Source organism: Gobio gobio (genome assembly GCF_949357685.1).
Source record: "Gobio gobio genome assembly, chromosome: 2".
NCBI classification, from domain to species: domain Eukaryota; kingdom Metazoa; phylum Chordata; class Actinopteri; order Cypriniformes; family Gobionidae; genus Gobio; species Gobio gobio.
The window spans coordinates 34241100-34385278 of NC_137098.1; the positions used below are offsets into that span (position 1 = coordinate 34241100).

Here is a 144179-nt window from a genome sequence, read left to right on the forward strand (position 1 = left end):
ATTTCTTACTCTATTCAGGGGAAATGCTTCGATACTGTTAGGAGCAGCTTGATTGCCAGAGCCTTCCAAATCATCCGCAGGAGCAATAACGAGACGTCATTCTTTTAAACGGTCATCTTTCCCAGAGAGGTGGAACATTTGTCATTTACAAAAGCTTTCAGTGAAGCGTCTGTCAGCGCCGGCTCCAATTATGCAGACTGGACATCTCTAACAAGGTGCGGAGGAAAGGATTTCTGGACAAACAATGTCCGTCCATAATGAGAGGCCCTCATTTGAGTGTCTTCTCGCTCTCAGAGATTGATTCCACCGCAAACTATAAGCCCTTCGCTGATGTTTTGCCTTCGCTCAAGAACATCGCTTAAAGTAAAAACCAGGAATGAATCAAAAAAAGTTGTTTGCGCTGGTGTTGCTTACTGTTGAGGGTCTGCTCGGCAAACTTTGTTTCCTCACTCAAAACTTTTGACTGTGTGATTATAAATCATGGAGGGAGCCGTGTCAATACGGAGGCATAGGAAAAAAGGGGGTGGGCAAGAGACAGGGATCATGAGGAAGATGGTACAGAAAGTGTTCACTGGAGGCTCATTTCGTCCTATTCACGCACATAGCCAAACAAGGCATGGATTGTCAATGCAGAGGGAGTCGTGATCAATGCTCCGGGGCCCGCTGGATCCACATTGATTTCTGCACTCTCAGATTTTCGAGCAGGCTCTTCATCAACACGAGCACTTTGTCCTTCCTAAATAATCGGATCGAATGGCGGGGACGGTGTCCCAATAGACTGGAGTGCCTGTGATGTCACTTGAGGTTGAGACCAGACCAGAGTGAAGAACATGAGGAGGCAGACTCAGAACTTACATTATTAAAGGGAAAGACGGTTCAGCAGCCGCCTGGAGCATAAAATCAAATGACTTTGCACTTCCAATGCTATAACTTTACGAGTCTATACGTTATCAAACAAAGCCAAGTCTATTTTGTTAACCTATGTCTTCTGTTCTGTTAAAATGGCCTCCTGTGTCTTTAATTTTTGATTTGCTTTATGATAAATGTTCTGAAAAATTTTACGGAGAGGCAGGTAATCCTGAAAATTGACCTTCATTTGAATTTTTCATAAAAAGAGAGGGAAAATAGGAATAAATCCATGTCTACTTTTGTTCCAAAAAATACATTAATCTGAGCGCTTCAGTCCCCCACCTCCGAGTGAGACTACGCTCTATCAAACTTCCCCTGTCGCACTCGCAGAAACCAAAATTTAATTCCTCTTCCTGAATGTGTTTCTGTCAATATAAGAGATATAAATAGCTGTGGGAGACAGTGACCATTCATAAATCTAGCTGAATATTTAAAGAGGGTCTTTGGGCAAGAGAGAGAGAGAGAGAGAGAGAGAACGAGAGGGAGAAAGAAAGAAGGGTCGCTCAACTTGCTCCTCAATTTGATCAATCGTCTTAGTCTTACCTCTGCACTCTGAAAATTACAAATTGGAATCATGGAATCAGAGGCAGTTTATCATCTCATTGGAGCAGGCCCGTGAGCTCATGCTCTACAGGAGAGTGAGCATAAAAAACAGTGATGATATGTTTGTGGCCAATGGAAATTTACAACATTCCTTCTGAAGTCTTGGAATCTTGAAATGTTACTTATTTGTTTGCAAGCTGAACCTGTTTTACAACAAATAAGTAAGTTTTATCATAACTAGTTCTATTCTAGTATGAGAAACTATGAGTGGGGTATGATGGTTGACTAGATTTTAGATACAATTGTAATGTTAGATTTTCGAGGTATGATAAATGCATAATTACACATATTTATAATTATACAGGTCTACTAAAGAGCAATTCACTTTGGTCACATTATGCTGTATGTCTATTTGTTATGGAACAATAATTTGTAGTGGTGAAACCAGGTAATCAGAATGCACAATGCCTTGTGAAAGATAAAATCGTATTCAAAATGTGATGTAATGGATTGTATTCATCTTTGCACATACACTTCTCTCTCTCTCTCTCTCTCTCTCTCTCTCTCTCTCTCTCTCTCTCTCTCTCTCTCTCTCTCTCTCTCTCTAGGGAAGAAACAGGCCAGCAAAAGAGGAGACACTGGGAGAGCGTCTGTACCTCATTAAAGTACTATTTTAATAAGCTGACTCCAGGCTTGACAGAAATTTAGATACCAGGCCCTCCATGCTTTAATTGTTTTAATTAGTTGATGTAATTGGCCTACCTTATTGTATCACTAGAGTGATGGTAATATGTCAGTTACAGTCACAGAAATTATTCTCTCCATGTCCTCATCCCAGCGTCAGGGTACTTTGTAAATTAGATTCATGCTTGTGGAACATGTTTAGTCATAAAAAACATTGACATGTCATGTATACATTGCCAGAAATGAATTGGAAAATATTGACAAAACAGAATGATTTTCACCCACAAAAAACGTACTTTCCTCAGTGAAACACAAAATGACAGCTGGTCTATCGTTTCCATGCAATTACAATGAATAGAACTTTCAATCTTCAAAAAAGGAGGCAAAAACATCATAAAAGTATAGACCGTATGACTCATGTGCTATTTTCCAAGTGTTCTGAGTTGTGCTTGTCAAAGAAACAAATTTGTATATGATCATTATTCACTGCTAATCTTAACGGCTGCGACTGGATTATTGAGTCAGTGAGTTGAACTCAAGAATCAGATCAGTTTTTCAGACAAATTGAGTCAATGTTTTGTAAAAATAATTCTTTCAGACCAGTTTTGTCAAATGGATCAACCAACTCATTGAAAGGATCCAACTCAAAATAATTATTTATTCAAAACATCAGACTTGCCATGGTGGATGTGAAGATTTTTCATGAATAACAACAAAAGTTTCAGTTCAATCTATCATATAACTTCGGGTTATGATACTTTTGTGGTGTATCTAAAAAAAATAGAAATAGAAAGATAGAAATCAATCTTCCGATTTTCTCGTTTTGTGTTCCAGATTTTGAATGACAGGAGGGTGAGTAAATGATGACCAAATGTTCTTGTTTGTGTGAAATATCCCTTTCAATAATTAAATGATCTGTTCAAAACCTATTTATGGCATAATCATTGAGACAAAAGCAACTGGTCTGCGTCAGTAAAAGCTTAAAATAAACAAGAAATTAACACATGGCTTTTCTTTTGGCATCATTTGAATTGCAGATTTGAGTAACAGATACATCTGCAGAGAGAGGTTTACAAGATCTTCAGCACGTCTCCCCCGCTTTTATTTCAGCAATTAATACCCCACACATGATCTTTCTGACATTTGTCTATCAACCACACTCTGAGTCACAACCACTAATTAGTGTCAGAGAAGAGAGAGAGAGAGGGAGCAGACAGACAGTCTAGCCTTACCCTCCAGTGCTGTTTAATGATCAAACCCAGAGGGCTTGTCATGAGTGACAGGGACAGAATATGGGCAAACATCACATTAGAGGAAGTACTCACACATTAGCCCCGCAGTCTCTAATCCAATAGGAACTCAAGGCATGTGATTCTCTCACGTCAGTGCCAGAAATTCATAGACCCGCAGAGAGTACGAGACCCATTTGAAAGTATACGCCATTGATTTTATTCTGTGTTATCCCTGATACTCAGGCTCTTTGCTGATCATTTAATTATGACCCATTGTGTAACATGAAGTCACCTTGCCCATAAATGTCTGCTTTGGTCCAATCGTCTTCCTTTTTTTATGTATCTGCTGGATTCCTCCTCTTTCCCTGGGGTGAGGACAAATTGTTTTGTAGCATTCTAATCTGGCTGTGACCTCCTCTCTGCTCCTCTGATGGCCTGGGTATTAGAAGATGATAGTCACTTCCCAAACAGGCTATAGTACGCAGCATGCAGTCGAGAGATAGCGGGGGATAAAATATGTATTGGTTTTTTATTTCATGCTGGAAGACAAAAAGCAAGAGAAGAAAGAGGGAAATCAACATTCTGAAGCTGCTTATTTCTCCTCAAATATCCGACTCCACCCCTAAAACCTGGCCAATATTGTGATATTTGTGAGGGGGAAAAAATATTTGTGAATTTTGCGTAGATTCCTCAGTTATCGTTTCCATCTGCGTTGCACGTTCTGCACTCCATATAATCGCCTCACCTTCTTATTTCGTTCTTCCTTCGCCTCTTTTCCTTTTTCTCCTTCCTTTTTTCTCCTTCCCCACTCTTCTTCTGACAAGCCATGGGTTTTCAGCAAAGAAAGCGAGCATTAATTAAGACAGTGCCAGCTGTAATTTTCTTGGGAAGTAAATTTCTGCACAACTAAAGGTTACGGGGACCTTTTCACTGTCAGAATTTACTACAGCCTGTGAATGTTAATGCAGCTAATGAAGACATGCTCTCAGTTTCTGAACTTAAAAGTACCACTGCAGAGAGAGAGAGAGAGAGAGGGAGATGAGAGAGCAGAATAGGAAAGGAAAAGAAAGGACAAAAATGAAAATCTATTTTGACGAATGCAGTCAGATCAGCCATATTAATTTGATGCAACCGCTTGATTTAATTGCAACATTTGGAGGCTTTGTTTGATTCCCAAGCAGGATCAGCATTATCAGTGAACATATGTTATGATAAACACACAGAATGCAGGCCATTAGTTGGACATTGTGCAAAGTAATCACTATATGTTGCTTCAGTGAAAAATCCGTAACTTTTCAGCCATCCTTTGCAATGAATGTACTGTAAGAAACTTTGAATTACAAGCGGTTTTCTTTGTTAAAATAATAAAACCGCTGTCACTTGGCTTGCTTGACCAAAAACAGTGCCAATGAAAAAATGAGGCCCGAGATGACTGATAGGACTGTTGAGCAGAGTAAATAAACATCTAGCGGAGATGCAGGCAGACGTCCCTCTCGTGGGTTTACAGCTGCGAGAGGAAAATGTATAAAGATAAACATGGTTCCACCCTTTGAGAAAATACGGGAGGCTAATAAGGAGAAGACGAGGATGAGATTCCAACAATAGATGAAGCGTGATATTGGAAGTAAAGGTGTTGGTGGTCTGAATAATTTAAGCACAAAAAGACTGACACAAACGATCATTCGTTTTGGACTGCTTAGGTATAAAACAGCCTGTCCACGTACAAACAAAACATATAAGTACGCCACCCTGGAAAGGGAGATGATTTGATGTTGCAGATACAAAGTAGGTCTGTTTCAGCTCGGCCTTGAATTTTCACTTGCTCAACACTCAGCCTGCAGATGGGACAAAGAGATGGTGATCAGAAAACAAACAATACACCCCCCCACCTCCCCGCAGCGGCGAAGGCTTTTTCACGAGATGGCTCTGAAAGCTGCAATCAATGACAAGGTCATAAAAAGCAGGACGGCACGGGAAGAATTCCTGAAGAAAGTAATATTTAACCTGAGGCTAGAGAATAATTTGACTTTCTCTTGATCAGTTTAAAAAATCTCCTCTGTCAGTGGCGGCAGCTTTATACAAATTAATGGCCTTTAGTGAAAATCTCCCGCACTTGGGTTATTAATTGTTAAAGTGCATACATTAAACAAAATGAGTAAAAAGTAATTTTAATAAATTATCCTCTCCCAAAACCTGCCCGGAAAGGAGCGCAGAACACAGCACGATATCTAAGCGATGCGTGATCCTTCAAAATAATGTGGCATAAATAAGAAAGTGAAATGAATGCAGTGTCCAGTAGTATCTCATTAAGCTCGGAGCCTTCAGCGCAATTAGCTCAAACACCCGTACACACTTCCTCAAAGAGACCTCAAAGTCCTGGATTAGTCTCTCCATTGCCTCTGAAGCCTCCTCGGGCTGCTTGGATGGCGAGCAGATGCGCGGGCCCTGTTGCGTGTTTGTCAGTGCTGAAGCAGAGGTTAACTTCAGTTCACTCGACAGGGTAAGCAGCCATTTAATTACAGGACTTTCTGGTCAGCTGAACATGCTGCTGTCAAGTGGACAGGCTAATGTCTGCTTGTTTTCTTGCCTCTGCTGTAACATGCAACAAACACATCTCGGTGTGTTTGTGTTGGTTTGCTCAGAAACTTTGAGCCTGCTTGCTTGGCAACTGATTTCCGAAATGTTAAGATAACTAGTTTGTACATGAAGATATAAAACAATGTCCATGGCCAAAGCATTACAACATTTGAGAGAATGTGCATAGAACAAAAGCCAAACGCAGAGGACAAATGTTCAGGTCTGAAATATTTTACACAAAGAGATTCTGTGTTTCCAAATGAATAAATCATTCATTTAGCAGATGCTTTTATCCAAAGTGAACTACAAATGAGAATTAAAGAGGCAGCATTTACATCAGCATAACATAAGTAATAGAGTGATGCAACATTTATTTATTTATTTATTTGAATGACATTGAGTTGGTTGCCTGTTTTGTGTATTGACAACCCGATCTCACGGCAATTCGTACATATTTTACAAGGTGGCTAATTCGTAAGAATTTGTACGACCTCACTTGTACGAATTTGTAAGATTTTTGCTAAATTCGCATTAATTTGTACGAATTACCTCCACCTAACCCCACCCCTAAACAGGGCCGGATTAACCATTAGGGCAACTGGTCACTTGCCCAGGGGCACAGGACATCTAAGGGGCCCTGGGCACTGTCAAATAATATGTTAGATCACGTTATAAACGCAATCCTCACTTTCCTAATTATATGCAGATTTTTGCAACCCGTTCGATCAAAATATGTTAAATCACGTCAAAAACTGTGTCTGTAGCTTCTTGAGCTGCTGTGCAGCGAGCGAGGACGAGCTATCAGGTCGAATCACGTGACTTGACGCTCTGAAATCAGTGTTGCCAGATTGGGCGGTTTTGAATTTGATTGTGAGGTTAAAAACGGGGTTGGGCGGGTGGACAAAATTTGACCTGGTTTGGGATCAGTTTGGTTGTTTTCAAACATCTACATTTTATTGGTTAATAATAAACTCAAGTGTGCATCATGACACACACCGGACCAGCGTTCAGCGTAGAGTCAGCTGGCGTTGGTGTTGACGTCGCCGACGAGCACGCACTTTCAGCCAATCAGCGATCAGCAAGGAGTCGCGACTCGCTCATTCATGACAGGTTTTCAGCGCGAAATTGTAGCTGGATATCAAATGATCGCTATGCCAAAGTGGCATAAATATGTAAGTTATCTACAGTAATGAGTGGGAGAGTGAACCAACTCTCAAAACGTGAATTACACTGACTCAAAGACTCTTACATATAACTCCAAGAGGTTGAATGACTTGAATTGAAATCGAATAGGCTAGTAACTTATATGACTCCTGACCTGAGCATCATCGTGTGCACACTGGCCTGATCAGGACATCTGCACCTTTTAAACCGTCTAGACTGCGCTCTACTCATCCCAACAGCTGCTGAAAGAGGTTTGAATCAACGATTAATCCATTTTGACTGTGTCAAGTTCTGCGTTATGTTCTATAAATATGTACTTCACGAAAGACATAACGTTATTGTAGTTCTATCTGAAGTTAAACCACAACACAAAGGTAAACGCATTATTGTTGTTAATTTTTTATTGTACAGTATCAGTGAATGACACATTTTGGCTGTGGTGTGTGCAGTAATGTGTGGGTAATGCCTGCTAATTACATTGTTTATTCCGATTATATTGGGCACTTTTTGCACTTAAATTAGTTTATTCTTACTGTTGACATTTGAAAATGATGCATGTGTTTTTCCATGGGTTAAAATCATTGGTTAATTTCGTGATTTTGACAGTTTCCACTTGGACATTTTAGTCATACATGACTGTTTTTGAATGCCCTGTTTTGATCCATTTTCCTGAGAAATGTTTTTTATTTTTATTTTATTTTGACATTATTTAGTTTTAAGGAGATAAAATGGTGCTAATCAGCCTTGATTGACATGGCAATAAAATGATATCACATTATTTTGGCAGTTCAAATTTTGGGCGTTTTTTTCTTGAACTGGGTGGGTTTTAGTGAGCTTTTGGGCTTGAAATCGTCGACCCAATCAGTCAACATTGTCTGAAATTTAAACAGGAGCGCTAAAAGAAAATTTAAAAGAGAAAAGGAATTGAAATTAGTCGACATTGTGAAACATATTCCAAAAATAGCCACAATTTCACATTGTAGCATTTTAGAAATAAAAAATCTCTGGTTTTAAGTTAAGGCTTCCCTAGCGGTCTGCTTTATTTCACTGTTGCAGTCAAAATATAATTGATTGGCTATATTGAAACATTTAATAATTACTCTGTAGCAGCCACCAAGTTCTGTGAAAGGTTCATTGTAAAAAGTTATGTTAAACATTAGTGCATCATTAGTCTTCTGTCTCTTGAATGCACTTTATGCTGAGGCTATTACATACATCGCCACTGAGCATTGCAGAAGCCTGATTTGTTAGTATAGTAGGCTATGCTCTTGGTGAAAGCGACTTTGCGATTGTTGCTTTGGGGCAGGGGCAGGGGGGGCCCTTGAGTCTTGTTGCCCAGGGCACAGGAAATTGTTAATCCAGCCCTGCCCCTAAACCTACCTGTCACTGGGGTTTAAACAAATCGCAACAATTTGTACGAGTGATGTTGTACAAATTCGTACGAACTAGCCACCTTGTAAAATACGTACCACCTTGTAAAATACGTACCACCTTGTAAAATGCCGACCAAATGCGGGTAGATTTCAGCTGTGGCGGGTAAGGCAGCCACTCCCACTAGCCACTTTGGCGGGTTTAATATCATTTCAGCCTACAGCCAAATGAAATGCCAAGACCGTCGTATCACAAACGTACAATTCAAATACAATTCTTTATCGATTAACTTGCAGTTAGTGAAGGCGGGATAGGCGGAATCGTGCTGAATGACACACAACAAAAGCGCTCTCTCTCTGTCGCACGCGTGATCAGTTTTCCTTGCGCATGAATAGTCAAATACACGCGCACACAGATGTCAAAATGTCCATCGTGTGGAGTATCTCGCATGAACACAGTCAATTATGGCTTATGTGTACGTAAACAGGTGGGTAATAACTGGATATGTGTCAGAATATTACGTCCATGCATTCAGCAGCCCAATTAAATGCCTGTCTGTCATTAATGTTAATCAAACAACTACAGATGTTAAATAAATGTATACATATTAAATAAACCTAATGTATCTGAATGTTTTTTTATTATTATTTAATATTGTTTTTGTGATTTGCTAATTTGCTTATTTGTTCTGTTATATAGCCTAACAAATAACTCAAATCATATTAAATTTCTCATATTAGCCTATATGCTCATATACATTTTTCAGACCAGTTTTGTCAAATGGATCAACCAACTCATTGAAAGGATCCAACTCAAAATAACTCTTGATACCAGCTGATATACAATATAGTCTTGATTTGGGTGGTCACTCTGCATTTGAAAGTTTGAAAGGGTTTTAAATCTTCTAAATCAAGTAAAATGACTCAAAATCAAGTAATTTAAGCATGCCAAAGTCAACTTTAATCATATAAAATGTAATTTCCAAACAGCAAAATTGTGGCCAGTGAAAATGCTGAGTGGCTAGTAACTTTGGAAAACAACTAGCCACAGTAGCAAGTCAAACCCTGTACTTATTGGTGATGAGATAGCATTGGTATTACTGGGGTTTGTATTTTTTTAAGGTCTTGAGGACAGGAGAGAAAGAAAGGCTGCCACTTGTTGCTTGTCCAAGTAGTTGTTCAAGTCACCAAGGACCTCAAGTGAAGTATCATCTTTAGGAAAAGAGGGCAGCAGTCTAGTCCTTCAGTGAAGTGGCCTAGACCTGGTGAACATTGTAAATCAGCAGGATGTGTTACGCTGTGTGGTTTTCAAGTAATGTGTTATTGAGTTTCATGTTTTCATTCACCAAAATGATGTTTTTCTTGCTTATTTTTTTATTTTCATTTCATTAAACACTGATTTTCCCTTTGTTCTACTTTATCTGTCTCTGCCCTATCACTGAGATAGATATACCCAGAGAGAGAGGACAGAATAATATCTGCTTGAGGTGTCCAGGGAGAAGAGCATGGATGATGTTTCCCAAATTTCGCCCTAGGAAAGAAAAAAATGAATGAATGATATTCAGTGTGCTGGTGACCTAATAGCAGAACAGGCTGGAAGCAGGTAAAATCACTCACAAAAATAATGAACAATTGGGATTTAATGGCTTTTTCTTTCTGTTTCTTGCCCTCTTTTTCTCATTCTAAAGATGACATTGATAATTATCAAAGACATGGGGCCCTATTTTAACGATCTGAAACGCAAGTGTCAAAGCGCGAAGCGCAAGTAACTTTGTGGGCGGGTCTCGGCGCTGTTGCTATTTTCCCGGCGGGATAAATGGCTCTTGCGCCCGGCGCAAATCTAAAATGGGTTGGTCTGAAGTAGCTTCATTATTCATAGGTGTGGTTTGGGCGTAACGTGAATAAACCAATCAGAGCGTCATCCAACATTCCCTGTAAAAGCAGGTGCGCAAGTTCCATTATGGATTGCTATTATTATGGCGTATTTACCAGGCGCACGCCAGGAGCGGTTCACAGCCGAGGAGACTGATGTTCTTGTAAGAGCAGTGAAAGACAGAGAAGTTGTGTTGTATGGGGATGAGAGAAACCCACCCAAAATAGCGTCGATTAAACAGGCGTGGGAGGAAATAGCCACAATTGTTTCATCAGCTGGCATCCCCAGGACGTCGCACCAGTGCCGCAAGCGCTACAATGACATCAGAAGACGGGGAAAGTCCAAGCTTGCCAGCATCAATCGGGCACGCCGTGTAACGGGAGGTGGATCTGCCTCTACTCAGGACCTGACGCCAGCAGAGGACATCGCTGCGTCCACCCTCACCGATTTTTTTTCCTGGTTCTTGACGGACAAACCAATTTGTTAGATGTCCTTATATACATATATGTCTTGCCAGAAGTTGCCACTATTGGGCAAACAGGTCTCCTTAATTATTAGACTACAATTAGCCTGAATCATTTGTAAGCTAGATTTATGCCTATTTTTTCACATCTTCGTGGCACACCACAATGATTTCCATCATCTCATGTGTTAATATTTTTTAGTGTAACAATTTATGATTTGCAAAAATAACTGTTGCATCTGTGTAGATTACATGAGAAAAGTGTATGCGCGTTGTGCACGCTATACATTATGGTCAAGCATGCGCCCTTAAAATAGCATAATGAACAACGCGCAACGCGCCACTGACTTTAGACTAGGTTTTTTCTGGTCAGTGGCGCAATTGTTTAATGGAACAGCAAAATAGCACCAGGGATTGTTTGCGCCGGAACACGCCTCCTTTTTTGCGCTGAACCGCCCAGGTAGCGCAAGTTCATTCACTAGTTTAGCGACGTGCTTCTGTGGAGGGAAAAGCGCGCTTTGCGCGGGTGCAAAATATGAATGACACATGCGTCGGTGTACAAAGTCAATTGCGCTGGGTGCAAGATAGGGCCCATGATGTGTTTATCTGAGGGCCAGGGGTCTCATTTATAAAACTTTCCGTAGATTTCATCCTAAAAGTGTACGTACGTACGTACGTACAAAAGCTAGATTTTGCGTACGTACAAAAGTTTTCAGATTTATAAAACCATGTGTACGCCGGAACATGCGCAAAAATCCCTTTATAAATCCCAGTCAGCAGAAGATGTGCTCCACCCTGTCTCCTCCCCGAAATCAACATATATGGAGCTTATAATGCCTACTTTTACTATGCATAACCTAATCTGCATATCATTTCCATGCATATTCCCATCCAAGTGACAGCATGTTTAACACTGTCAAAGGTACAAGACATTGAAAAATATTAGATACGGACTATAAATGCCATTTGTACCTTAAACAGTACATTGCTGAAAATCATCCAATATCCTTTTTATGTTTTAGAATAAATATATCAAAATATATATTTTTTTTATAAAATACTTCTCAGATAAAGTTTTAAGAGTAGAGTTGATTCATTCATTTCCACGGGCCAAATGTTAGGCTATTTTAATTAAAATAAAATAAAATTCATGCAGCTTTGCTGGTAATGCAACATATCTTTTAGGCTATTTTAATGGAAACAGGCCTATTTATTGCAGTGTAGCCTAAATGCAATTGTCTGACTCGGCACGTCACTGAAAAAGTATATTAAAAAAGGAAATGTGCCGTTTATCTTACCATTCATATCATTTTTGTTTAACTTCTGAGTAATGACTTTGTAATTTCAGTGCATACTGCCATTAATGAAACTGTAACATTAATGTAAATGTGTATCAAAATGAAAACAGAGTTTCAAATTGTTCTTACTTTGTTTCTTTCTAAAAGAGTTTGTACACATGGGTCAGAGTTTGCGTGCAGGTGAACACATTTTCCCGTCAAGTTTGGTTTTATAAATCACAACGTACCTGGGCCTTTTTTGTGCGTATGCAATGGTTATAAATGAGAGCCCAGGTGTTTATGATGTCCCTTACAGCTGAATGTTAATGGTGTATGAGTGCTACACTGTGGGTCCCATGGAACAGTCCAGTCCAGTCCGTTTGGACTTCACAATTAAAGTCACATTCTTAAAAAAAAAGAAAAGAAAAAAAACTTTTTCTAACTTTTGCATTCCTTTCAGAGTATGCCGAATGTTACACAGTACATTTTCTTAACTTTTTTTTTTTCAAATGGTTGCATTACACGACAGTTGTTGAAAAGCAACATTGATAGTATTTCTGTCATGACAACTCTTAAGCATGTATTTAGCACGGTAATGGATATGACAATGTTGATATGCTTGGTCTTGGCGGAATAGATCTGCTACAATGCTGCTGCTGCAACTACAGGACTTGCTACTGCCTATACATACATGACACGCGGCTGTGAGCAAGTAAGACATGTACAATATACATGCTGCTGTGCAATATAGCTTACACATGATTAACCAATGGCAAATCTATGGAGCTGGGGAAGATGGAGTGTGCTGTAACTGCTACAGAAAATGTTGACCAAGTATTTGAAGGTTGAGAAGCGAGCTCATTGGCTACTGATACAGTGGGAACCAATCAGCTGTGCTCTATAGAGAATGATGTGATTACAAGCAGATTGAGTTACAGACCAATCAGCCTGCGCCATCTAGATTTTCATGACAGAACTTTGTATTTTTACACTTAGCAGCTTTCAAGAGGTTATTGGATGCTAGCATTAGTTGGTTATCTGAATGGAGTAAATTACTTGATTCCATTTAGAGTTTAAATCCTTTTATAAATATTTGTTTGAAGAATGTGGTTCTAGCTGTCAATTATGGTTTTATGAATGTGAATAATACATGTGTGGATTTTGTATTAGTTCTTTCATGCCAAGCAATTTACCTAAGTAATATTCTTGCCAAGTTAATGCTAGAAATATTCAAATATGATTAGTGTTCTCATTTTGCTGTAGGTATGGGTAGATGAAGCATAATCAACCTAATAGTTAAAGGATTAGTTCACTTTAAAATGAAAATTACCTCATGATTTACTCACCCTCAAGATATCCTAGGTGTATATGACTTTCTTCTATCTGATGAACACAATATGAGTTATATTAATAAATATCCTGATGCTTCCAAGCTTTATAATGGCAGAGAACGGGGCTTACGAGTTTGAAGCTCAAAAAAGTGCATCCATTCCTCATAAACGTACTCCACACGGCTCCAGGGGTTAATAAAGGTCTTCTGAAGCGAATCGATGGGGTTTTGTATAAAAAATATCCATATTTAAAACTTTATAAAGTAAATTATCTAGCTTCCAGTGGACAACCTTCTGTATTTAACTTACGAAAAAAGCGTAAATGACGTTGGACGTAGTATAAAGGTTTTGAACTGCGAGAGGCGTTACACTTTTCATTCGCAGCATCTTTCAGCTACGAGTGAAACGCAGGAAGGCGGTCTGAAGTTTCAAAGTCCACCCACAAAGCACGAGTCCATCTCAGGCTCGAGAACCAGCGTTGATACGGTGGAAATGGATAACAGACCGGTTGATTACACTTGAATTACTTTTAAATGTTTAATTTTTACTTCTAAAATGTTTGTTACATGAGTTTAAATGTTGGCAATATTGTCAAAACAGTAACATATGCTTTATTGCTGTACTCATCGACAACAAAGGCCAATGTCATGTATAAGTGTGGTTGTGTGGAGTACTTTACAAAGGTTTAGAGGAAATTAAAGTTAATATTAAAGTTATACTACACTGTAAAAAAAAATATTGTTTGTTTAACTTAAAAAAGTAAGTAACCTGGTTGCCTTAACATTTTGAGTTCATTGAAATTAAAAATTGAGTTAATACAATGAAGGAAATAGGTTTAATAAATAAAAACTTAAAATATTATTGCATCTGAAGCACATAAATAAAAAAAAATGTTTGTGATAAATCATGAAAATAGCACAATTTGGCATGTTTTACTGCATTATTGCACATAAAACACACAATTACGCAATATGCTTACAAAATCTTTTAATAATTTGTTGAATAAAGGGTGATGTCGATTCTCAAAAATGTTAATTGTATTAACTCTTTAATTTCAATGAACTCAAAATTTTAAGGCAACCAGGTTACTTACTTTTTTTTTTTTTACTGTGTATAAAAATTTATATTACTCATAAATATTGTTTTTCAAATGTTTTCCTCCAATTTTTTCTACTCAATTTTATTGGTTAATGTACCAAATGCAGGTACTCAGATCTACTTGATTTTTTTTACTTACATTTACTCAGTTCATACAGTGCATGTTATTGATTTCACTGCTTTAAAATGTACTCAATCTTTTTTGTGTAAAAATGTTAACCATAGTAAAAGTTTTTAGATTGTACCGTAGATTACCACGCTAAACTCTCACAGTTAACAGTTTAATCTATGTTTAGCTTGATTTTCATGAACTTTTACTTTGTTTCTTTTCAGTTTCCTGTTTCCTTTGGTCTAGTTTCCCGCCACTTATCAGTTACCATCAGGGCTTAAAAACGGAAAAAAATATCAATCGGTTCACTCCGAGCAGAATCGATATTATAGCGTTTCCGTTTTTGCGTTCCTCAATAAACATTACTGTTCCGATAACGGTTTGATATGAAAAAATACCGGTTAAACGTTATTTTAATTAAGCCTATACTTTAAACAAATATGTATAAATAGACTTATTTTCACTCAATAATAATATAACACATGGTAATTAAACTTGAATATTTATTCAATAACATTTTTAGAACCAGAAATACATGCATTAATTACAAGGCATAGACAGCGGACCTGTTTTAATGGAGCGTTAGACAATCTAAAGTGGCCTCTAATGCCTAATTATTTTCAGAAGAGTGATAACATTCTTTGTACATAACTTTTTTTCAACACGACTTGTTTTAAAAATTGCATGAATAAAGAATAAATAAACTGGATAACCATTGCTCTTTTAATGCACCGTCAACTGGTAATTTCAAAGCAAACACTGCGCAACACGTTCTTGCATCACATAATCAAATTCAGTCAGCTAATAAAGCTTGATCATTTAATGCAATATAACATACCATTTAATACGAAGCATCAACCGTCTATATAGAAAACATTGACCTGTCCTGTATTGGCAATCTGAAAGACTATAGGAAAAATGTTTGATAGATGCTAGTAGCCTACTTGGACAGGCTTAAACAAAATCCATAAACTAAATCAGCCTAAATCAGACTATTTGAGTTTAAAGTCCGTACTGCTTATTTAAACGTTCGAAAAGAATGTCCTCCAATACCTGCACATTCATTGTAGACCTCAGCGGGGACAGAAATGTACTTGAGGCATGAAAATGCGCGCGCTCTACACTGACTTGCGTTACCGGTAGATTCATAGATGACTGGTGCGCGGGCATTTCACTCACGCTTGATCCGTCAACGTCACATGCTGTTCATGATTGGTCACTGCCAAATTAAAATATTAAAGAGAACGATAAAATAACGTTATTAACCGGTTAATGGTCATTTCAAATTAACGTTTCTGTTCAGAACGATTCAAATTGATTTTGATTTCGTTTCCGTTTTTGTTCCTCTTAAAATTTCGTTCGTTTCCGGTTTTCGTTTTCGTTCCTTGAACCGGTTCAGAGCCCTGGTTACCATGGATTTTCATTAAATCATCACAGCTGTTAATTATTGAGTTCATTATCTCGTGTATGTAATGCTGCTGCCTTTCAAATGCTATCAGAATTATCTTAAATACTATTTTCCCAGGGACAAATTTAGACATAAACCGTGTTGTTATTTTGAACCACCACTTAAGCTGCCTTCCTCATCATCATTGGACTTGATTCGTGACACTCAAGTTATTTTTATAATTTGCATGCGTGCGTATGTTAATCTGATGTGCCTGCAGTAACACACTGGCACTGCCACCATTCCACTTAATGGGTTCAGTGGGTCGTCAGAGTCTCATCATTGTCCTTGATACGAGTAAAAGCATGAGGAAAAGATTCATTTGTGTGTGTTAGATAGAATGCGTTTGGTGTGTCCTGCTTAAGTAATGAAAATCACAGGGGCGTAAAACACTAATAAAATGTGTGTGTTCACGTGAGTTGTAATGGCAGAGGGAGTAGTTCACTGCACACAACAGTGGGCAATAGCAGGGAATAGATGTAACCACATTAGCTAAAAGAATTACTTCGTATTACAATAATGTGACATAGAGCTTGTGCTAACCATTCCGTATTTAACTCCACTGCCAGATCCTTGCAGACCAATATGAACTATACTCTATAATGCCATGAGAACCGCTAACAAAAATTACATTTCATTAGACCGCTGCTGAAAGTGGTTCAGGCAATGGCTTACAGGACAAATGGGGATTTGGAAAGGTTATAGTTCAGGCCTGTATCTGTGGTTTAATATCAAGGCGAAAGTGGGCATTTAACTTTCAAAAAGGTAAAACATTTGCCTACTCTCCAAGGCCCCCCATTAACTAGATGGGGAGGAAAAATGTGGAGGGTTTGGGGAGGGGTGAATCTCTTTAATTCTGTGGCGTTCTAGTACTCCAGGGTTAAATATCTGCCATCGTTTCCATGTATTTGCATCTGATTAGCATAGAAATGCTCATTGGGGGCTAAAGCAAAGCCGTACAGACAGGGGGAGCCTGTAATTTCATTAGGTCACATATCTAAGTGTTTAACTTGGAGCCCATGATAATGTATTCATTGTTGTCATACTGCCATGGAAATAGGCCAGCAAGATAACCAGAATCTATTTGCTCACACTGGAAACCCTTCTATTTGAGATAGAATAGACTCGGGGTCCCTATAAAAAGCTAACCTTTAACCCCTTACCACTTCAAATTCAACCTCATTTGTAAAATGATCAGAATCACATGCAATTCAGCGGTAGGGGTGCTCCATTTTTGGATATAGCTCTAGTTAGTGGCCCTGTTTTGTGTGAGCAGCTCGGGTTAGATCGCTATCTAGCATAGCATTCAAAAATGTGGCATGTAATGGTGTTAGCGGAGACGGTTGGATGTCCTCGCAGAGTGTTCGAGCAGATATTAAACCGCTGTGAGCTAGTACCCACTTGAATGCCCTTGAAAAAAGCTACCATCAGAGCGTGTGCTCCTGGGAGATCGCGGTATATTACCGTGAGGAAAAATAGTGGGGGAAAAAAAAAACAACAGCAATAAAATGAAGGCAATAGGTGGCTCTTAGAACCACACGCCTGATCTGTTTCATAAATCATTCTAATGCAGGACTAAAAAGGGTGCATATTTTAATGAGGGAGAGGGAGACAGCAAATCGGAGTTAGTCATACATATGGGTGGTCGTACCTGCAGCGCATATAGGACAGAGCGACACATTTAAAAGCGATTGCTTGCTCAATCACACACTTACCACAAACACTTTCACCCACACCGTGTTTACGCATATTTTGTGAATTGTAAAATATTTTGTGTTGATCTACAACAGAAACTCTGTCAAAAATAACTATACCACATTTGCCATTCAAAAATATTAATCCGCATGTTTTAGTCTCTGACTAAAGAGCAATTCTGCAGTTATACATCTAAGCAGTGCTGGGTAGATTACAAATTGTAGTCAGATACTGATTCTAAATTACATGACAAAAATTGTAGTTGGTAATGTAATTCGTTACATTGCACATTTAAAGTACTTTTAGATTACTTTGACCTAACACATTTATCACAATGATAGGATAATCTTGATATAAAAATACAAAGAGAAAGAAAACATATTCAATTCTTTGTTATCAAGAACACGAAGTACATTAAATATTATATTACGGTTTCCCAGACTGGGATTTGTGAAGGAACTGCAGGGGGTTCATGAGTTTAAAGAAAAGCTTTTAAGTAATTAAATTAAAATAAATAATTTAAAAAAAAGAATTCAAAATTAAAACCATTACTAAAAAAAGATGAAATATTTATATATAACTACATGTCATCTTAACTGACATCAGAGAACTGTGAACTTAATTTTATTATTGACTTAATTTTTTTATTAACATAACTTAAGATCTCAGGGGGACTTAAAGTAAATATAAAAGGTCCTTATATCAGAGGTTCAGCAGACAAAAAAAGTTTGGGAATCCCTGCATTGTATGTAAATATGAAACAATGTGAATTTTTACATTTTATGCCTTCCAAAGACAATAACACATGGTAAAATGACTCACTGTGTGATAATTCAAATAATAATGTGTTCGTCAGGAGCTGATTAGATATGCAATGTTGAGACTTTACTTTGTAAACTTTGTAAAATTGAAATGATTTCTGTAAATCCAGTGATCAAATGCTGTGGATTTTTAGTTTTCAGTGATCGGCTCATCGCCATTATCTGGTCTGTGTGTGCAATTCCACAAACCTGCAATACTATTCCTATATATATATATATATATATATATATATACATGATAAAAGGTAATATAGGAAGAATTAATGAGATTTGAATAATGTCATTGTGAGAATAACATGGAATCATGTAATCAATAAACAAGTAACTGTACTTTGGTTACGAGTATTTTAAAACATAATATAATCTAATTACAAGTACTTATTTTTGTATTTATCTGGTTACGTAATCCAGATTACATGTAATCAGTTACTACCGGACATTAAAATACATTAAAATGTTCCTTTTATTTCAGTTTCAGAAAATATTTGCTTTTTGAGGCAGTAATGTCAGCAATGGAGTAACTAGCACGTTTGAAGCACAAACAAACAGGGTGTGAATCTGGTCTGCTTGCATGCAATTTTCTGGGACGGAGTGTGTGGCGTCAGGGAAATTTGTCACTGATATACATGCTGTGCCCTTAAGAAAATGACGGCGCTGTCAGCAGGCAGAGGGGGCCTGCGACACTTTGGACATAAATCCACTGAGGAGATAAAGAAAGTACATGATAAATTAAGCGGCGCGTATAAATTCTTAAGAGTCTCCATTTTAATGCCGGTCATTATTCAACAAATTTTTCTAAGAAATGCCACATAGGCAGGAACAAGTAATTAGGGGGAGAAAAGTGAAACTGTCACCCTTAATGGTTTACTCCAACGCCTCACCTTCTCCTACAGAGAGCTGAGCGGGGCCAAAAAGGGGGTGGGGGTAGAGGAGAGTCGGCGAAGGGCAACAAATGGCCATTACAGCCCCGCCAAAGCGTTTGCTAAAGAAAGGGAAGCGTTCGATCCAAGGGGATCTTTAAATGCCTTCAATTGGTCCAGAGAGGAGATGTTTTGGTCCGTTCCATTTTGACGTCAATGTGTGGAGAGAAACATGGTATCTGTGCCGTTCCCCCAGTACCATGTCACCCTCTCATCCTCTCCACGATAGCCACAACCCTCAATAAATCTGAAGTCACAAGGGATATTGTTAGTGTTGGGCAAAGTACTATTAAAATGAAAGGGAAATTTATGGATGACACTTTGTTACAATTAATCTGGATGTTGATTAATAAAGTTGGTTGGATATTCTCTTGAAACCTGGGAGGGTATGAGCATTGTCAGACGGATCATTTTATTCATTATTTTTGATTAATGCGCCTGGATACTGTGAATATAAGAGCAGAAAAAAAAACTTATCCTCTATGCAAAATCATAAATAGTGAATGAGCGTGTGTACAGTTAACCTTGGCCATGGCAAAGAGATCTCAGGGAAGGGGGGAAATGTGCATATTCAGCAAATAAACGACTACAGGGATTAAAAAAAAAACAAATTGCAGGGAGTTTGATGAACATCACCTCTCCAGACCTGTCCGTCTTCCACCAATGCCAGTGATTAATTAGTTTGTTTAGACACTCAATTAGCCCAGCCAAGCAGAGAAAGAGAGAGAGAAAGAGAGGGAGGGAGAAGGAATGAGAGAGGGTGAGCAAGCAGACTGATAAGGACAAAGGTGGAAAATAAACATTTTTTTTTAAGTGTTCTCTGCGGCGGATGGGTATAAGTATAGCGGAAGGATCTCAGATGTGACATTCAACTCGCCCTTTATGTTTTAGAGAGGATGAATGAAAATGAAAAGGAGAAGAGTTTGTATACACTTATTCTGCATCAATCCTCCACTGCATGGGATTATCATCCTTGAAGGAAGTTTTTAGCCAAAAATTTAAAAATCCTTTACGGCCCCTCATGTCAAACCTGTATGACTTTCTTTTTATACTGGAACACAAAAGGTTAAATTATTATGACTGTACTGGCTCTGATGCCTCAAAAAAAGTGTCTAAAAATAATCCATACAACTCATGAACTATATTATAATTTATGTGATGAACAAATGAAAATCTCTGTAATTTTAAAGGATTGCAGATTTGGAACAAATTATACCAGAATTGAATTTAGCAAGAATTAATTTTTTTTGGCTGTGAACTTTCTCCCATTAAATTAAAATGAGAGTTTTACTGTTTGTTAGCTCTGTGTTAAGGCCCATTCACACCAAGGAAGATAACTATAAAGATAACGATAAAGATATGATTCTAAAAATCCACATAACAGAGGAACGATATCGTTGGAATCACGAATGATTTTATCCAGCTTACGAATGATAAGTGACAGCCAATCAGAATCCATCCTGCTGTAACAAACTCAAGCATTTAAAGCGGCAGACAAGCACGTGCTTAGAATAAACAGAAATATATTGTCCTCTGGTGTGGACGCAAATATAGTTATCTTTATAGTTATGGTTCTTAGTGTATTAATATCTTAATTATTATTTATCTTAAGTTCTTAACACACACACACAATATATATTATATATAAAATAAAATATAATATCATATTAATTAAGAAAAAAAATGTGTATATATATATATATATATATATATATATATATTTTTTTTTTTTTTTTTTTTTTTTTAAGAAACAAACACTCAAAATGAATTTAAACTTAGTCATGCAGGGGGAGAACAAATATAGATATATTGCCTGGTTTGGGCTAAAATTGTGGTTCTCTTAAAATATAAAACATAAAAAGTGAAAACATGCGAGCCGTAACATTAAATACATCTGCCATAGCCCCACTGCTGGAACATGCTGTATGGTGGCATGTGATTACCTAAAACAAGAGAACATGAAATCAGATTAGCATGGTGAGCGTAATGAAAATGGTACAGCTTTTTCGTCAACATCCTCTGCTCTTTATTGGGACAAGATGCTTGGCCACGTCATGCAAAAATAGCCAGGACCAGACATGGCCTTTTCCATGAGGGGCCGGACCTCAGGAGAGATGGCTGCGTCCAGAGCACCCTCATACTGAACTATTTCATGAAAAAGATGGAGGAGTGAGTCTCGTCCTGCTACTTCAGCTTATACTTGATTGATTACCACTCTTTACTGTGGAGGATTATTAGTGACAGAAAACAGACAGAAACAACAAAGAAAAAAAAATTGAACTGTTATGTATTACAGAGCATCTCATGACATAAGGTAACAATCATTCTGAACGTACATCCATATTGTATGGCAAAACCATCTTCATCTCTTAACTGTTTAAAGCTGAGTTGAGACGTGACGAGTTTGTAAACTACATCTTTTTTATATTTAGATTCAGATGGGGTACGATGGGTAGAAACTGATTACATGTAATCTAGATGACATAATCAGACTCCAAAAATCATGTTTACTTGTAATTAGATTATATTACATTTTAAAATACTCGTAATCATAATACAGCTACTTTTTATTGGTGTCATGATTACATGTTATTCTCACAAATATATATAACATTTTCCTTTGTAAAAAAAAAAAAAAAAGGTATTTAAGGTTTGTAGAATTGCACACACAGACCAGATAATGGTGATGAGCGATCACTGAAAACGGAGACCCACAGTATTTGTACACTGGATTTACAACAAAAGATTTCACTTTTAAGAAGTGTTTTCGCAACACTGGATATCTAATCAGCCTCTGATGAACACTAGTAATATTTGAATTATCACTCTGTGTGTCATTTTACCATGAATTATTGTCTTTGGAAGGCTTTTGTCTTTCAAACACATGAAAATGTACAAATTCATGTCATTTCATATTTACATGCAAAGCAGGGATTCCCCAACTTTTTTGTCAGCTGAAATTCTTTGAAGTGCCCCCTGAGATTTTAAATGAATAAAATCTGAACTTTTCTAATTTAGTAAATGTGATGCAATTTTGTGTTTTGTTATGCGAGATACAGTGTGAATTTTACTTCACAATCACACCTGTGTTTCCCTGTGTATAATGCTATCTGTGTGTTTTATGGTCATGTGTCATTTTGACTGACAGCTAGAGCGGCTTTCCTAGGTGCGTCATGTGAAGTGCGTCCAGTCACTGGACATTAATTATGAACGTATGCCTGTTAATCTGATGACACCAAAGCTGATCGGCGCATCCTGTCTTCGTCAGACATGCGTGCATACACACAAATACGCGTGCACTTCCATGCACCCTTTTTCAATTTGTCATATCAAATTAGTTTAAACAACGGTGAAAACACGGCAGCCTTTCTCTCTGTGTCCCTCTTTCTTTGTGTCCTAACTTCCACTTCCTGTCTCGCATGATATAAATGGAAGGGGAGTTCTGCAAGGTTTTGACTCACTGGCCCAATAACCCGCCAAGGAGACTCAAAAGAGGCTGTTAATGGACTAAAGCCCCCAAATGCTTGTCACACAAACATTTCTGCTGTCACAGCACTAGAGAGAGAGAGAGAGGGGGGGGAGAGAGATGTGTAAACCGCTGGTGCTCTTTCTTTGTGCTCTAGCAACACATCTTACACTGTCCTACTCTGCACGGGTATGAATTGAAGATGAATGGTGTTTATATGGTTCATTTTTTATCTATGTAAACTTGTATCAGAGTGTAATTGAATTTCTTAATAGTTCAGCTTTGACTTTCAGATTGAACTAGGGCTGTCAACGTCAATGCATTAATGCATGCGATTAATTCAAAATCTTTAACACGTTAAAATAATTTAACACAAATGAATGACTGAAGCACACAAAATTAAGTCATTAACGTAATTTACGTTAAGTCACGCAGTTACAGTTAGACAATCTTAGAAGTCGAGAGCATCTACAATCACACAAGCACCTGTAACCCTGGTAGGCAGAAATTTCTATTCAAACCATTTAACCCAATTTCGCTTCTATGTTTGCGATCAGATCATTTTAAAATGCTAAACTCAGGGAAAGTTTTCGGTCCAATGATCCAATAAGCAAATTCATTCAAACAATCAGTCCAAAACAGCTTTAAAGGGTTAGTTCACCCAAAAATGGAAATTCTGTCATTAATTACTTGCCTTCATGTCGTTCCAAACCCGTAAGACCTTAATCCATCTTCGGAACACAAATTAAGATATTTTTGATGAAATCCGAGAATTCTCTGACCCCTCCATAGACGGCTATTTAATTAACACGTTTCAAGGTCCAGAAAGGTAGTAAAGACATCGTTAAAATATGTGACTCCAGTGGTTCAACCTTAATGTTATGAAGTGACAAGAATACTTTTTGTGCACAAAAAAACCAAACAAAAATAATGACTTTATTCAACAATCTCTTCTTGTCTGTGCCAGTCTCCTATGCAGTTGACATTGTTAATACAGTGCAGTGCTTTCAAAGCACCATGGCACTGAGATATACGGCAGAGATTGTTGAATAAAGTTTACATGTTAAGTCAATGCAAAGACGCGAATAGACATTCTGCGGTGTGATTCGTGCGAATGAGGCGGCGCGAATTACGCGAATTGAGCGAATTGAGCGTTTGACCCGTGATTCGCGCGATTCGCCCGAGTTGAAAAATCTGAACTTTGGCGGATATTCGCGCCGCATTAACCAATCAGGAGCTTGCTCTAGTAGTGACAACAATGAGGAGAAAATCTGTATATTAATATCTGGTTCAGACAATATGTTTATCACTGTGATAACATTAAATGACATGAAACACAACTCCAATCTCTTTTTGTTAAATGCAAGTTTATGTTTGATCAATAATACGTATGTCCATTTTGCCGATTTTGAGATTTTTCGACGGATTGAATGTCCAGGTTCATTTCCGTATACAGTATGCTTCACATATCTAAATGGCCAATGAAAAGTTGTGAAATCATGTCATCTGATTTTCACGTGTATATGCATATTACTGTAAAATATGCACGTATGTCCATTTAAACTCAATTTTGGTCAAATGTGGATCATATCATTACACTGGCAAGAATATGGTGACATGTAAAGATGCCGTACCAAGAATGACAACGCTACATTCAACTGCTTTTGAAATACGGTGTTTTTTTCACTTCCTGAAAAGTAACCGTTTTGGACATATGTGAGTTTCATCGGGCAGCGACGATAAGTAAAAGGTATAATAAGCTATACATGAAATAAAGCAAACAATTCAGTCAAACATTCAAAGTCAGTGCTAGTCGGCTACAACTGTAACGTAAAGTTATAGCCTAAAAATAAACAAGTAATGAAACTTCACTTTGCCCTCAGCCTAAACGATTTGCCAGGGAACAAATTATAGATCCATGAGACCAAAGATCGGCCGTTACATCTATACAAGACAAATTATAGCTCGAGACACCACAGAGACATCAGAGACAGCGGCAGATGGCAGAAGGACTAGCCGAGGAAAGGCTACTCTCGCCGGGGTAAACAAGCGCGGAGCGCCACTGATCCACTGGAGCTCACAACTTCGAAAACGGCAGATAAAATGTTCAAATAGGCACTCTTTTTATAAATAAACCACAGATTTGAGCTTTAAACAACTATATTATCGCCTGAAAAAGTCTTAAAACTAAGTTTTGCCACACATTAACAGTAGATTTTAACAAAAACACAGCCCATGTCAGCCATTTCTCAACGAGACGAGCCGGCTGGCAGAAGCCCCTCCCATGACGCGAATTCGGGTCTGTTGTGAAGTGAATGTCACGCGCGAATGAAACGAATTCCATGCGCGAATGAAGCGAGTAAACTCAAAATGTTCACAAATTATTACCACAATTATAACGCAAATTATTTGCGTCATTCATGTCCGGTGTGAACGCCACATTACGGGTTTGGCACGACATGGGGGTGAGTAATCAATGACAGAATTTTCATTTTTGGGTGAACTAACCATTTAGGAGAAAGAAAACTAGGCTTATTACATTAATGTTGTGATGTTGTTTCCATCAAGAGGTGCATACATTTTTGGTCAAGATCTTGTATTGACAATGCAAGAGTCCATCACTCTGTAAAGTCTACTCCAGCACATCCCAAAGACTTCCAGTGAATTTAAGGTCTGGGCTCAGAGGTGCCAATTCATGTGTGAAAATAATTCTTCATGCTCCCTCCCAACCATTCTTTCACAATTTGAGCCTGATGAACCTTGACATTGTCATCCTGGAAAATGGCCAAGATGAGTCTTCCTACATGGTTGTTTAAGAAATGAAAAGCTACACACTCAATCAATTAGTGTTAGAAGAACTGTTGCCAAACCTATAACATGCTAGAAACATAATAATCATTGCAATTATCATCCAATCATGTTATTATTCTTAATGTCTGATTTTGTTGACAAGATTAACACAAAAAATATGCCTGCAAAAGTCAAAAGATGGATTTGGTTTAAACACCCCCGAGGGTAGGCGGCTCTGTGGCATGAGGAGAGGAAAAAAGCAAACTTGTAGAGATTGCTTTGCTGTGGGATCAGATGTATCAGTGTCCCCAAAGGTCCAGATATTTGCAGCATGGCATAATTCCAAACAAATCGCTCCACACTGGTAATGGAGATGCTCCTAATTCCCCTCGGACCTTCAGCACTTGTAACGCTGCTGCTACGCACTTTGGGCCGTCCTTCAAAAAAGCCTAACCAGGAGGGACTTGTTTGCTGTCTTGCTCTCCAGCCCCCACCCCCCACTCACATCCTTACATGCTCACCCGCTTCAGCCCGAGTGGACTGAATTATTCATGCTGATCTTCAAATGTGTTCATCGTGTTTCACAAGTCAAATGGGGAGTTTTGTGAGAGAGGCAGGCCGAGAGAGAGAGGGATGTATGTTTATGGAAATGTAAAGAGACTAAACTGAATTTTTTTTTTTCTCAGGCAAATGCTTATTTGAGTGTTTTAACAGGAAGTGATGTCGATGATGTGCTTCTGAGGCATCCTCATATATGCTGGATCACAATGTCTGTGGTGAAAGTACACCTCTAACCTGATAAGATCTTAATATAGCAGGGCGATCATAAATACGCCTCGGACAGGGATAGTGGCTTAGCTGTAACCAAAGACCTTTAAAACAAAAACAAAGCTTCACAAGAGAACGTGCCTATGGTGTCTTTGGCTTAACTGTTCGGGTTTTTGGTAGGCCAAACTGACATGCACACAAACCATTTCTGATGTTGAACATTTCACAAGGAAGGCTTTTAGGCCTGGCAGCATGACAGTTGAGGGAATAGACTGTGCAGGAATGAGGGGGGTTGAGGGGTAACCATGCAACTTTAAAGAGACAACACAATGTAAGAACAGTTTGTTTTCTGAGAGACACAGAAACAGACAGACAAAAGAGGAGAGAGAGAAAGACATTCCATTTTCTTTTCACATTTACAAGCCAAGCTATGAGGCCACTTTGACGTTCTCCATCTGCGATCTGTATCTTTCCATTACAATCTTTTGTTCCCACTCTTTACATTTTGAGAAACTGCAATGACATATTATGCTAATTTGAGAAGATCAATTTCAGTGGAATGAATTAAATCTGTAGTTAAATCAAACAAGTGAACATCAAGCATAAACCCAGCGAACACAAAACGTCCTCTTAATGTGAGTGTATGGCTCTCATTCGGTTATTTTATGGGAACCGATTTCTAACATTCTAGGAATGTTCTTTTAAGGTTTAATTTTTTTTAAGGTTTTTTCGTTTTAAACGTTCCAAAAAAATCAAAACATTGTTAGCTGGGAAAGCCACCTTTTCACTGTCTACAACCTCTGGATTTGCCCCCTAGTGGAAGTCAAAATGAACTTTCAATTTGTTTGTGAAGCTGCTGTGCTGGTAAAGGAGCACCACAGCAACAGCATTTCCCTCAGCTTATTAAACATGGCGGGTTGTATGAATAATGATTGAATCACAACCCATATGACAAATGACCACCGATACTTTTGGAGCAACCATATACTGGGTTGTCCAGTGTTAAACTACATAATTATTCCTGACTCATTTGTGTTCTTACCTGTTCATTCTTAGAAGTAGCAGGTGTTTAGGATAAAGATTGATGAAGTAATTGTTACCCAATGTGCAACCTCTATGTGTTTCCAGTAGAAATGAATGGCTTCTGACCTAACGTCTGTCGTAAGGAGTGAAAAGGCAGCTTAATAATAACCTTATCATGGCACTGCTTCACAAGAGAAATAATCATTGAATGCTTCAGAGTGAGTAATGTCACTAAACCATCAAAAAGAAAAGAACAGAAGCATAATAAAATGCGCAGTTCTGATTTGTGGACTGCGATGTGGCAGTCCTCTCACGGCAATTTGGTTAGCTGACTCTGAGAGGACCAGGCCAAGTTCTTTCCAGCTGCTCTAGCAACAACAGAAAAGGCAATAAAAAGCATTCATCAAACAGCCTCAGTGAGTAGGGCAATTCATTCAGAGGCCAGGGAAGAGAAATATCATCAATATTTGACATTGTTTTATGGAGAAGCCACTTGATTTCATCCCATGACGCCCGAAATGACCACGAGCAATCAATTACAGAGCTCAAAAATTGTGTGCATTTCTTATTTTGAGAGGCTGGCTGCTGTTGTCATTCTCTTCACACATATTTTAGCCGGACCACAACCGTTCCGACCATAAACAACGTAGCAACGTAGCAGCAACGTCGTCGGAGCATTTTGGGAACGCTCAAGATCTCAAGTACGCGTTATGGTGATGTCGCCGGTAACAGCGTGTCCCTGTGAGGCTACGACGACTGTGATTTGTGGTTGTGAAAGACTAATGAAGTGGTCGGCATGCCACCCTGCTTCTTTTGCAAGATCAATTCGGTGGCGTGCGGCAGCAGCATGTTTTATGAATGATGGAGACCTCCTCAGGCCATCCATATACCTGAGCCTCCGTGTCACTGCGGGCCCCCTCTGCACCAGGAGGCAGGGAAGTGGCCATCCTTCTTGTTTGCAACACAATACATTATTGCAAGCAGGCTGCATCAACACTAACTGCTGAGAAAGACAGAAAATAGTTAATGACTTTGTGATCTCCTCCTGGAAGCGTTCAGAACGACCGCTCCGATATATTCCAACATGCGTCGCCGTGGCAGACAGGCCTTTAAGATGATAGTCATTACCTGAGTCCAGCTAGCAGCAGGTGACTGCGGTCTCTGGAGAGCGCTTGCTTTTAACGCCAAATGAATTCAAAGAAGGATTTTTAGATATTCACTTCTCTGACCTTTGATCGCTCCGAGACGGAGATTTTATGCATGTGTTTGTGTAATGAGATAGTTTACCATATTTAATTCAGCTCTGCATTCGCAGGATTCGCGGGGTAATGGCGTGTTTGTCTGGGTGATTAAGTGCTATCTCTGTCCCGGTGACACTGTTGAACTTCGCCATAAAATAGGTTGCCGAGGAAAAAAGAAGAGAATGCAATCTGATTCGATATCGTTTTATCATCTAAAAACACTCTCATTATAATTAGCTCATTTTCTGCGGGGGGAAATGTAAAGCAGTGTTTTAAAAGCGAGGAACGACGCCCTTTGGCTCGCTCAGGCGGGCTACTCCTGCGAGCGTGTGTCAATAAGAAGAATCTGACGCCGGAGTTTTCGTGTTGCAGGATCACAGTGCACAGCTCATCCGAGCCATCGATGGCATTTTGAAAGGAGAACATCATATATAAAGTTGTAATGAATGCAGCCTCCTGTGGAGAGGTTGAAAGGGAAAAGTAGAACGCAATGAATACTTGCCAAGAGTTTCGTGGAAGCTATGAAATTTAAAGGCCTTCCTTTATTTTTGCTCAGATTAAACTGAAGAAGAAAAAAAAAGCTGCAAGAAGGCAAAAGAGAATGATAGTAAGAGAGACGGAGAGAGGGAGAACCATACTTGTACTTTTAATCTGAACTTTGTGATTGATTGACTCGGGCTGTCTTTAAATCAACCCTGCTCTGACAGTAGTCTTCTTTTATTATAATCCGCGTGTCAGAAGTGCGCAGGTTATGGAGACGATGACGAGGAGAGAAGCACCTCAGCCAGCTACCAATCGAGCTGAGACACTGACACAGCAGCACCAGCCTCAATATGAGTTTTTTATGTGCCTTCTCATTTCACTTCAGAATGAGACGAGAAAAAAAGGCTTATGAGCTGATGATTGTTTCAGATATTCAGAGAGGAAAAAGCAGACTTACTTATCAATAACCGTAATCGAATGGGATGGTGGTGTGCCAATAGCGGCTGCCTAGTCATCACAGAGGTGTTTAATATAAGACATTTCTCAGGTACTCTTTTCTTCTATAGAGAAGACTGCACATCCTACACAAGTTTGGTGCAGGTGACACAATGCAACAAACACAGGGAATATGGAGGGTAAATGTCTGCACACTTAATTTTTATTAAACCAATGCGACATTTTGACCTTTCAGTATTTTACTAGATTATAGCATTGGTGCCACTTTACATTAAAGGAACACTCCACTATTTATGAAAATAGGCTCATTTTCCAGCTCCCCTAGACTTAAACAGTTGAGTTTTACCATTTTCGAATCCATTCAGCCGATCTCTGGGTCTGGCGGTAGCACTTTTAGCATAGCTTAGCATAGATCATTGAATCCGATTAGACCGTTTGCATCTCACTCAAAAATGACTAAAGACTTTCGATATTTTTCTTAATTAAAACTTGACTCTTCTGTAGTTACATCGTGTACTAAAACCAACGGAAAATTAAGTTGTGATTTTCTAGACCGATATGGCTAGGAACTTTACTCTCATTCCTGCATAATAATCAAGGAACTTTGCTGCCGTACCATGAGTGCAGCGGCGCAATGATATTACACAGCTTCCATCAACATAACCAATGTGACAACCTGCTTACACAGGGAGTGCTGGGGACTATTTCCAAGCGCTGCATAATATCATTGCGTCGCTGCACTCATGGGACGGCAGCAAAGTTCCTTAATTATTACGGAATGAGAGTATAGTTCCTAATCATATCGGCCTAGAAAATCACACATTTTCATTTTCCGTCAGTCTTAGTACCCGATGTAACTACAGAAGAGTCAAGTTTTAAATAGGAAAAAAAATTTAACTCTTTGGTCATTTTTTTGAGCGAGATGCTTACGGTCTAATCAGATTCAATGATCTATGCTAAGCTATGCTAAAAGTGCTACCGCCAGACCTGGAGATCGGCTGAATGGATTCGAAAACGGTAAAACTCGACTGTTTAACTCTTGGGGAGTTGGAAAATGAGCCTATTTTCAAATAAAGTGGAGTGTTCCTTTAAGTGTCTTTAACTATGTGCTATGTACTAACATTTTATACAATGCACTTATTGTGTACATACATGGTTTTACATTGTATATATACTTAAAAAAATACCTGCATGTAATTACAGCTGTAATTAATTTCTGTAATTACATTTATAAATATAGCTGCGAGCAGCCATTAACGGGGCCAAGCGCAAAGAAGAAGACAAGACATGCCAACATGGCTGGGAGGGTTAGACCAACTGCAACAATGAGCAATTAAAGGCATTTTAAGATGATTTTAGGCAAAATGGCTGAAAAATCATATATACAGTCACTAATAATATGATTTAATGGTTTGTCACTTTTGACCAATAGGTGGCGCAGTAACGAAATTGATGTGGTGTGGTCAGAGTGAGATGACAATGACAAAGGCAAAGTTTGGTGTCAGTATGTCAAAGCATTGCAGAGATACAGCCTCAAGAGTCATTTTGGCATCATGGCTCAACTTTGTCGCTGCAGTATATGAAAACGGTTTTGTCTGTTGACACGAAATTAATAACTTTTTGCCGTAATAGTCTGAAGATGTTACGATTCGATTTTGGTGAAAATCAGACAAATGGTCTAGGAGGAGTTTGAAAAAGTAGGTTTCTAAAGGAAATCAAAATGGCGAACAGGTTGTTTGGCCAAATATGGTAAAATTGGGATCTATGTTCTTGGCATGACCCAAGGAATCTATTAAAACCAGTTTTATGCCAATAGTCAAATTTAATCAAAAGTTATTAGCATTATTGGAAAATTCATTATAACTTTTGTCCACAAGGTGGCGCTGCCTTGATACGTTTTGAGTACTTTCAGGGCTTGGTGACGAAGACACACACCGAGTATCGTAATGATACGCCAATGCGTTTGTAAAACATAACACTTTCTGACAAAATTCAAAATGGCCGACGCCCAAAATGGTTGATATGGGAAAATTTGGTATGGTATGGCTCGGCGTGATGCCCCGCCTCTAAAGAGACCAGTTTTGTGATATTTGGCTAAAGCGTTCTTAAGTTATAATCAAAAATATCAAATTTTTGTATCTCTGGACCACTAGGTGGCACTGTGCCGAAACGTTGCAGGCAGCCTCAGGTCATGGTTGACATAACACACACCAAGTTTGGTTAGAATATGTTAAAGCGTTGCGGAGATAAAGCCTGACTTTCATTTTTGTGGGCACTTTGTCGATTTCATTTGAGCGTTATTCAATAACAGTTTGACTAATCATCTCGTGTCTAATATGGTTTTGTCAGCAGAGTCTGAAGATGATCTGGTTCAATTTTCGTGCAAATTGGAGCAACGGTGGCGGGAAAATTATTATGACGGAAAATGACGTCATATGGTGCAATCGAATTGTCTTGAGCCAAGGAATCAGAGAAAAAAAAAGAATTTTGTTTCTAGCCCTTAGGGTTCAAAAGTTATTAGCAAAAATATGAGTCAAACTTTGGACATGTGGTGGCGCTAGAGGGATTGTTTTAGCAATTCCAAAATTGGTGTGGTTAATGCTGGGACTGTCTTCTATCTGTGTGCCAAATTTCACAACTTTCCCGCAAGCGGTTCTTTGGGCTGCCATAGACTTGCGGCGGAATAATAATGAGAAGAAATCTAACGATTTCAATAGGTGCCCGCACCTTCGGTGCTTGGCCCCTAATTACACTCTTGACCCTCCCCTTACATCTTAACCCTAACCATACCACCAAACCCGTCCCTAACACCCACCTCAGTAGCAGCAAAAGTGTTTTGCAATTCAACATGAGCACAATAAGTACATTGTACTTATTTATTTATTTTTATGTAAGTACATACAGTAGTAGTTAAAGACACCTAATATAAAGTGGGACCATTGCATTTGTTAAATAACATTCTAGTGCAATAAGATCAGGTACAATGGGACTAAAGGCTATTGTACCAGTGTAAAAGGCCTTTGGTTTCATTTTTTCCCTAAACACACACACACACACACGGAAAAAAAAGCCCACTAAATGCTTAAAAAATACCATAACACTCTCTTAAACACTGAAAATTGTCCTGGTCAGTGCATGCAATAATGAAATACTGAATTTTAGGTATAACCTCACATGTAAAAATGTTGAAATGCAGAATTTTTGCTTCTTCTTTTTTAAAATGCAATTTTATACCTAATGAGAATATCTGAATAAAATATTACTTATATTTTAAGCAAGCAATAAATGAATGAATGAATGAATGAATGAATGAATGAATGAATGAATGAATACATAAATACATGCATGCACGCATATTTGATGGTTTTCAGCTTGGCTTGAATAGTGGTGTAACTGAAAGGAGGGGGGGGTCAAATAAATATACAATTGATATACCATTTGCAGTGGTTATTTTGATTAAGTATGTACCTAAATTTCACTCCGATTGATATTACTTAAATGTATTTGTTGCTATATCAAAAGTATTTGTATATGTTGGCAAATTTAGCCCTATCATTATGACTTCAGCTCCCCTGAGGGCCTTTTGCCTCAGGCTCTAGCTGCCTTCTTCATATGTGCATGATTTTTAATCAAAACAAACTTCATTCATTTTCAAAACTTAATTTTACACAAATTGTGTTGCTCCATCAATATTTAATAACAATATAAACTTGATGATTACATATTTTGGCCTTTGTTGTGTTTGAGGGACATTTTGCATGCTTCACAATTTTCTAAGGCGCTCAAGGTGTCCACACACCAATTCAGCCTGTTGGAATCCAAAATGAAATGCATCACACCAGTATGTCTCAGTATAGATGTGTATATCCTTGCAAAAAATTTGGAGTCATGCGTGAGTTCTCTCTCCCACCTGCAGTAAGACCATCTGCTCTTCGTGTAGGGTGACCTGAGAGTATTGGCTCAAGCCTTTTTGTAAGGATACATAACTAGTTCAATCAAACATGCATTCTCTCCCTGTGATATTGTGAACACACACACACACACAAGAGCCCATACCAACAAAGTAATTTACAGGAAATCGTTCACTGCAGACATATGCACACCCACAAACGCACACACACTGGCTCACTCACACACATGCTTGCAGGCAGGCACGCACACAGCTGAAAGTAGTCTCAGGGTGAGATTGACCATGAGATAACTCTGCAAGAAAGAAGCCCTCTCTTGTTCCCTTGAGTGTTCTACATTTATTTTCCTTTATATATTATTCAAGTTAAAATAATTAATTCAGGATATTAAATCAAGATGTTGGAAATCAATCCAAATGCTGTCTCGGTCTGGATTTCATTACAGCACTGTGACTGTGACTGGTTAAGCCGGGTTTTGCTTCGCAGGCACGCCGAAGCTGTTACGTGCCATCTGATTGGCTGCTTAAACAATGTTTTTATTCACCACTGTCAGAGCACTTACGTGTAATCTGATTGGCTTGCGGAAATATTTTGGCACGATTCCAGTTGGATGGTCCTGCTGTCACCTATAATGAAACATATTGTTGTGATCAGCTAAAAACCCTCAGTGGTTCCCAGAGTTAATTTGATTTGCATATAGAAGAGACTGGGGCTAGTTGTCACACAGGGAAGTTTTCACAAAAGTAATACCTTCAGTAACTAAACAAATGTCCGGTCAGACAAACGTGTATTTCCTCTAGTTGTGTTGGTTTTCAGCAAATAGATCAACAACTGTCTGAAACGGGAATCATGTATTCAGATTTGTTTTTTTCACAATTAAAATTCCAAAATCAGCATATTTTTGTATTATCTGAACACAGGCACGTGCAGAGGGGGGGGGGGGGGGGGGGGGGGGCTTTGGGTGCTCGAGCCCCTGCCCTTTTTCAAAATGAATCAAAAGTGCCCCTCTCAGACAAATATCAAGGATAATATCGTGGTCAATAAAACTAAATAAATGTGATTATTATTACATGACAATGTATACAATAGTAACGAACGGCTCAAAAGTCGGACAATTTCTGTTGAGGCGTTGACGTAACGCGTTGCTATGGGTTGCGTGCGTTTTGATTGACAGCTGATTTTCCACTGTTCGGAAATGGCTCTCGAGCCAAATATGGTTCTTTCAGAGAGTGTGTGGCCTCGTAGGGAAAAAAGTAAGCCAATGTTTTTTTTTTTTCATCCATAATCAGAGCTAATGTGTTGATTTAATTACAAATCTATATATTAGCTATATATTTTAAAGTATTACACAATTCACCAATGCCCGTTTGTCATGTATATACACCAACCAATCGTGATCTGCCAAAGCAAGTTCAAATTCCATTGGGCGATGTGAAGCGGTAATTTTCTGTTCTTATTCATAAATCGGTTGAAAAATACATGGACAGACGAAGTAACGTTTGTGGAACGATTTCCTGCGGTTTGTCTCATTTTATAAATTGCATCACTGACAAAATGGATTTTAACAGACAACAAACAAATCCCTGCACAAAACCACAGCAGCAAACGTCGCATTAATGGTAAGTAGTGTTAAATTCACTTGTATTTATGTATATTGATACACCGTTTACTATTTCATGAAACTATCAAAGTTAACAAAACCCAAGTGCCACCGGCTTCTACAGGGAAGTGTAGGCTGGCGAAATGGTTACGTGAAAGGACTGATTACCAGTTTTGAATATTATGTAGCATTATGAAAGAAGTCTCTTATGTTCATCAAGCCTGCATTTATTTGATAAAAAACAGCAATATTGCGAAATGTATAAAAAATAATGGTTTTCTATTTTAAAATAATTTAAAATGTAATTTACTCCTGTGATCACAGCTGGATTTCCAGCATCATTTCTCCACTCTTCAGTGTCACATGATCATTCAGAAATCATTCTAATATGAGGATTTAATGTCAATGATGGAAACTGTGATACTCCTTTCAAGATTCTTTAATTAATAAAAAGTTAAAAAGAACACAATGTAATAATATTTCACAATATTAGGCTACTGTTTTTTTCTGTATTTTTGATTAAATAAATGCAGGCTTGATGAGCATAAGGATACATATACACATATATATATATATATATATATATATATATATATATATATATATATATATATATATATATATATATATATATATATATATATATATATATGTATATGTGTGTGTGTATTAGATTAGATTAGATTCAACTTTATTGTCATTACACAAGTACAGGTACAAGGCAACGAAATGCAGTAAGAGGCTGGTTCGCCCGAACAGGGTATATATATATGTATATATATATATATATATTATAATTATATATATTATATATATATAATTATTAATATATATTATATATATATATATATATATATATATATATATATATATATATATATATATATATATATATATATATATATATATATATATATATATATATATATATATATATATATATATATATATATATATATATATATATATATATATATATATTGCCCCTTTTTTACATTTGAGCCCCTGCCCCTGACGAACTCTCTGCACGGCCCTGTCTGAACACAATATAAACCGCACTGGCATACATCCAGACAAGAGTCAATCCAATACAATGAAGGCAGATTGTGGTTTTTATGAATGTCATGCCAGGATGTCTCATTTTTCTTTCAAGTTGTTTTAATCATTATAATTTGTTGGCCAAAAAGAAAACACATTTTGGTATTTTCTTACCAGTTACATAAATGGCAGTTCCCATTGTGACAACATAACCCCGCTAACAAAACATGTTCAATAGTTTGTGTTTTGTCCTGGGCAATAACAGTGGAAATAGTGTTGTCCAAGACTTTAAAGTATATTTGCCTTTACAGAAAAAAGGGGAAAAAAAACACCTGTCCTGAGAAATATTCGCTGATGTAAAAAGTGTGACAACTAGCCCTGGACTTATCTACATTTATATAGCTTCTACAGCTTTATATTTAGCATGTGATGCTATGAAATATAAAACCAGTGTGCGTTTCCAAAAAACGAATATGTTAAATTAGTATGAACAAGCTGTGTCAAGGATTTTAAATCTCCAGACCTGTATATTGTATCATTTATGCGTTCTCCTTCGCTGTCTCCCCAAGAAGACACGCTGGCTACTGGCTTTATGGGAAATCCGCTCTCTATCCCGAACGTCTGCCCGAATCAATACTCTTGTGAGATGACACCACAGTGGACTTATCCTGTTTTATGTTGATGGCTAGCTAATTTTGGAATGGCGACATGTTTCTTCTCCTCCACCGACAGACATGGTATAATTTTGTGGTAAAAACGTCAATCAGGCGGCAGGATGCTTTGGGCTGAGGAGGCTGGATTCAGGGTGGATTTATTGATGGAAAATGTATCTATATACTGTTTGAGACACTCTTAACCCCAAATCTGGATGTTGGTGATAATTCCCGGTTGTTAAAGTGACAGCGCGCAGTGGCCCTCTGCGAGGCACAGAATGTACGAGGTCGGCTCTGCCTATTAGTGTGCAGTATTTCACACACAGATACACACATGGGGATGAGTTGAGTGAGACCTGGGTCAACACAAACACACACATACACATATACAATAACTAAGAGTACATACCGAAACACACACACACATATACTGAAGTATAGTGATTACCCAGGGATCTACAGGAAGAAGGAAGGTAACAGCACACAAACAGCAACAACAAAGGCTTGCTCTCTTTTAAAAGTTATGCAGTTACGCTAAAGGTTATATCTGAGCTATCTCTGCGGTGCAGGACATATCGATACTGCACCCGGCTCTGGATCCGTGTCTGGTCAATTGCCTTCATCTTGAAATGGTTTAGCCTGTTTAATTTCATAGATTTGTCCATATTCTTTAAGATAACTTTCTCAAAGCTCTTTTGAAAATGACAATCTATATCTGTCACAGATTTCAAAGTGAATAATTGCCCTAATTAATACCCATTGGCAATTCCATATTGATAGTGTGGTCTTGAGTGCTGTGAATTGTCTGGATGGCACTTGTTTTGTGGACTCGCAGCAAAATGTTTTGGATGTTGAAGTGTGTGTAAATGAGATGGCTATCCAGGTCAGTGCTTGACAACACTCGGTATCTCTCGTGCACTCAAAACACACACAGGCACACGCACACACTAACACACACTGAAAGCATAAGCTGGTTTTCCGATCACGTCAGTAGCGGTAGTTAAAGGCTGTACTGTGACACTGAGGGAGCTGTCAAAAGGCTCTGGACTTATTTCATGTAAGGTACCCTAGCCATTAGCTCACACTGACCTTTCCTGCAATTTCCTTCTGTCAGATTCACAACACTCTCCTGTGTAGTCCATATATGTGTGTGCGCGCGCTCGTGATTGCGTGCAAGATTTTTATTTTATTTGAATTCTCCAGCCTATGAAAAAGAAAATCCTCAACCACATTAAAATACTGTGAGTGGGAAAACACATTTGATCTGAAAAAAACTAACAAAAAAACATGTTTGTCAACATGTTTCCCGCTATTCCCAAACATATGTGCTTACACGCCGGAATGCGCTCTCGAAACCAGATGCAAACATATGCATTTGTCTATTCTTCTAATCCTCAGTAATTGGAAATTAATTCAACGGCAGTCCAGAGAAATCGATAAAGAATTAATGAAAGGAAAGAGAGAGTCATTAAAAGCAATAAAGAGGGAGGTTATGATGGCATCAGTAGCAGACAGAGAGATGGGGAAAGGGGAGGGGGTGTCATTTCTGTGTTTTTTAGCTCATTTGAATAAAAATGAGAACAATTTGTAAACTGCTATATTAAAATGTATTTTATTCATATTTGTATTTATTTAATTTTATTCAAATGTAGTATTATTTGTTAGTTTCAAATTATCTTTCTGATCATGTATAACAAATACAAAAATGGCACACTAGATTCAAGGAGATAGATAGATAGATAGATAGATAGATAGATAGATAGATAGATAGATAGATAGATAGATAGATAGATAGATAGATAGATAGATAGATAGATAGATAGATAGATAGATAGATAGATAGATAGATAGATAGATAGATAGATAGATAGATAGATAGATAGATAGATAGATAGATAGATAGATAGATAGATAGATAGATAGATAGATAGATAGATAGATATTATATGATAAATTACATTATATTATATTATCTGGATAATTCCAGTGAAAAGCTGAATTACAAAAATGAACCCATTTCTCAATAATAGCAATGCTTAAGGTTTCTAGGTTTAAATTAGGTATTGAATCCCAGATTTATTACATATACACACTGTACATTAGCTGTAATGGAATTAGTTTGGCACAGAGACTACGCATATACTGCACAGATATACTGTACCACTAAAGCCGCCCGCCACACAGAGAGTATCACAGCCCTGATGTTCACCTACCATTCACCCAGCCCATAAAGCTGACAGACTGAGACAATACAGCCACTGGCGTCTGTGCTGGGATAATAGAGAATGGCCAGTAGCTGGCGGTAATATTGCTGGATAAATGATTATTGATTAGATAAAGGTTGAGATAATCATTAGCCTTTATCCGTTTCACTCAGTGTCTCTGACCTTTCTGCCTCTCTCTCTCTTTTCGTACTGGAGTTATCTGTATGACGATATGATCACCTGTGTCACACACACGAATGTGGGTTAGAGCGAATGAGGAGGAGTGAGAGAATATAGAGTGGGAGAGGAGGAAATGACAAGTGTTTTACTGTCTGTGGGATATGTTTGATTATTTAGAATCTCTCTCTCACACTCACTCACTCTCTCTCTCTCTCTCTCTCTCTCTCTCTCTCTCTCTGTGTGTGTGTGTTCCTTGCACTGATACTATATGGGGTTCTATCAGTTATTTTTATTGATTCAATTCTTGGAATCCTAACACTAGCATTGTTTACTTAATTACACTTGGGTCTGAATGAGAGAGAGAGAGAGAGAGAGAGAGAGAGAGAGAGAGAGAAGACTTGGATGCTGAAAGCACTTGACATGTACTCACCAAAGCAAACAGATCCATAATAAATCCACTGGGGACAACAACATCTTCTTTGTATCCAGTGTTTTTTGTGTGCGTGAATGAAGCAAGATACAGAGAAAAGGAAAATGATCTAATGGAATTCGATTTAAATCTAAAATCTAATTGTAACCTATTCTGGAAAAACAATAATAATAAAAATTATGACATAAAATGGACTACTTTTTCTAGTTCAAATCATGCTGGAGAACATGATCATCAGGCTTTACACAAACTTGTGGAGTTTATGCAGCTGGAGTGCTGCTGTCATTAAAGCAAAAGGAAAACTCATAATAATTTGTTTAATTATGTTTTTACTCAGGCTAATTATATAATTTGACACTGCTTGAAAGTAAATTCAACATTTTAATAAAATGAGAACAATTTTAAAATGGCTCATCTAGTGACATGTTAACGTATTTACATTTATTCTAATTGATTTATGCATCTAAAAACACATTAACACTTTTTTATTTGTCATGAATCTTCCTTATTTCCTGTAATTCAAATGTGATTTTTTTTCCCCCTCTCTTTTTAATCCACTCAAAAAGTTACACTATGTGTGTTTACCTTTATCTATTTATTTGTAAGTGTTTACACTACAAGGGAGAGCGTGAAAGCTCTCGGCCTGCATTATAACACATTAGACTATAGTTCCTATGGCGGCTTTATTTATTGAATTACTCCAAATTTCCCTCTTAATAGCCAGTTAAGCGGCAGCAGACCCTTGCTAACATCTGGCTGCAATCAGCAGAGGAAATCCGCTTCTTTGCCTTTTGTTCTATTTATTCACAAACCCATGCTGGAATTGCAATGTTTATTTAAAGTAATACTGCCCGTACAACTACTGTACAGAGAGACATTTGGACGTTTTTACACAGAATTACATTTCTTAAACAATTGTCCCTGACAATGCCTGTGGTTATGCTGCATTGTGGTGTTGTGGCTTTAATGTTTTGCATGAACAGAATTGTAATTGGGCTGGAGTTTCAGTGTTCTGCAGCAAGTGTATCAGAGACGGGATGCATCAGAAGCTCCCAAAGATGTGCTCTGATTCATCGGTTAGCTCAGAAATGACACATTTCACCCAGTACCTCAGTGTGTGACTTTCCACTGGCTTTGTTGCAGTTTGTTGTGGTAGACGGTCATTGACAAGTGTCTCTTGTAACAGACCACCAAATAGTTGTGATGTAATTTAATAGTCATGATTTTCGAGTTTTCGCTAACATATATTTAATGATAAAAATACAGCATCACAATGACAAAATCTTACTTACACAATAAAGAGTACCACAGTACCGTGTTATGGAAAACATTCATTCATTAAAACGTTCAATCATTCCCAAAAAGAAAAAAAAGACAGCACTAAAAACGACAAATGTGGTTTAGTTTTTATTAACACTTTTACAGTACAACAGTGACTCAGTGAAGGAAAAACATGCTGATCCAGAACATTATGGAATAGAATTTCCCAGAGACGCAACACATATGAGTGTTTCTGACAGACAGGTCAGAGCCTTGGCCGCATGAAAACATAACCAGTTCAAACGTTTCTTCATGGTGATAAAAACCATATGGATGTCAGTTACACAGCTTAAATAAGCATTTGCACAACTCGCAGGCCAGCTCTGCACACACGGCTGACTATGAAAATAATTAGTGCGTGAGCTGGAGCCCTTGTGGTGGCTAAGCTCACAGCTAACAACCCCCTGAAGAGCTTCTGTGCGAGCCCCCCTCAAGGTCTGTGTGTATGGAGAGTCTAGAGGGACAAACACAACTGTGGCTTTTCAACAATGCTCTTTCTCCCGTGGCTGCAACGTTTACTTTTAGCAATAATGGAAGAAAAAGCTTTGTAAATGAGATAAATATATGACGACCTCATGATAATTGTATTTTATAGCTTTGCGTTTGTTTAAAGGGGAAGGGAAAAAGAGAATTTAAGTTTATGGACAGACAGCAAGTGAAATAAGCAGATCAGTGTCTGTGAAGGAATATACTGAGAAAAATGGTGAACTCAGAAATTGTTTCTACAGATTTCATAAATTATTAGAAAGAAAGTCAAGTAACACAGAATTAGCCATGGAATTTCAAAGTAGAAAGACTGAAATAGTATTAAGAAAAACCTTGTGTGTGTTTGTGTTTGTTTTTTTATGTTTCTGAAAGAGGTCTCTTATGCTCAACAAGGCTACATTTATGATAAAAAAAACATAGTAAAAACAGTAATATTGTGAAATAATGTTATATTTTAAAATAACTGTTTTGCTAATATATTTTTTAATTTATTCCTGTGATGGCAAAGCTGAATTTTCAGCATCTTTACTCAAATCTTGAGTGTCACATGATCAATCAGAAATCATTCTAATATGCTGATTTGGTTCTCAATAAATATTTCTCAATATTATCAATGTTAAAAACAGTTGTGCTGCTTAATATTTTTGTGGAAACCATTATTCTTTTTTTTTTTGATAAATAAAGTTTAAAAGAATAGTATTTATTTAAGTAAATAATCTTTTTGTAACAACAATGTAAATGCCTTTTTTGATCAATTTAACACACACACACACACACACACACACACACACACACACACACACACACACACACACACACACACACACACACACACACACACACACACACACACACACACACACACACACACACACACACACACACACACACACACACACACACACATATATATATATATATAATTTCTTTCTTTCTTTCCCTTTTATTTCATCAATCCTTGCTTCTTTTTTCAATCATACGGCTTTGTAAATATTTCAGCTGGTCATCTGTATGTGTGGTGTGAAGTGTCATTTAGTCAGGTAAAGTGCAGCAGGGCAGACTGTTTGAGGTGAAGAAGAGTGAGGGGGCAGATGGAAGAGTGTAACTGTAATGGGATGTGAAAGGGAGAGACCGATAACTAATGTGCTTCCTGTGTTCTCCCCTCTTACTTGTCATCTCTCCCTCTTTCACTCAGAAAGAGCATCTCTCCGTTTCTGGATATGCGTGAGTGTGCATGTCCGCTGATGCTGATGGGTGTGAGATGATGAAGATGATGATGATGTGTCTACTTGTGTGTGAAAGAGTAAAAAAGAGAGCGAGAACGATGATGATGAGGAGAAGGAAATGAGAGGTGACTGAGACGTTCACTTAGCAGACAGAATGATATTAACAGCGACAGACACCTTTCTATGCATATCAGCGGCATGTGTGAGTGCACCTTTCACTTTGGTCTGTGTGTCTGTATTTTCGTGCATATGGTCCTTCTCATGTGTAATTTCACTTAATGTCTTTGATGAGCTTGTTATTTATGCAAAAGTTACTTGGTGTGACTAGACTGATTCTTGTCTTCTGCACAGGTGGATGAGAGATTCATCCGAGAGAGTGAATGCATGAATGTGAGCAGTATGACTGTGAACATGATGTGATTTGGCACTGACCTGAATTCAAGAAATCATATACAAGCGCTATCCATCTGATTCTTCAGGATATTCACTTCTATAAAAAAACAACAACAGTTAAAAGCAACTTCAATAGTAATGAATAGAAATATTATTACAACTTAGAATAACTTTTCTATTTGTTTATAAATATGTTTATATTGGAATTTATTTCTTTGATGGCAAAGCTGAATTCCCAGCAGCCATTACTCCAGTGTTCAGTGTCACATGATCCTTTAGAAATCATTCTAATATGCTGATTTGGCTGAAATATTAATTTAATTTATTTATTTTTTTTTCCGAATTTAATCATTTAAATTAAAAGAGAAAAAAATGTACATACCACAAACGTTTGAGGGGTAGTGTATCATGGTTTCCACAAAAATATAATTCAGTAAAAACGTCTTGGTTACTATTGTAACCTCCATTCCCTGATGGAGAGAATGAGACGTGGTGTCGATGACTGACACTAGGGGTCGTACTCCGGAGCCCCAAACACCTCTGATACTTTGAGAAAAGTCCAATGAGAATTTGCATGCCACTCCCCCAGAAATATGAGTATAAAAGGGTATACTCATTCGGGTATGTGCTGAGGATCCAATACAGTGTCCTGGCCTTTTCAGCAGGCAGTTCAGCGTTGTGGCAGAAGGGACACCACATCTCGTTCCCTCAATCAGGTAACTGAGACGTTCCCTATTTGTCAGTCACTTCAACGTAGTGTCAATGACTGACACTAGGGGACCCCTGGGGAAAACGCCACAACAGCTGAACCGTGTTACAAGGTTTTGGCGATACAGTTGTCGACAAGCCCCTTGTGTTGGGTAACAAGTGCACTCGCAACATCTTAACCTACCCAACGCCCCACGTAAGTCACAGGACAGTACTTAGCATGGGAATAAGTCGCTTCAGCCAGTCTTTTGACCTTTTCTCTCAAACACAGTGACTGCCGGCAGAGACAGAGCTCTGCATAGGGGAAGACACAGGTTTACCGTTAGGGAAACTATATCTTGGACAATACATCATATGGGATTACTATCCGGGATTACTATTATGTCGCCCAGCCTGATGATCTACAGATGTCTGTTAGAGAGACATTTCTCAAGGAGTGTGCATGCCTTGGGCCTGGTATGCTAAGGCAATGGCATCCACAATCCAATGGGCCATCCTCTGTTTGGAGACAGATATTCTAGCTCAGCCTGGCTCAGAACTACCCTTCGTTTGGCTTGATGGACCTGCAGGATGGCCATAGCATGCAAGATGGAGACGGCCTGTCCAGCAGCACTGTAAGGGGCAGTTGTGGCCTAATGGTTAGAGAGTCAGACTGGTAACCCGAAGGTTGCGGGCTGGATTCTCAATACAATAAATGACTGAGGTGCCCTTGACCTAACCCCCAATCGCACCCCGGGTGCCACAGCAAAAATGGCTGCCCGCTGCTCTGATGCGTGTCATTGATTTGCAGTGGATGCGTGTTCACTACTCACTACTCCTAATGTGCATGCACTAACTTAGATGGGTTAAATGCAAATGACAAATTCCAAGTATGGCTTATCGTACTTGGCGTTCACATGTCACTTTTACTTTCACTTTGTAAGCCTTCGCCATTAGAGCTTAAGTGAACTTTCAGGCCCTGAATGGGAATTTGTCGGCATTTTGCAGGCATAAATGCATTGCAACCGCACGCTCCACCAGTGGAACACACATATACCTCCTGGCCGTCCCACCGTCAAGGGTGGTGAGGGTAGAAGAGCTTGTGAAGTAGGACCGGTGTTGTGGAGAAAGGTTTTGAGAAAACGTTGTAGAGAAAATTAAGCTCAAGAGGCAGAGTTCCAGAAGTCAAAGTAAGACTTTATTGAACAAAGCAACAAAGCCGAGATGCCTGCAGGACATCTGAATTTGTCCCTGGCAAGGGCGCCATTCTTATACTTTTTTTCTTATTTGTTGTTCCGCAATGACCAAGCAACTTCATTTTCTAGTTTGATTCACCCCTCTTGTTTCCCACCATTAAGTTTTACTTCTCTTGCCTTTCTCTCTAATTGTGGAATCCTGCCAATTCATGGTCAACCCTTTCTCAGAGGCAAGATGTAACATTTTCCAAGGACAATCAAATCTTTTCCAGAGGCAAGAAGCCTCCAAGTCACATATTTTGTTCACCTCTTAATAATGGTCTTATTCATTCACAGCCACCTGTTGTTTACTGAAAAAAACCCTGACTTTGCAAAAACTGCTTAGGGGATGGGCTAATAAGCATTTCTCAGATGCATTTGACCTTTGTAATAATTATTTCTCACTGTCACATAGGCCATGAGGCCTTCAAAACTCATCTGGCCTTTATAGTATTCAAACTATTTCTACACAATTGTGCCCACCACGACTTTGTCAGCTCTTCATGCACTTCTGGGAAAAAAGGGACTGGGGCCGGGCGTGGCTGTGAGTCGCGTTCCGAGCCCAGATACCAATCATCCACCCGGGAGTGGAGGATTCCACTCCAGCCTGATGTTCGATGCGGCCCAGGCAAGCATAGCTGCCAACTCTGCATCAGACTCAGACTGTCAGACTGAGCTACGACACTCAAGGGTGGGAGTCCAGCCGACTCCTTAGCATTGGAAGGCATAAGCCTGCCCTTCGATGCTGCTATTGATAGATCGTCCTCATCCAGAGCCCCACATGATAAATCAGGTGCGCCGCCAAAGTCATCTAGGAACTCCACCGTGTGTATTGTGCAAGACGAGGAACAGGTGGGTCGTGGCGATTGACCTGGCGGAAACACTCCCATTGCCCTCATATTGCCCTCAGTGCTAGCCGCCACAGCCTTGTGAATCGTAGAAGGACCAGGACAAGCAACTGAGGTGACTTACCAGAAAAGAGAATTGTGATCGCAATGTTTCCACGGTCATGTTCTTGCAATGAGGACATTTGCAATCCACAAACGCTGTCTCAACGTGGGTGAGACCCAAACACTTCAGACAACGATCGTGACCGTTGGAGGCTCAAAGATATCGACCGCATCCAGACGGGAAGGCGTCTTTAAAAAGATGTTCTCCCTCTGTGTTTGCTCTTTTAGAGGAAAGCTAGTCTCTTATGTTGCTGAAGCTCCCATGGGAACTCTCTCTGCACTTATCTGCACACTGCTTGGAGACAGACCAGCCGCTGAAAAAGAAACTTTCTTCATCCAGAGGTGAATGAAATGAGCTTGTGTAGAGATGACACTCGCCTCGGTTCCAAAGAACAAATCTGAATGAGTGATGCACACCGTCTTTCTTTTATACCCGTATGTCTGGGGGAGTGGCATGCAAATTCCACTTACCAATTCTCATTGGGGTATCAGAGGAATTTGGGGCTCCCAACTGCGACCCCTAGTGTCAGTCATCAACACCACGTTGAAGTGACTGACAGATCAGCAGCAAATCAGCATATTAGAATGATTTTTGAAGGATCATGTGACAATTAAGATTGGATTAATGGCTACTGAAAATTTAGCTTTGCCATCACAGATTAAATTTATACAAATATATTCAGAAAAATGTTATTTTGTTATAATAATATTGTTTTTACTCTATTTTTTGATCAAATAAATGCAGCCTTGATAAGACATATATAACATATATATATATATATATATATATATATATATAGAGAGAGAGAGAGAGAGAGAGAGAGAGAGAGAGAGAGAGAGAGAGAGAGAGAGAGAGAGAGAGAGAGAGTTTATTGATTAAAGAACAACATTTTGAAAAACAAAGCGATAGAAACACTAAATGTCTCTATTACAATATATAGTCAAGTCACAGCAGGCTGCATACCTACTAATCATATGATAAGAAACAAAAAAATCTCCCTGTCTGTTTTTTTTCTTCAGTAAAGGCATTAAGAGACCTCCCACTGGTTCTCCAATGATGTGTGGTAGTGTAAAATTGCTCTGCTGTGTAAGAGTGGAGAGCTGTTTTACAGAGGAGTGTGGAGCTCTGTTACCTTCTCACCTGCTTTTAAAAATAGAGACAAAGAGGTCACAAAGCTGAATTAATGATATGATTATAGTGTCCACTTAATACTGGTTACCATGGAGCCAACCGCTCATAGATCATGATCCAAGTCAGAGCGTCTGAGACTGACATTATGATGGAGGCCTTTATTTTTACTCACAGACTGAAGCATTGCAATTATGGATAGGAGTATTACGAACCATTCATGGGCTGGTTTATTGTTTCTGCCTGTTTTTATAGATATATGTTAGTATGATATACACAAAGAGAGAGAGAGAGAGAGAGAAAGAGAGAGAGAGAGAGAGAGAGAGAGAGAGATAGAGATAGAGATAGAGATAGAGATAGAGATAGAGATAGAGATAGAGTATAAATGTACTGTAGTTTTTCACGTTAAGAGTTGAAAACAATTTCTGATATTCAAAGTATAAATGTTGATGTACTGTATCACAATTTTTTTCCCAGAGAGAAAAAAATATATATTGTGGAGCTTATCAGTGCCACAGGGAATAAATACCTCACATTAACCCCTGAAATCACAAGCTTTTCTATTTTCTTTTCTTTCTTTTTTTGTTCAGTCATGAAAAACGACCTAATCAAAATGTAAAGCACAACTCGCTTTTACAACTAAGTGCTTTTTCCCTTTCTCTCTGAAAAGCCTGGCCTCTGCCCAAGAGAAAGCTAGACTTTTATGTCCAACATTAATTTGCTCAGATCAAACCATTTTGCAGACACTTTGCATGACATTTGGCTGGGAAACACAGTACTAAAATACAGCTGAACACTGGCCACAATGAGCCCAAGAAAACCAGCAGGCTTCATTTCATTTAGTCATTACACACGCAGTGTGAGCCTATTTTGTATTATTGCCATTGTATTCACGGTTTTGAATTGTTGGAAGCGTATGCGCACACATAGAGATCATGCACCGTGTCTTGTGTCTAACGTGTAATTAATGCACTCATTTAATTAGTCACCTTCCTGTGTGCACATACACACAAACAGAGATGAAAACCATCTCGTATAGTAGATCTGCAGGAAGTATTTCTTTCATTTACATTGTATTATTATTATTTATTTAGCCCTGCTGACTGTGGGCTCATTCACACATTTGACCTTTGACATGTCAACCTCCTTTTCGGAACCCTTGCGTGCCCTTCCTCCTGCACCTGTTATAGACTTGTACAAACTGAGCCCTTTTTGAATCTATGATGGCTAGATGAGTGGTTAGCTATGGTCAGGTGTGAGACGCATCACTTCCTGCTTAAAGTGAGGACAGCCTCTCCACATCAGGTCCCATTTCAGAGGGGAAAACCTCCTCATTGAATTCACAAATGTTTGCATTTGGTAAAAATAGAACTCATATCACTGGCAATACCGACCAAAATAGGTACTATGAAAGATATCTTTCATTTTGAGCATTTTCAATAAATACAAAGCACATCATGCTAATATCAAATTAGCATGTTTAATCAAACTCCTCTCTGATACATTCTGTGCCTGTGTATTTTAGACATGCCCTGGATAACTCTCAGAGGGACGTAAGGAGAATATGTGGAAGCGCTGATTTACACTGGCAGGAAACATACAGTAGCAAGCTCTCAAGTGTCACTTCTTCTAGCGTCTGGGTTTAGCCACGGGAATGCTAATCATTGGGCTGTAAAGGCGAGCCTCTGGGTGCACTATGAGTCTCTCATTGTAAACCAAGTCCGCCAGGGGTCAACATGATGACATCTGATAGTGAGTGTGTGTGTGTGTACTGATATGGCTATTTGAATTTGTCTTCTGATCAGATTTATATTCAAAAGCAATGTGTCACATTGGTTCAGCTGTAATGTGATTATTGGTTCTACTGAGCGGGATGTTCTCTCTCTCTCTCTCTCTCTCTCTCTCTCTCTCTCTCTTTCTCTCTCTCTCTCATCTTTGAGTCAAAGAATATCTATCTATCTATCTATCTATCTATCTATCTATCTATCTATCTATCTATCTATCTATCTATCTATCTATCTATCTATCTATCTATCTATCTATCTATCTATCTATCTATCTATCTATCTATCTATCTATCTATCTATCTATCTATCTATCATCTATCTATCTCTATCTATCTGATATGATATAATTAGCTTGAAATTGCTACACACACATACGCACACACAGGGTTATACACATGTGTATCTGACCTGCTCATATTTGTTTTAATACAATTAGTGACCTATACCTACTGTAAGTATATTTATTCCAACCCGATCTCACAGGAAAACTATTTTACGAGGTGGCGATTCCATATGAATTCATACAATTTGAATGTGGAAGTAAGCATGAAGGTCCATCCCTAACCACCCCTCCCCTAAACATCCCCCGTCACTGGGGCATAAGCAGATCGTTTGAAAATGTACTAATTCATACAACATACAATTTGGCAAAATGTAAAATAGTTACAAATTGCCATGAGATTGTGGTGATTTATTCGTATCCTTTACTCTCACTTTCTCTCTCTATCATCAAACTCTCCTAGAGTGTTTTTGAGGTAAGGCTTCTGCTTAGGAGGGCTGAAAAATAGATGGAGCAGAGAATGTCAGCGTAAGATAAACACCAGCATAGTGAAGTGGCTCTCACACGGTTGACAAGACAGCAGAAAGAGAGAGGGAAAAAGGAAGAAAGGTTGATCTTTTAGGCCAGATGTGGCTGATCTTTAACCCCCCCCCCCCCCCCCCCCCCCCCAGCACTCCTTGCTAGTTTTTAAACCCTTATTATTTTGTTCCATAGCTTCTAGTCTCCCCCTCCTTTTTGTGTCATAGTCTCCATGTCTTTTCTTACAGTTCCCAGAGTCTGATTTCCAGGGTGGGGTCTTTTGACAGGTGGCTGATGGGAGTTTGTGTGTGTAATGAGGAAGGAAGTCCGACAGAGAAAGGTTGTATCAGCGTTACATCACATCTAATTAATAAAGAAGGCCTGCACAAATACAAAAAAAAAGAAAAGAAAAAAAAAGTGATTAATGGATTAATGTCATCTCTGGCACACAGCCGTAGCATTAATGGCCGCATGGGGTAAACACACAAACACACTCTGAGGCGCTTTATCTCTCTACATCACTTAATGCATTCGATTCTTTATTATGAATAGAAGAAGGTAAAACAGCCACAATAAAAAAGGATGTGAGAATGCCATTTGCAGAAGGGAAAAATGGCCAAGCGGAATGCAAAAAGACAGAAGCTATATTTAAACAGCAGCATAATGACAGCAAGTTATAAAAAGTTATGAAAACACATTTCGGATTATCCCATTCCAGCTCAGTCACAATCAGCGACTCACCCCGATCCCTGAATCATGACACTCATTCCAATGGATATAGATTGTGCTCTCTAGTAATATCAACCTCATGGGAGTAGAATACTGGGAGGAAACCCAGTCAGGAAGCCAGAATGAGTCAAGCTCCATCTGCTCTATAAAAACACACATATGCCTTGATTGGAACACTGGATTTTACGAACAGTATATGGTTGCATTGTATTCTGCATTTCTTTAAAGACTCCCTTCACGCTAAACATCTTCTGTTATGCCAAAACAAGTGTAAAATGATATCAAAAATATAGCATTTTTGGTCAATTAAATGTCAGCAATGCCTGTGTCTTAAAATAATGATGACCTTGTTTGATGGTCAGTGCTGTTGACCTTGAAGGTCTGCATTTCAGAGCTCACTTACATCATTATTAGCGCTAAAACAGAGCCGGGGCTATTAGTTATTCCGTTAGGAGCTTTGAGCCGGGCCGGCCGTGTTTGTCTGGTTTTCATTGGGGTAAACATTTGTTCCAGTTGTAGATGTTGTGCGGCAGGAACATGAATCAGGGACGAGAGGCGGAAAGAGCTCTGACAGCTGCAGCTCATTACCACCACCATTACTGCTATAGGGGGCTGCTGGGGGAAATTCCTCCTTCCAGGGAAAACGTTCCTGTTTACCATACAGCGCCGTGGATCAGGTCCCGCACACAGAGATGCAAGGCAATCACATGCAGGCTTATTCCCACACACAAAATGAATGAAAATGTGCCGTTTTGCACACACACACAAGTTCGTATATACGCGGTCATGCTCAAATACGCACACAGATGCACACACACACACACACACACACACACACACACACACACACACACACACACACACACACACACACACACACACACACACACACACACACACACACACACACACACACACACACACACACACACACACACACACACACACACACACACACACACACACACACACACACACACACACACACACACACACACACACACACTTGCTTCCTCTCCCACACACATCATGTGCACTCTCACACACTAACAATCAGTCTTTATTGTGAGCTGATACGCCTCAACCGCTCCATGTCCCTCACACACACACTCACATGTTCCTTCAATCACGACTGACTCATGCCTGCTTTACGTCATTCCGTCCAATCAGACAGAGTTCCACGGGCCCATTAAAGTGAAAGTTGTTTTCTTTTACTTGGTCATTCTTTCACCACTACATCAAAGTCAAACATTCACTCATAATCAAGCTCTTCACCCACATCTGCTCATTTATTGTATAATCACAGTCACCCATCATATATCTCCAGCACAAACACACACCACAAATCTTTATCTCACTCAGGAGCTTCAATCACTGTCTGTTTCGGCAATGATAATCTGCAGAAAATGCTTTCAAGATCAAAAAAACTGCATACAGTCAATAATGGCGCTGACATCAAACCAGGAAACTATTGAGCTAAACCATGTCATTTGAACTGATTTCTTTGGTATGTAGCCTAATTTGCTGTGAATTAAAAGAAGATGAAAAAAAGACTACAATGGCCTACTTGCATTTTATATACATTTATTTGAAAAATCCTACATACAAAATTACACCTCTGTGTTGAGAACGCTTCATTTTCTGCATTCAATTTAATTTTGATATTTTTATCAATATCTTGATTGAAAAAAAAAATCACACAAGTTAAAAATGTAACAACTTTCTTGAAAAAAGTATATCTATATATTATGTTTTTTATATAATTGTGTGTTTTTTACTTGGTTACACCACATGATATTCAGTTTAAATTGTAACTTTTCGTCAAATTGGTATTACTTAAAAAAATGTTTGCAACCAACATTAAAAGAGTCAGAATTTTACACGTTTTAACCCAAAAATGTATATTCTGTTATCATTTACTCTCCGATTATGTTGTAATCTGCATAACACTCTCGCTGAACACAAAAGAATAATGTTTGAAGAATGTACCAAGACAGTGGAAATCAGTGGTAACCAAATAGTTTTGGTTACCACTGCTTTCCGCCGTAAAAAAGAGACATTTCTTCTTCTTTTATGTTCCACAGAAGAAATAAAGTCATAGAGGTTAAGAATAGCATGGGGGTTAAATGATGAAAAATTGTATGGGTGAACTATTTCTTTAACTTGTTATTTATTTTTTAAATATTTTATCTTATTTGTGTGTCTTTATTATATAAAGTGTGTGTATTTTATCATAATATATATATGTATATATATATGTATATATATATATATATATATATATATATATATATATATATATATATATATATAAAGTAAAAATATCAAAAATGTTCCTATATTTAAATATATGTCAAAAGATTAATCGCGATTAATCGCATCCAAAATAAAAGTTTGTGTTTACATAATATATGTGTGTTAATTATTATTTATACATAAATACACACACATTCATGTATATATTTAAGAAATATTTGCATGTATATACTGTATATACATTTATATAATATATATAAATATAAATGTTTTATATATAAAAATAATATTTTTTTCTTAAATATATACATGCTTGTGTGTGTATTTATATATAAATAATAATTAACATAGTACACACACATATATTATGTAAACACAAACTTTTATTTTGGATGCGATTAATCGCAATTAATCTTTTGACAGCCCTAATATATATATGGGTGAACTGGGTGAACTATTTCTTTAACTTGTTATTTATTTTTTTAATATTTTATCTTATATAGTAAAATATTTATATAGTAAAAATATCTAAAATGTTCATATATGTATATATATGATATATATATATATATATATATATATATATATATATATATATATATATATATATATATATATATATATATATATATATATATATATATATATATATATGTGGGTATATGTATATATATATATATATATATATATATATATATATATATATATATATATATATATATATATATATATATATATATATATATATATATATATATATATATATATATATATATATATATATATATATAATATATATATATATATATATATATATATAGGAACATTTTAGAGAAATGTGTTACTTCAGAGGTTTGAGGGTATATAGTATATTGGATATACACTTGTCATTGACCCTCACATCAACCTCTGAAGTAACACATTTCTCTAAAATGTTCATCATCTTCCAATCAAACCTAAACCCGATTTTACAGTTTTGGCTTTAATGACCACAACATAAGCTACAACTGATAGAACTGGTTAGTGTTTTAATTTCTACTGCTCTCCTTGAAAGCATAAATCAAAAGAGATGAAAACGCACCACATGTTTTGACTGCTCCCTCCTTCTCTGACCTATGCCAATTTTTATCTCAACCTGCTTTAACTTTGTAGATCAGACTTTAATTTTGAAGCGCGACTGTGGGACAGTGATGAATTGGATATATCAAGCAGGGCTTAAATTACCCTCTCCCTGGTGGCAGAGGATGGGAAGGTGCCGGAGAAAGAGGTATGAGAGCGGGGAGGGGGGCGCTCCATGACCTAGTAACAGGCAAAGAAAGAGGGCTGGTCAGCACTTGCCCTCTCAACCCTGCAAGCTAGCACACCCAGAGAGAGAGAAGGAGTCAGAGAGAGAGAGAGAGAGAGAGAAACAAAAGAGCAGCCCCCAACACTTAAGGTTCTTCTGAGGAAGAAGGACATACCAGAGTGTGAGACACACATCAGCAGTAAGAGGCAGAGGAAATATTGTTCCTCTCTGACGAGGCCAGCAGTCCTTTTCTTCCTCTGAGGACACTTTAACTTTCAGGGCTGAACAACAATTGTGAGCCAAACTAGACACATGGTGAACCAGTTCTAAATATCCGGGATAATTACCTACATTTACACAGTGTACACATGATGCCAGGAGAGATCACACTTTAGACACTTTTACATAATTATAAAAAAATACTTTTTATTTATTTATTATTATTTCAAAATCTGAGGAGGCCAGTGTTTGAATGGACAGGATTCCATTGTACTTTATGATATTACGCTACGTTTTTATATCTGGCTACATTTCAGTCTTTGATCTGTACTGCACTGCAAGTTACCCAGATTACTGTTAGATTACAAGTAATCAATGAATTTTCAATGAGAGTGTAGAGCAAAAAAGAGAGTGAGTGCAATCAATGTAAAACTGCCACAGATATGTGATATAAGAAAATATTTTGTGTGTCTGATGTCTAGAATAGGCTTTTGTTGCTTGCTACTGTATCAAAGTTTGCCTCTCTTGTGTAGATCTCTCTGATGCCTCTTTACACACACTACTAGGAACAAGTGTGCCGTGAAGATGCGCGGTGCAGGAGAGCGTGAGCTCCAGAAGCGGGAAATCTCTAGTTCTAATTACGACACATGCTTTTTATAGCTGGCCAGGATCTAGTCCTAGCCATTTATTTTCCAAAAGGTAAGGATATGACGGTAAAGACATTTGCCCTCTTTAAACCACAAAAATGAGTTGGGTACCAAGCTGAGCATGTTTTGTCTGGGTCTAGCCCGATCTGACCCTGGTCTAGTACAGCTGGGTCTCCTAGTCTCATGGGTGGTGTCACCATATATTAACCTTTATTCATAAGAGATGTTCCTTAAAACAATGAGCGCCTGCTGCTGCCCTGGGCCTAACCTGTGTATCGTTTGCTGTGCTATATGTTGCATTTTACATTGTATTGCATCGTTTATTGTTTTTTGTTTAATGTTGGGAGCAATTCAAGAGCAGTCTTACTTGGCCAATAAAGCTCAACTTCAGCTTTAACTTCAGCTCTCCCCCTCTGACTGATGACTAATGCTCTACACTATATTGATCACATCCAACTGTGCCTCTGCTCCATATAAACATGCTCTTGTCGGTATGATAACAGTATAAATAATCAACAATGCTGACCAACCTTTAAAAAGTCTATTACAAAGGATCTTTGTCAAAGATTTATTTTTATTGACTTGAATAAAGACTATTCATTTAAGCAATATATGCTATTAAGCTATACATTTTATGAACCTATAGTCTTAATTTTTCATTGAAGTAAACGCACACACACAGGTTTGTTTTGCTATCTTAGTGAGGACATCCCATAGGCGTAATGGTTTTTATACTGTACAAACTGTACATGCTATCCCCCTACACTACCCCCACCCCAAAACATACCCATCACAGGAAACATTCAAAATTTTAATAAAACATTGTTTAATATGTTTTTAAAGCTATATGAAATGTCCTCATATTTCATGTTTACGTCGTAATACCAGTGTAATACCTGTGCCATTATACAAATTTGTGTCCTCATAAATCACAAAAACAAACAAACACGCGCACACACACACACACACACACACACACACACACACACACACACACACACACACACACACACACACACACACACACACACACACACACACACACACACACACACACACACACACACACACACACACACACACACACACACACACACACACACACACACACACACACACACACACACACACACACTCATGTCTGGTTCGCTATCTTTGTGGGGACTCTTCATAGACGTAATGGTTTTTATACTGTACAAACTGTATATTCTATACCCTTACACTAACCTTACCCCTAAACCCATCAGAGAAAACTTTCTGCATTTTTACATTTTCAAAAAAACAAAAACTCATTCAATATGTTTTATAAGCTTGTTACCTCATGGGATCCTCAATTTAGGTCCCCACAGAGTCCCAATGAGTTAATGTGCATTCAAGTGGAAAAACATGAACACACACACACACACGTTTCCATGTTTTATGGGGACTTAATGATTTTTTTATACTGTACACACTGTATATTCTATCCTCTAAACCTACCATCACAGAAAACTTTTCATTTTCAAAAAACATCATGACGTATTATTTAAAAGCTATTTTTCTCATGGGGACCAACAAATGTCCCCACAAGGTCAACATTTGCTGCTATTGCTACCATTGTGGGAAATTTGGTCCCCACAAAACAGGGTTTACCAGGAACACACACACACAATCATGTTGTGTTTTCATGTTTTATGGGGACTTTCTAGAGACACCATGATTTTTATACTTTACAAACTGTATAATTTATCCCCTAACCCTAAACCTACCCATCACAGAAAATGTTCTGCAAAAACATCACTTAGTATGATTTATAAGCTGTTTTCGTCATAGAGACAAAAAATGTCCCCACAAGGACAAGGATTTCGGATATTGCCATCTTTGTCCCCATAACATAGTGGTGGTTTAAAACACACACACACACACACACACACACACACACACACACACACACACACACACACACACACACACACACACACACACACACACACACACACACACACACACACACACACACACACACACACACACACACACACACACACACACACACACACACACACACACACACACACACACACACACACACACACACACACACACATTAATTAATTATTTAGCATTTTAAGGGAGGTTAAATCTGCACCAGAGGTTAAACATATGCACCTGGTATTCTCACTGTATAAACATCAAAATCCTGCTTATGCTACCTCAATATATAATGCCTAAAACATAATGACATCACTTATGGGACAACTAATGTTAAATTATTAGTTAGCTAGTCAAATGAACTACAAAAAGGCTGAATTCCACATAATAAACAGTCTAACTAAACTTTCATTTGAGCAGGAGTAAAAAAAAACATGGTTTTATATAGTTTGTAACTTGGCACTGCTTTACATGATCGTACTGATTCTGGATGATTTGCGATCCCTCCAGTGGATCTGTGTCGTGTCAGCTTGTGTACAGAGAAATCACAAAATGGAAAACAGGTGTTAAACTGGAGAGGGATTATGAAGCGTCTGGAATTACATTTAGCACAACGAGAGATTTTTTGTAAAAAAAATTTAATTAAATTTTTTTTTTTTTTCAGTTTTCCTGAATTGATTGAAGTTGTTATACGCTATTGATGTTTCTTCAAACTAAGCTTAGGTAAGTATTATCCTACCTCGCAAAAAATTTGCGTAAAAAGAATCAAACGAAACTCTGTATTCTTCACAATTCAACTTATGTGCATGGCACTAATTACGATTGCTTAGATTTAATTAAATATTTTTCTTTTTAAGACACAAATTGTCTGACAAAAGAAAGATGTGTAGACGAATGAGGAAAAAGACAAACGAACAGAAGTTCACATGCCTGTAAAATAGTGCGCAAAAAAAGCACTTTCCCCCCACGTTTACGTTCTCTTCTTTAATTGCGTGCTTGCATCGGACACTTTTGGAAACCAGACTGAAGGAAATGAAAGGGCTGAGGCTGAAATTTGGATTAGTATGGCCAAATTAAACGCATTAATCTCCGGTATTTAGACTTCTGTGTAATTAAAATAGGCTGGAACTGTCCAATGAAGTATTAGTTTAGACTATAAAACGTATAGGATAAATATACGTATATGATTAAAGGTATGTGGGGGTAATGCTCAAGCTTTAATGACTGGGATCCATTGGGGCTATTTCAGACTTTGCTCTCAGTTTAAAGGTAGAAACGAACTCTCAAATCTCTCCGACTAGTGAGAGCTCTACTAATATGTGGAGAGAGAAAAAAAAACATATTTAAGACTTTTTACAGGTTTTTTTTTTTCGTACAATCAAGTGGTGATTTTTCTTTTTTTCTGAATGTCAAAGTTCTAGTGACTTTTTGGAGAATAATAAAAAGAAACATCGTCGTGTGTGTTCTTGCTCAGGATTACACTTGCATTAATTTCCTTCATATTCGACTAGAAATGTGATGCAATGAAAAGTTATTTCTTTAAACTGAACTAACAACAGTTTACAAAGCAGGAATGTTTAATAAAGCCACCATGAGCCATGCTATTGCGACAAATAAAACATATTAGCGTTCCTGTTGTCTTCAGCGCATGTGGCAATTAAAATGAGCCTCCAAGTGGTACTGAATAACTCATTATTTATGATACAAATATTCTTTCTCTCCCTTTCTCATAGTGGGAGATATGCCTAGTAATTATAAAACAAAATGAAACCAACATCCCCATAAATTAGGACATAAGCTTAATTTAATAGTAAAGGATTCATTAAAGTATAAAGTTTATCTCTATGTTTTAAGAGTGATGTTCAAGTTCTTAGAAACTCTGCTTGATAATGTCACTCTTCTCCCTCAACAACAATAAATCACAAATCTGCATATTCTGAAATCTGGAAGACTGTAAATTAATAATAATAATAATAATAATAATAATAATAATAATAATAATAATAATAATAATAATAATAATAATAATAATGGACAAGTTATGTATGTTAATAAGTTAATAAAAGAAAGAAAATTACTTAAAGACTTTTAAAGGAGTAAAGGCCTACGTTTCACGTTAAACAGATGTCTTTCGTTTTGACATTAAAAACAGTGGTTATTTGATATTTTAACAGATTAACACATAAAAGAGCAGGACAAAACATACTGTTAGACGCATGAAGGACAAACACATTGAGGAACCCACAGAAAATCAAGTGTAACGCGAGACAATGACGTACTTTTTTCTTCTCTTTGGACAATTGAGCACAATGACAGTTAGTGCTGTGGCTTTTTGACAAAATAGCATTGTAAACCTTCCTATGTCGATGCAATAGAACATTTTTGGATAACATTTTAGAATAAGCACATAAAAGGGGGCGGTTACAATGAACTTCGCGCTCACGTTCATATAGCTACTCATGCAGCTGTTCTCTGTTACACATACACACACACACACACACACACACACACACACACACACACACACAGTAAATGACTTGTAGTTTAAATATACTGTTTTCTCGTCCGTTCGTTCGTTAATTGTATTCATATATGTTTCAGTTTAGATAGGCCAATTAATCTATCTACACTCCTGAAAAGAACACATTTAAAAGGAGTTTTAGCCATACCTGTTTAATAGTCTTTGAGACTAAAACAGGTCCACATTAGCACAGTTTATTTGTGCTTATTGTAGTTTTACAGACATTAAAAATTTGAATAGTCAAATTATACCTGTGATTTTCAAAAATGTGGGGTTCATAATTAAAGTTGTTTTGCCCATGCTCATACACCGAGGCAATCAGTGAAATATGGCCCTAAAAATAAACAGAATATCCTTCACGAGGTAATCAAGGTAATTCCCTTCAATTCAAGAAAAATACATCCACCTCACTCAGACAAACTGCCAACGAGACTGAAAAGCTGGCTATCAACAAAAAAAAAAAAAAAAGAAAGAAAGAAAGAGAGTGCAAAACATTATTTGCATCAACTTTCTGAGTTAACCTACTTTAAGAATTTAAGATTTTTTTTGTGTGTAAATATACCCTAATGTTTTTAAGCAATTTTGCGCTGCCATTACTCGTTGGTGGGCTATTATTAATAGTTGTAGCTATAATAGAGGCTAACGTGAGTAATAGAGAGAAACATTCGTCCACTAAAGTTTGTAAATAGGCTACATCCTCGTACATGCTACCAGGTCCCGGTGCACCATTAGCCTATAGCAATCGGGTAAATCATTATTTCTTTTACAATAAAATCGGAATGCATCCCCCACTAAACAGTGTGATCTTGCTTTATACGTCGTTTGATGAAGAAGAAGAGAGGCTGCCCGTAGTTAAAGCGACTCCGTGCGGCGTGTGTGTGTCTGTGTGTGTGTGACACTGATGGATGCGCCAATGGTTAGACGGACAGATGCTTGGGCGGATCTAACGGCATGCACACACAAGTGAGTGAGATTGGGCAAAAACATCCCGGATCCGTGAAAGACTGCTCTTCCCCTTCAATCTTCCCCCCCGTGAGCTCGGCGCGCGGACATTCGAGAGATTCCGGACATTCTAGATTTAGTGAACGCTGCGACTCCAACTGCCCCCTTTCGAGGGCTCGGTGCGATCCCCTTCGCGGTCAGATGTGAGAGGAGACAGCACGAGCGCGAGGCGAAGACGCGGACTTTAGTGGAAGAGGCAGTGCCTGACAACTCACGCTCAGCTAGTAAACAGAGAGGACACAGTTGCCATCTCCCCCTCTCTCATCCAATACGGACAACTTTGCCTTTCTCCACTACAAAGAGTTTACACTTGACTCCAGTTTACGCAAAAACGAAAAAGAAGAACAGTTTTTAAGTAGGTGCCATGATGATGGACATATTTGAAAAAATGATGATCTTACCGTCTTAAAAAGTCCATTCTGTGAAGAAAGCGTTTGATAACGGATTTTCGAAAGTGACATTACAGAAGAGAAAGGCATCTCGCGAGCGAGAGGAAGACGCGTCTGCTTCGCCCGTTGCTGTTTTTTAACTACCTGCTACGAGCCCCACAAAGAAGGCTAAAAAGTGCTATTAGCGGCCAAGAAAGTGTTTGGCAATAGCTCAGTGATCCATGCTCTCGCAGCAGCAGCAGCTGAGGCGCAGCCCGAGTCCATCCCCTCCTTCTGATGTGCGTTATTACAAGCAGGAATACCCAATCAAACACCTATCGCATCGATTCTCTCAGCGGATTCCCAACGCGCGCGGACAAAATAAGCAAACGAGGCAGCGCGCGGGCGACAAGTCCGTCCATCTCCTCCTTCAAGCTTTTTGTCTCTTGCCCGGTTTGTTTTTTATAAAAGAGATGGACGTTTGAAAGGCGGTGGGGCACTTGGAGTCTTTGGGATTTTTCACAGAAAGCTATCGGCGACAACCGCGCAGATTTATTAGTGTTATTATTATTTTGTATTGTTTGGCTTTTCAAATTGTATGCGATTACTCGGACCGGATTCCTCATGGATAACACGTTTATTCAAGCGATCGGGTAAGTAAAGCTTTGCTCTATTACCTTCCTAAATCATTGATAAAGGCGAATGCTGCCTGCATTGCAAGCGTTTTTAGGCTTAAACAAAACATTAAGTCAGATTGTCGATTTGATACACTCCTATGTAAGTGTCAATCATTGCATATCTATATAGTGTTGTGTTTGTGAGCTGCTACTTTTACTATTGGAGTGCATTGGGGTTGGCTGCGGTAGGGAGAGAGAGAGAGAAAGAGAGAGAGAGAGAGAGACATATGCCTACCCACATGACATGAGCTAGCTAACCCATTCGAGATGGAAGGAGTTAATATGACAGTGCTTGATGTTTGCCTCTGTTTGCAGACTTTGAGTGACGCGATCATTTCGTTTTCCTTTAAGCTTGCCTGTTGCAGCTTCCAGCGCGGAGTGAGTGAGAATCGCACTGAGGCACGAGCGGTTTTTCTCCCCACTGTAGCGGCTCGACTCTCCGTCATATCCAAAAGACGCGCGGGGGGAAAGAGAGAGAGGAAAGAGGGGGAAAATCCCGCTTCGTCTTCATCCTCTTCAGATCTTACCGTCTGATTTTTTGGGTTTGAAAACTGCCGATACATGTCAGGCGTGTGAAAGCGCCCCAGGTGCCGTGTATCAGAGCAGAAGCGGAGCAGCTCTCGGGATCTCAGGGGCTCCTGAAAAAAAAACCCTGAAAGAGAAACATGCCGCGGAGGAAACAGCAAGCGCCCCGGCGCTCGGCAGGTATGGCTCATTTTCTTCTTCATTTGCTCCTCTTCACCTCCCCGTTTTGCGTGTGCTATTTTCATAGTAGCCTAACGCTGAAAATGTGTGTGTGTGTGCGCGCGTGCGTGTGTGTGTGTGTGTGTGAATGATCCGGAATTATCCACTACTCCTTTACTTAGCGGGATGATGTGTAGGCTATTCGAAAAAAAGTTTTTCTTTCTTTTCTTTTAATTTTTTTTTTTTTTGAAAGTCTGTCGTTTTTTGCTAAGTTTATTATGCTAGTCTAGCATACTGGCATCTCCTTTAATCAGAGTAGTCAACTGAATGAATAACAACAATGTTTAACTTATTCCCGTGAATACTGACTATTTCACTCGCCTAGCTCCATGCAGCTGAAACTGAGTCGACTACAAGTCCTTTGATTGTTCTCTGTTTTACACCGCTCTTTTTCCTCGTAGGGCGTAGATATTGACTCCATGAATTAGAGATCTGTAAAGAAGCGCAGAAAAAAGGGCTTAGATGTCAGCTGACTGTCATGACTCTCTTTGATGCTCGCCTTCGTTGTTTGGGGGGGCTTTTGTGCGAAAACATTTGATCACAAAAAGCCAACTTTATTGTTATTATTTATTTATTTTGATCACTCTTCTCGGTTTCTGGGAGAGACTCAGAGGTTATTTTGTAGCCGACGCACGAGGGGTCTAAGAAGAGCCTTTAATGGACAATTGCCATCTTTGATTTGACGGCTGATTGATCGCCTGTCATTCGGCTGCTCTTTGATCTATTCATTCCTCCTGATAAACATCAATAAATCACTCTCCATGGCAACGCCACAACCCCGTGACGTCACGTCTGCTCTGACAACCGCCCATTAAAACATCTTTAATTGCTGATTTTCTTCTTTTTTTCTTCTTCTTCTTCACATAGGCCGATGCACAAGGCCACGTTTCCTTCCACCGCTCAAACTACCATGAGGGACATGACAAAAACAGGCCGTTTAAATAACGATAGGCGACATCTAAATCCGTTTCGCTTTGTTTTTAATGAACTGTCTAAAAATAACACGTCAAGGGATACCTCGTGACATTTTGATTGTTAGTTGACAAATTTGCAACAAGGGAAAACGATGCAGTCAAAGGAACCAAAATAGAAATCTGTCAGCTTAACTGTTGCTAATGTCTTTTTAGGCCTACGCAAGCAGTGACTGATATTCTTGTTGTGTTCAAAACTAGAATACGCACGTCTTGTGATTTTTTTTTTTGTTTTTTTGTTGGAATCCTTGTCTAACTTTACTGGGAGACACAAGAAGTCTTTGTTTATTCATGGATGAATTACATGCTGTTACCGTATGATACATGACAAAATATTTACTGGTGAAGCTTTCAGGTGAAGATCGTATCTAAATAAAAACAAGTAGACTATTGACAATCGGATTCAACAGTTGAGGACCGTTCATAAGCACATGCGGCAAATGTGTCATGTGCAGATCTGTACTGTTTGATGGGCACGATCAACACTGACACGAATATTACCGGAGCATGAAACGCTCGTGAACGGTCCGATAGAGGGCACACCTACAGTCCTACGAAAACACGCACACGCACGCATGCACAAAACTAATAACCTAATCTGGAGACGGAAGAATGGTTTGCTCCATCAGTCTGACCCGTCAAAGCAACTTTGTTTCATATTTGATTTAATTGTCTCTCCTTTGACAGCCACATTCATCAATAGCTCTAATGGTCAATCAGAAGTTGGCAGAGTGAGTGCTCTCATTTTGTCCCCCTCCCCTCCTCTCCTCTCCTCTCCACTCCCAATACGATAGGCTTGTGCTTTACTTTATCAAAATGCTTTTGCCTAATGGACGCGCAGAGGTAGAGGGAAGGAGGGAAGGAGGGAAGGAGGGAGGGGAACAAGGGTGACTGAGAAGCTTCTCATTTCAGAGGAGTGAGAGAGAGAGAAAAATCAGGCATTTATGCCTTTGATGAGCGGATGAAGACAAATACGAAAGCAGGCTGAGAGCCTTTTTTTCTCTCTTTAGACGAGGCAACTTCCTGTGATATATTTTTTCTCTTTCTTTTTTAACTCCCTCTCTCCTTTCTTCAAACCGATGCCCCTCCCCTCCGTCTCTCCCTCATCTTCTCACTCCATCCCTCCCTCCCTCCCTCCCTCCCAGCAGCCCTCACAGCTGCAAGTTATAAGGTTGACGACTGCACTGTGGCATACAAAGAGTGATGACAAATTGATTGCGCCGTCGTGATGGAAAGAGCAAAGGAAAGATGGCAGATGATGGGCCTTGATTAGGAACTTTGGGAAATCCAGTCCCCTGCAACCTTGAGCTTTGCATGAGAAAATTTCGCCCTCCCTCACATTTTCTGTCTCTTTCTCTTGCTCCCTCGTTCTGTCTCTCCCTTCCTCCCTCCTCCCACCAAGTCTAGAAGGCCCGCTCAGCCGTAGAAAAAGAAAAGTTGTTTTGCCAGCTTCATTAGTGTTCACCTAATTAGCTGTAAAGCTGATGGATTCCTGACAGGCCTAATGATTGGAGATGACAAGCTCCGCACACTGTCATCCAGCCCAATTAGGTTTGCAGCTAGTTTGATGTAATCAAGTTGATATTACACAGTCCTCCATGCCTTTAGTTGGTGCACTAACTCAATTTGCTGCTGCAGGTGACAAATGGGCCGGGGTACCTGGGTAATCATGTTGGCTGAAATAGAGCGCTTTTAATGGTCAAGAGACTAAGAGCAATAATAGCGGCGAGGTGACAAAACAGAATCAAAAGGCGTGTTGTGAAGGTAACCGTGTGGAAGTGCGTCACAGGCTCTGTGCGCGCACATGCGCACCTTAGTCTACTCTATCTATCTCTCTTTTTTTTTAACAGACAGACAGACAGACAGACACAGCACTCTCTGTCTAGTGAGGTTGATTCTCCCCCGACAAAAAAACAGCCATTCAGATGCAGGCAATGCAGCGTACACACCATGTTTTTGTTCACAGGCTTCAAAGCTTTTGCCAGACCAAACATATCAATTGTTTTGGGGAGTCAAAGAGAACATCAAACTTTTCTCCCCCCCCAGCTATCTCTTTGTCCGTCTCGGTTTTTAATATCAAAGTTAGCTACTAAAGCACACCGCTGTTGGAAACATCCACGTGCCCTTAATACCGAAGTGTCCAAACTACAGTCTCCGTGTTGACATGTCTGTCTCGACTCGTGGTTTGAATGTAATCTCTGTAGATGCGATTGAACCAAGCGGATTTGATGTATGAAGACAGATGATGTTGATATCGGTCATTATAATGGCGTTCATAGCGTGTTTAAAGTTAGTTTATCTCATCTGCGTTCGAATACGTTTTAACTCTCAGCCTTGTGTTTAGAGCGGCTAAATATGATTTATAAAAATATTTGGGTTGTGACGAACGTAACGGAGGCTGCTCCGAGATGGATTGCAGTTGGGGAAAGGAGCTGATTTCTGTGATTTTGTGTGTGTTTGATTGATTGCAGACAGGGAGCAATGATTAATCAAACTCAAAGCCTGTTCCGGCAAGGGTGTGGAGGATTGCATGCGTGAGATCATATGGGGAGCACCGGTGGGCTCGTAAATACAGTCGCATGCACATAATGATCACCAACACATGCTTATATGGAACATGTAGACAGGTTAGTTATGATTAGTTTAGTGAAGTCTCAGAAAGTATATTGTAGCAGTTGGCGGCGTTGAAGTTTTGTGTGATGTCTTTCGACTTCTTTGCAAATTAAGAGTCCACTTTTAGTTTTTTTTTTTTCCCCTTCCCCTGCTGCAATTTAATTACTTAAATTATAATGAAACATCATGGTGACTTGATTATGTTAATTATCCTTATTAAAACCTAGTCATGATAATCATATGCATTATTAAGAAAAAGAAAATGATGTCATGTACACCACTGTCCAGAATTACATTCCTCTCCTCGAATGAGTGGATTTTTTTTCTTTTGTTTAATATACACAATTATTTAATTCAGTAAATGATTAATTAAAAGTTTGCATAATAATGCACGTCTAGACGGATATCATTTGAATCTAGATGTTCTGCATGCAATGAGTGTAAGAATAAAATCTTCAAATCTAACAGGAGATCTAATTAAACATCACCTGCAGCTCTTTAATAGGCATTTGAGTATTTCTGTATCACATTTCCTTATCTAACAGCATTATGAATGAAGCACATGAACACATTTTGTTATAGCTTGATGGTCATTTTAGCAGGAGAGGGAGCAGCATGCCTGTTGGATATATTTTTACACTGATTTTTTGTTGTAGTCACAGATTTTTCTTTGCTTTTATTTACACAGTAGCTGGAAAGAAAACTGCATTTGGCCCTGTGTAGGTGTCTCTGTGTGTGTGTGTGTGTGGATTATGGGGCCTGAGTCTTCGTCCTCCTCACATTGCTCTGGCCCAAACCCTGCGCTCCCAGGCAGCCAACTGACACTATGATTAGTTATGGCTGTCCTCCGCCTTTTTCACCGCAAGAAGTGAGCAACAATGAGAAGGGTTAAGAGCAGAAGAGGCGGGGAAAAAGCACAGGAACGAAGAGAAAGAACGAAGGAAAGAGGGATGGGGGTTAAGGGAAAAAAGCTGAATAACCTAACAGTCAAACAGAGTGAGAAAGATAGAGAGAGCGAGAGAGAGCGGAGGGAGGGGAAGTTCTCCTCCCTGTGGATCCACACCAGGGTTGATGGTTGATAAACAGAATTTTTTTCCTGAATCTTCCGTCATGGCTCCCATTAGCTTGACAGCTGTCAATTAGGGCTCCCTTGGTCTCGCGGGCTGCAGTTTATTGCAGGCAGTTGATGCTGTCATTTCCCTCACAGTTTTGCCTTGAGCGTTATCAGGAGCGTTCACACAGTCAATAGCTGATGCATCAGCACTTATTTCTTAAATTGGCTCACAAGGCTGCATCCTTCCCTCATTTTTCCCCCTTTCTACCCCCTTACTGTCTCTCTCTCCATCTCCTTCTCTGTTTCTTTCTCACTCTTCCCTTCTTGTCATCCCTTCTTTTCCAGAGATTGTTTTGGTGAAGATATGACGATGAATGGTGACGGCAGCAGGGTTAATGAGAATGCAGGGCGATTCCATTGTTTGTGTTTGTGTGTAGCTAACAACTATTTTAAGAATCAATTTATCTGTTGATTATTTTTATAATTCATCTCGCGCACTGCTTTTGTAAAGTAGTAAAAATTGGTTACAATATAAAGCGATTTCACTGTTTGAATATGGTTTGACGGTTTAAATAACCACAATACAGATCCACAAAGTATTAACTGGTAAAAAAAAAAAAACGTAGAATCTTTTTACAGAAACGCACACAGTTAGTCTGACCATATTGACCACAATCTAAAAAAATAGTAATGTTTCTTTTCTTTAATAAAATAATATAAGAGATATTATTTTTTCAGGAAATCCCTATAAAGTTGTACTGTTGTTTTCATCAAGATGATTTCCCTCCCTTTCTTTTTCGCTGCGTGATTAACCTGAATGCAGATACATTTTATTTTTTACACCGACAGTAAAAGCTCGCTTGCTGTTAGTACACATTGTTTTGCATTATACGATTACCATATCCAATGTAATGTATAAGTAACTCTCTGTTTCTTTTTTTTCTTCAAATGTGTTTTTCACTAATTTAAAATGACGACGTTGATGGAGGTTCTCCGTGCACAACGCAAAGCCCCAACTAACTGATAATTAAATTAGTTGCCAATTATTTTCATTATCATTTATTTGAGCAATTATAATTGTGCTATTTCAGCCCTACAGTAAAACGCATAAATATATATTTTTTCATGATGTTTAAGGATCTAACACATTGTCAATAATCTATTATATTTGTCTTGTATTAAATACAGTAATGTGAAGCTTTAAATACTGTTAAAATTTGTCTTTTGAAATATCTTCCTGCGTGGAATTCAGCGGACATTAAAACAATTGATTAGCAATAGCAGCTATTAGGCATTTGGTGTTTGTTAAATTTGACACACTGTGTGAGTTAGTTTGCCGTCTTATAGGTTTATGATGTATTTTATTCTGCTTAAATATGCTTAAATTAGTCTATTTATATTTTAAAGAATAACACAGAAAAAGTGCATCATTCTTGTTTTACGTACAGCTGAGAAAGTCACACGAATCGAGCGTTGTTAGTGATAGTTAAACAAAATATTTTGAGCTTATCTGCCATTTATGCGTCAAAAAGTACATGAAAAATAAACATGTCTAAATTGTTTATGTTCCCCTTCGAGCTTTCTGTGTGCTTTGATTTGATGAAAAGTTTAAATAGTTTTAGTTCAGCTGGTTTTGTGCTGTAGTTTGTTGATGATTTCCTCTGTTGTTTAGAGAATTGGAACTACACGCACTGTGATAGCTGAACATGTTTTACAAAGCAGTTCCCACGGAGGGAACGTACCGCAGCAAGTGTTGATCAGATCCTTATGCTCATTTTCCAGATTCTTGTTTATTTTATCGATCAACAATAAACACTGAAACTTGCCGATTATGCTGTGATACCCACAATACGCCTCCAAATCTACTTGTTGTTTCAAGCTGGCGATTGGTCAAGATTGTCGGCTGTGCTGCATGATTTGCTGCTACCGTGGCCCACACCTCTTCCGGTGGGGCGGAATCTGGGAGGAGACAGGAAATGAAGAGGGTTTCTGGGATCTATGTGTCTGGCTGTGGTAGACAGTTATTTTTACCCTGCCTAGTACTGTGAGGGATATTAGCTTAGCCTTGCACAGAGGTGGCACTGAGTATCACAGTACTAATGAATCATCCGGCCTGCACTCTTTCCATATGCTTGAGTTGTCCCGCCTTCCCACTCTCTCTCTCTCTCGCTCTCGCTCTCACTCTGAGTGATACTGTAGTTCTTTGTGTGTGTATCTGTGAGGCCGGTCCACTCTAGCAGCTACACACAACTGTGAGAGTCCCAGTGTAGTCCAATGAAATATGGCTGCGTGGAAGTAATCCCTGTCATGTCGAAGAGGGATAGGGACGTGCTGAGGGAGGCTGAGAAAATGACACAGAGAGAGAGAGAGAGTTAGTTAGGGGCTGGTTGTTGGTTTGGATCAGAGTGTCACTTGAGTACTGTGTGTGTGTGTGTGTACGAAATGGCAGGGGTCTTGCCCCACCGCTCGGCTTGTCTCGGCACCCTCCTCCTCTTTCACTCCGAGCCTGAAAACTGACAGCCATCAGTCTTGCTCCGCTTTTTATCACGGTGTGTGCGTGTGACATGCAGGCTGCTTTTTGATGGCGGTGCCGGTGATGAAAGGCAGAGCAGCAGAGAATGAGAGTGAGAGAGGGGCCCTAGTAATCAGGGCCAGCCTGAGCTCTGACATCCTTCTCCGGCCTGACAGGCCTCTTCCTCCTTCTCTCCTCACTACCCAGACTGGAGGAAAGAGAGAGGGGAGGCCCTCAAACGCTCTCAAACTCCTTCTCTCTCTCATGTCCTGATCAGTCTCAGATGCTGGGAATTATCCCTCCTCCCTCCACGTTGTGTTTTATTTAATGAGGGCAGAGGAAGAAGAGGGGAAATGCGGCGCGCAGGGGTTGGGGATGTTGTTAACCCCGGCGGAGTCCCCGGTGCGTGTGCGTTTGTCCACGTCCGCATCCGCGCAACCTCGGTGCACATATACGAATGTTTACGTATGATGATGTGCGTTTTTCTTGAGTGTAATGTCATGCTGGCATTTCCTTCCTGTGTGAACCCGCTATTTAATGTGTTCGTACACATTGCCTGCTTGGGTTAGTCGTGCCGGTTCTTGGCAGAGGCAGGCAGGTGTGAGGGGCAGAGCAAGGGAGGGAGGCAGAGAGAGAGCGAGAGAGGAAGTCTGTTTTATTTTATACTGCGGGCCTGTTGCTAATTAATGTTTCTTGGTAGGATTCTGTCTGAGTTGAGTAATGTTTTTGATCTTTATGCCTGATAACTGCATACCTAATGAGATTTCAAAGCTTCTCGAGATGTGTGTGCGCTGCTCCCTGCAATTATTGACAGATGCCTTTTCTCCGCCATTGGGTTCGGCACCATAAATCCTCTGGCTGTAATGAGCTTGAGAAGTGCCACCCTGCCAGTGAGCTAATGAAAGAGAGAGAGAGAGAGAGAGAGAGAGAGAGAGAGAGGGTGGAGGGGGATCACGCTTCCTTGACACATTTTTTTCTTTAAATGCACTCTGCAGATGTCAGGCCCCCACTGCCAGTGTGTTAAAAAAGAAAAGAGCATGAGATAGAAGAAGGAAAAAGAGAAGACGATTTTTGCAGTAAAGGAGGGGTGAGTTGAAGCCTGCCTTTGAGGAGACACGAGAAGGGATGAGTAGAGTTTCGGTTGGTCGGTCGGCGAGCCGTTTCGGGTTTCGGTCCTGCGCCGAGGTCGTTTGTCTACCGTATGTAGTTTTTATTTGAAATAGTAGTCGCGTTGTTGCCGAAGTTGACTTTGATTGATACCCTTGCCCTCTCGCACTACTCCGAGCCAGTTTTTTTTTTTTAAGGGCTTGTCTGTTTCTTTCTCCTACATAGTTCCCCCCCCCCCCTCCCCTTTCTCTCCTTCGTTGGCCTGTTTCCTCTTCCTTTTACTACAAAAAAAAGAATAATGGACAGTATGAGAGAAAGAGAGTGAGAGGGAGCAATAGACAGGAAAAAAAAGAACAGCCGGCCAGTTCTCTGGCTCTCTCACACACACAGATACAACGATTCGACCTTTTTGATGCCGTCCTGAACCCGGATAGTGAGACCGAAAGAGTGAAAGAGAGCGAGAGAGAGAGGCACTCCATGCCAAACAGTCGATTTCCCCAGCTCCTCGGCACGGTCATACATCATGGACCCACCCTTCTCTCCTGACAGAATGACATGTGTCATTTATCAAACGGGCCCTTGCCAAGGAGCCCAGTGTTAGGGGCTGTCCCCCCCTCTGAGAATTGCCACTGCCTCCACGCCACAGAGGGGTCTACACACAGCCATGGGAGGGGATGGCGGATGAGGGGGAGACATGGCCACTAACAATGCCACTCCAATTTTTCCTCAGAATCCCTCAGTTTTTATGTTTGTATTTATTGAGGTCACAGGAAGCCTTAGGTTTTATAAGTGAGCCTACATGTGTCCAACCCGTGAAGGCTGTGTCCGTGCGCACGTCTGGCTGTCAGGTATCAGTCAGAACCCAAATCCGTTCTCCCCTACCCTCCCTCTTTCCCTCCTCCTGTCCCTCCTTCTGCCTCTCCAGGGGCCTGCATGAGTGAATCGGAGCTCTTTCGCTTTCCCATGATTCAAAGGAGCATTACTGAAGATGGATGCTCCTTAAAAAAAGAAATTGATGATGGATACGAGGCTGGCCATGTCATTCATCATTTTGAATATTATTTAGACTGGCCGTGTAAAGCTGTAACCTGAGCAGGGCTCAGAGAGAGAGAGAGAGGGAACAAGAGAGAGCTCGGAGCAGGACGTGGGCTTCCTCTGATGGATGGGCCGAGCTCTTGCTCTGTTCGTTACCAGATACCAGAGGAGCCGCACTCCTTTGCTCACTCATTCACCCACTCACTACCTGTTTTTTTTTGCGTCTGAAAGGGCGCTTGAAAACAAAACTCAAAGTGTTTTTATTTGTCATCACCGTGGCCCTGTAACCTAGGTAACCCTGACTTTTTTTTCCGTTTTTGTTTTCCTCCCCCTGCACTGACACGTTTTTCATCGAGGTCGTAAAGTTTTGTCGACAGCCCCTCAGGAACGAGGTGACCATTGTCGTCATGGACGCGAAAAGAGCGGGAACAGCTGGGCTTCATTAGCAGGAAATGAAGCCGACCTTTAACGAAAGCAGAAAAAGAAACGCATATCTGAGCGCTCCAATCGCACGTGATCCTCCGCGCCCGGCCCACGTTAATGAAAACATTTCTATCATGTTTTCCTCCGTCCCTTTTGTGACTGTAAGATGAGATCTGTCCGAATCATATTTTCACAGTATCTATAAGCATCTTATAATTCGGTTAACTGTGCACTCTCGCTGTGTGCCTGCAGTTCATGGGCTGGTCAGATTCCTGTCGTCTCTGGCAGTGGCAGTTGAGCGCTCAACAATGCTTGATATATTTGTCCATTGTTGCGGTAGGGGGCTATGCGACCGTCGACGTGAGATGCATCATGCTCTGGGCCGCATTGAAATGGGTTTGATAAATTATTTTGCTTTGCAGGCTCATTGGACGTGGTGGGTGTACTTGGATTCATTGTTCTTGAATTTTCCAGCACCTAGAACGTGTCCCAACTCATGACAGGCCCCACCCTATGACGAACTCCTTGAACGTTTGGGTTTCAGCAGTCTGCTTCTATAAAGCCCTTTGGGCTTCATCTGCCCCTGCAAACCACACTTTTGAGCTGCATCCTTCTTAGGGAGGTTGAAAGCTCGGGTCAAACTGTTAAGAGAGTTTCAAACCCATTCCAGCGAGAGATAGAGAGAGAGAGAGAGAGAGAGAGAGAGAGAGTGCATGCAAAAAACATAGGGGCGTGAGGGAAAGCAAGAACAGGATGGAGAGAATAGGTTGTTTTGTTTTTGTATGCTCTATTTCTTCCCCTTCCTAGTACCCCTCTCTCCCTCCCTCGCTCTCCCTCTCTCTCTTTTTTCCAGTTTTATAGCAGGAGACATGATTTATTGTGGCCATCCATCTCTGGGTCTCATCCATCACCTCCTGGTTGCTAGGCAATCATGGCAGCAGCTGTTTGCTTTGACTCAGACAGAGGCACTGTCAATCAAGACAGGCAGGTGAAAAGCATTAGAAACACGCTATTGTCAGACGGAATAATTAATCAAAGGCAAGAAAGATAATTAAAAAGATATGACCCTTGCTAGCACTTGCTCAGGGTTGCCTGAGAAGAGAGTGAAGAGGGAAAAACGAGGGTAAGGAAGAGAGTGGAGCAGGAGGAAAGCACTGGCGTGTGGCATGTCCTCTCTCTCTCTCTCTCTCTCTCTCTCTCTTTAACTCAGTCTCACTCTCTCGACACGGTAAGAGAGTGGAGCAGAGGAAGATAAAGCTTACTCTCTCCGTCACTAGACCAGGTTGTAATTAATTAAAAAGAGATCGGAGGAGAAAGAGAGAGGGGAGAGAAATAATATAAGGGCTGGCGGAGGAGATGAGAGTGAGTGAGGGGAAAGAGAGAGAGAGGAGAGAGGAACCACATGAAAGGGTTGAGTACCTCGCTCTGATACGAGCAAATGCTACAAACGTGTACTTAAAAGTGTTCCTCTTCAAATCCATGTCGCTCGCTCTCCTGTGTGCCTCAGAGTGTGTGTGTGTGTGTGTATGTGCTGCGACTTTCCCACAAAGCCTCAGGCCTACACGGTGTGCCTTCTTTAACTCTAGCTTAAGATGTCTCTGTTGAAATGCGTGTGCACACACACTTGTAGTCGCTAATATTATTCTGATACAGCGAGTGACAGACAGCCCTACAGTTCAGAATAATGAGTGACCGCACATACATTTTGGGTCAGTGACATGATGCTCTTTTGTTTATTTATTTTTTTATAAAAAAATTTTTTAAAATCAGTCCCACTTTGTATTAGACGTCTTTAACTACTCTGTACTACTAAAATTTAAATGTATTATTTGATACAATGCACTTATTGATTACATACATGTTTTTACATTGTATTTATATTTGCATCTAATAATAGCTGTAATTATTTTCTGTAATCACATGTATAATTGCACCGTTGGCCCTCCCCTTACACCTTAACCCACCCTTAAACCTACCTACTCGGTAGCAAAAGTTTTTTGCAATACAGTTAAAGTTAAAGACACCTAATATAAAGTGTGACCCTAAAATGCAATTGTTACTGCCCGTAATTTTGGTTTTAGACTACATTTTATCTGTGTGTGTGTGTGTGTGTGTGTGTGTGTGTGTGTGTGTGTGTGTGTGTGTGTGTGTGTGTGTGTGTGTGTGTGTGTGTGTGTGTGTGTGTGTGTGTGTGTGTGTGTGTGTGTGTGTGTGTGTGTGTGTGTGTGTTTGTGTGTCCAATTTTGGTACCAGAGCAAAAACTGTTGAATTAAGTATTAATTCACTGTCAATCATCGCAGTTTCGGATTCAATCACGCATTTAAATATGGTTTTCAATCCAGAAACTTTGCAGTGTACTTAGCTGTATACAAAGCTAAACTTATATTCAGATAGTGTGTGAATGGGTAATGCACAGAAGAGAAGAGCCCTCCCTTTATAATCATTAAGACTGTCAATCTCTAAAGTGCATTCTCACTGAATTCTGCACTCTTGTGAGAACACTGTTATAATAAAATGAGTTTTCTTAATTGTACAATGAATATCTTATTTACATCGTGTTTACACTTTGTTGTTTATAATGAAAAGATTCGCAAGCATGCGCCTCATGCATTTCAGTGGTGTTAAGCGGATTCTGACTAGCACCTCTGATAGGCCATTGCGTTCACGTGCTCAATAGATATGATTGTGATTGCCTACAATGCTCAAGGCTTTTTAAAACAAGCTGTAAAAACGCTCAGAGAGCGGTCAAACAAAAACTAATAAGAGCGTCTATCAGCGGGTACCGAATGTTCTCCAGAACATTCTGTTTTTTGACTGGTAATACCGGTACGTTTGACAACCCTAGTTCACATAATACTTTTTTTTTGTTATTTGTTACTTGGTGGTTACACCATATGACATTTTTAAATTAAACATAAAATAATAATAATTTTTTAAGAATTTGGCAAATGTGTTTTACACTAGATTCTAGCTATTTTCTTCTTCTTCTTTATTTCTCTTTTATCTATTTCTCACGACATTAATTTGGGTTTAATAGCGGGCACAACATTGTGTGTGAATATCTGTGTAAGTGGGATAATGTAGAGTCAGACAGTCAATTACACAGTTTAGCTGTCATTATCCCAAAATATCTGACCGCAGAATGCCTGCATTGACAGATCAGAATCAAGTATTCTGGAGAGCCATGTAATAATTTGCAGTAACATGGTGTGTGGAGTGTTTGTGCCCGTGTCTCTGTTCACTTGGTTAGACAGCAGTGTCTCCTGCACCTACATGTCTCTGAGGTAATGTGAGGTCATGTTGCCTCTAGCAGCAGCTCTCCCATGGGCCTGTCTTTTTGTCTCTGTCTGTCTCTCTCTCGCTTTCTCCATCATTTCACTCTACGTACATAGATAAGACTCAGAACAATGTGCTCACCTCCCAAAGCAAAGCGTTCTCCCCAATGTTATGTTCATATCAAAGTTTGTTTTAAATTTCAGAATTCACACAGCAATCATCCTGCGTGTCCTTTCGATGTTTTGGCTCAGAATGGGAATAGAGGCATTAAAAAAATTCAAATGGTGCTTTTCCCGCATGCTAGTTTAAACGCGAGGGAGCGCCGTGCTGTATGTTGTAAGTAGTGTTTGGTTAGTCATTATCAGATAAAAGAGTTGCTCTAATCTTCTCACACAGGTGCAGACTAAGAGTCCAGTCAAAACACTGTAAAACGCACTCATAGACGTCACACTGACATGGTTTGCCCTTTGTGTAAATGGAGAAAAAAATAGCTTTACTGCGCCGGCCTGTACCACAAATATGCCTCAGATAGACACGACTGCTCTCACACCTCCTCAACATACTTTTCTGATAAAATTATAGAGATGGAAATGTCAAGGCTCTTAACTCAGTGTCTGTGAGAGCGTTAGAGTTGTTGTTTTTTTTTCTTTTTCACAGGATGGTTGCTAAAAAAGGTGTTGTTCAGGCTAAATCTGATTAGTGTTTGATATGTTTGACATGAAACTATTACTCTGCAGACTAATATGATGAGCCTTTCCTTTGATATTATGAAAACGTGTCAACCGCTAGATATTTGGCTGTACCGTTTATACTGTGGCGTGTATGTGACATTTGGTGGGCATTCCACGTTATTTGCATGAGAGTGAAACAAAACATAATGAGAAAATGCAGAGCTGGACACCCCAAAAAATGTAAACGAAGAAGAACTGTGAACATGTGACACAAAACAGGGTTTAGTTGTTCATAGTTGCAGAGCAATATGTATGTAATTGATGATTTTTGAAGTGTTACAAATGCACAGTTTTTTAGCACTGATGCAAGACTTATCATTTATTGGTTATGAATAATCTTATGGTTAGATTAATCTTAAACGAGAAAATAAAAAAAGAGAATAGTCCAATTAGATGAAACACCTTTCTCTTGTAAAGTATTGAATACACTGAATTATCCAAAAGTAGGCATTTTCCCAGTAAAATAAAATAAAAAAAATCCAGCTGGATTTCCTGTAAAAATAACTATATTTTGGGATATACTATTCTGATATCAAATGACTCATTCCACGCTAAAAGTTTTTTATGCATAGCACCTCCCTACAGAGACAGAAGAGTTTCTCACAAAAGAAACACTAGTTTATGTTAGGGCACTTCAGAATGTTTCAAATGTTTTCCTAGCATCCCTGCTCTGCTCTTGGTACATAATCAATCGCAAGTTCAGTCACTGGCTCTCAGTAAATGTGTGGCTAAATGGCTTATCAGCGTAATCTCTCTTCGCAGTTGCACTTGTGTCAAACATGGGTTTAAGTGATTTATTGAGTCTCTGTGAGGTTATATATTGACCTGGTCCTGGGTCAGTCCCTATAGCTGCTAGTTACGCACTGAAGTCAAACATTACACTAACTCTCACGACTGATTGCTGATGCAAATTTTGTCCGCTCCAATACAGAGGCCTAATTTGACAGGGGCCCGTTAATGGTAAAAACAGATGCCTCTGAAACCAAATGGTTAAAATGACCCCAGCGTGGTTAACCATGTACAATTGCTAATATAACCCCCCTCCCCCAAATAAAAAATCACTTCAGGGGGCTGCTGTGGTATTTTTAGTCTTATTGACTTGCGTACTTTTAGCAGTCCCTGCCATCACATCTGTGAGCTACAGATGGGAAAAAACACTCTTATAATTATAATTCTCTATCTAAAAGTGGTTTTAAATGAATATAAATTAATCTGAATACAAGTTTCTTCTTCTTATGTTATTAAGCTACATTTTTGTTTTTAGAAATTAAGAAAAACAGTTGTATCATTATTAGTAGTATTAAACTAGAATAATTCATTTTTGTATGCATTATTTATGTATTACTTTATTTTTAGTTTCAAAATGCATTTATTCTTATGCCTGTGATCATTTTCATTCTTTCCCTATGCTTTTCCTTTTATTCTGTACTGTTATTTAACATATTTCTTATAAAATATGCGTTTATTTAAGAACAAAACGAAGAAATTAATGAGTGAAATTTACTCCTCCCCTCTCCTGCGGCTGTCTGTGGCGCTTTTTGATGACACGGTCCACATCACTCCTGCTGTGCGCTTGAGAGGATGTCCCTCTCCCGACTGATAAGGCCCTCGCTGTTTATGAATTCCTCTGGCTCGATCCAGTCACCCAACCCTGGAATTCAGTGGGGGAAAAGTTTGTGTGCCAGAGTGCGTCTCTGCGCTCCCAGCTGTGCGTGTAAAACCACAAATGTTATGATGCTGGCCATCTTGACTGCGTATCTTTACCGAAACGTGTTAAGTACACATATGCACGTCTGAGCAAGAGATATTTTAGTGTGTGTGTGTGTGTGTGTGTGTGTGTGTGTGTGTGTGTGTGTGTGTGTGTGTGTGTGTGTGTGTGTGTGAGTGTGTGGATGCAAAACGAAGGTTTTGAATGACTCAGATTAATTTTTGGCTGTGTAAATGAATTGTATTCATGCTGCACATGAGTGTAACAGTTGGGTAAAAGGTCCGATCCCACATACAGCTGTCCCACTGTGTCCACACACAATCCCAAATCACTCTTTCAACATCATTACATTACGTGTGTATTATGTTTTATAGTGCACACATTTGGAATCAGTATTAAAGCTCTAAATTTTTCACTATTCCTCTGTTAGTTGTGTTTCTATTGTAGGCTAAGGGGGAAAACAATCTGTTATACCTCAGGCTATGTTTTGTGTTTGTGTGTGTGTGTGTGTGTGTGTGTGTGTGTGTGTGTGTGTGTGTGTGTGTGTGTGTGTGTGTGTGTGTGTGTGTGTGTTTGGAGTGTTTGGGACTGCTGTGTGTTTGCTTATCTCTCCATCGTGACACAGGGAACTGCGCTACATTAATACCTGCGATAGGGACTGTCTGCCTCGCACCTCTCTACAATGCAGATAAGCTTCAGCTCTGGAGGATTATCAACAGAGACCGCGCTCACACACACACACACACACACACACACACACACACACACACATACTCGCATGCTTTATTTATTGTTTGGAGGTGCTGCAAGAAAGGAGAGTGTAGAAGTGGTAGTGGAAAAAACCATGAGACTAGGGAGAAGATGGTATCAAGCAAAAATTGGCAAACTTTAGAGTCTTTTTTTTATCTTCCCTGATACACATACTCACACAAAGATTTGTTCAGGAAGAAGGGAGTGTTCATGCTGTCTGTCTTTGTCTTGCAGGTTTTTTATTCCACTGGAGTGAAGGGCGGTGACGTTTTTTTTTTTTTTTTTTTTTACCGTGATACATTATGTGATCTTGACAAATGGATTATTACAGCAAAACAACATTTAACGTAATACTAAAAATAAATAAATGTGATTAATCCAAACATCAAAGGACAAGCAGTTAGCACACATGCTCTGACATATCAAGCTGAGACTTTCATATGCAGGCAACTCCAGTTCAAATCCAGCATGCGTCATATCCTGATCCTGAGCTTCCTGTCCTCCCTTTGCAGTCGTACACATTATAAAATGGCTAAACAAAAATGAACAAAAATGAATAAAGTCCTCTTAATCCTTAAAACTGGACTTGAGCTGAGCAGTCTCGCTTCTCTTTTGTTTTTTTTTTGTTTTTTTTGGAGTAAGTTTGGCTTCCAAAGCAGGTGTTTCAGAACATCTGTGACATTTAGAGTTCCTCATCCTTTCGGTAGGCGAGGGAGGTGTTTTGTGTGTGTCTGTACTGTTCGTGCCTCAGATTATTTCTGGAGACCACAACCATACATGTGCGGTGTTCACTGAATTTATGATTGTTTTTGATAGGGCGACACTATGGTCCTTCGTAGCCATTCATAGTGTGCAGCAGCGTCTGAGCTGCAGGTTATAGCAAGAACCGTGTTTTTTTGTTTGTAGCCGTGAGTTGTGTGCAGAGTGTGTGTGTCGTATTGATTGTATTGTGGTGTTATTGTGAGGTTCATGGCCGTGGCGCGGTTCTCTCAGCTCCCCTGTGGAGTTCCATCCTGCAAACACAATGCTAGGTGGTAACTCTTCCTCATCCTTACTGCATTCACAACAGACACACTGATTAGCTTGTACGTATGTGTGTGTGTGTGTGTGTGTGTGTGCGCGCATTTTATTCACTGTGTGTTCTTGATGTGAATGTTTTGTAAATTAATCACACTGAGGAAAAGATGCGATATTTCACATACACATATGGAAGCAAACGTTTACTCTTGCACACACTCACTCGCACAGACTCTCACTTTAATTGGGTATGGAGAGGTTAATGATCTTCCCAAGCATAAGCCCTGAGGGTGTGTGTATGTTTGTGTGTATGTGTTTAAATGGCAGTTTAAAGGAGCTTGTACATCTAAACATCTAAATGCAAGCCTTTAGTTCTTTGAGATTTGACGCATCTCAAACACACACACACACACACACACACACACACACACACACACACAGACAGAGTTTCTGGGATCACTCTTTGGCCTGTTTCATTTGTGTTCGTTTGTCGTTGTGTGATAATGAGATAATTAAATGTGGCGTCCCTCTTCCTGCTATATTTCACCCCCCCCCCCCCCCCTTTTTGGAGCCGTGGAACAGGCCAGTCCTTTGAAATGGATACTCTATCAGTTCCCAGCCCAGATCAGTGGCCCTGCAGCCCCTAGGACTCAATGGGGAGGGGAGGAGAGGGCCCTGCGGCACTCGACCAATCAGAGAGCGGCCCCCACTAAGAGGTGTTGATGGCTATAGAGCACTAGCTATCCATCATTCACTGTGATTTTAGGAATAACTTGTCTGTAATGCAATATCAAAGTAAATGAATGCCCTTTTAGAACGAATGCCATTTTAAAAGATCTAGAGTTGCATTTTAATTTCAGTCGTGCAATAAATCATAGAAAGACAAACAGAATAATCAAAGTTTTATTCCAAATAAGAGCTCAGGTTTTGAAATATCAAATTAAGCAGAAAATATGCAGGATGCAATCTGACACCGAGGGAAACAAACCTCATTGAAGAGTTCTGAAAATTGATTGATATGCAGCACTTTGGTTTCTCATCACTAAAACAGATCCCAGAGTTTTAACTTTTTTTATTAATAATAATAATAATAATAATAATTTATTTGATTTCGATGATGGCGTTGGTGTTATATTTTTTTGGATATAAAATGCATGGATATTTGGATATCTATATTGGATATAAAATACAAATGAATATTACAAATTGTTTTTATAATTTATTCAGTGAAATCCGCTTGTTGTTTTATTATGGAATACAGCTGTACAGTATTTAGTTTTCTTTGATATCCAGAGAAATTCTATAATTATGATTAATGAAGAGTAATAAGCAGCTGATTTGAATGCAATCATAATGCAATGGCTTTATTTTAACAATTTGTTATTATCCTGCTTATTTAGTTCTGTATTTTTCTGCATGTTTATCTCTCTCTCTCTCTCTCTCTCTCTCTCTCTCTCTCTCTCTCTCTCTCTCTCTCTGTGTGTGTGTGTGTGTGTGTGTGTGTGTGTGATCCAGGTAAATCCTGCGTTATGGGGACAAAATGTCCCCACAAAGATGGCAAAACCTAGAATCCTTGTGGGGAAATGTTTTGGTCTCCATGAGGAAAGCGTCTTATAAATCAAGTGATGGTTTTTGAAAATGTAAAAATGCAGAAAGCATGTGTGTGTGTGTTATGCAGCAGTCCAACTGTCTGGATTGGTGGTGTCTTAATTGCACATCCTGTTTACATCCTATTGTGTTTCATTTAGGCACGTAGCACACAAGCAAGTTTCCTCCCCTCTTAACTTACTTCTATACGTGTATAATATAGATTTTTCTCTATAACTGACACAAATATAAAAAAGAGAAGAGCAGGAGATAAAGATAGCGAAATAATGGCTCTGTAGCATCACAGTGACCTAGTGTAGCCGGGCAACATTTTTAAACGTCACAAAGCAAAGGTCCGCGGCTGTGCCGGTACAGTTATAACGAGAGCCGTTCTCTTGTTAACAGTGGAAGCCTGTAAAGAGAGTGAACAGGCTCCTCTGCCCTGGGCCCCAGTTTTATGAGCTAAGAAAATGTACTGCCAGAGCTGTGTCTGCTTATCTGGACAAAAGAAGCCAGTTTCAAGCCTCACTTTCACACATGCTGAGGAAAATGTGCCATTTACAACATTATAAGTCGTCCATTCAGCGGCTCTTTACCTTTCGGTATCTTTTCTTTGTGTTTCGGTTGTTGTCGTCCATTGGCTATTCCCAGAGATTTCTGAGAATTTAGTGGAAAAGAAAGTAAATACTTCTCCGGTAGACCACCAACATATTTCCCCACCCTTATTAAGTATGTGATATTAAGATCTTAAATCTGTTGTCGGCTACAGCGGGTGTGTGTATGTGTGTGTCTCTCTGCGGAGGGGCTGTGATGGCTTGTTTTCTTATTGCATCATTAGTTGAGGGGGTTGTGTGTTTACCAGGGCAGGCTGAACATTGTGGACATTAATGTGTCCTCCTGTGGTTTACGAGCCATTCAGAACACGTGCACGCGCACACACACACACGTGCGATCGACAGTTCACGTGACAATATACTGTACAGTTAAAGTAATCTGCACACAAACTACTCTGTACCCTCAAGCTGCATCTTTTATTTTCAGTAAAAAGAGGCTAAATGCGTTGAATGGGTTCTTTGCTCTACTTCCACACGCAGCTGAGTGAATGTGGCCTCATAGCTATAGGTCTAAAATTATCACAAGGCATACATGCAGCTCACAGGGTTAAAGGCTCATTAGGTGGCCGACCCTGTTGTTGGCACAGTATTAATATTATTTACGAGCGTCCCGAAGAAAAGCATCGTTCTTGTCCTCCGCTTTTCATTAATAATCTGAAACAATATCCAAAGCAGCACATTAGCCCTTAGCAAGCTGCGACAAGATGACACATACATACCAAAAAATGAACAAATCCAAAGCATGATGTCATTTTTCTCTGCCAAAACCCAGAGAGCATCTCTCTCTCCCTCTGAAAATGCATTTTCTGGGTATTTGAGATAAACAAATAGTATGTTAACTTCACAAGAATCAGGCTACTGTTAATTTCCTGTCCTGCATCCATAGGAGTACTGCACGAGTGTATCTTTAAATATATATACAAAATGAATTCATTCGAAAAATCATGCTTATTTATCTCAGATCTGCTTTCTAACTACAACTCCAGAGCGACAAACGTGACCCCAGCCCCGCGGCCAAGGGCGGCAGTGAGCGTCTACACCGCTGTAAGCAGAGTGTCTCTCTCACTGGCTATTTTCACAGGGGGTGGGAGGTGTCGAGGGGGGAAGGAGGGGGGCTGGGTGCACATCACTTTTTATTAGCTTAATAAATCACCTTTGTTGTCAATCAAGGCACAGAGAATAATTGGATATGGTTGAAGCCTTGCGTGATGGATTATAAATCATTCCAGATTAAATTAAAAGATAATGCACAAACTTAATGGTTTGTGTTTTGCAGTCTAAATTGCCTCCGAGCAGTGTTGTTTTCTCGCTTTATTGTGCGCCGTTTTTCTCGCCTCTAAAACCCTGCACGTTCGCCTGCCTTTTACCATCCTGCCTCGGCTGAGCCCAAGTGCTTGTGTGCGTCTCCTCTTGTGGCATTGTGTGTAATTTTCTTCATCTTCTATGATGTGTTCGTGCACCTGTGTGTTGTTTCTATGTCTGGTTTTGTTTAGATAATGTGTCTGTTTCCATGTTTGCCTGCAGCCCGAGCGTGGATCTCTCGAACGCGGCACGGGCAATATCATAGACAATCAGTCCCCTCCCAGCTCATCTACACCCTCTGCCCTGTCTCCCTCCAAATCAGAATAAGGCAAATCTCTTTCTGTTTGCCTCCGCGGCCCAGCTCGATGCTAACAGATTAACCCTGACATCCTCAACAAGCGGGGCTTGCTTCTCAGGTGCCATCCAATGAGAGGAGCAGGAGAGAGAGGGGGAAAAGTCGACCCAATAAAGAGCGAAGCAGGAACTAAGGCGGCGGAGGCAGAGAGGCTATATCCTGCGCATTAGCGCCGCGGCTGCCCTGTCCGTTTATGTGCTGACAGATCCACTATTATCATAATCGGCCCGAGAACATGACGGGACGCTGAAGCGATGATGTCGTTTTATTTACGGGCGAGGCAGCCCCCTCCCGGCCCGCGCTCCCAGGCCACGTACCCCGGCGGGCCGGCACGAGCGGGCGAGTAGGTCAAATGACATCTTTTGATCAGAGCTGTCCAAAGAGATCAGAGGAGAGTGGCAGGTAATGGATACCCAGTGACACGCTGAATGGAGAGAGTCAGCGACTAGATGACTGCATGTCTCCCATTAGGAGCATCTCGCTCTCTCTATCTCGCTCGTCTTTGCTTTGCAGGCCCACTCTCTGTGTATCTACATCCCCCTCCTTCTCCCTCTCTCTCTCTCTCTCTCTTCCAAGGCCTTCAGATTGACGTCTCGACGTAGTACCTAAATCAGTGGACTGCCACCGGCTAACACTCTGCATTATGGGTTGGAAAATGCCTATTATTTTGCTGCCTAACGTATCTGCCAAGTTCAGGGCTTGTGTATGTGGGAGAGACACGGCGACTTTTTTCGTTTCAAATCAGAGATCGTGTCTATTTTCTGTCTTTGTGTGTTTGCGGGAGGGATGGGTCATGATAGTCGCTTGTTGGATGACTTGTCCAAAAGTGAGGTTGAGATTTTTTTTTCTATTTTCATGTTTTTAGAACCGCTACAGTAACACATTCAGATGGACGTCTGTAGGCCCGTCATTGCATGTTAAATTAAAAGTAGTCTTACTATTAAAAATGCAAGAACATATATTATGTAAATGCCGTCTTACAACATGTTTCTTAAAGGGAAAGTTCATCCAAAAACTGAAAATGATATAATTTACTCACCCTCATGTTATTCCAAACCTATATGACTTTCTTTCTTCTGCATAACATAAAAGAAGATATTTTGAAGAATATCAAAATAAATCAAAAACTAAAAAGAATATTGTTTTAGTTACCATTGACTTCCAGTGTAAAGACCAAAAAAAAACAAAAAAACAACAACATACATTTCTCTAAATACTTTCTGTAGTGTTCCTCAGAAGAAAGAAAGTAGGCCTAAATTATGGCAACATTTTCATTTTTGGGTGAACTATCCTTTTCAGACCGAGCCTAGTCGACTTTTTTGTCACATGTTTTGTTTTCTATACATATGTATTTTTTTTGTACACACATAACCATGTTTATATTGGGGTGTTAATATGTGTTTTGTGTGTGTGTGTGTGTGTGTGTGGTAGTCGAGCCGAGTGAGGCCCTGGGGATCACAGCAAGGCAGATCTGTTCTCTTCCATTACCCAGCAACCCTCTCTAATGGGAGACTGACACACTCCTGTGATTCTGAGTGGGACAGAGAGAGAGAGAGAGAGAGAGAGAGAGGGAGGGAAAGACACGTTATGGGAGGGATTACTGAAAGAGGAAGAGGAACAACACAAGTCACTGAGAAAAACTGAGAGAATCTCAGTAAGACACACATAAACTCATTCAAAGACAATCGCCCCTCCCTCTCTCCCGCTCTCTTTCGGCCTCTTGGGAGTTCCAAGTGTTTGTGTAGATGTGTCTGACCTCCGGTTGCCCCGTGCTTTAGGAATGTGACTTCTCCGAGTGGAGCGCATCTGAATAACAAAGGCAGGCGGGTGGATCATTTGCTGGAGATCATCTTCCTCCTGCTTTATAATTGTTTGTGGTGTCTGTTTGAGAGCTGCTTCAGACAACAGAGCCACACACACACACACACACTAGACTGATTATTGACTAACTAGAGTTCATATCTGGGCCCATTTTTATAATATATTCAACCAGTCAAAAAAATAAATAATTAAATCATAAAATAAGTAAAGAATGTTTTCAGGAATGTTCACACATATGAAAATAAACAAGATATAGACACATTTACACATTTTTCTTCATTGTTATTTAATCTTATCTACACAAGTGAGCAATAATTTCAGAATTCATCGTTCAGAGAACAGCCTTAATAACCAGTGTGACATCCTGAAATATAGATCATAGACCTGACGGAGTCAAAGTTAGTTACACATCATGGTTTCCACAAAAATATTAAGCAGCACAACTGTTTTCAATGTTAATAATAATAGAAAATGTTTCTTGAGAACTATATCAGCATATTAGAATGATTTCTGAAGGATCATGTTACACTGAATTAAATTTTAAAATATAATCAAATAGACAGTAGTTATTTTAAACAATAATATTTCATAATTTTAGTTTTACTCTTTGTAGTATAAAAAAAAAGCAGTCTTACTGGGCATAAGAGACTTCTTTCAAAAAATATTACCGACCCCAAACTTTTAAAGAGTAGTCTATTCCATTCCCTTTTTGATTGAATATTTTAACTAATTTGTTTATTCTTTTAGCTACAAATACGAGTGTAGTACACTATATATAAAATCGTCAGGTAACCTAAAAAAAATTGCTTTATTTAGTCAACATCTAAAATTAACAGATTTTTTTTAAATGTAATTTAATGTGACAATAAACATTTGTACATTAGGTTACATCAGGTAGAATAAATAGTTATTAGTTTACTAATATAATAAATATAACATGATTTAAGACTTAAAGATATCAGTAAAGGTAGAAATGATGGCACCTTCAATCCACATACTTTTATCTACAGATATGCCTATATGGAGCAGCTGAAGCTTGATTAGTATTCATTTCTTAGTGTTACTTTCATAAAGGTACTGACTCTTTTTAAGAGTGGAAGTTATTCACTGCATTTTGCCGCAGCACATCTTGCGAATAAATAGTAGTCACTGATGTGAATTTTTGATGGCAATATCTAAAATGCAGGGTGGGTAATAGCTGAATTATAAATATATTGAATATTTAAGTGGAGGACATGGAAATGATTGTCTGATGATGTGGTTCTTTTAAAAGGAGCAATCGGGGCCAAACCTTCAGGAGAAGCATTGGCCAGAATCGTAGGAGACATTCAAGGCGGACGTTAGTGTTCGTTAGTAACTAATAGCATTTTGGAAGGGGTGGAGTGTGTTTTCACTCCTGAGAACGTCCATGCTGTGCTGTTTTAACCTCTCAGTTCAAATTTCTGAAGGAATAGATCCAAAAAGCACATGTAAGGTTTTTATTGGAGGTGTCTCGAGAGGATGCGGCTCCAGAACGGTTTTGTCAACAGAACCGTATATATCACTGAAGTCGATGAATAAAGGATATTTCCGTTGAGTAGTTATTGTAATAATCAGTGCTAAAACACGCTCATCAGAGGTTAAAGACTCCCTCTACGTTTCCTTAGCAAGGGCTTTCTAAATGCCTGCATCAGCACCAAGCCTGTTTCTGAATATAAATCAACTTTTTGTTTGTACGTTATTGTGTTGCACACAGGATCATTTGTATGACTGAGCGCTCACGTGTGTGTTCGAGGCTGTCGAATCTTGATGCCGTGTAGGAGTGTTAACTCCAGTGGAGGTGCTATGGCAGCAGGGGGAAGTTCTGTTCTCCAGCGTGGTTACCGGTTGCTGTGCACATGCAGGGGGGGAGAGCGGGGGTGTGTAAACATACACACACATACACACACTGTCAGGGGCTCTCCCGCTGAGTGGCATGAGCGGGCGATTAGCCGTGCTAGCGTCTGTGTTTACCAGCTCTCTCTCTCAGTTCTGCCAGCGCCGATGCACCTCCAGCCCTGTTTCTTTTCTTTAATCCACACCAGCTTGCTCTTTCTCTCTCTCTCTCTCGCTCTCTCACACTCTTCCACCACCTCATATTTCCACATTATTATAACAAAAGATGAGAGTATTTTTAAAGGTTGTATGTGCCTGTGATTCATTGTTAAAAATTTGTTTCAAGGTTTTTGAAATCACAGTAGCTATGATTCTTTATTAAAGTGAGCATGAACGAATCAGAATGAACATGAATGGAATTTCTTAATGCATGTTATTGGGAATAACTGGGAATGATTCATGTTACATGCTATTTCAAAAAATGTCTTGGCAATCTTTAATAACTTGGCTCTTTTTTGCTGATGTCATTCATATTTAACAAACTATTATTCAGTCTGTCTGCATTATAGTATGTAATTGTATGTTTTCACAATCCAATCAGATTTTGTAGATGTTATCCAGTCTTACTCTACCCCCCCCCCCCCCCCCCAATTGAATGTCCTGTTTCACTCATAAATATGGAATTCAAATTGGCTGCATCTGACAATTCACATTTACTTTAAAGGAATATTTTAGGAGTGTTATTCATAGTTTAATGTCCATGTACTGCATCTGTGGCATGCTGTCAGTTACTGCAGACAATAATTTCGGTAAACACTAAATGTGCTTACAGCAATGCACTGGCAGTAGAAGCCTAGCAGGCAAATGAGCAGCATCACAAATAAACATTTAAAATATGCAGCTATCAACAGTGCAATTAAAGTCACAGATGCCACAGATGCTGTCCATAAACATTTAAGTTGTAAATAATCCAGAATATTCCTTTAATGTTTTCATAAATTAAAATACCTCTGGTTTTCATCTGGTTGCTGAGACAATGCAGGGAAAGAACTTGTTATAGCCATAGTAACCATCACTTAGTAACAGCCATGCTTTCTGTAAACAACACGCCAGTGATTCCATAGGTAGAACTAGAACTCTCTTTTATCTGTGTCTGCCATTTTCTTGCTCGTTTTCTCTCTGTGTTACGCTCCTCTGTCCATCCAATCCATCTCAATGTGCCGTTTGTGGGCAGGGCAGGCCAGGCTGGCGAAAGTGGTCTCAGTGAGCTCTCTCTTTCTCTCCAGCTAGCCTTGGAGCAGGGCCTCCATCAGTCAGTAGGCCTGGTCGATGGGGCGTCTCTCTGGAATCGATGGCACGCCTGTCTGCTTCGTCCATCCTTCTCTCTCTGCCTCCGCTGTCCAGCCGTGCCCTCTCGCCCACCCCGGTGCTGGACACACACACTTACATCTCCTCTAACGTACACATGCATGCATACACGTCTGGCCTCCCAACCAATTTGTCTGTGCATGTCAAATTGCAATAATTAAGCAATATTGATCTCAGATTCAATTAACTTCATTAACGCGGGTCATGATAGCCGAGGAGAGATGGAGGGGAGGTGAGGAAAGAATTGAGGGCGGAGGACGAGAGGAAAGAGGAGAAGAGAAGTGGATTGGTGCTATCTCATATTCTCCAGCCGCACACAGACAGCCTGTCTGCTTAAGGCTACAAACCATTTTCCTCCTAATGATATCACATTGCAGATAGTGGCATATTAGAGAGAGATACCTCCCATTATAAATGTGGGCTTTAGGGGCTATATATAGCAGCTTTAATTACCAACTACTTACTCTTTCACTCTCTCCAGCTCATCCGCACACCCAGAAGTATTGGACCAAGCGGTCGACTTCAACTTCTGTCTGTATAAATGAGGCCGAATGCAAACAAGAACAAATGGCAGCAGCTTGAGGGGTGTTAACTTGGTTCGCAGTTCGCATGCATATATAGTTTTACATTATGCATGTATTGGACAAAACACACCAAAAGTACATGACAACTGAAGTTTTTTTTTTGTGTGTGTGTTATTATTATTATTATTATTATTATTAGCTTTATTAATGCTTTTATTCAACAATGATGCATTTAATAGGTCAGCAGTGACAGTAAAGACTCTTTACATTTTGCATTTACATTTTGTTTCAACATTGATAATAATAGGATTTGTTACTTAAGCACCAGATATTAGATTGATTTCTGATGGATTATGTGACACTGAAGACTGGATTAATGGCTACTCAAAATTAAATATCAAATATAATAGGACAACAAATGTAATAATATTTTACAATGTTACTGATTGCGGAAAAAAAAAAAATCTGACATTAGTGATGTCTTATATTCACATTATAGGGTTATATAGAAAACCCACATTTGATCCTAGTGGACAGATTAAAGAGCTTTTGTCACTTTAAATTTGACTTTTACTTCTGGTTGACGACATTTTATTTTAATTAAAAAGTGCAGCTTAGTTCTTGAAATCATTCAAACAACAAAAAGTTGTGAAAAAGAGTCACATTTAACATTTTTCATATTTTAGTTAACATTCAGTTGGATCCTTTGATGAAAGGGCTTGAGGAATAGTTTGATCTCTCTTGTATGTATTAAGGTTTTCCACTTTGATATTTTTGAAGACAGTATGTGCTCTAATAGTCCAGACCCAGACGGCCCTCTAAGTTTGCAAGGTTACGCTCTCCACTGCCTTAGAAAACAGCATTCTCTGCTGGTCATCTCCCTGGGCGTCTGAGTGTAAATTAGATCAAGCTCTTTTTCCAATCTGATGCCAAATCATTGGGAGGTCATTCTCATTTTACCCCCACCTTACCACTCTTGGATCCAAGCATCCTGTTTTCTAATTAAAACAGCACCTGTGTGGTGTGGGTAGGCCTGGACCGGAGCACTGGCTTCTGAAGGTCCAGGGATGAAATCTCAATATTGTTCCCAGCCAGATCACACAGACTCTAGGTGCACTGGGGGCTTGGGAACCTGGAATACTGCCAGGACATGCACCAACACTCAGTGTGTAAGTCGCAGATTGTCGGGTCTCTCTCTCGTTAGCCCCTGCCTCTGCTTTCTTCTCGTCTTTCTCCATCCCGCTCATGTTACCTTGGGGCTTACGGACGATTGTGGTGTTGTCAAGCAGTGCTAATTCTGTGTTTGGTGTCGGAAAAATTAATTTTGAATAAAACGCACACATATACAGAAATGTACACACTTTTCCTGCAGATTTGCTGTAGGGTGTATGCCTACTCACTGGCAATACTCGCTTTGTGCTCTACATATAGTCAAGTTCAGGTCAAGGTTAGAGTGAGACAGTTTTGCTTGTACTTGAAGTGATGAGCAAACTCTCTCTCTCTCTCTCTCTCTCTCTCTCTCTCTCTCTCTCTCTCTCTCTCTCTCACCATTTACCCATTGGCACACTCACCCTTCTTTTTTTTACTTTAATTACCAGCTAATCATTTTGTGTAATTATGTTCAAGGTTGACCTTACATTTTACATATAGTGGTTTAGTGGGAGCTACAAATTTCATGCTAAAACCTCCACCTTTGTATGTGTGTGCACGTGTGTGCGTGCGTGCGCGTGTGTTGTAATCATTGTGAGGAGGTTTAAAGTGTATGTATTTGAAGGAACCAGGTTTTTACCTTGCTATTTGGCCTTGATGTAAAGCTCGGCTTCTCCTGCTTCCTGAACGAAGGCATTGTTCTCTTAAACAGCTGTCGTTTTGGCTGATTCAGAACAGATGGCTGTGTGTAAGCGTGCGCATGTGAGTTTGTGTGCGAGTTTGTGTGTGCTGCACGATCACAGTTGGTTGTGATTTGTGTAGGGGGCGATTCGATTTCACAGACTGGCTGTGATGTGTGTGAGAAGATGGATCCTAATAATAATGTTGTAAAAATCACTATTGGATGCTCTTTTCCTTTGTTCTTCTGCCTACTTGGAATGAAGTTATGTTGAAAATATTTGTTTATTAATATTGTCCCCTTAATTTCAGATACAAACATTCGCACACATGCATGCAAATCAGCAAAAATAAATAGCTAACCAATTGATATCTAAGATTTAAACTGGAAGGATAAAAATCCTATTACTTACATTTTTGATGTATCAGTTTACACATTATTCTGAAAAATGTGATACTACTAACAAAAATAATGATTAATTATAAAAGATAATATGACTAAATTACAAAAAACAATTCGGTCCTGTTGAGGTTATTGCAACAGCTTAGAACGCCTGAAGCCATGAGGTATGCACATTACAACTACAAACTAAAAAAAGGGGTTTTGCCAGTCCCTTGGCATCATTCTGCCAAGAGCTACAAAATGACTGAGGACAGTTGATGGCATTCTTTTAACTTTTTTGTTGTTGTTACACAATTGTCATAGCTGCATCGTAGCAGTGTTGTTTTGTTAAGCTTAAATGAAATCTCTTTACTAACCCAAAACGGTTGTTTTTTAAGAGGATGATTCATAAAATTCAAATTCTATGCAGTCTCGTTGAGGAAACCCTGGAATGTTCCTTGTATACAAATTGACATATTGTATTTAGAATTAAATCTATATGCTGTGTGTTGAAGTTGTTGCATGACTAGTTTGACGTTTGTGGTATTTAGACCTGATTGAATGTGTTCACAGAAAACCAGTGTGTCCAATGGAGTGTCCTCTCTCTCCATTGTTTACATACCTGGTCAAAAGCGTGATTAACTGACACAGTTAGGAATGCATGGAATTATTTCAATGTATTACATTTCTCTCTGTGTCTCTTTCTCTTTTTCTGCCTTTCATTCTGCATCACTTGCACTGGAAATTAAAAAGAGTATATATTTAGTTTCTTATTTTTCAGGCTGGCTTGCACAAAACATAACCATGTTTTTCTTGAGCATTTGCATTCTCCGTGCTAAACTGTAAATAATTACTTTAAATTTTCTAATCTTTCTTAATTGACACAAATGTGTTTGGTGCAGGGATTTTTATGTAGGAAACGTCGAACATACAATCATTTTATTTACAAGCAGGCAACCCTTTGCTGTGTAATGAGTGAGAATGCTTTCTTAATTTAAATGGTGAGTGTGTCTGTTTGGGAATGCATTAGGTGCTGCTGAAGAAGCGTAAGACATATTAATTGACAGACAGGAACTGCTGTCTCTGAGGTTGATACAAGTAATTTATTACTTTAGAAACGAATGCCACCTCCAGAATGTGCTTCATTAATTTCAAATTTAGTTTTAATTTCAAGCTGTTGCCCCTTGAGAAGAATAAGGTGGCAACTTCGGTTTGAAGAGTCATTTTTTCCGTTCTTTTAACGTCTCTTTTTGCCACACTCTCTTTTCAGAAAGGAAAAGAGAAACATAACTTCATTCCATGTGGCAATGTAATGCAATTGGAAAGCAGAGAAGGAATTACTGCAACACTTTATAATATAAAAAAGTCTGACTGATTGTTTTTCACTACTGGAGAAAACACACTGATGTCTGACATTTCATCAGCTGTCTATCCACCATACAAGTCACTGTAGGAATGCAATGTGTCAAATCTTCATCATTGGACAATCTGATAACGTCTTTTATTTTTGTTTCTTTTGTCTCTTTTTTACCTGCAGCATATGTGCCAGAGGACCTAAAGGAGGCTGGCTTACTAGATGAGGATGTTGAGGGAGAGGATTCAGCTGTGGAGGAGGAACCTGCCATGAAGTATGTGTGCCAGGACAAGGACTTACTCCTTAAAGACAGGCCAGGCTTTCATGACTCTCCGCCAGCCGATTTCTCCAGCCATGAGATGGACAGTGAGTCACACCTGAGTGAATCCAGTGACCGCATGTCAGACTTTGAGAGTGCCTCAGTGAAGAACGAAGAAGATAACTCAGCCAAGGAGCCCCTCACCTCTCTTTCTTCAACTGCATCAATGATGATGACGACAACGGCCACGCCAAGCAGTGAGGAGGTGACACAATTAGGGCCAGACAGCCTGGAGCAGATGAAAGCTATCTACACTAGCTTCCTGACCAACTCTTACTGGTCATCGCTGAACTTGAATATGACTCAGCAACCACCAGAAAAGCCCGCACGTAGCCACAGTAGTAGCAGCAGCAGTAGTAGCAGCAGCAGTAGCTGTGGTAGTGGTGGTTATGACTGGCACCAGACAGCCATGGCCAAGACCTTGCAGAATGTTTCACAGAACCAGAGTAGACTACTGCACCCAGCCTCTGAGCCAAACCTTTTCAGTACTGTGCAGCTTTATCGGCAGAGCACCAAACTTTATGGCTCCATCTTCACTGGTGCAAGCAAGTTCCGGTGCAAAGACTGCAGTGCCGCCTATGACACTCTAGTAGAGCTCACCGTGCACATGAATGAGACCGGCCACTACCGGGATGACAACCATGAGACAGACAGTGAAGGTACCAAGCGCTGGTCAAAGCCTCGCAAGCGTTCCCTCCTGGAGATGGAGGGAAAAGAAGATGCCCAGAAAGTTCTTAAGTGCATGTACTGTGGACATTCCTTTGAGTCACTGCAGGACCTTAGTGTTCACATGATCAAGACGAAACACTACCAGAAAGTGCCTCTTAAGGAACCTGTAACTCCTGTGGCAGCCAAGATTATCTCCTCAGCTCGGAAAAGAGCCCCTATTGAGCTAGAACTCCCCAGCTCACCAGATTCCAATGGCGGCACCCCCAAGCCTTCTTTATCTGACCCCAATGATCTTCTGCAAAAGACCCCCAATCCCTACATCACACCCAACAATCGGTATGGACACCAGAATGGTGCTAGTTATGCGTGGCAGTTTGAGTCGCGAAAATCCCAGATCCTGAAATGCATGGAGTGTGGAAGCTCACATGACACACTGCAGGAGCTGACGGCCCATATGATGGTCACAGGACACTTCATCAAGGTCACTAACTCTGCCATCAAGAAAGGCAAACCTATCATGGAGTCGATGTCCACAACGGCTCCTAACACCATACCCACCAATGAAGACAAGGTACAGTCAGTGCCACTGGCTGCCACTGCATTTTCTCCACCACCACCTGCACCTCCTCCCCCTAGTATTTCCCCTGCCATCACACCCATGGAGATTAAAAAGGAAGAGAAGGAAGTGGAGTGTACCAAGGAGACAAATAATATCAAAGACAAGAAGGCAACAGAAAGCGAAACCGACGAGAAGTTTGAAGTTTCATCCAAATATCCATATTTGACAGAGGAAGATCTTGAAGAAAGCCCTAAGGGGGGGTTTGACATATTGAAGTCTCTTGAGAATACTGTAACATCTGCCATCAACAAAGCACAGAATGGCACACCCAGCTGGGGAGGCTATCCCAGTATTCACGCTGCCTACCAGCTTCCAAACATTATGAAATTGTCCCTGCGCAACTCAGGGAAAAGTTCTCCCCTGAAGTATATGTTTTCTGGAGAAGAACTTCTCTCTCCTAACAAAAGCCATCCTCTTATTTCTCCACCTAGTTGCCAAACATCCCCTTTGCCCAAAAACAACTTCCATGCCATGGAGGAGCTAGTCAAAAAAGTCACAGAAAAAGTGGCCAAAGTAGAGGAGAAAATGAGGGATCCTGGAGCCAGGTCCTCCCCACTTAGACGAACCACACCTTCTCCTTGCAGTAGCGATGCAGGGGAATCTGCCAGAGGGGAGTCCCCCAAGGACAGGAGAGGAGCCAAAACCCCTGAGACTAATGGGGGTGGACATACTCACAAAGATTCAAATGGTGAGGCTCTCACAAAAGAGTCTTTGGAGAATGGCACCGAACATGTTGTCAAAACCCCTGTGTCTACCTTATGCAGCAGCACTGCTATTATAACCGACCATCCTCCAGAGCAGCCATTCGTCAACCCTTTAAGTGCGCTTCAGTCTGTCATGAATGTTCACCTAGGCAAAGCTGCCAAACCTGCCCTGCCGTCTCTTGACCCCATGAGCATGCTCTTCAAGATGAGCAACAGTCTGGCCGAGAAGGCAGCTGTAGCTGCATCCACCCCATCTCAGACCAAAAAAAACAATGACCATCTAGACCGCTATTTCTACCACATCAACAATGACCAGCCTATTGATCTGACCAAAGGCAAGAGCGATAAGTGCAACTCCCTGGGATCTGCTGCCCTGTCCTCCTCCACCTCCACTCCCACCTCAATTTCACCATCGTCCACCATCACCATGGCCAAAGCCTCATCTGCTGTGGTTTCCTTCATGTCCAACTCACCTCTGCGCGAAAATGCCCTTTCCGACATCTCCGATATGCTGCGCAACCTAACAGAGAGCCATGCATCCAAATCCTCAACACCAACAAGTCTTTCAGAGCGCTCGGATATAGACGGGTCGACTCCAGAGGAATCAGAGGAGATCTCTCCCGCTCAGAAACGAAAGGGCCGGCAGTCCAACTGGAATCCTCAGCATCTACTTATCCTTCAGGCACAGTTTGCCTCCAGTTTGCGGCAAACAGGTGACGGCAAGTACATTATGTCAGACCTCAGTCCACAGGAGCGCATGCATATTTCTCGCTTTACTGGCCTCTCAATGACCACCATCAGTCACTGGCTGGCCAACGTCAAATACCAGCTGAGGCGGACAGGTGGCACAAAGTTCTTGAAAAATCTAGACTCTGGCCACCCTGTCTTCTTCTGCAGTGACTGTGCATCACAGATCCGTTCCCCCTCTACCTATGTCAGCCATCTCGAGTCACATCTGGGTTTCCGGCTCAGGGACCTGGCTAAGTTGTCTGGAGAGCATCTTATTAGCCAGATCTCACGCCACACTAAGGGGCTTTCTGAGAAACTGCTTTCAGCCCAAGCGCACTCTTTGGCCCATTCGATCTCCAACCCCAGTCCTCATTCACTTTCCCCCTCCCCTTCCCCAGATGAGGAGGCAAATGGCACCTCATATCAGTGTAAACTGTGTAACCGGACTTTTGCCAGCAAGCACGCTGTCAAGCTCCATCTGAGTAAGACCCATGGTAAATCCCCCGAGGACCATCTTATGTATGTTAGTGAACTTGAGAAACCTTAGCGATGGCCAAGGACAAAAACTCTGTCTCTCATCTCTTTATCTCCTGTCCTTTTTTTTCAAGCCTTCTGACTAACATTTCTTAAGGGGAAAAAATATGAAAAGAACTGAAAGTTATTAACGAAGAACTAACTGCACATAGATGCCAGAAAACTGCTTTTTAGTTTTGGCACATCGTGTGGAGTTTTCCTCTGGGGAACACTCATTCGGCCCTAGAGACATTCATTTTCTGCATTTTTGGTTCACAATGGAAAACAGAGAAAATGATGACAATTGATAATTTTCTAACTGTGCAGTGCTGATTGAAGAGGTCTCTGGTAAAATATGAAGGTAAATAAAAAAGACTTAAAATGAAGTTGTATGTATTTGAAAGTTGTGTAAATTGATTTTTTGGCATCCTTGAGATGCAGTAAGCTGCATGCATTAATGAAATGGTTTAGTTCAATATTTGATAACTAAATCTGGGCTTTTCTTTCTCTCTCTTTCTCTCTTCTCCCCCCTCTTTTTTGTTTCGTTTTTTTTTTTTTATATACGTGACCTAAGTATGCTGGTGTCAGCAGAAAAAAATTTAACCCTCTGAGTACGCCTAAATACTTCTATAAATAGCCACCCACCCCCCTTTAAAAAAAGTAAATTATATATATATTGAAAGAGAGAAATTAGAGATTGGAAATCACCAAGTTGATATGTATTTGAGTGGGAAAATTCAAGGGTATTTTGTCTACCCACTAAAAGTCACATTGTCTGATATATCACCTCTTACAGCTTGCAGTGCAGAAATATATGTGAATCCAAAATAGCAGTTTTTTAGTTTGCTCAAATCAGGGGCCTTTATGAATTCAGGTCAGTGTAAAAATGTGTACATAAATACATAAACTAATTTCTGTCTAAATTATGCATCATTTTATATTTTTTAATTTAAGATGAGTATGACTATCTACTGGTGCACAATATATGAAGACATTAATGAAATTGTTTTGCACAATAGTTTTATAAATATGTTATTTAATCAGAAGATATGAAAATGAGAAGAAAAAAAAATCACGTTTTATTTCCACCTCGTGCTCAAAGGGTTAAACTTCTTGTACAAGACAGTACTTGTTCCATCATTTCACTTAAATGGTTGTATAAAAAGATGCTACTTTATAATGTAAGGAGGAATTCCACAATGTAACCTTTTATTTATAAACACTCTTGGTTGTTGTTTCATATTGTAGAATGCCTTTTTGATTGGTATCTTTTATTTTGTTGTTCTGTCTAATTATTCCTCCATAAAATCACACTGCAGCTTCATCATTTTTGAGGATATGAAAGGTAACCATGGTTACCTTACCTCCAATTGACAGTTCTGCTACGTTTTGGCAGTTAATTTACTGAAGTAACTGACAGCTGCCAGTGAATGGAAATCTTATGTGTAAAATATTGGCATGTTAACAGCACAGGCACTGTTATGCATTCTGTGCTGTGTTTCTTTTTTTTGTTGTTGTTGACAATGAAGCACTCATTATATGACTTCATATAACCTTTTTTCTACTGCAGCATTAAATTGAAATTGTTTTGGTTTTTTGCAATAACTTGATGTGTCGTGGCTCACAAGTCTGTCGGGCGCCGGGGGATAAGAAATGAGCAGATTAAAGAGAACTGCTGTCAGTTAAATAGCAGTCGACGTGTGTGTGTGTGTGTGTGTGTGTGTGTGTGTGTGTGTGTGTGTGTGTGTGTGTGTGTGTGTGTGTGTGTGTGTGTGTGTGTGTGTGTGTGTGTGTGTGTGTGTGTGTGTGTGTGTGTGTGTGTGTGTGTGTGTGTGTGGTGTGGGTGTGGGTGTGGGTGGGTGTGTGTGTGGTGTGGTGTGTGTGTGGTGTGTGTGTGGTGTGTGTGTGTGTGTGTGTGTGTGGTGTGTGTGTGAGAGAAAAGACGTTTGTGTGGCAGTAGGGGTAGACCACCGGACCTCTGACAGGCATATTAAAATCAGCCAGGTGGCTTGAGCTTGTGTGTGTGTGTGTGTGTGTGTCTGTCTGTCTGTGTGTGTGTGCATGTGCGTGTGTGCACAAGCATAGACCTTTGCTGCTGGTCTCACAAACATTAAGTGTTTATCTCTGATGCGGCAGACTTTAGTGGTGTCATATATTTTTGGCAGATCTATCCCATCACTCCTCTCATCTAATTCCCTGCCTGGTGACACATCAGCTCACAACGTCTCCTAATATGGTTTAACTAGGGAAGCATCAGGCGGTGTGAAGAGCGATGCGCCATTCCCTTTCTACAAAGGAATGTAGCAAATAATTGCTTTGGCATTAACTGTCTCTTTTTCACCATTTTCACTGCTGTAATTAGCTCAGGTTCCCATTTTGCAGGGACAAATTTGTTTGGGCCTCATCCTGGATGACAACAGAATCGCATTTAGGGTTTGACTACAAAATTCTGCTTTAACATAGACTGCACTGAAAGAAAATGCAAATGACATACTGTATGTGCTGATTCCGTGTGAGAAAGAACCTTTCCGAACAGATGAGAAGTGGAAGCAGGGGCATATATAAGAAATATCTCATAATGGCGGGACACTTTCTCAAAAATGGTTTACTCTGTTTAGTTACCGAATATGTTCTTCGTCAGATCTGTCAGAGAGCATTCAGCATGCGCACGCACACACTCAAAAGACGTCAGGAGCCAAGTGGAGGGGACATCATGTGTGGTGACAAGGTGCTGCTGTGTGTGAAAATGTCAGCCTTCACAAGCTTTCCTGAAGTTTGGCGCCATATTTAAGGTGCTCATTAGTCGCCAGGAAAATGTGCATGAAATTGAAAGCCATTTTCTCTCCTCTCTCCCAGCCTGGTGAGCCACCAAGCTCGGGGTTATTAAGGTTGAAAACAACTATACATGGAGACATTTAACTATCAAGAATTGCCTACACACTCCCACACACGCAAATAAACAATATCCCACTCCACCGTAATGCTAACGGCATCTTTTTAAAGTTACTTGAGCTTTAAATGATATCGGTGTACAGGACGCAATGTGTGCCGTATCGGTCTCGAGATTGCGTCGCGCTTTGAATTTGACCCAGTTCACGACGGGGAGTAAACAAATTGTAAACAGACACACACATGCACAGCCAAAGGTATGTTTGTGTAGAAAGGGCCCACATAATTGCTTTGTGCCTAAATACCTCAACAATGAGTATATTTCCCAGGATGTGAGGAGCGTAATTGGTCTGTATACATAATCTGCTCAGAATGAGAGGTTTACGTGTGCAGGAGCGAACCGCACATTGGAGGCTTTATCTCCGTTGCACCACTACAAAAGACCAGAGTGTCTAAAGCTCAGTGAAACTCTCGAACCAGCCCTCTCCAGCACAAATGAATGCTGTGTTGTAATTCTATTGAGCTACTGAGGGACTTTATGTATTGCTGGACTTTTCAGATAAACGAAATTGCGGATTACGCATGGTGGAAGCGGAAATGTATCTGTGTTCACACTATCGCTAACAAACACACGCAGACAGTTTTCGCTAGGCTTTTACAATGAGCGGGCACCGACGCATCCCACCATAGCAAATTACAATGATGCAGGCAACGTGCATCCACTCTTCGACAATCGGGCCTGATTGATTCACTGCTGCGCTGACCCAAGGCTTCACTTTGTCTGTGGACGCCTTTGAGGCGAGCTGTCTCTCTTAACCTGTGTAATTTACATGCACTGTAATTCACTCACCATCTGCAATCTCACCTTGGAAGCACTCCCATTACAAATGCTAATTTAGAACACCTTATAAATTCTCTCAATCACACGTTCAAGCGCTAACAATATACGCACACACGGATGTGGAAAAAGCGGATATTAGCACACAAAAAAAACCCTCCTTTAAATCATGGGCGTGTCCCAATGACCCCAACATTACCCCAAGGAGTAATGGAGAGAAAGAACAGGAGGCGTCGTAGCGTTTTGTAATGCACCACCATAGATCTCCTAGCTGTCACGTTCCCAAAGTATCTTAAAATAATGCGTGTGATGAATGTGCGATTTCCCTAATTTACAGGGCCTTGGTGTGCTCCCGGCTACGTGCAGGATAGAAATCTTAAATGGGGCTTGAACGGTTCTTTGCACAACAAGAAATCAATATGCCACACATATTAGGGAACTAGGAGTTAGAGAGAGTTTAATGCCTACTTAAAAGCACTAAACGCACACCTGTGGTCTCAGAATCATCTCACATACATGGTTGTGTGTGTATGTGTTTGTCATTTATACCTCTTGTCTCCAAGAGCCGGTTGGCTGTCAGTGGCTCAGTAAGATGACAAAGGGCATAATGGCGTTGTGCAGCAGTGTGCCATTACAAATGTGATCACCAATCACTCGAGACACAACACACTCCACGCAGGAAGAGGTAATAAGGTCTCAGTGAGCGCGCACTCACTCCCTCCTAACCCGCTCACATTCCCACGTGGGCCTGCACGTCTATGAGACAAACATACCGGGGGGAAGAATTATCTACAGTGCAAAAGCAGTTAGTTGCTACAATACAGATGCACGCATACGCCAAAGTATTCATCACAAACAGGAGACGTTAAAGCCCACCAACACAGATGAATGAAAAAAGCCACTATAAAATGCATATAAAAGACACTGAGGGTGAATCTTTTAGCACATGTAAAACAATAAAATCTGTCTGAGATGGTTGGGAGTTGCTGATGCCTGCACCATGTTTTCATTTATGTACTAATTCATTTTAATTTGCCTTCAAAACAGCATTACTTCTGTTTGCACTGCACCTATACCCTAGAGACAAACTGAAATTATGCATTTTAAATGTTGCCATGCTCAGTACAGTGTGTTCATGGTATTTAGATGCCACACAGCTGTTAGTAGGCTAAATGTTGGGTTAGGGTGTATCTGAAAGGGTCACATACTTCACCTAACATTTATGAAATTATAGACTTAAGAGAATCAGAATTAAACTGAAGTAAAATGTTTAGGTCAGGAAAAGAAAATCTGTCTGTATGCAAGCTGATATCTATCTATCTATCTATCTATCTATCTATCTATCTATCTATCTATCTATCTATCTATCTATCTATCTATCTATCTATCTATCTATCTATCTATCTATCTATCTATCTATCTATCTATCATCTATCTATCTATCTATCTATCTATCTATCTATCTATCTATCTATCTATCTATCTATCTATCTATCTATCTATCTATCTATCTATCTATCTATCTATCTATCTATCTATCTATCTATCTATCTATCTATCTATCTATCTATCTATCTGTGTGTGTCTTTATTATTGTCACTAATGTGGTGACATCATCATTGGTTGAAGAGTTAAATAAACATGGCCCTGACATGGCCCTCTTGTCCTAACACTCACCTCTGACCTTTGACCTGATTGTTGGGGTGAATGGCAGGCTACAGAAGTTGAATGTATCTACAACCTCTGCTTCTCAGCGTTTCCAAGTAAAATCAAGCAGAAAGTAATTCACATAATAAAGAATTAATATAGAAAAGTTTAAAGTTTCCTATTGAATATGTTAAAACAAAAAACTATTGTTGCTTCCCTTGTCTTGCCTTTGAACACAGTGTTGGGGATGTTTGACAATGGTTGGTTAATATATTAGGGTGAATTCAGGTGGATTGGGACACCTGAAAAAGTCATTTTTGGATTGAGAAAGTCATCTCAATGGCAAAAATTGTCCCAATCACCTTGAATTCACCCTAATATATATTGAGTAAGAAAAATATAGTCATGAATTAACAACATTGACACATCCTAGTTGGGTTAGCTCACTATTTGTTCAGACTAGACATATTTAGTTAAGAATTACAATTTTGCTAACCACCTCTTTAGTTTCCCTTTGGCCTGTCAACACCAATGCATAGCTCTTGACAGTTATTTGACATCTGACGTTTCATATTGTTTATTAATTTATTCTTTGGTTTGGTTTGATGTAGTTTGGGAAAGGAAAGGAAAGCTCTGTGAGTGTGCTTGAGGCTATGCAGGGAAGTGATGTGAGCTGATTGTCTCTGTTTGGCTTGCTGATGTCGGAGGGTTTGTTGCCCTGGGGCTCAGACTAAAGAAGACCTCTCAGAAAGGTCAGAGGTGAATCTTCTAAAGCAGGGTGATAAGGGAAAGTGCTTAGCACCATTTAACCTGAACACCCCTCTCTTCTCCATAAACACACACACATACACACACAAATTCAATTTTACCCCCACCTCTTATAGAATAACAGAATTAAGAGGTCAGCATGACCAAACTATAGTGAGTGTTTTATTTTGCGAAATAGCAGGGGCGGTGATCAGCCTGAGGGTATTTTTTTGTGCTTATATTCTGAAAAGTAGGAAAAAAAAAACACTACATGTGAATTTGTGTAAATACTTTAAGTTAATAGGCAACATATTAAAATGTTGGGCCCCACTTTATATTAGGTGGCCTTAACTACTATGTACTTACATCAAAAAATAAGTACAATGTACTTATTGTGTTCATATTGTAATGCAAAACACTTTTGCTGATATTGAGGTGGGATACGGGTAATGTTAGGGACAGGTGTGGTGGTATGGGTAAGTTTAAGGGTAGGGTTAGGTGTTAAGGGAAATGTCAACTGTGTAATTACAAATGTAACTACAGAAATTAATTACAGATGTAATTGCACGCAGGTATTTTTTAAAATGTAAGTACAATGTAAAAACATGTATGTACACAATAAGTGCATTGTATCAAATGATTAATTAAAATGTTACTACATAGTAATTAAGGCCACCTAATATAAAGTGGGTCCAAATGTTGTATATGACATTTGTATATTCATAAATTGTATAAAATATAACATTTTAGCCTGATTTATATGGATTTTAAAGATGATACTTCCACTGCGTAGGTGCTAATTCTTGCTAACTAGAACACGCTAACATGAATCTTGTTTGTGATTGGTTGATTGCTACCTGTTTGTCAGCATGGGCTAAGGAAAGTAGGCGGGGTCTGTTAGACAGTGCTGCGTGTCAGTGGCTGGACTCCAAAGACAGTTATCTTGTTCAAGTCCCCTCTCAAAACTCATTATCACACTCAAATTATTTCCACCCACAAGCTGCTTAATTAACACGCATGTCCAGACTCACGTCAGCTCACATATATTGATTACAACATCAGGCTCTTGTGTCTGCCAAATCTTTGAGTTAGACAAAGAGAGAGGAAAGGAAAGGAGGCCAGGAGAGAGTAAGAGAAATGTAGGTAACGCTACGTTATAGACTCCATTTTGTTCCTTTCCTCCTAATGAATTATGGGTAAGCGAGCTAATGAATGGCGGCCCTTTGAACAATGGGCATGTGGTAATCTCCCTTCTCGCTCACAGCAGTCGGGTAATTCTGGGTAATTTCAGGCTTGGCCTCAATCAGTGGCATTAGCCATCATCTCAGTCCTGAAGGGGTTAATTAGGGCCGAGAGAAAAGCCCAAATTAATTGGCTCTCGTCCGGATGAAGGGTAAAATAAAAAAGAGAGCGAAAAAGCTGGGCTTTTTAATACATTAAGAGCAGCTGACAGCAGTTAATTGCCACAGACATAAATAGAGTAACGGCGGGGGAAAAAACGATGCAAAAATAGGCAAAAAGTGACATCAAAAATCGTCGCTTTTTTCATGTTTTCTGAGGAAAAAAGAGTGAAGTTTAATCTGTCAGCAGAAAGGTCAGATGTTTGGACAGGGCGCAAAAGGCAAACAGCCAGACAGACACACAGAAAGGGGTCTAGAGAATTTGTGCATGTGTGCAAGGGAAGGGATGGGATAGAGTGGGGAGCTGTTTCGAGACAAGCCCTCTGTGTTGTGGGATATGTGTGTTTTCTTTCGTTTCTCTTTTTCTCTTCTCTCTGTATTTTAAGTGATGGTATGGCGACGGGCATCACGCATCGGTGAGCATGAAACGGAGTCGGCGAAAGCGCTGAAGGAGTGCTCTCCTCCTGGAAGCCTCATCAGGACTTGTCATCGCTCTAATGAATATCATTTAAATTGCTTTGTATATGAGAGTGAGTTTGGATGTCGATTTAATTTGCGCATGTGTTTGAGTTCTTCTGCTTGGCTAGGCGAATAGAGACAGATAGAGAACGGGAGGGAGGCTAAGAGAGAAAGAGAGGGAGGCAGACTAATGAAAAGCGAGCTCGGGTGACAGCGTGATGAGACTCGGCCCGATCAGACGAGTTTGAAAGGAAATTCTGACAGGGCTGGAGAATAAAAAATGCGCACTCATGTGCACATACACACTGCACAGGCACGCGGAGACGCCAACTACACACATGCTGCATCTCAGGAAGTGGCTGCAAAGTGGTTTACGTTATCAAGTCTACTGTTGAATCGCGAGGGGGGAAGGGCGCACCTGTTCTCATTTGCCGATATCCCCTGTCGTAGAGGGATCGCTAATGACGGCTGAGGAAGCGTCCGCAGGCTTTGTGTATATGTAAAATAAATAAACCTGCTCGCCCTCCATGCGCATGGGAGCCTCCACGGCTTTTAAGCGTGGCCTTATCAAAATAAAATTACAATATATGCTGATACTGTATTTCAACCCTCCCCCTCCAGCACTCATTCTGAACGCCCGCACAGTACTGAGTCGCACTCTGTGCCGTGCGCCGTGAAATATTACAACCTTTCCTGAAGCAAAAGATATAAATCCGCATTGAGGAATTGCAAAAACAGCACAAAGCATTCCCGGCCCGGCGCTATCTAGTGAGGCGCTGATGATTTAGCATTGCAGGTGCATCAAGACCCCAAGCTCTGCAGACAAAGCCCAACCCTGCAAGCTTTTCGCTCTCTCTCTCTCTCTCTCTCTCTCTCTCTCTCTCTCTCTCTCTCTCTTTCGCTCTCGTTTGCTTTTTTTATTCCGATGGTAATAAATGCGTCATTTGTAATTCATTTCAATTACTCAGGCTTTTTAATTGAGTCGGATCCAATTATGCCCTGGCAATTAGTATAATCAATTACGCTTTGATTACGCAGGTTTTCATGCTTGTCACTGCAGGATTCGGCACAGATGGGGGAAGTGCGGTGTGATTTCAGCCCGTCGTCGTAGCTATCTCCGTCCCGACGGAGGAGACGGGCCAGGTAGATCTTGGGATGTTTTTCAACTGCGCTTCTGATGCGGGATCCGGGGAGACGTGCTGATATGCTTGTCAAAGTCAGCATTCTGACTGCCACAATTCATATGAAAGTTCCACGCACCTCACTTTAAGCAGCACCTTTCTGCCATTCTTGGGATTTATAGTAAGCGATAAAATTTGAGCTGCTAGAAGATGGGTTTCAGCGTCGTTAAAGAAAGCACTTTTAAAGGAAAGTGCGTCAAAACGCCCTACACAGAGCCGCGAGGCCTTTAAAAATCTCATATGGCGTCTGAAGGGTGGGCACATTTGAGCCATTATCATGTTATTCCAGCAATATCAGCGAAGCATGCTGGGCATTTATATCCTTGATCTCATGAAAGGGGGTGAACACACATTCTACATAGGGAGCTCATCATGGAGTGAGATAGTTTACATTGAATCTACTCACGCAATGTATGGTGTTGTCCACCATACCATGAACAAACTTAAGTGCTGTAGCCAAGTGCTGTGGTATCACTAGTCTATTTTGTATAAGCGTTTCAGAAGCTCAACATGGGTTTGATTCCCAGGAAACACACTGATACTGAAAAGTTTAACCTGAATGCATTCAATCACTGAATAAAAGCATCTGTTAAAAGCTTAAATGTAAATGTACCTATATCAAGAGCATAATTAGAATACTATGCAAGAAATATCAGCAATTTTTCCAGAGATTATCCAAACTAATGTAGGTATGGGAGCAAGAAGATTAAGTATTTGGACACTTTCTGGTTGTGAAGAGTTAGTGGAACATGTTCATAGACATAGTTTATAGGTCCCACTTTATATTAAGTGGCCTTAACTATTGTGTACTTACATCAAAAATAAGTACAATGTACCTATTGTGTTCATATTGTAATGCAGAACACTTTTACTGATATTGAGGTGGGATACGGGTAAAGTTAGGGACAGGTGTGGTGGTATGGGTAAGTTTAAGGGTAGGGTTAGGTGTAAGGGAAGTGTCAACAGTGTAATTATAAATGTAACTACAGCAATTAATTACAGATGTAATTACATGCAGGTAATTAAAAAAAATTAAGTACAATGTAAAAACGTGTATGTACACAATAAGTGCATTGTAACAAATGATTAATTAAAATGTTACTACATAGTAGTTAAGGCCACTTAATACTTCACTACAAACCACTGCTCAAATTATTTCAGAAAATGTGTAGCATTGATTGTTTACAAATGCCACTAAATATGCCGTATCAAATTCAGACATTTAGACATTTCTAATATGTGACTTTCATATTTTCAAAAGCATACTTTTTGGGGGGGCCACTGTACATTTATTCATTTAGTAGACTCTTTTATCCAATATTTACAACAGAATCTAAAGATGCGAATCTGAGCTACTTAATTAATAATGTTGACTGAAATTTTCATTAAAATAAAGGTGGGTTTGTAGTGGTGGAGGGATGCCAGAAGAGTTGTCACAGGAGTGAGTTAAGTAACCATTTATATTTAGTCCCTTTGTGTTGCAATTGATAGGATTGGATGGACTGTTCATGCTCTTCCTGAGAACTTGTCTACCGTGAATCGTAATTACATGAAAAATGTGGATTAATACACATAGATTCTGAAATGAGAACATGTTGGTCTAAAGAAAGATATTTGTCCCCACCACTGCTTGTCTCTGTAAGATTCCATACTCGGCTAAAAGTAACCTTTCCGATGGACGGTGAGAGTAAAACAGACACAAAAAAAGGATATTAAACTTTAACTACCCCATATTCATTCCAATCATCTGGGAAAGAAATGGCTAAAATTTCATGCTCACAATTTCATTTGTATCTCATCAGAAAGGTGGAATTTATTAGTCTTTTTGTTTAAAAGGGTATCTACGGCACACACTAAAAAGTTGTCCCTCTTTTACTTCGTCTTTCCTTCATCTCTCAATCTCTAGCTCTCTCTCATTCTGACTCCATGACATACGTCTTCATTTGAAAGGCTTCAGTTCATGCCAGGCTGGAACTTTTATAGGTTGGGCTCTGTTTCCCCTGGAGGGCTGTAAACTGTTGCAAAGAAATAAAAAAAATAAAAAAGAAATGCCAAGATCCCTCTTAATACTGAGAGTGATTTTATTACATGAGTGTTGAACAGAATTGGAGTTGTAGAATTGCACGACTTGCCAGCCAAAAATGGCACAGTTAGAAAAGAGTCTGTCAGAAGCCTAAGTGTCTCTTGACTTTCATTACTTTTTTTCTGCGTTTAGTGCCCTTGTGTGAAAAAAAAACATCATTTTCAGTTTATTTGATCATCAAAGTATAAATATTTATTATACAAACTCTAAGATATGCTATAGAAATCAAAAATGTTTAATATATATAACTAAATATAAATATTACTAAAATATTTTAATTCTTTATAGTTTCATGCAAGTCTGATAACAGTGCTTTGCAATGAGAACAATAAAACATTTGTGTGAATTAATTACTTGGCGTAATTTGTTTTTTGATTGTCATCGTTTATTCACCCTCATGTCATGACTTTCATGTATGACTTTCATGTATGACTATGAATTCTTGAAGAATAACCTGGCCACTCTTTTCACTTTAATAAGTGAATTAAAAAAATAAATGTGCTATATTCCAGGTTTCCTGAAGCCATACTATAGATTTATTTGAGGAAAAGGTTGAAACTTAAGACTTTCATTCAAAAAGCTTTCTTTAAGAGTTAATGAGTGATGTACAATTTGTGAATGAATCATTATTTTGAGTTGAATCTTATCAATTAATTGGTTTATCAAGTTTACAAACAGTCTAAACGACTTGTCCAAAAATTGGACTGACAGTTATGAAGATCACTGACTCAATAGCGAAGGCTGGCCCATGTCGTCCGATCAAACAGACGAGCTACTCTTGCTCAAATTGCTCAAGAAGTTAATGCTGGTTCTGATAGAAAGGTGTCAGAATACACAGTGCATTGTAGTTTGTTGCGTATGGGGCTGCATAGCCGCAGACCATTCAGGGTGCCCATGCTGCCCCTGTCCACCTCCGAAAGCACCAACAGTGGGCACGTGAGCATCAGAACTGGACCACGGAGTAATGGAAGAAAGCCTGTTCTGATGAATCACGTTTTTTACGCGGATGGCCGGGTGCGTGTGCGTCACTTACCTGGGGAATACAAGACAAGCCGGTGTAGGCAGTGCAATGCTTTGGGCAATTTTCTGCTGGGAAACCTTGGGTCCTGCCATCCATGTGGATGTTACTTTGACACGTACCACCTACCTAAGCATTGTTGCAGACCTTGTACACTCTTTCATGAAAACAGTATTCCCTGGTGGCTGTGGTCTCTTTCAGCAGGATAATGCGCCCTGCCACAAAGCAAAAATGGTTCAGGAATGGTTTGAGGAGCACAACAACAAGTTTGTGCTGACCAAACAAGTCCAATCCATGGATGCCCCACCTTGCAACTTACAGGACTCAAAGGATCTGTTGCAAACATCTTGGGACCAGATACCAAAGCACACATTCAGGGGTCTAGTGGAGTACATGTCTTAACGGGTCAAGGCTGTTTTGGCAGCAAAACGGGGACCAACACAATATTAGGTCATAATGTTATGCCTGATCTGTGTGTGTGGTGTGTGTGTATATGATTGAGTAAAATCAATGTTCATATTTGGGTGAACTATTTCTTTAATCTCCCCAAGATCCAAAAAAAGATTCATAGTAAGGAGTCCCACCTGTCCCCACGTTCTCTATCCCCTGTTTATTCTGCTAACCGTGTAGCAATCAAATGTTTTCCCACTTATGGATCTCCCACTTCATGACTCCGACCCTGAGCAAGGGGGAAGAAAAAAAGCTGTCTGCATCAGTGTGGATGAAATTGAATCTCATTTTCGAGGATCTCCCGGGCAGCTGATGTTTTGATGAGACGAGCAGTTGTCACGGCCAGGGCCGCGAGATCTCTTCTCTTAACTAACCTGCATCTTGACAAGGCAATCAAGAGGCACGGGAGAGTAATTAAATGATAAGTTCATATTTGAGGGACAATCGAGTGGCGCAGGCTCTCTTGTCACGGCTCCTGGCCGTCGTGATGAATACCCTTATTAGCAGCCGCGCTGCTCCCTGTCACCGGGGCCAAGCCTGACAGCAGGGCCCGTGACAGAGCCCCTCGGCACCCCTGCTGAGATGGCTGCAGATAGCCCTCTGTAAGGACACCTGGAGGTACATAATGTAGGACAGTGACGCACGCAAAGGGCTAAAATGTGGACGTGAAAGTCAACAAGGGGGATGGAGATAAGTCATGAGCGGGAAGTGCCAGGAAGAGCATGTTAACAACTTGAGGCTGAGCAGGTATCAAGAGGAAATTGGGGAGGGGGAAGAAACCGCGCGACTTACTGTTTTGATGCTCCGTAATTGAACGTGGCAACCACTCCAGTGCTGACTATGAGATATGATGTTTGTTTGGATGTGTCTCACTGATCTCCAGTGCACACTTTGGTTCAATCATGAGGTGGGAGGAAAAAACAAGAGCCACATTCGATATTTATACAACACGGCACACTTCCCTCAAAGCTTTATTCAGCTTAAACATTTGGGTCACCACTAGGAGTGAAGCAAGCATCTCTTGAGCTCCGCTTGTGATGCATCAGATTGCAGTGGATCCCCCCCGCCCCATCTGCAGTGCTTTAAGTCCCACTTGCTGTAATCCCACGTTGTGTGCCACTGGCTCGGCAGGATGCCATTGTGATCCTCTCCCCATTGTGTCGGCAGCATAAAGCATCCTCTGTTGTCTCGCCAACTTCCTCCTTCAAACACAGCTTGTGTTTTCAATGCTTACATCCCCCGTGCAAAGGAAAATAAACCTGGGCCCTTTGACTGGATCTATAACGGTGTTGTGTGAATATAAAGGGTGAGGAGTGTGTGTGAGAGAGAAAGTGGGAGGGTGTGAGAGGCTGAGGTGAGTGAGCATTTGTAAGCGATACCCTCAGCCAAAGAAAACCACGGGTGAGAACCTGTAGATATGAGTCACTGCGATGATTGCATTTCAATATACATCGCAGGCACTTTTCCCTCTCAAACTGACGTCGGCGACACTCGTGGCCACGTTTGAGTTTAGGGATTGGCATAAAGAAATAATGAAATAATAATAAGGTAATATCAAGAGTCTGAAATGGCAAAGGCCCCCGTAAGTCTTGCGGCAGAGCATGGGGCAATAAAGTATGCTCCACTTCAGATTTCTTGTTAATAAATCTGAACTCCAGAGAGTCTGCTTAAATTGCACCTTTATATAACTTCTAAGTAAAGGTCACTCTTCTTTTTTAAGGGGATTTAAAGATCAAAATGGCTTCTGTCAGTGTTTCCATATTATACACCTCCATCTTGCTCGCGCCCTCAAGCAGCATGAGGTGATATTTTTTAATAATTTGTGCACTACGTGAATATATCCAACTGAATAATTGTTCTCCAGGCTGGGCTGAATCCAGATCTACATAAAAACGGATGTCATATTTTCCATCTCACCTTTTGTTCTTTTTAGTTTAACAGCAGGACTCAGAGATTAGCTAATCACTGTATGGTTGCTGTATTAAAGCACTATGCATGGAAATTGTGGTTTTCCAGGTTATTAGAGGGAAGGTTGGATGTATTTAAAGCTAGATAAGAAAAGATACTTGAGGGTTATGCTTGAGTTAATCCTCAAAACAACAATGGCAGGAAAACGTTTTGTTCCAAAATCAATATTATTAATACAACCTGATCTCACAGAATTCCGTGAAATGAACACAGGTCCCTTAACTCAAAATCCGTGGCAGTTTCACGGAATCGCCGAAAATTCTGTGATGGGTCCACGGAAGTGATTCCTATGTAAGTCAATGACAGTATACAGATGCGTTGGGCATGTTGGTTATCATCATGAAACTATGATTTTGCCATTATGACATGGAGTGTGATTCTCGATTTAATCAGCCAGCATCATTTTATTTACTTTTTTTATTTATTTACGGTATTCAGACACGTTTTGAACACGTAACCCAATCCTTTCCCTAAACCTACCCATTTGTGTATTATAAAAAACAGGATATAACAGGCAGATACGACTGCAGGCACAATTTATTCAAAAAGTACAAATATTCCAAGTGTTCCGAGGTCAAACGATTGATTTGTGTGAAGAAAATCCTCCATAGCGATCAGCAGCGTCGAGTTCATCCGCCAAAGATCATAACAAATTTCAAATTTTACCGCCGGAAGAAACGTTACGTCAGCTTTGACAGCATTGGCTGTCGTATGTCTCGTGACCAATTGCGTCATTACGTCGGCTTTGATTGTAAAATACTATTGGCTCTCGTGTGTCTCGTGACAGATTGCGTCATGCAAAAGAGCTGTGTGTATTATTTGAATGTGATATGAATGAGTGTGAGTTCAACGGCGGGATCATCATTTTAGCGATTAAAACATTAAGATCAACTCTGTTCTTTACATGAAGACATCGTGTGACTTCAGAAGACTTGGAATGCAACATGAGTTAATACTTGTATGCTGTTTTGGTCAGTTTTTGCAATAAATACCTGTGACTGTACTTGTATTTGCCTGTTATGTGTTTTCTATTGTTGAGAGTGGGTAGGTTTAGGGTAGGAGTGGGGTTAGTTGCTCCAAAATATAAAAGTAGCCTACAAATATTCATAAAATCATGTCTACTTTTTACTGTCATTGACTTACATAGGAATCACTTCCGTTGACCCATCACAGAATTTTTGGCGATTCCGTGAAACTGCCACAGATTTTGAGTTAAGGGACCCGTGTTCATTTCACGGTGAGATCAGGTTGTATTAATACATATTCAATAGAAATCGCCTCTCAATGAGAGGACTGTGACAAATGATAAGCATCATTAAAGGATAAGTTCACTCAAAAGTGAGCTCATTCACTGCAAAATGCAAAAATTCATTGAATGCAAAAGAGCAGCTTGGACATTCTGCTAAACATTTAAAAAAAAAATATTTATTCAGAATAGCATCAGGGTGAGTGCCCTTAAAGGCATGCAATATAGAATGAATTGGTTATATACGTAAATAGATGATCACACTCCCAAACACACTTTTACCAATGACATTTACTAATTTCTTATTGAGCATTATATAATGTAATAATATTTGTTAGTTTTATATAAGGTTCTAATTTTTATATAACATTTTATATAAGTTACAAATATGAACAAAGAACCTTGATCTGCACATGTTGATCATCTGGATAAACGATTGAGAGAAGTCAACCTGGAAAGAGTTTAAAAATAAAAACCCTCTCACACAATCTCACATCCTCATCATGAGCAATACTATAAAAAGGCCTGCTGCTGAAATTCTTCCTTCCTGCTCCTCTCTCTCCCTCCCTGTCTCGGGTGCTCTTAGCCCCACGGAGAGAGCCGTCAGATGCAGTTTGTCCTGACGGCTGATGGATCGGCCAAAGACACTCGTCTCTGGGCACTTCTCTATATATCGTTAATTTAATGCATGATGACGTGGCCAATTACAGGGCGGCTGCACGCTCAAATAGCATGTCAAAACCTGTGTATCAATCTATTAGATCCTGTCTCTTCGTGGCATGAGTAGGCACCTTAAAGCAGTGGTGAGACACAGGGGAAAGAGAGAAAGTGCTGACCTCATGGGGATCCGGCCTCTGATCTCACACAGAATAAAAAACTGCCTTAACAAGATACGCTTGCAGGTGAGCCCATCTGAATGGCGCTCTCGTATTAATGTGCATGTGATGTCTAAGAATAATGAACTAAAAGTCAAGTAATGTCTAATATAGGCAAACATTCATTACTTTTCAAAAGTTTGGGATCAGTAAGACTTTTATTTATTTATATATTTATTTATTAAATCAATATTTTTATTCAGCATGGACGCATTCAATTTATCAAAAGTGACAGTAAATACATTATTAATGTTACAAAAAAAGTTCAATTTCAAATAAATGTTGTTGGGATGATTTCTGAATGATCATGTGACATCACTGGAATAAATTACATTTTTAAATATATTAAAATGAAATATGTTATTTTAAATCGTATATATTTATTTGTAAGTAAAAAAATCGTACAGAATTTTTGGATGGTACTACTTTAGTATTGTCATTTTTGTTTAGAATGTAAATTTCCATGCTCTGAATAGTTTAATATGTGTATATATATATATATATATATATATATATATATATATATATATATATATATATATATATATATATATATATATATATATATATATATATATATATATATATATATATATATATATATATATATACGTATATATATATACTGTATATATATGTATTATGTATTACTCTAAAAAAAAAATTTTCATAATGTCATTATTAATATTAAAATATTTCTGAAAAGACCTTGCGATAGGTTGCACAAAATGTATAAAATAAATTACATAAAATTTGGCTAAATATAGTGCTCCACCATACCTGTCCTTGGTGTAAGGGCACAGGCTCCAGGGCTCTGGCACAATCAAGCCCCCTAAGAAGACTGGCATCTCGCCCTGCTGTCATTCCACACGGACGCTCACACCATATCGGGGAGTGATGCCCCTCTGTCACACTGATGAAAGTTTTTAATAAGTCCAGCATGGGCTGATGAGATACTGTTGATTGAGGTTGATCCCACAAGCACATCTTGAGATGGAAGCTCTCAGTGACTAGGATACATTATTCAACCTTTAGTGTGCATTTTTTTGTATAGATAGATAGATAGATAGATAGATAGATAGATAGATAGATAGATAGATAGATAGATAGATAGATAGATAGATAGATAGATAGATAGATAGATAGATAGATAGATAGATAGATAGATAGATAGATAGATAGATAGATAGATAGATAGATAGATAGATAGATAGATAGATAGATAGATAGATAGATATAGATAGATAGATAGATAGATAGATAGATAGATAGATAGATAGATAGATAGATAGATAGATAGATAGATAGATAGATAGATAGATAGATAGATAGATAGATAGATAGATAGATAGATAGATAGATATCAGGTGTATATATGGGCTTGTCTGCATGTGCAAATTAAGGAGTCTGTCCCGCAATAACCCTCAAGCTCTCAGCTCTTTTCTCACTCTCTCTCTTTCTCTAGTCTTCATTTCCGCCCTCTCTCTTGAGATTTCATATCTGATGGAGAGGCTGTAAAGTTTGTCTGCTTTAGCTCACTCTTTGATGCTGTCACATTTGATCGGCTCAGAAAGTTCTGGCCCATCAACTGCTTGCAAATTAGAAACCCTTGTACACGGAGTAACTATTGTGCAGCTGACGGCGTCTTGTTTTATACCCACCACAAAGCAGCAGTCATGGCTTGGCTTCCCAAACTATATACTGGCCCCATTTTGTGGCAGTTACCTAGACTGGAATTGAGATGATGACTAATAAAAGTAATTGCAAAGGTGACAAATATGAGTAGTTCCTGCTAAAACAAACAAACAAACAAACAAACAAACAAACAGACAAACACAGTCTAAAACAATATGGTAGCTTGGGCTGTAGAAACACTGTAAAAAAAAAAAATGTGCTGCCTTAAATTTTTACGCATCAACTTAGCTGTAGCCTATAAGTCATTTGAACTTTGATGAGTTAAAGTAAATTAAAAACATTTGTTGTCAATGTATTGATCATACCATTGTTTACAGTGTAACTCAGAATCCCATCCAATGTGTTTAATCACCAAGGTAATTTCAGACAGAACTTTTTCAATTTGTAAAGAATTAAGCTTTTTTTCTTTCTAATACAGTCCCTGGTTCTGTTTTAGATACTTGACCCCAAAGGCTGCTGTTCAAAAAATACTAAATTGTGACAATCACAATTCAGAATTTACTTGAGAATGCCTTTTAAATTCCAACTGAATTTGAATTAATGTAGCAAACATTATGTAGAATTGTCATTAAAATTTGAATTTATGGAAGTAGAATTAAAAAGGATTAACATTCCCAAAAATTCACATAACTGAAATTATGACTTGTCAAAGGTTTTAAAAAAATAAAAGTAAAAGTTAAAAGGTTTATAGATTGATAAATCCTTCCGGTCATTCCGATTCAACTTTGTGTAGGGCGCAATACAATTCATATTCACACTCATGAATCGAAAAAGAGACGATTCTTCAATTCTAAATTTAACACAACCCTGGTTCTAAGCTTCTAAGCCTCGGCTTGTCGGCTTGCCTTCTTCCCATAGTGCATCCTGGTGCCATGTGTTCCCCAGGTTAGCGACGCACCCGCACCCGGCCATCCACGTGAGGTAAAAGAAAACATGATTCATCACACAAGGCCACCTTCTTCCATTGCTCCAGGGTCCAATTCTGAATGCTCACTGTTGGCATTTCGTCAGTCGACAGGGGCACCCTGACTGGTCTGTGGCCATGCAGCCCCATACGCAACAAACTGCAATGCACTGTGTATTCTGACATCTTTCTATCAGAACAAGCATGAACTTCTTGAGCAATATGAGCTACAGTAGCTCGTCTGTTTGATCGGACCACACAGGCCAGCCTTCGCTCCACACGTGTATCAATGAGCCTTGGCCGCCCAAGACCTTGTCGCCAATTCACCACTGTTCCTTCCTTGGACCACTTTTGACAGATACTGACCACTGCAGGCCGGGAACACTCCACAAGAGCTGCAGTTTTGGAAATGCTCTGACCCAGTTGTCTAGCCATCACAATTTGCCCTTGTCAAACTTGCTCAAATCCTTATGCTTGCCCATTTTTCCTGCTTCTAACACATCAACTTTGAGGACAAAATATTCACTTGCTGCCTAATATATCCCACCCACTAACAGGTGCCAAGATGAAGAGATAATCAGTGTTATTCATAATGTCATAATGTTATCCCTGATCGGTAAATGAAGACTTCAGATGCAAAAGCCTCTAAGTCCGTTTGACATTTTTCTTTAAAATAAGCATTTTTGTCAGGCTTCTATGTATAGGTTTCTACCTAAGTACCGGTACTTCTGAATGGGCTGAGGCTGGGATTTAGTGGGTTTCAAGTGAAAGTATTTTAAAAACGTATACTATTATGCGGAGAGCATTCACTCAGTATCGCTATCTCGTGGATGTATGTATGAATATTGAGAAAGGCAGTCTACTCCACACTAAGATGGCTGAAGGACTTGTTCTAAATATGTGACATTTGAAAAATCACACGATTGCGGAGCATGAAGCGCAAATTGCAGTCAAGATCCATGAAACCTTCGAGAAACCTTCCTAAGCTTCACTCGTTTTCCATCCACAGTGAGACTTATGTCTTTCCCCCCAGTCCCAGAAGCCAGTTTGCATACAGTGCTTGTAGCAGTGGCTCTTTTCCTCAATCTTGTCGCATTAGCATATGCTCGTGACAGCTCTGGACGCCGGTGGGTGGATCTATGCACCTCTCGTGTGAGGTAGAGGGTATCGCTCGTGTTGCACTGTGTCTCTTATGTAAACCGTAGGCTTTAGATGAAGCTCGGCTGACGAGAGCCACAATATGACGTGGCCCTCACCGTCTTTGAGCGAGGGAGTGGACCCGACAGGCCCTGATCGCTCGAATGACAGAACTAATCTCCAGACCCGGTGCCATGCTCCGAACTGCGCTCTGATCAGCTCCCATTAGAACTAAACACTTTGAATGATTTGGAATGAAATCAAAATCAATTTGTGCAGCCCTCTATTCCCAGCCGTCCCCCTGGGCAACGGGCCTTGTCACATCCTGTCGTGCCGAAATTGACGTTTTGACACACGCATGCAGGGGAAAAAAGCGCAAGAGTAAGCGAGTGGGGGGTAGACGAATGAGTGAAGATGAGAAAAAGCGAAGCCCGATGAAGACGAGGCACTGGTAGTTTAGTAGAACTCCAACGTGTCACTGCCGAGGAAGGACAATCATGAGCTGTCAGTCAACTCATTTGCAGGACTGGAAGCCTTTTAGCTTGGTGGAGAGTTTTCCTGACTCGTGGGGTTTGCGTCCATGCTCTTGTGCAACCTGTGTTTTAGCTCTGTTGGCTGAGATTGACAGAGTGACAGGAGACATGCAACCATATGGACGGGTCTGTGATGTGAGGTTTGAATGACGGCATTTGTCACAAGGATGGACATGGTGAAACGTGATTGACAGGCCCGCGTTCACCTGAGAACGCAACTTTTTTCCTTCCCCCTGCCTGTGACATTGTACATCTGCCAGAGACATGCACGTCTAGGCAACAAGATGGCAGAGAGAGACAGAACAAGAGATTTGTTGTGTGTGTCTCTGCGTATCTGCATGAGATGTGCGCCCGTGTTTGTATACGCTCACGTTCGAGCATATATTCGCGAGAGCGTGTGCGTGTGTACATCGAATCAGGTCACCGTGAGGTGAGTGCCCTTATCAGGCACGCACAGAAGATGTCGTCCATTTGCAATGACACGGGCTGCGATATCAGGGCTCTGCTTGCAGGGGAGATGTACTGTTTGTCGTTTTGACAGTTTTGGGTGGGCTCAGTGCATTTCACGGTGCACACAGTGTGAACTTTGCTGAAGAACCGTCAGTCTCTTGCTGTCTTATGGGGATTTCAATCTTAAAAAAACAGGGAGAGAGTAGAAGAGCATGGATATCACACGCAGGATCCTTTAATCAGCCCGGGTATTGTATCACTGCAAAACGCCAATGTTTTCTTTTTTTTTTCTGTATTGGAGATGTTATTACTACACAAATGTTCAAAATAACTTCATAGATTCTGGGGAAATTAATTGAAGCCGACACCCACGGGCAGACGTGTGGTTAGCTGCCACCTCTGTTGTTGCTAGAACACGAATAATAACAATGATGTTGTTTACATACCCATGCGCATGGGTTGAAAATAAGTAGAGTGTCTTGGAACCACCTTGGTGTAATGAAATTATTTTTGGTTGACTTTACTTAATGATATAATTAGTCTGTGTTGTAATGATAATTAATTACTCCATAATTAAAGGTCCATCAATGGACATTAATTTAAAGTGTTGGCTAATTAATCTTTTCTTTGAAGATTGCACCTGGATATGTGGCTTGCCTTAAGCAGATGTGCAGCTCGTGGCCAGCCAGAGCAGAAACATCTGGAGCAACTTCACGTGTGATATGATGCTTCCACTGGTCAGTAGCCAAGTGTGGATATGACACGCTCCCTAAACGAGCGAATCGGAAATGTCAGTTCATCGTATACATGCTGACATTGAGGACTATGCTGGCTGGTTTGGGGGTCCGCATGTCACTTTTGACCCTGTGGAGGCATGAGGCCTTCAGTGCGATTAGTCATGGACGCACGCTTGACTTTAACAACAACTGAGAGGCGGAAAGGTTGCTCTGACTGATCAAACTTGTTGGATACCGTGGAACATCTTTATTAATTGTACAGCAGCCAAGAAGAACACAGGAGTTTACAATTAGATGCAAGGTTCATATGTTAATGTCAGCCACTGGTCAGAAGGTCAAGATTTCTTTTTTTGTAGAGAACAATGGAACTTTACAAGCCAAATATTTAAGCACAGTTTCAACAACAGCAACTCAGCCATGAAGTGGTAGGCCATGTAAAATCACAGAGCGGGGACAGCGCATGCTGAGGCGCACAGTGCGCAGAAGTCGCCAACTTTCTGCAGAGTCAATAGCTACAGACCTCCAAACTTTGTGTGGCCTTCAGATTAGCTCAAGAAAAGTGCATAGAGGGCTTCATGGAATGGGTTTCCATTGCCAAGCAGCTGCATCCAAGCAGCAATGCAAAGCTTCGGATGCAGTGGTGTAAAGCACGCCGCCACTGGACTCTGGACTCCAGTGGAGACGTGTTCTCTGGAGTGACAAATCACGCTCTGTCTGGCAATCTGATGGACGAGTCTGAGTTTTGCAGTTGCCAGGAGAATGGTACTTGCCTTGCTGCATTTTGACAAATGTAAAGTTTGGTGGAGGGGGGATTATGGTGTGTGGGGTTGTTTTTCAGGGGTTGGGCTTTGCCTCATAGTTCCAATGAAAGGAAGTCTTAATGCTTCAGCATACCAAGACATTTTGGACAATTTTATGCTGCCAACTTTGTGGGAACAGTTTGTTGATAGCCCCTTCCTGTTCCAACATGACTGTGCACCAGTGCACAAAGAAAGATCCATAAAGACATGGATGAGCGAGTTTGGTGTGGAGGAACTTGGCTGGCCTGCACAGAGTCTTGACCTCAAACCAATAGAACACCTTTGGGATGAATTAGAGTGGGGACTGGGATAAGGCCTTCTCATCCAACATCAGTGCCCGACCTCACAAATGTGCTTGTAGAAGAATGGTCAAAAATGTCCATAAACACACTCCTAAACCTTGTGGAAAGCCTTCCCAGAAGAGTTGAAGCTGTTATAGCTGCAAAGGGCGGGCCAACTCTATTTTAAACCCTACGGATTAAGAATGGGATGTCATTAAAGTCAAATGTGCATGTAAAGGCAGAAGTCCCAAAACTTTTGGCAATATAGTATATCTATGACATGGCATTATTTGAGGACATTATACAGCTACTAAATTTCTCATAAATTTACAAACCTGTAAATTGGTGTCAGAAAATCACTATAAACAAACAGGTCATAGCAATGTTGCTAACATGTGTGGTGCAAGGAAGGAAGCCTGAAAACATGTAAATATATGTCATATTTGCATGCAATGTAGCACAATGTAAAAGATAATGATGTTGAGGGGGAAAAATGTAATCTACGATGAGTACCTCGAGATAAAATGAGATGAAATCAGTCACTTTTCTTTTGCTAATGTTTACATGTTTCAGCTACAATGGGCAGGTGATTAGACAGGATGGGGGACAGTGGAAGCGGAGACCTCTCTCTCTCGCTCTCATCGCTAATGACGAGTCACATGTGTGCAGCTCTCCAGCTTTGACAGACACAGTGTCAATCATCACCACGGAAACAGACCCCATGATGTCACCCAGCTGGCCCTGCTCGACAGCTGATGGGCATCAGAGAAAGAGCTGATTCCTTCTCTGCGCTCTGATTGGCTGGATTATTCTGCTGCAGTGCTAATGACTACGGTGCAAAATGGCTGTAATCTCATTATGGCAAAAAAACACAGGATTTATTCCCCTCACATGTACATGCTCCAAAATGTTTTTCCATGATTTTTAATGCAATTTCATTTTGAGTCTATTTATTCTATTGTGTTATTCTTTTTTATGCATTTGGTATAGATTTCTTTCCTTGTTTCTTTTTTTCTTCTTCATCATTTCAATCTTGTGGGTAAACCTACAGAAAGACATCTCCACATAAAACACAAATGCACACACAATCCTACACAAACTTAATTCTTAGAATATAAACAATTCAGCTGACAAGTACTGCTGAATGTCAGGAGGCTGTAGTCAAGCAGAGAGGAGGAGGAGAGGGGCGAAGGGTGTACAATAGACTGCACACTTCATGGGTGTAATCTCGCTTTGTTTACACTACCAGAGTGTTATTTTAGTTGTCTGTTTTTTGGGTCACAGTGTGAGTGATGTGGATATGGATACACTTTCTGTAGAGTGGGTTGGCATGCACAACTTCAACGTCTGTCACAGATGAACAAAATTGCACACAAAAATTCTCAATTATGTGTTATTATTAACAATAAGAATTCCATGTAATATAGGCATATACATAATCATTACACTATGATGGTAAATATTATACCCTTATGAAAGTACAGTGGCGAAACCATGATATACATGTACATTTGCAGGTATCCATCCATCCATCCATCCATCCATCCATCCATCCATCCATCCATCCATCCATCCATCCATCCATCCATCCATCCGTTTCTTCATGTAATCACAGACAGAAATGGCAAAAGGAATGTTTGGAATTGATATTTCCCATTGACACTTTACAGCAAAAGATATAAGTAACTGGCCTAAAACCCTTTTTCTTTGGGTGAAAATACTCTTATAAAGTTAAGGTTGTGTGTAAACTAGCTCCTTAATCTATACAGAGAAACACTTACTGTTGCAATTTTGTGTGTGTATGTGTGTGTGTGTGTAAATATAATTTATTCTCAAGCAATATTCTCATCAGTGTTCTATCAGCTATGACATTTAAATCTAGTATATTTTGTGCATGAGCCCATACAGTAGTCTAGTGAAATGCATATCCATATTTTCATGTGATTTGACAATTTGTTCTATTAAATATCAACAATCTAAAAGGTCTAAGACGGTCCCCTAGATCCACTATGGTTCTACTATGAACTTTTTGTTTATTATATATATATGTATTTCATGTGTGTGTGTAATCAACAACCATTTTTCTTGGGGGGAAATACTAACGTGCTTTTGCACAGTTCTGTATATATTTCCCCAGAAAAAAGATCACAGCATATACGCAACTGCTTGCATTGTTGCACAGGCCTTATAGTTTCAGTCCCATAGTAATATAAACATACATCTTATCATAGTGTTGCTTCAGCCATTGTTCAAGCTCTCACAGTACACCTTACTGAGATGTATATACAAAGTGTGCTTTGAAGTAACATGCAATGCACAGGTTTGTTGGATAACACAATGAAAACACAAAATTGCAGGTCTCCACAGGCGATAGCATCACTGAAGCTGAAAGCATGCTTCAGTGTGAGCTGAAAGCAGGGATTTGTATATAGCTACTCTCTCGCTCCTGGGTGGGAACCCGGACTAATAGAATATATTACAAGATTATATTTAACAAAGTGTCCATCTCAAATAAGGTCCATTTTTCATGTGACAGCCATTCCAGGGAGGCCCAGAGAGGAAGAGAGAGAGGAAAAGATGGCTGTCTGAAAAGGCTGGTTTAAGATTGGCTTGGTATCCATTAAAGTGTGGAGCATGGTGCATATTTTCATTATTCACACAAAGGTACGTGTCAGCTAATCACGGCGAAATCGCAAGCGTTTAAAAAGCCAACAGACAGACTCCATCCATTACGTCAATTATGAATTAGCACCTCTCCGCCATCTCACTGCACGGAAATGTCTAGTGCTGTCTTAATTAGCCAAACACAGGGCATCAATTCCTCCCAGCCAATGCTGTCTCCTCCTGCGCGAACACACGCGCACGTACGCACACTGAGCCGAGATTTGAAATGGCGCATGGGGACATTTAATGAGACAAGCGCTCGTGTTTGTCATGCTTTGACGATACATTACTGATCTGATATCCTCGCCCGTTTCAAGTGTAAAATACATCAGCTGTACTTGTCCTTAGCTAGATTTCAGAGGAAAACTTAACAGCCAGACGCAATATATCAAATTAATGCACACACCTGCTGCAATCACATTCTTCATACCCGTGATAAATTACACAAAAAAAAGAGAGATGTCAAGAAGTATACCTCACAATAATGAATCAAGTATAAAGTCAACAAATATAGCAAGATGATATGCATGTCCGGGTGCTCTCCGTTGTCCAGCTTCAACCGTGTCGCTGTCTCTTTAAAGTAGCCCCTCCCTGTCCCTCCCGCTGCCACGGCTACAGCCAACGAGCATTGTGAAGTGTGACATGATCATGCTCACTTTCCGTAGTTAAGCCCTCGCCGGGGGTCGGCCTCTCCAGCTGCTCAATGAGTCATTTGATTGTCATCCACCTAGTGCACTCACAGAGAGAGGAGAGAAAGAGAGGCAGACAGTGAACGAGACAGAGGGAGGGAAGAAGAGAGAGGGAGATATGGAGGGAGGGGACATTGGAGGCAACGGGAGAGAGTGAGAGTAAAGAAGGGGAGTGAGAAAGAGGAAGAAAGACAGAAGTCAGTTTGAGAGAAGAGAGAAACGGAGCCCGGAGCGTCGTCTGCCGAGGATGACAAGCAGTCACAGAGTCTAAACCCCCGTGCAGAAATAAGTGAGTTAGAACAGGGCTTCTGGCTCTGTAATAAACCGTTTAATGGACAGACAGCCTCTCCTTTCCTTCCTCAGGGTAACACTAAATCCCTCTTTATTGTAGTTTGCACAGATGTTAGTGAGTTATCCATTTCTCTAATCACACTGGATGCTGGCACATCCATCTCGAGTTGAAAAATAACCCCTCGCCTTTTCTCTTACAAACATCACGCAATTCCTCTCTCTTGCTCTGTCTCTCTCCCCCTTTAATGTCGGCAGTGAGTCATATAAGGGTCAGTTGCACCAATACAAATAGAATTCAAACAATATTGTGTCCCGATCCGAGGCTTCATGCGATTAGGTACAGCCTGCGGTCAGGTTTGTTTTATAGGTTATGGTGCTGTTTCAGGGGTGCGGCATCTGGACATGATATTGCCGAGCTCCTCGTCATAAAGACAGACATTGTCCCGAGGCCTAGTCGCAATAACACGATTCGCCACCATAGAGCAGAGACAACAATGTCAGATTGTTTTTGAACTACACAATTTCATAACGGCCTCACAGTCTCAACCAACAGCAGCAAACGCAATTAAATCATTGATAAACAACAAAGTGTGCTGGAAAAGTAAGTTTGGATTACAGGAGTCTCTGTGAAGATAAAACGATAAGCAAGGGCATATTAGATTTCACCTGATGCAATCGCGTTTATTAAAAATCGATGCAGTGGGGAAAGGACAGTCATATCTTTAAAAGAAAATATTTGGAGCTTTTTCCATGTTTTAATGTGGTCTTCGGCTATTCTGACCTCTCGACAGCTGTTTTTATGTGTTCATTTTGGCATGTTAAGGTGGTTTCAATGGCACAATATCTGCTCTTCAGAAGACTGTTCCGAGAGATGGACTGTCTCTGATGCCAACCATGTGAGATATTAAAAAAAGAAAGAAGGAAAGAAAGAAAGAAGGCAGAGAGAAAAAAAGAAAGAAGCGAGACCGATTCGGCATTCAGCGAAACGCAGACGGGTTAAATCTGGAAGCGTGACAAAAATGTGTCCAGCCTAATGATGTCAACTAGTGTTCTCTCTGCAGAGTGTGCCTTCCTGCTTTTTCTCTCCTTCTCATTCTCCTAACTGCTGAGAAAAGCAAAGTTCTGACACAAACACACTGTCATGTAAACACATCCGCTCTCCTTCTTCCACTTATTACTGTAATCTCACTATCAAACACAGACATGAAAATAAACCGTTTTTCCGAGAGTTGAGGCGAGAGTGCGCAGAACGAATTGAGCCACACCGATTTGTTGTGTCTTTAGGCTCTAACTAGGTGCAGAGCACTGTAAGTTCTGGAGAGGAGCGTGAGGGAAAGGTCACAGGGAGTTCAGAGCGAGCGGATGAGTGATGGCCGTGGAGTGAGGGGCTCTGTTGCCGGGTCTTGTACTTTTCTGTGCTGGCTGATGGGCCTCACAGCAGTAGCCTGAGTCTTGATGGATTGGCAGGCAGTGAAAGGAAATGTTGCCCCCTCCCTTTTTTTTTTACACAAACACACACATACTCTCCAGTATCCCATCATTCCCCCTCCCATCGCTTGAGTGAGAGATTTGCCCTCATCGCCGTCTCCCTCCTCCCACCTCCAGCTGCCCCTGGGCTGCTCAGGAGACTCGGAGAATGAGGGGTAAAGGGTTTAGGGGGCCGGACATCTCATGACCAGGTCAATGGAGGAGTGCCTGCAACCACCCACCCACCCCCCAAAAAAGGCAGCCTGACTGGCTGGGGCTGAGCTTGAGCTTGTTGTACCTGGCTGGACACAAAAGAACCTGGAGCAGCAGGGGTGGGCTACTAAAATAAACATCAAAGGAGTGGAGGGGATGCATAGCGGACCCTTTTGTTGCCTGGAAATGGAGGGCTCCCCTGGGGGGTGTCGGCGCTAAATGAGATGGTCTGTCTCGGGCGCGCTTCCTGGTGAAATATTTTTGATAAATAAATCACGGGACGCTCGACGTGTTAACCGATTAGAGACCAACAGGCCACGAGATAATCGGAAGGTTTTTTTTTTTTTTAACCCCCCTTCACCGTCCCAAATTTTCTCCCGCTGGAAGCCGCCTTGTCATTTGAATAACTGCTTGCAAAGCATCATACACATTCGGATTGTGTTCCACCTATTGTTTGCAGAGCTCGCTCCCCTGAAAATAACAAATCCATTCTGATGTGTGTCTCTGCTGTGTCAAAACAGAGCCCTGATAATGACATGAACCTAAACCTCTGGAGGTGTCTCTAGGGCTCCTGTGCTCTTCCAGCTATTAGGATTTGTTTGCTTGTTTGTTTTCTGTGTGTAGGGTCCCCATGGATGTGTCTAATTGCTCGACGTGATTGTGTAATATATTCACAGTCAAGGAGAATAGATGGTGTATAATGTGTGTGTGTGTGTGTGTGTGTGTATCTCTAGTTCCTCTGTGAGCACTGGTATAAGTGTGTCTCATTTGTACCTTGTGTACTAATAAATGTTAAGCTGTCAAGTAATGTGTCGTGCCACACAACGCACCATGGACCTTGTGCAAAAGAAGTGATGCTCTACAAACCCTCGGCAACAATAAGACAAAGCCACTCGGTGAGATTTGCGTACAATCATATGACTGTTTCCACACATGTCGAGTGTGGGAGGTTGTGTCTGTGTGTGTGCATCTGCATGTGTGCACCGCACCAATAAAACTGCTTTGCTAGCAAACGATCGCGAGTGTGAGATTGTGTGTGCGCGTCTGTGTATGTGCGCATGCACTCAAGCGTTTGAGATGGTGGCGGTGAAGGGAGGGCTTCTGGGGAAGAGATGATTATGCCCATCTGTGGTGGATGCCAGGTGTGTACTCCCCACCCCCACCTCTTCCCTTCGCGTTCCTCCCCTCCATCCCGGTGACGCTCCACTCCACTCATCACCCTCCATCAGCGAGCTCCAGCTGCCAGCCACCATGCTAACTAGTACCAAGGGGCGCTAGCGTGCCTTCACACATCGCACTTGCCATTGAAACCAGAGCAACTCTGCAGTCTATAAAAGCGCAACTGGATGAGACGCTGTCCAACAGGGCCTGACACCTGCTGCGGCCGTGGACTTCCTCTTGGCGTGGCTGCCCTGTGAAAACTCGTAAAAACAAGCCAGAGACTCTAGTGCACTGATATTGACCGCCACATCAGATTTTGTTGCTGTCGATCGCTTGTTGCTTTCTGGTCAATTTAGATTCTCACCTCCAGAAACAGCAGCATCTGTGTTCGGTCACAAGGGTGATTTCTGTGATCATTCCATCGGCGTGCGTGCATGCGAAAGCCGCTTGATTTGCGGCAGCACCCTGTTTCTGCGAAGCTGTCACCCACATAAACACACACGCTCACACCACGGGGCCACCCCACACAGAGAAGACGCGCCTCGTAAAACACCCCATGACGGGCTAGATTGATCCCCTGGTGAAAATGGGCAATATTCCTACTGCATCGATATCAATAAAGCGTATCAGGCTGGAGGCTGTGCAGGCCTCCTTTTTGTTTCCCTTCTGTGGTGGGTAGAGGGAGGAAAAAATCTATAGACAATTGATGGTGTCTGGAAGAAAGGCTCTATTGGAGTATATCAAATCAGGCTATCGAAGAGAGGAAAGTTTGCCCTGTAAATTAGACTGTTTGCTCCAAGTTCAGTGATAAAGAGAATGGAATAGGAATGTCCTTTTTTGGCTACGCTCAGAATAGTGTGCATCTTTACCCTTACCGCAAACATAGTGGTTAGCTCAAGATGTATCTTTGAATGGTCACACTTTAGTTTAGGGTCTAATTCTCACTATTAACTAACTATTACCTATGACTTTTGTCTCAATAAACCCCTAATTACTGCTTATTATTAGTTCATGCAGAATAAGGCATTAATATGTGCTTGATAAGTGCTAATAAACAGCTGATATCCTAGTAATATGCTAATATGGGACTAGTTAAAATTGGAACAAAACTATAGTGTTACCCTTTGAACAACTATTGTTGATAGTTCGATGAAAATTCTGTCACTTACCGTCATGCCATTCCAAATTTGTATGACTTTATTTCTTATGTGGAATATAAAAAAATTAACAATTTCTTTCCCCATACAATGAGTCAATGTGGCAATTTTTGGACCCCAAAGTTCTGCAAAATACCATGTTTTGTTTTCAGTAGAAGAAAGACTCAAACTTTCAGTTTGAAACATCACAAGGGGGAGAGTAAATGTGTGAACTATCCTTTTAAGTAGGTTTACATGTGTAGTTACAATCAAGATACATTAGGTTCTTAGGTAGTCGAGTTAAAATTATACATGACACAATGCGTAAAAGAATGTGTGAAGGATTAAATGCATGCTGTGTGTCATCTGTCTATCAAAGCAAGTGAACAGCACCATGGCTAGTTGTAGTCTGATTAACATGTATGCATGCTGGACAAAGCAGAGCATTATATAGTCAATTAGTGTATGTTAGCTGAATTTAATTCGGACTAAATTGTTTACATAACATAAAAAAAACAGAATTATTGCTTTTGTCAGGCTGAAATATAACTTTAAAAGTGCATGTAAATGCATATCCTGATTGTTGACTGTTGATGCTGTTTTTGTGAGCAAACCTATTTCTGTTATCTCTCCTTTTCTGTTTGCTGGGTTAGTGATGTGAAGGGATGGTGCCCTTCGCAGAATGCTTTGTAGATGAAATCAGGCCAATCAGTAGCATAATAAGAGGTGTAATATGTCCCCTGAGAGAGAAGGAAGGGGAAAGGGGGTTTATCATATTGCCAGAGCCTCTTAGACTCAATAATCACTCCATAGATACTCACAGATTCACTCACACACAGTGATACCCCATACGATTATGTTTTAATTTTCATTCACTTTCACCTTTCTGCATTATTTCTTTTTTCTTATTCCAATGCGTCTCATTCCTGTTCTGCTATCTGAAGTGCATCTATAAGCAGACAATCCTCATGATAATTATTCAATAGCAGTGAAAACACACAGTCTAATTGTAGTCTAGTTCTAATTACACATGGCTTTGTTTTCTAGGAATGCATTTCAAAGGCACATCAAACACTTTGAGTTGGGTGAAAAGTAATATAGCTGCGGGAACAAATGCAGACCTACTTTAGACCAAGTAAATAAATTCATTTTTGGTGTATGATAACAAGAATAGAAAAAAATAGAACCAGAAAAAAATACAGACAGTTATATGTATGTGAGTCATGCTTATTATCTCTTATCTTGCACGTATTAGCATATGCATGAGTTTTTTTTTTTATACTTCAGTTCAACCAGCTTGCAAGAAATCCCTCATTGACAAGAATAAGAATTCAATATCAGCAGAATTAAAAGTTTGCAGCTTTAATATGGAAATGATGCACTTGAGTCCAATAAAGCAGACCCCTGGATTAATACACATGCAGTGATGTGCTGTTCTTGACACATTTTGGTTTATTCACGGCTGCGTGTACATGTGTGTTCGATGCGTTCCGACAGGTAAAATGCTGTACATGTAACAGGTACGGAAAGTGTTTTGTTGAAACATATGTATTGATTGTTATAATTCTCACAAAATTGTTCGTTTACATGTACCTGATGTGATTGCCTAAGTGAGTTAAGTGCGTTTCCCCTTTAATTGCTGTGATGTCATCATGAGCCCACCTAATTTCTTGTTTTGTCCCCTCCTCTTCCTCTTGACATTGTAATTGTATGGAAGAGGTGAGTTATTTTTGGCTCCTGCTAATCCTTATTAATCTTTATTTTAATTGTTGCTTTTATTTCTATATCTTCATTGCAAATTATGTGTATTGTTATTTTACTTACCTGTGTGGTTATTTTTGTCATTTTGCCCAATTTAAGTTATATTTGTGTCTTTGCTCTATATGTGGAGATGAAAAGCACATGGTAATTAAATCTACGTCACATTTGTTTTATAGAGAGCGAAATAAGGGTGATTGTACTCAGAGGCTGCATTTATTTGTTTTACATCAGGTATGTTTTCTCTGTATTTTTTTCCTCTTGACATTGTAATTGTATGGAAGAGAGAGCGAAATAAGGGTGATTGTACTCAGAGGCTGCATTTATTTGTTTTACATCAGATCTCAGAGAGTAAAAAAACCCAGTGAAACCGCCGCCTGTTGTCCCGTGTCTGTCTTCACAACGCAGAGAAAAGTGATTTTATAACTGGTGTCGCGAGCCACCGGTTACACGTGGTGCCATAACCCTTCGGATTTCGCATGATCAGCTGATTACCGATCGCCGGAGTTGCTGCTTCAACAGACGACGGTGTGCCGTGAAAGATCGCTGGATGTGAGACGTTGTGCCGTGAAAGATCGCTGGATGTGAGACGTTGTGCCGTGAAAGATCGCTGGATGTGAGGGTGTTTCGCTGATCGCGGAGGCCGCTGCTCATTTCATCTCGGCCGATCTCGTCATCAGTGTTCTATCTTCTGTTGCTCCTATCACAGACGGTAAAGGTTGAACGGTTGCCCTTTTTATGAAGTATGATGAAAAACAGTTTTGACTTTTATTAATACTATTCGCTGTGGGCTTTGTGCTGAACTTTTTTTTCTTTTTGCACTGCTGCACGCTCATTACTGACGGGATATTTTTGTGATCACATTTTATTTTATTTCTCCTCGTGCAACGCTGTACTGAACTGTTCTTTGCGTTGCTGCAAGCTGAAGGACAGTGTTTTTGTGATCGTCGTCACATAAATTTTTTTTTCTCCCTGAAACTAACATTGAGAGAGTCTAAATGAGTATTTCTGCAAACTACACTTATCTGCATATTAGTTAAGTGATTTCAGTGTTTGTTTGTTTTTTTTTGTTTTGTTTTTTTTCTTATTTTCTGAAACTGTTATTACTTTTTTTTTAACAATAATTTTTTTTTCTCTCTATCCGAACTGAGTCATGTTTGAGGACACTGTTAGTCAGGATAATTTTAGCCCTGTACAAAGACCTAGTGCCATGCTACCAGTAGGCAGGGGTAGTGGGGCTGTTCTTAATCGTCCTGACAATATGTATGGAGTTTCACCTCATTGTTTTGGGAGAGGGAGGACATTCTTTACTGCAGATATTGACCATGTACATGCATCTGACTCAGCTATTGGTACCTCAGGGAGCCCAGCTGCTTGCTCTACCCCTTTTGCACGCCTTAACACTGATCGTGCAGTTACCCCTGAGTCTTTGGGGAGTATTATTTCTGATTTGGCACTGAAAATTGGTGAAAGCATTTCAGCCAGTCTCAACTTAACGCAACAGCCCAGCCCAGTGCAATCTAAGTCAAATGTACAGCATTCAGGTGAATGTTTTGATGGTTCTAATTTGAAAGTCATTGTCCAACATGATGTTGCGCCTCCACCGTTCTTTAGAGGTGATCAAAGTGATTCGTTTACTGTACATGAATGGGAAGATTTGATGTACAGTTATTTGAACAGAAAGAAATGCACTGATGAAACTGCTTCTGATCTCATTTTGAGCAGGTTAGCTGGAAAAGCGAGAGATGTGGTCAAAGTGTCCTTGCGCAGCTTCCCTGGGCCGACGGCTGCAGTGCTCCCCACCACTGTGTTCGATATACTGAAGCGCAATTTCAGTGAGTTGATGTATTCAAATATGCCTATGTCTGACTTTTATAACACCCTGCCTAGGGCTGACGAGAGCCCAATGGACTACTGGATACGGCTCAATAAGGCGATTGATGTGGCTGATGAGTGTTTGCGTAGACGGAACAAGTGTGTTGAGGACCCTGCTACTGAAGCTGTTATGATGTTTATCTCACACTGTCCAGATCCTGGCCTTGCTTTGTCTTTTCAGTTCAAGCCTGCTGAACAGTGGAGTGCTGCTGAAGTTCAAGAGCGACTGGATAGTCATCGCAGGACTCTGAAGAGAGCTTTTGCTAGAACTTCACGCTCATTGCCTATGTCTGCTTGCCATCAGAACACTGTAACTGTCTGTGACGATTCTGCGTCAAGTTCTCCCAAACAGCCTGAACTCTCAAGTCAGATAGCAAGTTTAGCTGGTCAGTTGAACCCCAACGCTGCTCCTTTTACTCCTGATGCTAGTATGCAGCAGTTGGTCGGCATGATGGACAAAGTTTTATCTCTCTGCACTGCCTCACTGTCCTCGTCCACCCCAAACTGTCCTGTCAGAACTTCAGACCCCAAGCCCAGTCTGAGCTCAGCATGTAGAGTATGTCAATCTAAAGAGCACACTACACATACTCATTGTATGCGCCAGAGGCTTTGTCGTAACTGCTTCAAACCTGGACACTTTAAGAGCAATTGTCCTAGGACGACAGGCCTTGAGCTGCCGCCTTCAGCCATTCAGTTAAACTAAATAGCCCATGTGCGGAGGGGGATAACATGGGCAGTGGCGTATTTCCCCTAAAAGATGAGTCAGACCCACATGAGATTTTTGTAAATAGTTGCAAATTGTTGCCACCCGACAAAACAGTGCTGTATGTGGGATCTCAGAAAATTGATGGTGCTAGTGAACTCTTCTATGCTCCTGTGACTGTCGGTGGCCAGTCCGTGCTGAACGGTATGCTAGATTCTGGCAGTATGGCTTGCACGCTGAGTATAGAAAGTGAATCAAAGTTGCGTGCTGATGGAGTTCTCCCTCAACCCTCAGTGATTCCTGGTAATGTGGTCCTGGTGGGCTGCGGTGGTCTGACTACTCAGCCTAAGTGCACATATGACCTGGAAATCGAAGTCTACGGGTTCAAGTTTGTCGTGCCAACCTTAGTAGTGCCTGGACAGAAGGATGAGTTCATTATCGGTAGTAATGTAATCAAATGTGTGCTTCAGAAGATGAAAGCCGAAAAGAGATACTGGGAACTAATTTCCTGCCAAAACAGCAACCCTGAGTGTGAAGAATTTCTTGAGCTATTGAGCGGTGTTTCTCGTTGGTCTGGTCCCCAACAGCCTGCTAAGCTCGGTACAGTTAGGCTTTGTCAGGCCGTTACCTTGCTTCCCAGGTGTGAGCACCTTGTCTGGGGAAAACTACCAGCTAACACTAATGTCGTCCCAGGAAGCTCCGTCATCGTCGAGCCCACTACGTCACGTTCAGCGCCACGTCATGTTCTTGTTGGACGTGTGGTGACTCCTATGTGGGGTGATCGATGGGTGCCGATGAAGATCTTAAATCCCACCCAGTCTCCAATCACTCTTCGACGTAACGCTAAGCTGGCTGATGTGTCTCCTTGTTTAGCAGTGGAGGATGTTACAGTCTCACAAGATGTGTGCAAACCTCAAGTTTCTGGTGCAGCTTTCTCCAAGTCTATTCCACCTGTTGACCCTGTGCGGTCACTGCACGAGTATGGTTTGGGGGACATTGATATCGAAAAGTGTGAGGTCTCAAAGTCATGGAAGGAGCAGTTGACGAGTCTTATCGTGTCCTATCAAGATGTTTTCTCCAGAGACAGACTCGATTGTGGAGAGGTGAAAGACTTTGTCCACCGAATTCATCTGAGCGATGAGCGTCCGTTTCGCCTGCCATATCGCCGAACCCCTCCTGCCCACTACCAGAAGTTGAGAGAGGTACTTTCTGAAATGGAAGAGAAAGGCATCATTAGCAAATCCGTCAGCGAGTATGCATCTCCTTTGGTAATGGTATGGAAGAAGGATGGATCTCTCAGAGTCTGTACGGACTTTCGCTGGCTTAATGCCAAGACCATTAAGGATGCTCACCCTTTGCCTCATCAGGCAGACTGCCTGGCTGCTCTAGGCGGCAATCTTCTCTTCAGCTCTGTTGATTTGACGTCAGGATTTTACAACGTCCCGCTCCATGTTTCCGATCGTCATTACACAGCATTTACAACACCAATGGGCTTGTACGAATACAACCGTCTTCCCCAAGGCCTGTGTAACAGCCCAGCATCCTTTATGCGCATGATGCTCAGTGTGTTTGGAGATCTAAACTTTTCCAGCCTCCTTTGCTATCTAGATGATTTGCTGGTTTTCGCCCGCTCTGAAGAGGAGGCTTTGAAACGCTTGGAAGAAGTTTTTTCACGGTTGAGAGCTAGTAATTTGAAGTTGGCTCCGAAAAAGTGTCACTTTCTCAGGCGCTCCATCAAATTTCTGGGCCATGTGATCAGCGGATCTGGAGTTTCCGTGGATGAAGACAAGGTAGCAGTCATTTCAGCATTTCAAAAGAATGACCTGATGAAGGAAGATAATGTCACACCTTCGCCAAAGAAACTAAGATCATTTCTAGGCATGGTTTTATACTACCAGAGCTTCATCCCTGGCTGTACACGTGTCGCAAAGCCATTGTTCAATTTGACGGCCGGTCAAAAACGTTTGGCGAAAGGCACAAGTGGCCGTAATCGATCTGGCACTTATCGGGAGTTGTCTCCCCAGGACTGGACTCCTGATTGTGATGTCGCCTTCGAAGAGTTAAAGAGAGCCCTTGTCGAGAGCGTGGTCCTGGCACACCCTGACTTTGAGCGCCCCTTTGTTCTCTGCACTGATGCGTCGCTGGACGGCCTAGGTGCAGTACTTTCTCAAGTTCCCAGTGGTGAGGACAAAGCACGTCCCATAGCCTTCGCCAGCAAGTCTTTGAGCCGCAGCCAAGCCAATTACCCTGCACACAGACTAGAGTTCTTGGCCCTCAAGTGGGCAGTGTGCGACAAGTTCAGTCACTGGTTAAAAGGTCATGAGTTTACCGTGTGGACGGACAATAATCCGCTCACATACATCTTGACAAAACCTAAACTAGATGCTTGTGAGCAGCGCTGGGTTTCAAAACTTTCCCCGTACAACTTTAAAATCAAGTACGTTCCTGGACGATTGAATGTCGTGGCGGATGCACTCAGTCGTGACCCATTCGTCAACCCAGTGAGTCAGCGACTTCTGTCCGAGCCTTACTCTGAACTGCTGAAGTATGTACACAGTGTGGGAGATGATTCTGTGCAGAGGACATTCCGTCTCACGTGCCAGCCACAGACACTTGAAACTGACCTCAATCTAAGCTCTGAGATAAACTTTTCCATGACCTCTGAGGATGTTTCATCTATCTTGTCTGTTTGTGATGATTGGGATTCAGGAGCTGCATCCAGAGCAACATCCATGGGTGATCATTTGACTTCTTTGATTCCCGACTGTCAAGATGTAATCCATGCCTTTCCATTGTCTGAACTGCAGTGTCAGCAACACAAAGACGCAGTTATTTCGAGGGTGGCTTTCTATGTCAGCAGGAAGCGCAGACCTACCAGGCGTGAGCGTGCGAATGAGGATTTGCTAGTTTTGAGGATTTTGAGGCAGTGGGATAAACTCTGTTTGCTTCATGGCATCCTGTATAGAGTTGTCAAAGATCCACTCTCTAAGCATAAAAAGTTTCAATTCGTCCTGCCTGCCTCTATGAAACCGCAAGCACTCTCTGGTGTTCATGATCTGGCCGGTCACCAAGGTCAGCCACGTACCCTGTCTTTAGCCCGCCAGAGGTTCTATTGGCCTGGGATGGAACGTGATGTGCGTGATTATGTCAAGACTTGTGCCCGTTGTGTCCTGAGTAAAACTCCAGAGCCAGCAGCAAGAGCGCCCTTGGAGAGCATTAAGACCACTGCCCCATTGGAGCTTGTCTGTATTGATTTCTGGTCTGCTGAAGACAGGCACAATAAATCTGTGGATGTCTTGGTAATTACGGATCATTTCACCAAGTTAGCTCATGCTTTTCCTTGCCGAAACCAATGTGCTAAAAGTGTTGCTAAGAAACTTTGGGATGGCTTCTTTTGTATCTATGGATTTCCCCAGCGTATCCATTCGGACCAGGGAGCAAATTTTGAGAGTGAGCTGATAGCAGAGCTTCTTGATATTGCCGGCGTTGACAAGTCACGGACTTCACCGTACCACCCAATGGGGAATGGAGGGACTGAAAGATTCAACAGAACGTTAGGTAACATGCTGAGATCGCTTCCACCCAGATCCAAGCACAAGTGGCCACAGTTGGTACAAACAATGACATTCATGTATAACTGCACTGCCCATGAAACAACTGGGTTTGCCCCTTTTTACCTGATGTTCGGGAGGGTGCCGAGATTGCCTGTTGACCTTATGTTTCAAAGCGTGCTTCGTGATGAGTCAATCTGTGATTACAATGACTATGTTCAGTCTCTTGTCAGTGATCTACAGTCTGCTATGGCGCTGGCTCAAAAGAACTCTACTGCCGAACAAAAACATCAGTCTGATCAGTACAATAAGAGAGTCAAAGGATTGCCCCTGTCAGTTGGTGATCATGTTCTCATTGCCAACAGAGGCTGTAGAGGTAAACGGAAGCTTGCCGATAAATGGGAACCCACCATGTATTCCGTTGTTGACTCCAAACCTTCACTGCACATTTACAAGATCCGTGACAAATCTGGTCATGAGAAAGTGGTACATCGGAATCTATTGTTGCCAGTTAACTTTCTTCCTTTGCCTTCAACTGAGTTTTCTGTTGGTGAAAGTGCTAGTGGTAGTCCTTGTTCCACACCTTCTCAATCTGTTTGTGATGTGGTTGAGTCAACCTTACCTGTCACTGATGATTTGTCACATGATGAGTCCATGTCTGTCATTTCTCACATTGCTGTTTGTGATGATGATCGTACTGCTTCTTGGGTCTCATCCCATTCTTCTCAAACTCTTTCTGAAGTACAAAATGAGTTTTCTGTTGGCCTTGACACTGTAGCTAATGTTTTTTTTACTGTTCCTGTTGCTGACAGTTCACGTGATCCTTTGGTTGACCATAACTCTGACGATCATTACACTACCAGGTTTGGTAGAGTACTTAAACCTGTTCGTAGGCTGATTGAGTCAATGGTTCAACTTGAAACCTTACTTGGTGTGGAGTCTGTATCTCCTGTTATTCATGTATAGGTTTGTGTATTATATTACATGATCTCTGGTAATACATCTCAACCAAAGTGTAATCTTCTCTATTTTGGGTATATTAATCCTGTTTATGTATTTGGTATGAGTTTTTCAAAGTGTAATGGGCACTTTGTGTATGCCTGCAAAATGAGTAGAAGTTTGGCCAACTTTCTCCATATTTGTATCCCTTGTTTGGGTAACTTTCTAGGTGGAGTCTTCACTGATTTTAAAGTGTGGACCATGTAATTCAAGTGACCAGTGTTTTATTTGTTATACTCTAAGAATTTTGTGTGAATTCTGGGGGGTGAGTGTAACAGGTACGGAAAGTGTTTTGTTGAAACATATGTATTGATTGTTATAATTCTCACAAAATTGTTCGTTTACATGTACCTGATGTGATTGCCTAAGTGAGTTAAGTGCGTTTCCCCTTTAATTGCTGTGATGTCATCATGAGCCCACCTAATTTCTTGTTTTGTCCCCTCCTCTTCCTCTTGACATTGTAATTGTATGGAAGAGGTGAGTTATTTTTGGCTCCTGCTAATCCTTATTAATCTTTATTTTAATTGTTGCTTTTATTTCTATATCTTCATTGCAAATTATGTGTATTGTTATTTTACTTACCTGTGTGGTTATTTTTGTCATTTTGCCCAATTTAAGTTATATTTGTGTCTTTGCTCTATATGTGGAGATGAAAAGCACATGGTAATTAAATCTACGTCACATTTGTTTTATAGAGAGCGAAATAAGGGTGATTGTACTCAGAGGCTGCATTTATTTGTTTTACATCAGGTATGTTTTCTCTGTATTTTTTTCCTCTTGACATTGTAATTGTATGGAAGAGAGAGCGAAATAAGGGTGATTGTACTCAGAGGCTGCATTTATTTGTTTTACATCAGATCTCAGAGAGTAAAAAAAACCCAGTGAAACCGCCGCCTGTTGTCCCGTGTCTGTCTTCACAACGCAGAGAAAAGTGATTTTATAACTGGTGTCGCGAGCCACCGGTTACATACACATTCAGTAAACGAATACGTTAATTGGAGGTGACTCTCTCTGCTGTGAAAGAGGTGATTTTATGATTCAGTGTTTGTCTCCGTTTGTTTGACCACTGATAAACTCCTCCTGACCACCCACATACATACATACATATACATAACAAACGCGTGGGACAGTCTTACAAAAAAATGGAAAACGTAACACAGAAACCTTGAGATGTGGCTAAAAATGTTTTACAGAAAGGTAATGTTGTAAACAAACACTGACTCCACTAATAATATTTTGACATATCTATGCATGATGCCACATTTTTAGACATTTCTAGGAAAGACACCAAAGTACTTCAGCGACTGCCTTTCATTAAAAAAAAACAAAAACATAATGTCTGAAGCTTCTTAATTGGATTGGGGAAGGCTGTCTATTTCCAGTTTCTCTCTCTTATTCTTGTTATTTTCTACATTCCCTCAGGAACGTGGAATCCACAACATTCACTTTTGTCTGGTGTCTGTCAAAGAATAAACATCAGATATGAAATTGGAAAGAAAAAGTGCATTCCATCACTGGAAGGATGTACTTCGCTCTTATCAGATATTTGCATCTAAATTGGAGTCTTGCTCTGTCTTTGAAAAGAGCACCATATTGAGCGCACACACGCAATGTTTCCGACTGGAACGCATTGTTAAATGTCCAGTCACGAATGGTTGTTAGCTTTGCAGGCCATTCTTTCTCTACGAGTATTATGTCCTTTAGCAAGACTTCTCTGATGACATTCACGGCCCGCAAAGTGACCTTTGTAGCCTTTTGAATTTACAATTTAGTCAACCATCTATTCTTTCTATTCTGTTCTGTAACCTACACGTAGATTACTTAACTTTTGATAGAACTTTTAAGCTTTGTTTCTCAATTATAGTTTTTTTCTTCTTCTTAGATTTTTGCACAAATAGCTTTATCTTATCTTTAAAATAATTATTATTTTGAATGATGGCAATTACTGAAATAAATCAGTATGAGCAGAATTCAGACATTACACTATTTCATCTTTCAGATACTTCAGCACAGATTTTGATATTATAATATTACAATTTGATATTATATATTATATAATTATATAATTAATAATTTTTGTATTTATTTGAATATTCAAAATGAATAGTAAATATATGTTTTAACTACACCTACTACATTCAACCATTAAGCTACATATCATGTGTTCATACTTCAGATAATGCAGTTCCCCAAAAAATTCATGAACAGACAAAGTGGATGTGTTTTGAAAGCAGATGCCAAATCCATCCTAACACGTTGGCCAGAGACAGATGAAAACACTGTCAATTCAACTGTAAAATTATTTTAGTCAGTGTAATTTAAATGGAAGCAAATGCTGTGGTTCAAGTGGACAGAATGGCATATTTGGCAGCACCTCTGCTCTTCCCCTGATGGAGTTCATTAGAATTCTGTCGTGTGTGTGTGTGTGTGTCTGGTCTTCCTGGTCCAGTCCTTCTTCAGATTGATTCCATCAGCGCTGCCTCTAATCCACTTACTTAATGAAATACATAATTAACATATTATAATTGCAGTAAAGATGGTTTTGACAGAAATCATTTCCCGTATCTAATACCATAGTAATTTAATCTGTTCCCCACTCCCTAACACGACCCCTCCTGATTAAGTTTTGTCCCTTCATTTTTCGATGCACAGAGAGCGTGAGTCAGTGTGTGTGGATGTGTGCTCTCTCCTCTGCCTAGTTTGTCATGATTATTATTCTCCATTGTCCCTGTCTTTGATTGATTGACAGGGCTGTGGTGTGCAGATGGGTCATGTGACCTGGCAGATGGCAGAGAGGAATGAGTGAGCAGTTTCCCTGCATGTGTGGTCTTATGCTTTTCTTGATATGTTTCATAAACAGATTATTACAGCATGAGAAAAGACAGCTAGCAAATGATAGAGAGAGAGAGAGAGAGAGAGAGAGAGAGAGAGAGAGAGAGAGAGAGAGAGAGAGAGAGAGAGAGAGAGAGAGAGAGAGAGAGAGAGAGAGAGAGAGAGAGAGAGAGAGAGAGAGAGAGAGAGAGAGAGAGAGAGAGAGAGAGAGAGAGAGAGAGAGAGAGAGAGAGAGAGAGAGAGACCTCTTGAGTCTTTCTTAGCTATGGGGGTGAGATAAAACCAGTGTGTTATTGGTAACTATAAACTATCCTCTAACTCTGTCTGTGGGCTTGTGTGAACACCCAACACACTCTCATGACAATGTAATAATTCAAATAAATTGTAATGAGACTGGATTGGAATGCCAAGCAGTCAACATTTTTGGATATCTATTCAATGAATAACTATTATCTTGTCTTTAAAAACACTTTTGTGCAGAACTCCTTCCGCCATGTATTCAAATCTCAAATTGACAGTTTAACAGTTGAGCCCAAGCCTCCATTACTAATTCTAAAACATCACTTTAGAACTAGTAACATAAGAACGTTGAGTCGCTTCATTGAAGCGTATTGTATTATGTAGAGTAGAGTATTATGGTATTATGAGTGAGAGATCGACTAAACGAGTGCATTACCTGCATCTGATATAGCATTCATTCTACAGATTGATGTCCATAATATTAAATCCATTATAATAATCAGTTTGAATTAAATCATTTATATAAAAACATATTTATTGAACAACATTATTTAAATGAACAACAATAGCCATTATATAGCCAAAATATAAAGTTATGAAATTTAACTTTGCCTTTAGCCAAATCGATTTTTCTCTGGAACAGGTAATAGATTAATAAGATTAAAGATAACCGTGTCATATACCCCAAATTAAGAGCCAGCATGCGCAAATTCACATATTTGTGCATGCCTAAAATATGTAAAGTGTGCCTCAAATATGTAAAGTGACTTTACATATTTGAGGTCTAAATAACTACAGTCTCGCCTAAAAACTCTTAAATACTGCATTCCGTGACACAACAACAGTAGTATTTGTAAAAATAAAAATAAAAATTGGTGGATTTGCTCGACCATCATGACAATCGCTGCAAGTCGAGTGATAGCCTACAAATGGTGAAACGGTACCAGTGCTGATACTGGGAGAATATTGCACAGCTGGAAAAGGCTCTCAGCCAATCATATATATATATATATATATATATATATATATATATATATATATATATATATATATATATATATATATATATATATATATATATATATAATTATCATTTACAACCCCAAATCAGAAAAAGTAGGGGCAGTATGGAAAACGCAAATAAAAAAAAAAGTGATTTCTAAATTTACTTTGACTTGTAATTCATTGCAGACAATATGAACACAAAATATTTCATGTTTTGTCTGGTCAACTTCATGTCATTTGTAAATATGCATCCTTTCCTGTCATTCAGACCTGCAACACATTTCAAAAAAAGTTGGGATAGGAGCAATTTAGGGCGCAAGCCAATCAAGGGTGCAAGCCTAAGCTGAACAACCGTGATCTCTGATCCCTCAGAATCGTCATTCATCTATAAGCGATATCACCACATGGGCTCAGGACTACTTTTGCAAACCTTTGTCAAGTACCACAATACGTAGTTACATCCACAAATGCCAGTTAAAACTGTACTGTGCCAAAAGGAAGCCCTATGTTAACAGTGTCCAGAAGCGCAGTCGACTTGTCTGGGCTCGGAGGCATCTGGGATGGACCATCACACAGTGGAAACGTGTACTGCGGTCAGATGAATCAGTATTTGAGGTATTTTTTGGGAGGAATGGACGCCGTGTGCTCCGGACCAAAGAAGAAAAGGATCATCCAGACTGTTACCAGCAACAAGTCCAAAAGCCAGGGTCTGTCATGGTATGGGGTTGTGTCAGTGCCCTTGGCAAAGGTAACTTGCACTTCTGTGAAGGCACCATTAATGCTGAAAAGTACATAGAGATTTTGGAGCATAATATGCTGCCTTCAAGAAGACATCTTTTTCAGGGATGTCCATGCATATTTCAACAACACAATGCAAAACCACATTCTGCACACATAACAAAGTCCTGGCTGCGGAGGAAGAGGGTACGGGTACTTGACTGGCCTGCCTGCAGTCCCGACCTGTCTCCAATAGAGAATGTGTGGCGCATTTTGAAGCGCAAAATGCGACAACGAAGACCCCGTACTGTTGCCCACCTTAAGACTTGTTTGCAGGAAGAATGGGACAAAATTACACCTGAAACACTTCATCACTTGGTGTCTTCAGTCCCTAAAGTCTTTTACGTGTTGTGAAATGGAATGGCAGCATTACAAAGTGGTAAATGCTTTACTGTCCCAACTTTTTTTTAAATGTGTTGCAGGTCTGAATGACAGGAAAGGATGCATATTTACAAATGACATGAAGTTGAATGAGAGTATTTTTTGTTCATATTGTCTGCAATGAAATACAAGTCAAAGTAAATTTAGAAATCACTTCTTTTTTTATTTATTTGCGTTTTCCATACTGTCCCAACTTTTTCTGATTTGGGGTTGTACTACTATTACTACTACTACTAATAAGAATAATAATAAGTATTGACAACTCAATAAATCGCACCGCTGTGAGATTCTACAGTGTATTTTTATTGTAGCAGCAACAGCTGCTGTGGTGTATTGTGGAGATGCCAGAGTTCAGGCAGAGAATGGGCTTAAATCTTAAAGCACAGATAGAGTAACAATGAGTGATTATTGCTCTAAAGAGCCGCAGGCTCCAGGGATGTCTGTAATGCCATTACCCGCTACATCATCTATCCCGGCCAATAGGCAACTGACCCCACACTGCCCCTAGGTCACAGCGAGTTCAAGAGGTGGAAGAGCCGAGGCGTTAGGTAACACACTCATAACACGGATCCCCCAGTTCTTTCTCCCATAAACACACCCCTCTCATACTTTCACTGGCTTCAGACATCAGCATCAGCATAAGGTCCAGCCAGCAACCTGAGACGCATGATGAAATGTTGGCCTGTTGATCAAAAGGCCTGTTCTCATCTCCTCTTCATTGCACGTTTGACGGAGACTGAATGCAGTCAATAATGACATTAATCTAATCCAGTAAGGCACCAGACATGCATTAGTTACTCTTATGGAGATGCTGAACAAAAGCAGGGGACTGATAGATGGGGGGGTGGATCCGGCTCCATCCATGTGCGCCTGCTGAAACCAGAGACTTTGCCCATAGAAAAGAGGGAGGGAGGAGGGGAAAAAGAGTGTGTGAATATGTGCATGTTGGCGAAGGAAAAAAAGAGTAAGAGGTGGAGGGATATATATATATATATAGAGAGAGAGAGAGAGAGAGAGAGAGAGAGAACATGTGAGAGAAAAAGCAAGAGAGATTGTGTTGAGTAATGAGCACTGTGCTCCCAGAACAATCACGCTCTCCATTTTGTAGTGTGTTTTCACCTGATGTATTGTCTCTGTTGAGGGAGGCCTTGTAATAAGACCATTTGGGCCCCTCATTTGTGCGCATTAGAGGCAAATATCTTACAGTGCCCTTAAAAGAGCCTGGAGGCCTGGAGAAACAGCAGTCCTGATGTGCATTTGGAGCAGGTGACGTAAGGAGAGCAGTTCTGGTTATCTGGTAAAAACAAGAGCACATTCACCACAGGTCTTCGCTTCTCCTTCATCTATCCTATTCACTCCATTCAGACTTATTTTTAGCAGGTGTGTAATTTCTGACTGCAGACTTATAAGCTGATAATCAAAGCTCTGTGATTATAACAGTATATGGTGTTCTGATGTGTATATCAGAAGTAAGAGCTGAATAAATCCCGGTAGATTTGCTGTGTTGTCTCTTTACTGACTGTCACATACTCCTCTTTTGATTACACACGTGCCGTGCGATTGGATTGAATTGAATTTGTGTTTGTGTGTGTAAATAGGCCATCCGGGCATGTGAGGGATGTGACAAGATGAAGAGGCTTCCAGAAGCATCAGTAGATGCAGCGTGGAAAATTATTTTAATCAAACTCACACCACTTATCGGAGCCAGCAGATGGAGGAGCCAGATTCTCTTCCCTTAAGCTAAAGATGGCCACCTGAGAAAAAGATGTGTTCTGGCAAAACTTTCCTGTATGGCCATGCTTGCTTTTGGCTGTAAATATGATTTTGGAACAAAAGAGCTATTTAAACTGAACTTTTAAATACACAAAATAATAATATAATTATATGAAATAAATAACACCCAGCACACTCTCAAGACAACTCGTAATAATTCAAATAAATTATAATACTGTGTTATGTATTTATTTTGTAGTAATTGTCTATTTGTATCTCTTGTTTTGAAGCACTTTCGGTATGAGAAAAGCACATTATAAATGAATGCAATGTTTAAGTTTAGCTATATGGGTCATGCGTTTTTTTTGTGTAAGCAAAATGTAATGATGTTTTGTGATTTCGCCATCTCATACAAATTGGGTAGTTGGTGGATAGTTATTCAGTGAATAAATATTAATATACACACAACAACAACAACTGATTAACTATATATTGTAATAATAATAATATATTAATATTATTATTAATATTATTAACTTTTTAAAATAAACATAGCTAATAACATTTTTGTATTTTATTTTTGTGCTTTTATCTCTTTAATTAAGGGGTTAAGAGGATACCGGGTGTTAAGTACGGTGGCCCAGTAGTGCACAACACAACGAAATTTTAAAAGCATACATAAGTTCACAACACAACGAAATAAAGCCACAGCACAACGGAAACAAGCCACAACACAACGAAAAGGCCACAACACCACGGAAATGCTCCTGACCACTAGGGGGCTCTCTGAGTGCGATAAAGTTAGTTTTCCTTGTCATTGTTCTATAGATTCTTATAAATATATAAACACTACGATCAGTTTTAAGTGTGCAATTGTATATTGACATTAAATATCAATTCTAAATCACCTACGTGCATTATAGCTGCATATTTATACTTAAAAATGCTTTGACACGCTACCACGGCGGATGACGCCTAACACTGGATTCACACGAGGCGTCAGCATTAAAGGGTCACTTCAGTGATTTAGCATTAGGCTTTGTATCAGTAGAAACCCAGTAGTATATTCAAATGATGGTACTTTCCCCATATCCCCCTGAGACGAGAGAATTATGCATTTTATTTCTGGAAAAATTCCTCAGATGACGCAAATATCGTCATTTTGCGTCATCTGAGGATTTTTTGACCAGAGGCTAAAACTACAGCCACTTGATGGCGCTGTTCCGCATGTTCGCCCATTGGGGAGAGATCTCACGCACAGAATGAAGACACAGACGGCTGCACGGACAATCATAATAACGGAGCGCGGTGCAGAGTAAAGTGAGTGTTTCAACTTTTCAATGAATTCCTGTGATAGTTTAGCTTCCATATGCGATCTGAAAACGTGCCAGACTGGCGCTTAACGTTACCTCAGCTCTTCGTGAGGAATGAAATCTGACACTGCTGCGTCTGTGACTTTACTTTCGTTCGGCTCACTCACACTTTATTGAAAAGACACGTTCAGTTTTTAATTGTAGTGTTTAT

At 40.1% G+C, this 144179-nt stretch overlaps 1 protein-coding gene across 2 annotated transcripts; it reads left to right on the plus strand.

The window, feature by feature from the left end:
- Positions 1-61048: 61048 nt before the first annotated feature.
- On the plus strand, positions 61049-97460 carry tshz3b (teashirt zinc finger homeobox 3b). Of its 2 annotated transcripts, XR_013816073.1 has the most exons (4): positions 61178-61356; positions 61732-62085; positions 92493-96223; positions 96437-97456. XR_013816073.1 is itself a non-coding variant. In XM_079810793.1 (3 exons), the coding sequence occupies exons 2-3, from the start codon at positions 62046-62048 to the stop codon at positions 95894-95896; spliced, it is 3444 nt and encodes a 1147-aa protein (XP_079666919.1). In that variant the 5' UTR covers positions 61049-61356; positions 61732-62045; the 3' UTR covers positions 95897-97460. The 2 variants fall into 2 exon arrangements, 1 of the variants encoding a protein (XP_079666919.1); XM_079810793.1 differs by having other exon boundaries at positions 61049-61356; positions 92493-97460.
- Positions 97461-144179: the final 46719 nt, after the last annotated feature.

What these genes read in the sequence shown, in the direction of transcription:
- tshz3b (XM_079810793.1), top strand. Translation starts at nt 62,046, where the DNA reads ATGCCGCGGAGGAAACAGCAAGCGCCCCGGCGCTCGGCAG. An exon ending in AGCGCCCCGGCGCTCGGCAG is followed by an intron (nt 62,086 to 92,492) that starts GTATGGCTCATT and finishes TTTTACCTGCAG; the next exon opens with CATATGTGCCAGAGGACCTA.